The 144,179-nt window shown below is 45.9% G+C and overlaps 1 protein-coding gene across 7 annotated transcripts in view; it reads left to right on the top strand.

Annotated features, from left to right (window-relative positions):
• Positions 1-5,366, top strand: part of dnajb6b (DnaJ heat shock protein family (Hsp40) member B6b) — a 163,698-nt gene extending 158,332 nt beyond the window's left edge. For all 7 annotated transcript variants that reach the window (XM_078232459.1, XM_078232424.1, XM_078232441.1 and 4 more), the window contains one exon: positions 5,176-5,366. In XM_078232459.1, the coding sequence (XP_078088585.1) occupies positions 5,176-5,258 (83 nt within the window). In that variant the 3' untranslated portion in view covers positions 5,259-5,366. The remainder of the gene's footprint in view (positions 1-5,175) is intronic.
• The last annotated feature ends 138,813 nt before the right edge of the window (positions 5,367-144,179 follow it).

A 144,179-nucleotide genomic window follows, 5' to 3' on the forward strand; every position in this document is an offset into this window, starting at 1 on the left:
ACTCAGTTTGCAGTACCAACCCACCGGTCTGTAGTTTCTGGTAGGCATTGTCGACAGATAAAGTTCCCTACTGGGAGTACAGACTGGCTTAATCAGTCCCGTTGTGTTCATTAAAAGGAGAATTTCTGCATGTTTCACCCATTATCAAATAAAGTTTATTTATTAGTCACAAGTAAGGCTTACATTAACACTGCAATGAAGGTACTGTGAAATTCCCCAAGTCGCTACAGTCCGGCGCCTGTTCGGGTCAATGCACCCTAACCAGCACGTCTTTCAGACTGTGGGAGGAAACCGGAGCACCCGGAGGAAACCCACGCAAACACGGGGAGAATGTGCAAACTCCACACAGACAGTGACCCAAGCCAGGAATCGAACCTGGGTCTTTGGCGCTGTGAAGCAGCAGTGCTAACCACTGTGCCACCATGCCACCCTACATTGCCACATCTATAGCGTCATGTCTTTTTAACTAGAGCACCAGTTGAAGATATTTCTTTTTTTGGTGTTGATTTGGTCCCATTTGAAAATAGTTTTTCAAGTTGCTTTTCTGAGCTAGTTTTCAAGCTTAGTCCGAGTTGGCGAGAGGACAATTTGCATTAATTTTTCCCAGGATGTGGGCAACACTATCAGGACCACATTGCATAGAATCATAGAACCATACAGTTCAGAAAGAGGCCATTTGGCCCATCAAACCTGCACCGACCACAATCCCACCCAGGCCTTATCCCAGTAACCCCAAGGACTTACCCTGCTAGACCCCTGGACACTACGGGGAAACTTAGCATGGGCAATCCACCTAACCCGCACATCTTTTAGACTGTGGGAGGAAACAGGAGCACCCGGAGGAAACCCACGCAGACACGGGGAGAACATGCAAACTCCACACAGATAGTCACTCAATGCCGGAATTGAACCTGGGTCCCTGGCACTGTGAGGCAGCAGTGCTAACCACCGTGCCACCATGCCGCCCCACTCATCCATAGTTGTTAACAACATAAGTCATGGCCATTTTTCTTGAACCATGGCAACAACACACTTAAAATCAGGGGGAAAGTATTTTAGTGCAGATATCGTATTGCAGTTTTCAAAGAATTCATGCACAAATTAATTATCTGAGCTATTGATATATTTCTATGCTGGCAAAATAATGCAAGATGTGGTAGACTAATGGTTATGGTACTGGATGGGTGACTGCGATATTGTGTTCAAATTCCATCGAGGATATGGTTTTTGATCATTTGTGGGCTAGCAGTATATAAAAAAGAACACTTATTTTTCTATAGAAGTCTAACTGGATCACTTTGGGAAATGAAGCCAGTCCTTTTGGTCTAGTTGGACCAAGGAGCGGCACAGGCTTGGAGGGCCAAAGGGCCTGTTTCCTGTGCTGTACTGTTCTTTGTTCTTCCAGCTGGTCTGGTCTACTCGTGATCCCAGTCCAGACTATGTGCTTTACTGCTTATGGGAAGGGGTTCCATAGTTGGCTCAGCATTTGTACAAACCATTGCTTGTGAAGCACGATTAGAAGGCCTCGTAACATCTTCTCAGTGCAGCTAAGGATGGGCAATTAATGCAGTCTTCTCAACATCACCCCTATCCTGAGAATAGCTTTATCAAATGAAAGCCTAAACGTGACTGTCATTGGCATGAGTCTGAAATGTGAGATTATCAGCTGTGAGACTGTGTAGCTGAGGCTTTTCCTTGTGCCAAAACCACTTGTGGTGAAAAGAGACAAATGGAATCTGTCACAAAAACCCCCATAGGACTGCAAAACAGTACTCAAGTAGAAGGTTATCTCGGATTGCAACGGGATCTTGATCAATTGGGCCAGTGGGCTGAGAAATGGCAGATGGAGTTTAATTTAGATAAATGCGAGGTGATGCATTTTGGTAGATTGAACCAGGGCAGGACTTACTCAGTTAATGGTAGGGCGTTGGGGATAGTTACAGAACAAAGAGATCTAGGGGTACAGGTTCATAGCTCCTTGAAAGTTGTTGAACCTGTTAATTCTCAGATACTTTCAACCAGTTTGCTTACTCCAAGGTTTTACCCCGGTGCCCTTATTTGCAAGATGGACAAAGGACAAACACAAGTAAAGGTTCAACAAGTTTATTAATAACAACACTATTAACCCTTAAATTACCCACATAAAACAAGAGGATACCCCAGATTCAAGTATACTACCCGCAAAGGTGGTTTGGTCAAACTGCAGGCCCGATTTCTGAGTCCCTCTGGTCCGTCGTCACGAAGGTGAGCCTCGATGGCAGCTTCTTCCTTCCTTCCTTCTCTGGTCAGTCTTCCGAATGGTCAAGGTCGTCTCCCTCATCGAGTCTTCGCTCCTAGTGTGTCTGAAATGTGTTCCTTTATTCCCCTGGCTGCTTGCCTTTCCAGAAACTTCTCTGGCTTCCGGCCAATGAGGTCCCAGGAGGAGGTTCCAATCCCCAGTGTGTTTCTTGATGTCTGCCTGACAGGACACCAGGGTCTGTCCCAGGTGTCCCATCTCCATGCTGTTGCTTACATGTAACTGCAGGAACTTTCGGTGACAGAAAGTCTGGCCCGATCTGGGCTTCTAACAATAAGCCGGTGCATTTCAATGGGGTGCAATGATTTCCTGCGAAGTATCAGTAGAGTGCAATGACCTTTGATGGGTGGTTGATGGGTCAGGCCCAGGCATGTTTGTGTATTTGTACAATTGGCCTGCCTGAGGTTTGACTGTGTTTGATTTTAATATGTCCAATTCTTTAATTTAGGATATCCAATTTTATCAGCCTTAAAACTAGGCCCTGTTTATATCACCACAGAGTGGAGTCACAGGTGGACAGAGTGGTGAAGAAGGCATTCAGTATGTTTGGTTTCATTGATCAGAACATTGAATACAGGAGTTGGAATGTCTTGTTGAAGTTGTACAAGACATTGGTAAGGCCACACTTGGAATACTGTGTGCAATTCTGGTCACCCTATTGTGGTGAACCATAGTTGGTTACCACTAGGAGTGCTGAGCCATGGATGGTCAGCACTCTGGGGTTTGTAGATATGTTACTGTAATTACTGTTGGTGTTAGGGTTGGGCTGTTCTACCTGTTGATATTGTTCTGTGGTACACTCCAGTTGGCTCCCCCTACCTGGGGAAGTATAAAGGTCACCGCACTGCCTGGTGACCCTTTAGTCTGGGATTGTATTGTATATAGTGGCTCCATTCTTGTTAGTAATAAAAGCCTTTATTTCCCGGGTAATCTAGACTCCCGTGTGATTTAATCGCGCATCACCTATTATATTGAGGATATTATTAAACTAGAAAGAGTGCAGAAAAGATTTACAAGGATGCTACAAGGACTTGATGGTTTGAGCTATAAGGAGAGGCTGGATAGACTGGGACTTTTTTCTCTGGAGCGTGGAAGGCTGAGGGGTGACCTTATAGAGGTATATAAAATAATGAGGGGCATAGATCAGCTAGATAGTCAACATCTTTTCCCAAAGGTAGGGGAGTCTAAAACTAGAGGGCATAGGTTTAAGGTGAGAGCGGAGAGATACAAAAGGGACCAGAGGGGCAACTTTTTCACACACAGGGTGGTGAGTGTCTGGAACAAGCTGCCAGAGGTAGTAGTAGACAATTTTGTCTTTTAAAAAGCATTTAGACAGTTAGATGGGTAAGATGGGTATAGAGGGATATGGGCCAAATGCAGGCAATTGGGATTAGCTTAGGGGTTTAAAAAAGGGTGGCATAGACAAGTTGGACCGCTATGACTCTATGACTCTATTTAGCAGTACAGAGCTTGAGTATCGCTGATAAAAGACACATGTCTGAGCTTTTCATCTTGCACTCGTCAGGACATTGACAAAAATACCAAATGTAAAGGAATAACAATTATACTTCATGAGAAGAAAGTGGTTGGCAAGTGGACTCCAATCAGGCAATGTTGTTGACTCTTACCTGCCCTCTGAAATGATCTAACAAGTCATTCATTTCAAGGGCAATCAGGATGGGTAGCGAATGCAGGCCTTGCCAGTGATGTCCATATGCCATGAAAAGGATAAAGATAGAAAAAGAAAACTGAGGCGAAATACTTACCTTAAATGAATGTTCAAAACATTTAATTCTAAAACACCCATGAATGGCTCAAGTTTTATGTTAGAGCAGGAAGCTGCAAGATCTTTAGATCATGCTGTATTGTTTCTTGTTTCCATTTGGCTGCGCTTTCTTCCAACGCAAAAGCAACTTGACCAGGAATTTACATTAGATAAGAGGAGTTATTTTAAAGTTGACTGTTGGATTTCATGGGAAACATATACAGTTGGGAGATGGTAAATATGTGAGGCAAAATAGTAAGTTTACTTTATACACTTCATTAGCCATAAAATAATAACAAATAATAATTGATAAATTCTTGGGAAGAGGAACTTCTAAAGGAGTTTAGAAACATTAGCTTGGAGGATCAAAGGGGAAAAACATATTTAAAGTGAGATTAAAGGTTGTTGATTATGGCCATGAAATCTTAAAACAAATGTGTGTTGAAGCTAGATCTGTGATCAGCAGTTTTTCCACCACCCTCAGAGAGAAGAGGCTGTGTAAGATTTCCCCTTTGATCAGCAGGCCATTGTGTGGTAATATTACTGGAAGTTTATCAATTAGAGAATCTATAAGGACTCTTGCCATCAAGAGAGGGCTTTGATCCTTGAGTTTATTTAATCTAAAACATTTTAGGAAATGTTTGTAAAGTACTGTTAACTGTGTAAAGGTATTCTATTTATTTTATAATTAATATTAAAAATCATCACAGGGTGGCCTGGAATTCACTTAACTTGACTTCAGATAGCTCTTCATAATATACAAATTGCAAGACCATTGTGGCAGCTTGTTCCAAGTATTTCTTTGGGATTTGGGCAGCCTGGTACTTACCCTCTGCCGTCCCATAACAATGAGAATAATAAAGGCATAGATCATGTTTGATCTAACCACAAACTCTGAGTGACAATCTAAACATGTGCCTCTGTTTTCCATGATCAGCAAGATTCAGTTTGAGGTCTTCTGCACATTCACGGGCGAGTGCACACGCGGAGCGGGGTACCGGAGGCAACCTGTTGAGCCATGTGGTCTCGCAGTAATGGATTAATGGCAAAATGTAGACTACACTAAATGTTATAATTTTACCATTTGGTTAACTGCTGCCCTACGTTTTCTCAGGTCAAAAGGAAGGAGGGAAACGGAGGAAGCAACGTCACAGGGAAGAACTGAAGAAGAAAAAGACAGCAAAAATGAAGCATTAATAATTGTAAGGTGCAGTGGATGATCTTTGACCTCCAGCAGAATACACATATTTTTCATGTTAATTGATATAGCTTTACAGGATGTGAATTAAACATGACGCAGCATGTGAGTGTTTTCTATTTTTGTCACTTCTTTTATAGCTTTGTGAAGTAGCAAAATGGTGAAGTTATTGATTCAATGATTTGGTCCTTGCCCCCTGGTGATGCCACATCATGGAATCGCCCCCCTGATCTCCCAAAGTCTGCTATGTCTTAGCCAGGGTTCAGGAAAAACCGTCTTGTGGCAACTTAAGTTAGTAACATTTTCACGTTTATTCGGTACAACAATAATAACTTGCATTTATATAGCACCCGCAACATTGAAAAGCCTCCTCCCTGAGGCACGTACAGAGGCGTGAGGAAACACCGACACTGAACCAAACGAGAGGAGAATTAGTTGGATCTCAAGGAGGAATCAAAGGATCGGTGGAGGGGCTTAGGGAGGGAATTCCAGAGAATAAGACCCTGGCAGCTGGAGGCACAATCACCACGTGCCGTTAACGAGAAAGGAGGGGACTTTGGAAGGGATCAAATTGGAAGATCAGAGATTTTGGGGGTGGAGGAATTCTTAATTTGGATGTGGTTCCAGGGATAGCGAGGGACACAGTCATGGGAGAAGAATATTAATATTTGAAGAACCAGGAGTCATTTGAGGTCCGTAAAATATGCGTGTGATGGACAAGCATGTTTTGATGTGAGATAGCAGGAATTTAGATGAACTGAACATTTATCAAAGTCGGGAAGTAGCCCCAGAGACAATTGGAGCAATTGAGTAGTTTTTCCCCCAATTTTCCTTTCCATTAGATGGTCCGTTGTCACAAAATCTTCTTCCAGTCAGCATTTTGGAATAAAATCAATTTCTAAATTTGTGGATGCCACCAAATTGTGGGATGGAGTGAGGATGACAAGTAAAACCAAGGAGAGCTGCAACAAATTGCAGGAGGTCATGAATAAACTTGTAGAGTGAGTAGATAATTGGCAAAACAGGGGAGGCAATGACTGTTAATCCAGAAACTTAGCTAATGCTTTGGGGACCAGGGTTCGAATCTCACCACGGCAGATGGTGGAATTTGAATTCAATTTTTAAAAGGAATCTGGGATTAAGAATCTACTAGTGATCATGAAACCATTGTCGATTGTCGGAAAAACCCATCTGATTCACAAATGTCCTTTAGGGAAGGAAATCTGCCATCCTCACCTGGTCTGGCCTACATGTGACTCCAGAGCAGTAATGTGGTTGACTCTCAACTGCGCCCTGAATAAGGACAACTAGGGATGGGCAATAAATGCTGGCCAGCCAGTGACGTCCATTGGTAGGAAGAATAGGGGAGTTAACTTATTACTTGGAAGGTGCGATTCTAGGTGGGGTGGAAGAACAAAGGGATCTCCGAGTGTACATCGACCAGTCACTAAATATCATACATACTACCAAGACCATTAAAAAAAACCAAGCAATTGGCCTTCATTTCTAGAGGGATAGAATTGAAAAGTGGCCAAGTTTGACAAAGTCCCACATGGCAGGTTGGTTAAGAAGGTTAAGGCTCATGGGATACAAGGAGAAGTGGCTAGATGGGTGGAGAACTGGCTTGGCCATGGGAGACAGAGGGTAGTGGTTGAAGGGTCTTTTTCCGGCTGGAGGTCTGTGACCAGTGGTGTTCCGCAGGGCTCTGTACTGGGGCCTCTGCTATTTGTGATATATATAAATGATTTGGAAGAAGGTGTAACTGGTGTAATCAGCAAGTTTGCGGATGACACGAAGATGGCTGGACTTGCGGATAGTGAAGAGCATTGTCGGGCAATACAGCAGGATATAGATAGGCTGGAAAATTGGGCGGAGAGGTGGCAGATGGAGTTTAATCCGGATAAATGCGAAGTGATGCATTTTGGAAGAAATAATGTAGGGAGGAGTTATACAATAAATGGCAGAGTCATCAGGAGTATAGAAACACATAGGGTCCTAGGTGTGCAAGTCCACAAATCCTTGAAGGTGGCAACACAGGTGGAGAAGGTGGTGAAGAAGGCATATGGTATGCTTGCCTTTATAGGACGGGGTATAGAGTATAAAAGCTGGAGTCTGATGATGCAGCTGTATAGAACGCTGGTTAGGCCACATTTGGAGTACTGCGTCCAGTTCTGGTCGCCGCATTACCAGAAGGACGTGGAGGCGTTAGAGAGAGTGCAGAGAAGGCTTACCAGGATGTTGCCTGGTATGGAGGGTCTTAGCTATGAGGAGAGATTGGGTAAACTGGGGTTGTTCTCCCTGGAAAGATGGAGAATGAGGGGAGATCTAATAGAGGTGTACAAGATTATGAAGGGAATAGATAGGGCGGACAGTGGGAAGCTTTTTCCTAGGTCGGAGGTGACGATCACGAGGGGTCACGGGCTCAAGGCGAGAGGGGTGAAGTATAACTCAGATATCAGAGGGATGTTTTTTACACAGAGGGTGGTGGGGGCCTGGAATGCGCTGCCAAGTAGGGTGGTGGAGGCAGGCACACTGACATCGTTTAAGCTTACCTGGATAGTCACATGAGCAGCCTGGGAATGGAGGGATACAAACGATTGGTCTAGTTGGACCAAGGAGCGGCACAGGCTTGGAGGGCCGAAGGGCCTGTTTCCTGTGCTGTACTGTTCTTTGTTCTTTGTTCTTTATGCTAAATGTATTGAATCTTGGTTAGAACACAGTGGGAGTACTGTGTGCAGTTCTGGTTGCCATATTATAGAAAGGTTGAAGAGAACATTTGCACAGATGATAACAGAAGTGCATGGTTATACAGATCAGGAAAGGGTGCACAGATTGGGTCTGTGGCTGAGGGATGAATTAGGGAAGGGTTTGATGGGGTGGTTACAGACAGAATGTTACCACTTCTGGGGAAACCCCGCTGGAGGTCTTCAATGTAAGATTGGCACCAAGTAACCCAATTGGGAATTCAGAAGAAACTTCCTTACTCATGACCGGAAATTTACTGGCACGCCCACCCCGATTCCAGGGGCAGGCTCGGCTCGGAGAACAGCATTCTCTGTTGGCCTCAGGCGGGATCATATGAACCTCAGGCGGATGTGCCGGTAAAATTCCACCCTTTGAGCGTGGAAAATGTGTAACTCGCTGCCACAAGGAGCAGTTGAAGCAAATAGTGTAGCTGCATTTAAGGGGAGGGCGAGATATGCACATGAGGAAGAAAAAAAGTACAGGGTTACTTTATGCTGATCCTGTGTGAATCTTCTGTGGTTCTGTTACTGGCCAGAGTGATGGTATTGTTGAGAGCAGTTTGTTGTGTTATCAAGAGTAACACACAGCATTTATAGTATAAAGGAACAGCAAATTCATTGGCACAGGTTTAGCTTTCCCTGCAGCACGTTGATACCACGAACACCAACAAAGAGCTGACATGCTTTGATCTTCCGCAAAGCTGATTGACAACCTCGGACCACATCTGCACAAACTTTGGCAACACGGGCACTTGATGCACAAATGGACTCCAGTGTCCAGCTATACTCGCCCAGAACAGGCTGTGAAACATAATGGATGGAGTTTTCTAAGTGTCGAACGGGTGAGAAAACAGGAGGTTTTTGTGCCCATTTATCCAGTGAGATAAGTAGTGGTAATTTACGGCACTCTGCACAATACAGAGGCCGCAATGTGATTCCTGCGAGCAGGGGTAGTGGGTGGAGATTATTCATATCGGGAAGCCGGCTGTAGACTGAAAGGGGAGCCATTGCGTTGGCGCCCCGATCTCCCAGCATACTGTGAGATCGGTCAACCGTGCCTGCTCCGCCCCCCCCCCCCCCCCCCCCCCCCCACACAGATATCACCCACCAAACCCCACGGACCTCCCCCATAATACAATAATAAAAATTCCATCCATAATGACTCACTGCCCTATTCACAAATACAAATGAGAGATCAAAATGTTACACTTGACTGTTGCTGATGTAATCACCCATTTGAACATCTGAATGTTCAAAAATAATTGTAATAATTATAATTATTGCCCTACATCTACATCAGCCATAAGAAAGGATACGGTACCAATACATTAAATAAAACCTTGTGATGTACAAGATGTATCATCTTCTTCTCCCTGTCAGGGGAGCTAAGACCTCTGTACGGAAGTCAAAGGTTATGGGAATAAGGCAGGAAAGTGGAGTTGAGGATTATCACATCAGATCAGTCATAATCTCATTGAATGGCGGAGCAGACCCAGTGGGCCAAATGGCCTATTTCGGCTCCTATGCTTTATCATAGAATCATAGAATCCTACAGTGCAGAAGGAGGCCATTCGGCCCATTGAGTCTGCACCGACCACAATCCCACCCAGGCCCTATCCCCATAACCCTATCCATTTACCCTAGCTAGTCCCCCGATACTAAGGGGCGATTTAGCATGGCCAATCCACCTAACCTGCACATCTTACGACTATGGGAGGAAGCCAGAGCACCTGGAGGAAACCCACGCAGACACAGGGAGAACGTGCAGATTCCACACAGACAGTGACCCAAGCCGGGAATTGAACCCGGCTCCCTGGTGTTGTGAAGCAGCAGTGCTAACCACTGCGTGCCACCATGCCACCCCGGTCTCACACTCTATGTTTTTATATAAAATATTTTTAAAATCCTCATGGCTAATTTCTAAAATTTTTAAAACTGGACAAAGAATTAAAAAATGGCTGAAGACATGTCCACCTGTGATCGTCGAACAATATGGGTGTTTTGCAGAAATCGACACCTCATTATCTCAGAAGAGATCCCATTGACCCCTGATGGGCTGCAGAGAGCAAATTCGAATCGAATTATACCAAGGCCATCTACATTTCAGAAGCCAAACCTGGAGTCAATTCATCTGCTAGGAGAAAGGACCTTGCAATCTCCCTTTAAAGCTTAATGGTTGGAACATTAATAATTTCAGGGAACCCAGATGAAGGGATACATACCGCTGTCAAAGCCAAAATGGGGAGGTGGGGAAATGGGTAATATAGCCTTGTGGAGCTGCAAACCTCAGTCTGCCATTTTTCCATCTATCTAGCAGCAGCACAGAAAAGGGGCTTTGCCAGGCTGAATACCCGGCCCCATCTACACTGCTTCCACTAGATCTTTTGTACCATTGCCTACAAGACTGATTCACCTTTGCATAAATATCTCGCCATGCAAGTCAACTCTACTGGGAGTTAGTCCTGCCTGCCAACTTCTGCTCCATCGGACTTTGATCCTAGACTCTGGACTCATGCGAAACAATCATTCTTTTCTCTGTGGTCTTTGTCCTGTAAATCTTCCTTTCTCTACCCCTCTTTTACTGTGTACTGAAAAGGAGGCAACATTTCTGCCCTCCTCTCCCGTTTGAGTGTGTACAAATAAACTAACCCTCTGAGTTCATCCTAGCATGAGTTTGCTTGGGATTATTAATTGAGAATTGGACCACACTAAAACTGAGGGTTTGGGAAACACATTACCCCTTATAGAGGGGGAAGCAAATCCAAACCTCTTTCCGTTTGCAAACGGGTGGCAAAAGGAGAAATCGGGGCTGTTCAAATTAACCTCCTTCCTGTCCATAATGAAGAGGGGAACGGGTTAATGAACTTTGTAATACTTAGAGATTTGTAAAAAGCATTGTAGAACTTGTTTTCGGGTCTGTAGAACTTGTTTTCATGTATCCAAAAACAGATAAGAGAAGAAGCTGTCCCTGCTGTTGTACACAAGCTTATGATTTTCCCAGCTAATTGTGTTCAGGAATGTGGCTAACCCAGCTAGTATAAGCTAGTATCCATTTTGTGTTCTTTTATATTATGTACTTCTGTTTAACATGGTGGAGCTTACATGCATGCCTTCTGTGATTGTACAATAGATTCATATATATTTATGATATACTATTCATCCTTACCGATATAAATTGTTATATAGGCCCCTGTACTTCAGTTAACTTGTTTGTGCAAACTTATAATCTTGTATTCCGAATAAACAAACCATAGATGTCCGCCACATAGAGGCGACAGAAGAGACAGCCTTGAGATGGCTACGATTACATGGACTACGCGAAGGATGGAACCGCCGAGGCAGCAATAATCGTGAGAAAATGGGGCGAAAATATATGTATAAATATTTGCTCTTAACCTGTATTCGGTGAGAGGTCTGGAGAACCGCTTTAGGGATCGGACTTCTCCCACAAGCTTGTGAAAATAAACCACTGTACTTTGACTCACGACTAGTCTCAGAGGTATTATTTACCTACAACATTAACATCTTAGAAATGGCTAGTATTAAGATGAGCTTGGAATAATCTGTTCTTTCTGCCAAGAAAGTCAACCAGTTCTTGAGCCACGGTTAAGCGAGCCCTTAAGCATTCACCATAATGGGCGGCATGATGGCACAGTGGTTAGCACTGTGCCTCACAGTGTCAGGGACGCACGTTCAATTCCTGCTTGGGTCACTGTCAGTGTTTTCACATTCTCCCTGTGTCTGCATGGGTTTCCTCCGGATGCTCCAGTTTCCTCCCACAATCCAAAGATGTGTAGGTTAGGTGGATTGGCCATGCTAAATTGTCCTTTGGTGTCAGGGGGAACTAGCTGGGTAAATGCATGGGGTTATGGGGATAGGGCCTGGATGGGATTGTTGTTGGTACAGGCTCGATGGGCCGAATAGCCTCCTTCTGCACTGTAGGGATTCTATGATTTTATGATTCTATACATAACCATAACCTGGCACAGATTGAGCAGTGAAATTGGTCAGAGTTTGATTAGCTGGAAAGAGGTTGTGTGCGGGCAGGTACGAATAGCTCAACTAAACAGCTGGGACCTGTACAAGAGAGACGGGTTACACCTGAACTACAAGGGGACCAATATACTTGCAGGGAGATTTGCTAGTGTTATTGGGGAGGGTTTAAACTAGATTTGCAGGGGGATGGGAACCAGAGTGCCAGAGCAGATAGTGGAGCGGGGGTGAAAATAAATGATGTTAATAGTTCATGCAAAATCACAAATAGAAGGGTTATGTGTGGTGGTAATAATCTTCTGAGGTGTGTCTATTTCAATGCCAGGAGTATTGTGGGGAAGGCAGACGAGCTGAGGGCATGGATTGACACATGGAATTATGATATTATGGCCATTAGTGAAACTTGGCTACAGGAGGGGCAGGACTGGCAGCTCAATGTTCCAGGGTTCCGATGTTTCAGATGTGATAGAGGCAGAGGGATGAAGGGTGGGGGGGTGGCATTGCTAGTCAGGGAAAATGTTACAGCAGTGCTCAGGCAGGACAGATTAGAGGGCTTGTCTACCGAGGCCATATGGGTGGAGCTGAGAAACAGTAAAGGTATGACCACATTAATGGGGGTGTATTATAGACCACCCAATAGTCAGCAAGAATTGGAGGAGCAAATCTGCAGAGAGATAGCAGACAACTGCAGGAAACATAAAGTTGTAATAGTAGGGGATTTTAATTTTCCACATATAGATTGGGACTCCCATACTGTTAAAGGTCTAGACGGGTTAAAGTTTGTAAAATGTGTTCAGGAACATTTTCTAAATCAATATATAGAGGTACCAACTAGAGAGGATGCAATATTAGATCTCCTATTAGGAAACAAGTTAGGACAAGTGACAGAAGTGTGTGTAGGGGAACACTTTGGTTCCAGTGATCATAACGCCATTAGTTTCAACTTGATCATGGATAAAGATAGATCTGGTCCTCGGGTTGAGGTTCTAAACTGGAAAAAGGCCAAATTTGAAGAAATGAGAAAGAATCTAAAAAGCGTGGATTGGGACAGGCTTTTCTCTGGCAAGGATGTGATTGGTAAGTGGGAGGCCTTCAAAGGAGAAATTTTGAGAGTGCAGAGTTTGTATGTTCCTGTCAGGATTAAAGGTAAAGTGAATAAGAATAAGAAACCTTGGTTCTCGAGGGATATTGGAACTCTGATAAAGAAGAAGAGAGAGATGTATGACATGTATCGGCAACAGGGAGCAAATAAGATGCTTGAGGAGTATAAAAAGTGCAAGAAACTACTTAATAAATCAGGAGGGCTAAAAGAAGACATGAGATTGCTTTGGCAGACAAGGTGAAGAATAATCCTAAGAGCTTCGAGAGGTATATTAAGAGCAAAAGGATAGTAAGGGATAAAATTGGTCCTCTTGAAGATCAGAGTGGTCGGCTATGTATGAACCAAAAGAAATGTGGGAGATATTTAATGGGTATTTTGCATCCGTATTTACTAAGGAAACTGGCATGGAGTCTATGGAAATAAGGCAAACAAGTAGGGAGGTCATGGAACCTATACAGATTAAAGGGGAGGAGGCGCTTTCTGTCTTGAGACAAATCAGAGTAAATAAATTCCCAGGACCGGACAGGGTATTCCCTCGGACCTTGAAGGAGACTAGTGTTGAAATTGCAGGGGCCCTGGCAGATATATTTAAAATGTCGGTATCCACGGGTGAGGTGCCGGATGATTGGAGGATAGCTCATGTTGTTCCGTTGTTTAACAAAGGCTCAAAAAGTAATGCGGGAAATTATAGGCCGGTAAGTTTGACGTCAGTAGTAGGTAAATTATTGGAAGGAATACTGAGAGATAGGATCTACAAATATTTGGATAGACAGGGACTTATTAGGGATAATCAACATGGCTTTGTGCATAGTAGGTCATGTTTAACCAATCTATTAGAGTTTTTCGAGGAGGTTACCAGGAAAGTGGATGAAGAGAAGGCAGTGGATGTTGTCTACATGGACTTCAGTAAGGCCTTTGACAAGGTCCCGCATGGGAGGTTAGTTAGGAAGGTTCAGTCGCTAGGTATACATGGAGAGGTAGTAAATTGGATTAGACATTGGCTCAATGGAAGAAGCCAGAGAGTGGTAGTGGAGGATTGCTTCTCTGAGTGGAGGCCTGTGACTAGTGGTGTGCCACAGGGATCAGTGCTGGGTCCATTGTTGTTTGTCATCTATATCAATGATCTGGATGATAATGTGGTAAATTGGATCAGCAAATTTGCTGATGATACAAAGATTGGAGGTGTAGTGGACGGTGAGGAAAGTTTTCAAAGCTTGCAGAGGGATTTGGACCAGCTAGAAAAATGGGCTGAAAAATGGCAGATGGAGTTTAATGCAGACAAGTGTGAGGTATTGCACTTTGGAAGGACAAACCAAGGTAGAACATACAAGGTAAATGGTAGGACACTGAAGAGTGCAGTAGAACAGAGGGATCTGGGAATACAGATACATAATTCCCTAAAAGTGGCGTCACAGGTAGAAAGGGTCGTAAAGAGTGCTTTTGGTACATTGGCCTTTATCAACCAAAGTATTGAGTATAAGAATTGGAATGTTATGGTGAGGTTGTATAAGACATTGGTGAGGCCGAATTTAGAGTATAGTGTGCAGTTTCGGTCACCTAATTACAGGAAGGATATTACTAAGGTTGAAAGAGTGCAGAGAAGGTTTACAAAGATGTTGCTGGGATTTGAGAAACTGAGTTACAGAGAAAGGTTGAATAGGTTAGGACTTTATTCCCTGGAGAGTAGAAGAATGAGGGGAGATTTGATAGAGGTGTATAAAATTATGATGGGTATAGATAGAGTGAATGCAAGCAGGCTTTTTCCACTGAGGCTGTGGGAGAAAAAAACTAGAGGACATGGGTTAAGGGTGAAGGGGGAAAAGTTCAAAGGGAATATTAGGGGGGGCTTCTTCACACAGAGTGGTGAAGTGTGGAATGAGCTGCCAGATGAAGTGGTGAATGCGGGCTCACTTTTAACATTTAAGAAAAACTTGGACAGGTACATGGATGAGAGGGGTGTGGAGGGATATGGTCCAGGAGCAGGTCAGTCTAGGCAGAAAAATGGTTTGGCACAGCCAAGAAGGGCCAAAAGACCTGTTTCTGTGCTGTAATGTTCTATGGTTCTATGGTTCTAAACCCCAGTACTTGAATGTTAGACTCAGTCAGTAGCACTCTTGGCCAGAATTTCATGGACTCCTGTCAGCAGCTTTGCAAGTGGTGTGTGTAGGGGGAGAGGGTGTGTGTGGGTGTGGGGGTGAGTGGGGAAGGGGCGAGCGAGGGCCATAGAATTCTCCAGCTGTGCCCACTTGTCCCTGTTCAGACATAAATTTTACAGGGGCGGGCAAAGCCTGGGACAGCCTGTCCGCCCTTGCTCCAACTGAGGCCCTTAAGTGATCAATTATTGGCCATGTTTCTACCCCCAGTGGTGTCCTGATCAACATTTCTCCCTCCACCATCACTGAAAACAAAGCGTATCTGGCTCAAAGAACCATAGAATCCCTACAGTGCAGAAGGAGACCATTCGGCCCATCAAGTCTGCACCAACTCTCTGACAGAGCATCTTACCCAAGCCCATCCCTACCCTATCCCCACAACCCCACGTTTTTACCCTGCTCACCACTATCCCACTAACCTACACACTAAGGGGCAATGTAGCTTGCTCATCCACCTAACCTGCACATCTTTGGACTGTGGGAGGAAACCGGAGCACCCGGAGGAAGCGCACATAGACACAGGGAGAACGTGCAAATTCCACACAGACAACCACCCAAGGCTGGAGTTGAACTTGGTTCCCTGACACTGTGAGGCAGCAGTGCTAACCACTGTGCCATCATGCCACCATGGTTATTATCACATTGATGTTTATGGTACCACGTTGCGTGCAAATTGTCTTCCCCATCTCCTACAGTACCACTATCAACTGAACCTGGAAGGTATTTATTGACTGCAACAGTCTGGAACACCCTGAATTCATGAGAGGTGGCAACAGGATCTTACACAACAAAGGATACCTGTGTCACAGAGGTATTAAGGGACATTGTGAAGGAACAATGCACATTTCAGCATGTCTCACTGCTTTCGTGATAGAGAAGGCAATTGGAAATAAATTAAAAAGGAACCTTTGTCCCTACGTTAGTTTATACTCGCTAGAGTATATTGGATTAATTGATGTTTTTACAACATATCCCAAAATTAAATGTCTGTGTGGATGGGCTGTAATTTTGTGCTGCTTTGTAAGGCCTCATGTTGAAGGAAAGTTCAGGAAATTGTTAGCAAGTAGCTGCGCAATTTAGTGCGATCACTGATATTTCGAAGAGCCCAGCTAGGGATGAATTCTGAAATTATAAAGGGCAAAGTAAATGATTGCCTCAGCTCAGTATCACAAGTATGTTGTGTTAAATTCCTATTTACAAGTGCAAAGTTGAAGGGAGTTGCTCTCCGCTCAGTTGCACACATGTTCAAATATTGAGCCATGTTCGCAGCACCGGGTCTTATAATAAGGAAACGTGCTGCACATTTTCACACCCCAATGTTTATAATCCTTTGATCGCATGCTGGTTAGCACGTCGGTTTAAGACTCTTTGTGTGTTATTTTAATTACCTTTATCACCATCTTATTAAGGGCCAATTTTTAAAATAATGTGGAGGAATGGCCTAACCAGTGCACTACCAAAGAAATTTATTCTTCCCACTATATATCCCAGTCTTTTTTTTTAATTCGTGGGACATGGGCGTCACTGGCTGGCCAGAATTATTTGTCCATCCCCAGTTGCCCTTGGAGGGCAGTTGAGAGTCAACCACATTGCTGTGACTCTAGAGTCACATGGAGGCCAGACCAGGTAAGGGCAGCAGTTTTCCTTCCCTAAAGGACATTAGTGAACCAGATGTGTTTTTCTGACAATCGACAATGGTTTCATGGTCATCAGTAGATTCCTAATTCCAGATATTTTTTATTGAATTCAAATTCCACCAGCTGCCGTGGCGGGATTCGAACCCGGGTCCCCAGAACATTAGCCGAGTTTCTAGATTAATAGTCTAGTGATAATACCACTAGGTCTGTCATGTCATTAGCCATCAGTTCCCTGCTGCCATCAGACCCTTGAATGATCCTATCATATATTAGCTGATCTTTCTCTTCCCCCCCCACCTGTAATTGCAACACTATATGACTGTAAAACTACATTCTGCACTCTCTTGTTTCCTTCTCTATGAACAGTATGCTTTGTATAGCGCACAAGAAACAATACTTTTCACTATGTTAATACATGTGACAATAACAAATCAAATCAAATCAAATTAAATATTCTGCACCCTATCCTTTTCCTTCTCCCCTATGTACTTTAAGAATGGTATGCTTTGCCTGTATAGCGCACAAGAAACAACTGTACATGTAACAATAAATCAAATCAAAAAATTAAATCAAATCAAAAATTCTCCATTGATGTACCAGAATGTGGACAATACAAAACTTTGGGTTCTCTGTCCTGTTCTGCCTATGTCTTTATTGTAACATCAGAAATCCTTTTTATATTATGGGACTGTTTCAAGTTAAAAAGTGGAGTCAGTTCCTTTTGTTCCTAATTCATTCCATTTCAAACTGTTGGCTTTGGTCACAACTGCACACAAGGAGAGTTTGCACAAGTTGCTCAGAAATTGTACTCAACATTCTGATTTTCTCATCCCGTTGGCGGATATTTCCAGATCCGAGGACAAGTAACTAATGGCAACATTTCTACAGGGAGAATGAGACATTCTTCTGTTTCCTGCTGCGTCATTGCAGCATATGCCAGTAACCTGCATCCAGATATCTACCAGCGCACTCAGTAACCCAGCACTAGGGAATGTACAATCTTTATCAAACAAAACTTTTGAAAGTAGACAATTGTGCTTGTCCCATTGACAGGCGTGACAAGTGACTCATCCCGACCATCCTCTGGGTTGCTTTGTCAAGAATTGTCGATGATGAACAGGTTGTAATTATTCTCCACATAAAGACTAATATAGCTCTTCAAGCAATGAAGTTTGTTTTTGTAAAATTGTTGGGGAAGTCTTTTTTTCCATCGTATTCCAGGCAGGAATACTCGACTGGAGTTACATTGGAAAACTCATGTTTCCCAATTTCCTGACAGAAATGGGACATATTACAACAACATTAAACACATTTCAAGTCAAAAACCCACAATGCTGTTTTGAAGTTTGATAGAAAAACCGGAAAATCAGTACATCCTGGGAGTAATTTTCCAAGAACCCTTAGATTCTGGAAAAGTCCCAAAGGATTGGAAAATTGCCAATGTAACACTGTTATTCAAAAAAGGAGGGGGACGAAAAACAAGTAACTGCAGGCCAGTTAGCTTAACTTCTGTCATTGGGAAAATGTTACAGTCTAGTATAAAGGATATATTAACAGAGCATTTAGAAATGCATAATATAATCAGGTAGAATCAGCTTGGCTTCATGAAAGGGAAATCATGCTTGATTCTTTGAGGTGGTAATGAGCAGGATAGATAAAGGGGAACCAGTAGATGTTATATACTTGGATTTCCAAAAAGCGTTTTAATAAGGTACTGCACAAAAGATAAGATCCCATGGTGTTGGGGGTAGTATATTAGCATGGATAGAGGATTGGCTAACTAATAGAAAACAGAGGGTTGGAATAAGAGGTACATTTTCAGGGTGGCAACCTGTAACTAGTGGAATGCCACAGGGATCAGTGTTGGGACCACAATTATTTACAATTATGGTGCCAGACTAATGACTTGGATGAGGGAAATGAATGTGCCATTGCCAAGTTTGCGAATGACACAAAAATAGGTGGGAAGGCAAGTGGTGAGGATGACACAATGAGTCTACAGAAGGATATAGACAGATTAGGTGAGTGGGCAAAAAACTTGGTAGATGGAATGTAATGTAGGAAAATGTGAAGTTATGCACTTTGTTCAGAAGAATAATGGAGCTGAATATTATTTAAATGGAGAAAGACTGCAGAAAGCTGCAGCACAGAGGGATTTGGGGGTCCCCATGCATAAATCACATCACAAAAAGCCAGTAGGCTAGTTCTGCAGTTAATTGGGAAGGCAACTGGAATGTTGGTCTTTATTTCAAAGGAATGGAACATAAACGTGGGAATTCTTGCTAAAACTATACAGGCCACTTGTTAGACACACCTGAATACTGTGAACAGTTTTGTCCCCTTAGCTAAGGAAAAATATATTGACATTAGAGGCAGTCCAGAGAAGGTTCACGCGGTGAACCGAGATATGGAGGGATTTTGTTATGAGGAGAGATTGAGTAGGTTGGGTCTGAACTCATTGGAGTTTACTAGAATGAGAGGTGACCTTATTGAGACATATAGGATTCGCAGGGGGCTTGACAAGGTAGATGCTGAGAGGTTGTTTCCCCTTGTGGGAGAGTCTTGAACCAGAGGGCATAATCTCAGAGTAGGGAGTCTCCCATTTAGAGATGAGGAGGAATTTCTTCTCTCAGAGGGTAGTGAATCTGTGAATTCTTTACCGCAGAGGCTGCAGAGGCTGGGTTGTTAAAATATGTTCAAGGCTGAGATAGACGTATTTTTAATCAGGAAGGGAATCAAAGGTCTGGGGTAAGACAGGAAAGTAGAGTTGAGGGTTGTATCAGATTATCTCATTGAATAGCAGAGCAAACTCAATGGGCCAAATGGCCTACCTCTGTTCCAAAGTCTAATGGTCTTATTTAACTATATTTCAGGCAGAAAATAGGTTGATCCTGGGTATGTAGGGGTTTTGTTTTGAGGAGAGGTTGAGTAGGATGGGCCTGTACTCACTGGAGTTCAGAAGAATGAGAGGCAACCTTATTGAGACATATTGGATTCTCAGGGGGCTTGGAAGGGTCGATTTCATCCCGATTTTATTTGCCCCTTTATTGGCAGTCACATCCTTTAGCTGTGCTGTCCCTAAGCTCTGGAATTCCCTCCCTAAATCTTCCTGCCTCCCTACCTGTCTCTCCTCCCTTGAGACATTATTTAACACCTATCTCTTGCATCTGAGCTTTTGGTCACCTGTCCTGATACCTCATTACATGGCTTGGTGTCAAGTTTTGTCCTGTGAAGGACCTTGGGATGGTTCACGCGGTTAAAGGTGCTGTATAATTGCAAGTTGTTGTTGTACCATGTACATGTCCACTGTAACACGTAAGCAGTTTCACTTTGCACCAATGCTTGCAAACTGCATCTGAATCCTGACTCCGCTCGGCTACAAATTCGGGACCTCAGAGTTTACAGTACACACAAAACAAACGTCTTCACACTGACCCACCAAAGTTGTAGTTTAAATGCACCCTAGGTCTTGTACCTTCGATACACCAAAAACAAACTTGCCTGTGGAGGCTCAGAGGAAACCTAGGCATGACAAGTCATCTAAAGCAGCAGAATTTTAGGAGCAGAATTTTGCGAGCGCCATTATCATATTTGCTATTGAAAAAGAATGTTTTTGTTTAGGTCGTGGCAGTCTTAAGATATGAACTGTGATGTGCTTGAAGCTCCCACTAACAAACTAACGAGGAGCCTCTCTTTAAAACATTCAAAGAAAAGTGAACGAACCATAAATCAATTGTGAAGAGTGCATATGATAAAGTTGATCATCTTTATATAATAATGAGTGCTGACTTTCTGTACAGTTCTCCTGTAACCTTTTTTTTCTTATGAAAGTTATTATCATTCTGTAAATGTTACAGTTGTGTCTGAAATGATTGTATCTGAAGTGTAAAAAAAGCTAACATAAATTCCAGTCGTAGTAGATCACATATATATATATATATACGCAGAACACACTCATTATACTATTGTGTGTGTGTGCTATTTTTATGCAAGTGTTTATCTGTTTAATAGGAAGAATGTGCATTTTTAAAAATTCAAACTTGGGATATGGACATCACTGGCCGAGGCTGCTAATTATTCCCCAGGCCCACTGGCGCTCGGGAAGATCTTAGTGCGTTGTCCTCTTCAGCCACTGGGGTCCATGTGGTGAAGATCCCACGCTAACAGCATTGCAAGAGTATCAAGATTCTGACCCAGTGACACTGAGCACCTCAGAATGTCAGCAAGCCATGTACAATCGATAGATTACCTTTTGAAGTATATCTTATAGACCAACGCAACAACTCATTTATGCACCAAGTCCTACAAACAGCAATCAAATGAATAACCGGAAATCTGTTCGCTGAGAGCGTCAGTAGAGAATGGCACATTACCCAGGATATGGGGAGACCCTCACTGATTTTCTTCAGATAGTGCTTTTAAAAGTCTGCTTAAATAGTTAAATGGGACTTCAGTTTAACATGCTCAGCCAAAAGACTATGGGGGCTACTTTGACAAAAAAATTCTAAATGCTGAACGAATGTGAAAATGGGAGAGATTCACACCAATCTTTTGATCCCAGTCACAATCACTTGGCACTTAGAAAAGAAAAGCCCAGATGTGACTCTCGCCAGTAGGTGGAGGGGGCGGAGCTTATTCTCACCAGGAAGCCAGCTGCTGAGCTCTAGGTGCGCCATTGCGCAAGTGCCCGATCTCCAAGTGCCGGTAACATGGCGAGAGTGAGAAATCGGGTGTGAACCTGATTCTTTGCCTCTTTCCCGATCTTACTAGCTCTTACTGATCAACCAGTGGGATGAGCAAGTAAGATTGCCCCCTACACCTCATGTAGTGCAACAGTAGCTCAGTATTACACTGCAGTGACTAGAATAGAGCTTAATTCCTGATGTTGTGACAGAAACCTAGAATGCTGCCAACTCTGGACTGAATGTCTCCTTCTGTGTCATAGTAACTCTATAACCTAAATGCTACTAATGAAATAAAAATATTGCACACATAAATCCATGTGAGCGTGCTGAGTGTTATGGATATAAACTTTGAATATTGAAATTGTTGTTCTTATGGTATAACATTGCGTTCTATTTGTATCAATTGATAGGGTATTGTTAATTGGCTCTAATGTTAGTCAAGAGTCAAGAAATACTAACGTGAGTTTTTGCTCTCACAGTTAGTTTTCCCAAACATCCTCCAACAGTTTTATCAAAAGGCAATTGGATAATTCAATGCTGATCATATCTGTTTAAAATTGAGATTTCATTGTCTCTGTGACTTCTTTGGAAAAAGATCCAGGGACGGGATTTTCCTACCATTTCTGCCAGTGGAATTTTCCCGTTCCATCAACAGCGACCCCTGCCGTGGGTTCCCCAGCAGCGGAGGGTGTGAACAATGGAAAATCCTGTTGACAGTGGCGGGAACGGATGGTCTTGCTGTCAGCCAATGGTGGGCTGCCTCCGTCACCACAGAACATGCCACAGGGGAGGGAGAGGGGCAGAAAAACCCGCCCCTGTACTTTGGCAGCACCTAATTCTGCATGTGGTTAAATGTAATGTTTTGTGGATAGAAACACAGAAGCATAGAAAGTAGGTGCAGGAGTAGGCCATTTGGCCCTTCGAGCCTGCACCACCATTCAATATGATCATGGATGATCATGCACTTTCAGTATCCCACTCCCGCTTTCTCTCCATACCCTTAACTCATTTAGCCACAAGGGGCACGTCCAGCTCCCTCTTGAACATATCTAACGAACTGGCCCCAACAGCTTTCTGTGGTAGAGAATTCCACAGGTTCACAAACAAAGAACAAAGAACAAGGAACAGTACAGCACAGGAAACAGGCCCTTCAGCCCTCCAAGCCTGTGCCGCTCATTGGTCCAACTAGACCATTTGTTTAGAACATAGAACATAGAACAGTACAGCACAGAACAGGCCCTTCGGCCCACGATGTTGTGCCGAGCTTTATCTGAAACCAAGATCAAGCTATCCCACTCCCTATCATCCTGGTGTGCTCCATGTGCCTATCCAATAACCGCTTAAATGTTCCTAAAGTGTCTGACTCCACTATCACTGCAGGAAGTCCATTCCACACCCCAACCACTCTCTGCGTAAAGAACCTACCTCTGATATCCTTCCTATATCTCCCACCACGAACCCTATAGTTATGCCCCCTTGTAATAGCTCCATCCACCCGAGGAAATAGTCTTTGAGCGTTCACCCTTCATCATTTTATAAACCGCTATTAAGTCTCCCCTCAGCCTCCTCCGCTCCAGAGAGAACAGCCCTAGCTCCCTCAACCTTTCCTCATAAGACCTACCCTCCTGGAAAGGGATAGGCATGAACCTCGGGCCAGTGGTTTTAGCTGGGGGAAGGGTAATTATGAGGCTATTAGGAGAGAATTAGGAAACATAGGTTGGACTAGGAGATTACAGGGACTGGGAACGTCCGACATGTGGAGTTTTTTCAAGGAGCAGCTACTGCGAGTCTGTGATAGGTATGTCCCTGTCAGGCAAGGAGGAATTGGTAGGGCTAGGGAACCGTGGTGCACCAAAAAAGTTTCTTTGTTGGTTAAAAAGAAAAAGGAGGCTTATGTTCGGATGAGACGTGAGCACTCGGGTAGTGCACTAGAAAGCTTTAGATTGGCTAAGAGGGAGTTGAAGAGCGAGCTTAGAAGGGCTAAAAGGGGACATGAGAAGACTTTGGCGGATAGGGTTAAAGAGAATCCTAAGGCGTTCTATAGGTATGTCAAGAACAGAAGGTTGGTTAGGGCAAGTTTAGGGCCAGTTATAGATGGCAGAGGGAAGTTATGTGTGGAACCGGAGGAGATTGGTGAAGCATTGAACCAATATTTCTCTTCGGTGTTCACGCAAGGGGACATGAATATAGCTGAGGAGGACACTGGGTTGCAAGGGAGTAGAATAGACAGTATTACAGTTGATAAGGAGGATGTGCAGGATATTCTGGAGGGTCTGAAAATAGATAAATCCCCTGGTCCGGATGGGATTTATCCAAGGATTCTCTGGGAGGCAAGAGAAGTGATTGCAGAGCCTCTGGCTCTGATCTTCAGGTCGTCGTTGGCCTCTGGTATAGTACCAGAAGATTGGAGGTTAGCGAATGTTGTCCCATTGTTTAAGAAGGGGAACAGAGACTTCCCCGGGAATTATAGACCGGTGAGTCTCACTTCTGTTGTCGGCAAGATGTTGGAAAAAATTATAAGGGATAGGATTTATAGTTATTTGGAGAGTAATGAATTGATAGGTGATAGTCAGCATGGTTTTGTGGCAGGTAGGTCGTGCCTTACTAACCTTATTGAGTTTTTTGAGAAAGTGACCAAGGAGGTGGATGGGGGCAAGGCAGTGGACGTGGTATATATGGATTTTAGTAAGGCGTTTGATAAGGTTCACCATGGTAGGCTTCTGCAGAAAATGCAGATGTATGGGATTGGGGGTGATCTAGGAAATTGGATCAGGAATTGGCTAGCGGATAGGAAACAGAGGGTGGTGGTTGATAGTAAATATTCATCATGGAGTGCGGTTACAAGTGGTGTACCTCAGGGATCTGTTTTGGGGCCACTGCTGTTTGTAATATTTATTAATGATCTGGATGAGGGTATAGTTGGGTGGATTAGCAAATTTGCTGATGACACCAAAGTCGGTGGTGTGGTAGACAGTGAGGAAGGGTGTCGTAGTTTGCAGGAAGACTTAGACAGGTTGCAAAGTTGGGCCGAGAGGTGGCGGATGGAGTTTAATGCGGAGAAGTGTGAGGTAATTCACTTTGGTAGGAATAACAGATGTGTTGAGTATAGGGCTAACGGGAGGACTTTGAATAGTGTGGAGGAGCAGAGGGATCTAGGTGTATGTGTGCATAGATCCCTGAAAGTTGGGAATCAAGTAGATAAGGTTGTTAAGAAGGCATATGGTGTCTTGGCGTTTATTGGTAGGGGGATTGAATTTAGGAGTCGTAGCGTTATGTTGCAACTGTACACAACTCTGGTGCGGCCGCACTTGGAGTACTGTGTGCAGTTCTGGTCCCCACATTACAGGAAGGATGTGGAGGCTTTGGAGAGGGTGCAGAGGAGGTTTACCAGGATGTTGCCTGGTATGGAGGGGAGATCCTATGAGGAGAGGCTGAGGGATTTGGGATTGTTTTCGCTGGAAAGGCGGCGGCTAAGAGGGGATCTTATTGAAACATATAAGATGATTAGAGGTTTAGATAGGGTGGATAGTGATAGCCTTTTTCCTCTGATGGAGAAATCCAGCGCGAGGGGGCATGGCTTTAAATTGAGGGGGGGTAGTTATAGAACCGATGTCAGGGGTAGGTTCTTTACCCAGAGGGTGGTGAGGGATTGGAATGCCCTGCCAGCATCAGTAGTAAATGCGCCTAGTTTGGGGGCATTTAAGAGATCCGTAGATAGGTTCATGGACGAAAAGAAATTGGTTTAGGTTGGAGGGTCACAGTTTTTTTTTAACTGGTCGGTGCAACATCGTGGGCCGAAGGGCCTGTTCTGCGCTGTAATGTTCTATGTTCTATGTTCTATGTTCTAAACCAGGCAGCATCCTGGTAAATCTCCTCTGCACTCTTTCCAGCGCTTCCACATCCTTCTTATAGTGAGGTGACCAGAACTGCACACAATATTCCAAATGTGGTCTCACCAAGGTCCTGTACAGTTGCAGCATAACCCCACGGCTCATAAACTCCAACCCCCTGTTAATAAAAGCTAACACACTATAGGCCTTCTTCACAGCTCTATCCACTTGAGTGGCAACCTTTAGAGATCTGTGGATATGGACCCCAAGATCTCTCTGTTCCTCCACAGTCTTCAGAATCCTACCTTTGACCCTGTAATCCACATTTAAATTAGTCCTACCAAAATGAATCACCTCACATTTATCAGGGTTAAACTCCATTTGCCATTTTTCAGCCCAGCTTTGCATCCTATCTATGTCTCTTTGCAGCCTACAACAGCCCTCCACCTCATCCACTACTCCACCAATCTTGGTGTCATCAGCAAATTTACTGATCCACCCTTCAGCCCCCTCCTCTAAGTCATTAGTAAAAATCACAAAGAGCAGAGGACCAAGCACTGATCCCTGTGGCACTCCGCTAGCAACCTGCCTCCAATCTGAAAATTTTCCATCCACCACCACCCTCTGTCTTCGATCAGACAGCCAGTTACCTATCCAATCGGCCAACTTCCCCTCTATCCCACACCTCCTCACTTTCATCATAAGCCGACCATGGGGGACCTTATCAAACGCCTTACTAAAATCCATGTATATTACATCAACTGCCCTACCTTCATCAACACACTTAGTTACCTCCTCAAAAAATTCTATCAAATTTGTGAGGCACGACTTGCCCTTCACGAATCCGTGCTGACTATCCCGGATTAATCCGCATCTTTCTAAATGGTCGTAAATCCACATCCTTCTGGTAGTGCGGCGACCAGAACTGGACGCAGTACTCCAAATGTGGCCTAACCAGCGTTCTATACAGCTGCAACATCAGACTCCAGCTTTTATACTCTATACCCCATCCTATAAAGGCAAGCATACCATATGCCTTCTTCACCACCTTCTCCTCCTGTGCTGCCACCTTCAAGGATTTGTGGACTTGCACACCTAGATCCCTCTGTGCTCCTATACTCTTGATGGCTCTGCCATTTATTGTATAACTCCCCCCTACATTAGTTCTTCCAAAATGCATCACTTCACATTTATCTGGATTAAATTCCACCTGCCATTTCTCCGCCCAATTTTTCAGCCTATCTATATCCTGCTGTATTGTCCGACAATGTTCATCGCTATCCACAAGTCCAGCCATCTTCGTGTCATCCGCAAACTTGCTTGGCCACAGGAGACAGAGGGTAGCAGTCGAAGGGTTCAAATCATTTATATATATCACAAATAGCAGAGGTCCCAGTACAGAGCCCTGCGGAGCACCACTGGTCACAGACCTCCAGCCGGAAAAAGACTCTTCGACTGTTACCCTCTGTCTCCTGTGGCCAAGCCAGTTCTCTACCCATCTAGCCACCTCTGACTGAAGAAGTTCTTCCTCATCTCAGTCCTGAATGGCTTACCCCTTATTCTTAGACTGTGACCCCTAGTTCTGGACTTCCCAAACATCGGGAACATTCTTCCCACATCTAGCCTGTCCAGTCCCATCAGGATTTTGTATGTTTCTATGAGATCCCCTTTCATTCTTATAAATTCCGGTGAGTACAAAGTCTCACTTCATCTGTCAGTCCTGCCATTCCAGGAATCAGTCAATAGCAAGAATGTTCTTCCTCAGACTAGGAGACCAAAACTGCACACAATACTCAAGGTGTGACCTCACCAAGGCCCTGTATAACTGCAGCAAGACATCTTTACTCCTATACTCAAATCCTCTTGCTATGAAGATTGGCATGCCATTAGCTTTCTTGCCACAGAGTATGGCACTGTTACAAATGCCATACCAAGTGCCTGAAGTACTGACAGGCTCCGGGTAGAGCCTGTATTATTTCAATGTTCCTATTTGTGTCTGGTATTGTGTATCACTTTCTGCTTATCAATAGAAATCGCTGGACAAGGCTTTCAACTAACAGAGGTGGGGGTTGGGTGCAGGGAAGATCGGGTAAAAGGAGATTTAAAAATCCAAAGGGAACGGTCAAGGTGTGGAACCGGAAGGGTCAGAGAGTTCAACACTGATTGGACATTGACAAATAGGTCATTGCAGGGAATATAAATAAAGAAATGAAACTAAAGGCTCTTCATCTGAATACACAATGAATCTGTGGTCAGAGAAGCACAAGTCGATTTTAATGATTCAGATCGGATAGTCATTACGGAAACATGGGTACAAGGTCAAACAAGCCGGGAAATAAACATTTCAGAGTACACGATATTTCGGAAAGTCAGACAAAGGAGATGGGGTAGCCCTGATAATAAAGGTTGACATCAGGAGATTAGTGGGAAAGGATCTGGCCTCAGGAGATTGTGAATAGAATTAGTCTGGGTGGAAATTTGGAATAGCGGGAGTCAGGAAAACATTGGTTGGGAGTAGCTTATAATGTCCCTAACCATAATTGTATCTTTAGATAGGTACAAGCTATTATTGGATCTTGTAACAAAGGAAATGTAATAATTGTGGGGGACTTTAATCTTTGTTTGGAATGGGATAATCAAATTGGTAAGAGAGGTCTAGAATATGGTTTCACATACCTTTCCAGCCATGGAAGCCTTTTGATCTTCTAAGAATACTACAAAACCCTTAAGAAACATCCTTAGAATGCTGCAGAGTTAAACCAAAAACAAATTGATTGCTTTTGCACAATAGGAACAGACACACAGAAGCAATCAGTTAAAAGGCTTACTTATTTCTTTTCTGTATACATTATAATTAAAAAGTTGTGCTTCAAGTTTTTAGCTGTCCAGATCACCAACAACCTGTCCTGGTCCCCCCTAACACTATAGTTAAGAAAGCCCACCAACGCCTCAACTTTCTCAGAAGACTAAGGAAATTTGGCATGTCCGCTATGACTTTCACCAACTTTTACAGATGCACCATAGAAAGCATTCTTTCTGGTTGTATCACAGCTTGGTATGTCTCCTGCTCTGCCCAAGACCACAAGAAACTACAAAAAGTCGTGAATGTAGCCCAATCCATCACGCAAACCAACCTCCCATCCATTAACTCTATCTACACTTCCTGCTGCCTCGGCAAAGCAGCCAGCATAATTAAGGACCCCATGCACCCCAGACATTCTCTCTTCCACCTCCTTGCATGGGAGAAAGATACAAAAGTCTGAGGTCACGTACCAAACGACTCAAGAACAGCTTCTTCCCTGCTGCCATCAGACTTTTGAATGGACCTACCTCGCATTAAGTTGATCTTTCTCTACACCCTGGCCATGACTGTAACACTACATTCTGCACTCTCTCCTTTCCTTCTCTATGAACGGTATGCTTTGTCTGTCTAGTGCAAAAGAAACAATACTTTTCACTGTATGTTAATATATGTGACAATAATAAATCAAATCAAATCAAATCAAGTTCATTCAACAAATACTTAAGTCTTACCTTTCTGTCATTTTTAATGGGGGAAGTGCTGCAACTCCTTTTGCTTACAAATTTGTTTAATATCAGGAATGTTGCTGGAGAGCTGAATTCACACCTGCACACACATACACACCCGCGCGCACACACATACACAGACTCACGCCTAAACAAATCACCCACACACTTAATCTCTCGCAAGCACCCACCTCTCTCTCTCACACAAACGCACACACACTCTGGTTTCCTCCCACAGTCCAAAGATGTGCAGGTTAGATGGACTGGCCATGCTAAATTGCCCCTTAGTGTCCAAAGATGTTTACGTTAGGTGGATTAGCGGGGTAAATATATGGAGTTACAGGGATAGGGCCTTAGTAAGAGGTGAGTCAGTGCGGCCTCGATGGATCAAATGGCCTCCTTCTGCACTGTAGGGATTCTGTGATCCAATGATTTAAAAAAAGAAGAGAGTAGCTAAAGTAAACATTGGATCCTTGGAAGCAGAGATTTTATGCTTCTTTGTTCATGCGTTTGAAGGTGGCATGGGGGGGATGGGGAATTGTAAACTGCAGCGCAATGCCTGCCCACCACCTTTCCCCCCACCCCCACCTCCAGCTGGGGTAGGGAGGGGGGGAGCAGGAGGGGACATAAGGTGGCCCTTGGACCTATTGAACTCCTGGTTTTAGAAAAAACGAATAAAGCCATTGCGCTGTTCAAATGGTTCATCTCCATTGCACCAATGTTGTTAATCTTCATGTCAATTAAACGTATGAATTGCAAAGACAAGAATATTACCTGTGGCGGGGGAGGCCCGTGCCAAGTGGGAAACCTGGCAGCTTAAGCTGGGTGGTCTGATGTTGGGCAAGGTTGGGAGTCCTTCTTTGGGATCCTCTGTGTCCACACCTGCCCCATGCTCATGTCTCCCTTAAGGTGTGGGAATGGCTTGGACATTCAATGGGACTAAACAGCATGAGCCTGCTTCACAAACATCAGCAGGTGCTTCCTGATCCTCTGGAGGATTTAATGATCTTGCTATTTGTAATGTGTGTGGCTGCATCAGCACACCCACACTTTCTGATTCAGCACTAATCCACCATCCCTTCGATGATAGCTGAACACTCACCTTCAGTAATCCAAATCGCTAGACAAGGACAATCGCACACCAAGGAATGTTACAGTTACTCTAAATTATATCCAGTTGCTAAGGCAGTGCAGTTGTCCCACTTTTGTATTTTCTTTGTTAATTTACTCACCTCGTTCCCTATCTCCCGTAAAGTTTTAATTCCCTGCAGGGATGTGATAGCGTGGGCACTGGACACCGTCTCACCCCGAATGTCCTTCATTTTTTGAGTGAGTATAAACAGCAAACATTGATATTTGAACAGCAGTTGGTACTTGATCAGATCAAAGCAGGAATAGACTGAATCAGCCCTGCTCGCTGCTATATTTTAACTGGCTCCTCCCAACCCTCCTTGTTTCCACCATAATTGGAGGATGAGCATGGTTAAATTCAACCTTTAGGTGTGTATGCGTGCACATGCACATGCACACACACACACACACATGTACCCACACATATACATGCACACACACACACGCATGCACACACACACATGCACACACATATACACATCGACACACACACACGTGCGCACACACACAGACACATGCACACACACACATATACACACACATGCGCACACACATGCACATACAAACACACACATATATGCACACACACACATGTGCATACACACACACGTATACTTGTGGTGGACCTCAGTTGTGCCTTTGTCCTATATGGACCACCGTTGTGTGTGTTTGTCATACCTGGACACATCCCCTTCCAGTTTGGTTCCTCCCCTCGGCACCTAGTATAAAGGTGGCTGTCTCCTCCCCCTTGTTCAGTCCAGGTCGGTTAATTGTTGGGATCTGCTCCTGATTCTGTTGTGAATAAAAGCCTACACTTATATTGGCATATCGGTAGTCTTTCGCCTTATTGATAGCGCATCAATACTCAAAAAGGGAGCATGTGGTATCTGCCGGCACTATTAAGTCTTCCGTACCCCGTGGCACCGCAGGGATTGGGGAACATTATTGACCCATTTAATCACATTTTGTTTTGATGTTTTAAGTTTCCTTTGTGATTCTGTTTACTTTTGATGCAGTATCTCTTTCAGGAACTGCAGTTTAAATTTATCCCATGGATTATTGATTGAGATTATTTGGTTAATGAAACGAAGTGACACATAGTGACAACAAAGAACAAAGAACAATACAGCACAGGAACAGGCCCTTTGGCCCTCCAAGCCCGCGCCACTCCCTGGTCCAAACTAGACCATTCTTTTGTATCCCTCCATTCCCACTCCGTTCATATGGCTATCTAGATAAGTCTTAAACGTTCCCAGTGTGTCCGCCTCCACCACCTTGCCTGGCAGCGCATTCCAGGCCCCCACCACCCTCTGTGTAAAATATGTCCTTCTGATATCTGTGTTAAACCTCCCCCCCTTCACCTTGAACCTATGACCCCTCGTGAACGTCACCACCGACCTGGGGAAAAGCTTCCCACCGTTCACCCTATCTATGCCTTTCATAATTTTATACACCTATTAAGTCTCCCATCATCCTCCGTCTTTCCAGGGAGAACAACCCCAGTTTACCCACTCTCTCCTCATAACTAAGCCCCTCCATACCAGGCAACATCCTGGTAAACCTCCTCTGTACTCTCTCCAAAGCCTCCACGTCCTTCTGGTAGTGTGGCGACCAGAACTGGGCGCAGTATTCCAAATGCGGCCGAACCAACGTTCTATACATCTGCAACATCAGACCCCAACTTTTATACTCTATGCCCCGTCGTATAAAGGCAAGCATGCCATATGTCTTCTTCACCACCTTCTCCACCTGTGACGTCACCTTCAAGGATGTGTGGACTTGCACACCCAGGTCCCTCTGCGTATCTACACCCTTTATGGTTCTGCCATTTATCGTATAGCTCCTCCCTACATTATTTCTACCAAAATGCATCACTTCGCATTTATCAGGATTGAACTCCATCTGTCATTTCTTTGCCCAAATTTCCAGCCTATCTATATCCTTCTGTAACCTCTGACAATGCTCCTCACTATCTGCAAGTCCTGCCAATTTTGTGTCATCTGCAAACTTACTGATCACCCCAGTTACACCTTCTTCCAGATCATTTATATAAATCACAAACAGCAGAGGTCCCAATACAGAGCCCTGCGGAACACCACTATTCACAGGCCTCCAGCCGGAAAAAGACCCTTCCACTACCACCCTCTGTCTTCTGTGGCCAAGCCAGTTCTCCACCCATCTAGCCACCTCCCCCTTTATCCCATGAGATCCAACCTTTTTCACCAGCCTACCATGAGGGACTTTGTCAAACGTTTTACTAAAGTCCATATAGACCACATCCACGGCTCTTCCCTCGTCAACCATTCTGGTCACTTCTTCAAAAAACTTCACCATGTTAGAACATAGAACATAGAACATAGAACAGTACAGCACAGAACAGGCCCTTCGGCCCACGATGTTGTGCCGAGCTTTGTCTGAAACCCAGATCAAGCTATTTCCTCCCTATCATCCCGAAGTACTCCATGTGCCTATCCAATAGCTTCTTAAATGTTCCTAAAGTTTCTGACTCCACTATCCCTGCAGGCAGTCCATTCTACACCCCAACCACTCTCTGAGTAAAAAACCTACCTCGGACATCCTTCCTATATCTCCCACCATGAACCCTATAGTTATGCCCCCTAGTTACCGCTCCATTCACCCGAGGAAATAGTCTTTGAACATTCACTCTATCTATCCCCCTCATCATCTTATAAACCTCTATCAAGTCTCCTCTCAACCTCCTCCGCTCCAAAGAGAAAAGCCCAAGTTCCCTCAACCTTTCCTCATAAGACCTACCCTCCAAACCAGGCAGCATCCTGGTAAATCTCCTTTGCACTCTTTCCAGTGTCTCCACATCCTTCTTGTAGTGAGGTGACCAGAACTGCACACAATATTCCAAATGTGGTCTCACCAAGGTCCTGTACAGTTGCAGCATAACCCCACGGCTCTTAAACTCAAACCCCCTGTTAATGAACGCCAACACACTATAGGCCTTCTTCACGGCTCTATCCACTTGCGTGGCAACCTTCAGAGATCTATGGATATGAACCCCAAGATCTCTCTGTTCCTCCACATTCTTCAGAACCCTACCTTTGACCCTGTAATCCACATTTAAATTTGTCCTACCAAAATGAATCACCTCGCATTTGTCAGGGTTAAACTCCATTTGCCATTTTTCAGCCCAGTTCTGTGGGTGAGGCAGTTAGTTAGTTAGCCCAGTTAGTGAGGCATGTCCTCCCTCTCATGAAACCATGCTGACTATCGTTAATGAGTTTATTCCTTTCTAAATGCGCATACATCCTATCTCTAAGAATCTTCTCCAACAACTTCCCCACCACAGACGTCAAGCTCACCGGCCTATAATTACCCGGGTTATCCTTCCTACCCTTCTTAAATAATGGGACCACATTAGCTATCCTCCAATCCTCTGGGACCTCACCTGCGTCCAGTGACGAGACAAAGATTTGCGTCAGAGGCCCAGCGATTTCATCTCTTGTCTCCCTGTGCAGCCTTGGATAGATTCCATCAGGCCCTGGGGATTTGTCAGTCTTTATATTCTCTAACAAACCTAACACTTCCTCCCTTGTAATGGAGATTTTCTCCAACAGTTCAACACTCCCCTCCGAGACACTCCCAGTCAACACATCCCTCTCCTTTGTGAATACTGACGCAAAGTATTCATTTAGGATCTCCCCTACTTCTTTGGGCTCCAAGCATAATTCCCCACTTTTGTCCCTGAGAGGTCCGATTTTTTCCCTGACAACCCTTTTGTTCCTAACGTATGAATAAAATGCCTTGGGATTCTCCTTAATCCTGTCTGCCAAGGACATTTCGTGACCACTTTTTGCCCTTCTAATTCCCCGTTTGAGTTCTTTCCTACTTTCTTTGTACTCCTCCAGAGCTCCCTCCGTTTTTAGCTGCCTGGACCTAACATACGCCTCTCTTTTTTGACCAGTCCCTCAATTTCCCTGGTTATCCACGGTTCTCTAATCCTACCCTTCCTATCCTTCTTTTTTACAGGCACATGCCTATCCTGCAGCCCTAACAACTGCTCCTTAAAAGACTCCCACATGCCAGATGTGGATTTACCCTCAAACAGCCTCTCCCAATCAAGAGCTGCCAATTTCTGCCTAATCCCACTAAAGTTAGCCTTCCCCCAATCCAACACCTTACCCTTGGGACACCACTCATCCTTTTCCATCACTATCCTAAAGCTAACAGAATTGTGGTCACTATTTGCCACATGTTCCCCGACCGAAACTTTGAAGACCTGACCGGGCTCATTCCCCAGTACTAGGTCCAATATAGCCCCCTCTCTAGTCGGGCTATCTACATATTGTTCCAAAGAACCCTCCTGTATGCATTTTACAAATTCCTCCCCATTCAGAGTCCCAGCTCTCAGCGATTTCCAGTCTATACCAGGGAAATTGAAGTCTCCCACGACAACAACCCTATTTTTCCTGCACCTATCCAGTATCTCCTGACATATCCGTTCTTCCACTTCCCTTGGGCTGTTGGGGGGCCTGTAGTATACCCCCAACATAGTGACTGCGCCCTTCCTGTTTCTACGCTCCACCCAGAGTGACTCGTTACACGACCCCTCTGAATTGTCCTCCCTCTGCACCGCTGTAATATGCTCTCCAACTAATACTGCTACTCCCCCACCTCTTTTGGCCCCTCCTCTGTCTCGCCTAAAACACTTGTACCCCGGAATATTCAGCTGCCAGTCCTGTCCCTCTTTCAACCAAGTCTCTGTCACCGCAACCACATCCAAATTCCTCGTGAGCATTAAGGCCCTAAGTTCGTCTGTCTTACCTGCTACGCTCCTTGCATTGAAGTATAAGCACTCCAGACCTCCAGGCCCAGTGAGGTCATCCTCCCCCAGAGTGCTCTTCTTCTTTGCCAGCCTTGTCCCAGCCCCAAGCTCGTCCCCAGCCTCTACACTTGTAGACCTAATATTTTGATCCCCACCCCCCTGCCATACTAGTTTAAACCCCCCCGAACTGCACTAGCAAAACTCCCAGCCAGGATATTCGTGCCCTTCCAACTTAGCTGTGACCCGTCCTTCTTGTACAGGTGCCATCCTCTCCTGAAAACTTCCCATTGATCTAGGAAAATGAAGCCCTCCCTCCTGGACCAGTCTTTTAGCCAAGCATTCAATTGTACTAACTCCCTATTCTTAGCCTCACTGGCACGAGGCATTGGGAGCAGCCCAGAGATGGCCACCCTGGAGGCCCTACTTTTTAGTCTATTTCCCAACTCCCTGAATTGCTCTCGTAGGATCCCCCTGCTCTTCCTATCTACATCATTTGTACCAATGTGTACAATGACATCCGTTTCTTTATCTTCCCCTTTTAAGATGCCTCCTATCCGCTCGGTGACATCCATTACCCCAGCACCAGGTAGGCAGACTACCATCCTGGAGTCCCGTTTGCACCCACAGAATCGCCTGTCCGTGCCTCTAACCGACGCATCCCCCACCACTATCGCTCTCCTAACCCCTCTCTTTCCTTTCCGGGCCACAGAGCCTGACTCTGTGCCATTGACCTGGTCACTGTGGCTTAACCCTGGAGAGTCATCCTCCTCCACATTATCCAAAACAATATACTTGTTTTGGAGTGGGACAACCACAGGTGACCCCTCCACTAATTGCTCACTCCCCTCTACTGATATGGTGCCTTTAACGTAAGTCACAGCCGCACACTCACTGTCATTTGATTGTTCATGAAGCAATATGTGCACAGGTCAGTTTTGAAATAGGAAAAGATAACTCCTCCAAGTTACTGGAAAAGGGACTGGGGCAGAGCGTAAAATGGGCCATAATTGGCCCTCGTCCATTTTCTGCCACTATCAAAGCAGAAATCTACCCTCCTTGGCCCAAAGGTGGCAGCTGACTGCACATCAACAATGTACAGCACGCAGTGTACAATGAGGCATTGTCATAGAGCCATAGAGATATACAGCACAGAAACAGGCCCTTCAGCCCAACTCATCCATGCTGACCAGGTTTCCCAAACTAAACTAGTCCCATTTGCCTGCATTTGGCCCACATCCCTCCAAATCTTTCCTGTCCATGTTCCTGTCCAAATGTCTTTTACATGTTGTAATTGTACCCGCCTCTACCACCTCCTCTGGCAGCTCATTCCATATACGCACCACTCTCTGTGTGAAAAAGTTGGGTCCCTTTCAAATCTTTCCCCTCTCATCTTAAACCTATGCCCTCTAGTTTTGGACTCCCCTTTTCTGGGGCAAAGACCTTGGCTATTCACCTTATCTTTGCCTCTCATGATTTTATAAACCTCTATAAGGTCACCTTTCATCCTCCAACGTTCCAGGGAAAAAAGTAGCAGCATTTCCAGCCTCTCCTGATAATTCAAATCTGTCAGTCCCGGTAATATCCTTGTAAACTGTGACTAAAAGAATTTCAATTCCAATCCAATGTTATCATTGCATGTTTCAGAACTGTGCCTCATTAGCAATGAATGAGAGCGCATGTGTGGGCCTGGACTATAACCAGAACCCGCATCCCTTGTCTGGTGGAGACCAGGCGGAGGAAAGGGGCAGTTAAAATGGGGCAGGAGCTAGAACCGTTCCATTCCTACCTCAACCTGGCCAACTGAATCATAAACTTCAGGCAGCCCGTCCACCCTCCCCAAGGAGGCAACTGGGTCCTCTTCAACCGTACAGATGTCATCGGTACCCAATCTGCCATTTTACCTTGAGGCCTGAGCAAGAAAGTAGTGATGGCTTTCTCAATAGGGAAAACTAGTGAGGGGGAACCTTGGATGGCACAGTGGCACAGTGGTTAGCGCTACTGCCTCTCAGAGCCAGGGACCTGAGTTCAATTCCCAACTTGGGTCACTGTCTGTGCGGAGTTTCCATGTTCTCCCCGTGTCTGTGTGGGTTTCCTCCGGGTGCTCTGGTTTCCTCTCACAGTCCAAAGATATGTGGGTTTGGTGGATTGGCCATGATAAATTAACCCTAATGTCAGGGGATTAACAGGGTGAATATGTGGGGTTATGGGACTAGGGCCTGGGTGGGATTGTGGTCGGTACAGACTCGATGGGCCGAATGGCCTCCTTCTGCACTGTAGGATTCTATGACCTCTGTGAAGTTTTCTCGCAGCACATTTGCTTCTTTTTCAAATCACTTTAAGTACAAACAAAGAACAAAGAACAATACAGCACAGGAACAGGCCCTTCGGCCCTCCAAGTCCGCGCCGCTCCCTGGTCCCAACTAGACCATTCTTTGGTATCCCTCCATTCCCACTCCGTTCATGTGGCTATCTAGATAAGTCTTAAACGTTCCCAGTGTGTCCGCCTCCACCACCTTGCCCGGCAGCGCATTCCAGGCCCCCACCACCCTCTGTGTAAAATACGTCCTTCTGATATCCGTGTTAAACCTCCCCCCCCTCACCTTGAACCTATGACCCCTCGTGAACGTCACCACCGATCTGGGAAAAAGCTTCCCACTGTTCACCCTATCTATGCCTTTCATAATTTTATACACCTCTATTAAGTCACCCCTCATCCTCCGTCTTTCCAGTGAGAACAACCCTAGTTTACCCAATCTCTCCTCATAACTAAGCCCTTCCATACCAGGCAACATCCTGGTAAACCTCCTCTGCACTCTCTCTGAAGCCTCCATGTCCTTCTGATAGTGTGGTGACCAGAACTGGGCGCAGTATTCCAAATGCGGCCGAACCAACGTTCTATACAACTGCATCATCAGATCCCAACTTTTATACTCTATGCCCTGTCCTATAAAGGCAAACATGCCATATGCCTTATTCACTACCTTCTCCACCTGTGACGTCACCTTCAAGGATCTGTGGACTTGCACACCCAGGTCCCTCTGCGCATCTACACCCTTTATGGTTCTGCCATTTATCGTATAGCTCCCCCCTACGTTAGTTCTACCAAAATGCATTTCTTGCTCTTGCTCTTGATTCTTTTACGAGCGGGAACAGTTTCTCCCCATCTACTATATCCAACTCCCTCCTGATTTTGAACATCTCTATCAAATCTCCTCTTAGCCTTATGTCTTCAAAGAGAAGCAGTGAGTGGCCCTCTGACCCTAACCCCGGGCCTGCCCTACTCAGGTTCCCCCCCACCAACCCCTTCCACCAAACAGATTCCCGTGTGTTGGGAACTGTACCCCTGAATCCCTGGCGGCGGCCTCCTGCTGTCTGTGTGAGGTGAGTGCCCGTTATGTACCCAGCAGTTTTGGGCAGGAGCCCACCAGCTAATGAGGCCTGTCTGTCCCTCCTGCGGCTGCTGCTCCCAAAAGGGCCCGCTGCTTGCTTTGCCCTGTTTCCTGACTGGGAGTTTAACATCAGGCCTGTGCGCACAGGACCCTTCCACCTACTCTTTCAATGTGAGACACAGTCATTGGAAGCCATGAAAACATTCAGATGCCACTGAGGTCAAAGATCCAGTCAAAGTTGGTAGCCCACGTTAGTGACACTCCCACCACACTGAAGATGCCTCAAAGTAGACCACCAAACCTAAAGCATTGCCACCAAATGCCCAACCTTTTGAGGGCCTGTGAATATTCAGCATACTACGATCGCGTCATTGACAGAATCCTTAATGTTTATTGGATAAGTTTATTTTAATCGTGTCACAAGTAGGCTTATATTAACACTGCAACGAAGTTACTGTGAAAATCCCTTTGTTGCCACACTCTGGCACCTGTTCGAGTAACACCGAGGGAGAATTTAGCATGGCCAATGCACCTAACCAGCACGTCTTTCAGACTGTGGGAGGAAACCGGTGCACCCGGAGGAAACCCACGCAGACACGGGGAGAACATGCAGACTCCACGCAGACAGTGACCCAAGCCGGGAATTGAACCCGGGTCCCTGGCGCTGTGAGGCAGCAGTGCTAACCACTGTGCTACCATCCAGCTGCCATGGATGCTGTGTGTCATGAGCCAGATTTTAATGCAATGGGCAGCAGTGGAGGCTGTCAGTGAAACCTGGACACAAACTGTGCATTTTGGAAAAGCTAAAGGAAGCATATCCAGCCATTTCTTTCCATCTCTGTAGCAGCTTTAAGGACAATCAGCATCCCTGACCCCCATGCGCTGTGTGGAGGGAGCTCTTTGATAATACATTAATGGGCTGACCCTAGTTTGCTGTGTATAAGGAGCTGTTTGATAGGACGTTAATGAGATGAACATGCATTGTGGCACGGGGCCAGCTCAGTGCACTGTAGGGAAAAAAAACACAATGTCAGAGCTGCAGTTTCAAAGGAACCAAGGCAAAAAGGATTGCAGAAGAACGTCAGTCAACATTTCAGTTTAAAAACCTTCAAACAGAGTACACTGGACAGCAAATTGAAACAAAGCAAGTGTGACCCCAAAATGGATTAATAAACAACTTTAAAGTGAAATAAAAGCTATAAAGAAAACCTCTGCTAATCCTGCAGAGAAAGACCTCAATACAGGATCAAGTAGAAAGGGGTTAAATGGGTGATCAGGGGGGCTAAGAGCGATGGGGAAAAATATAAAGCTGCAGAGGCTTTGGGCTGGATTTTCAGGGTGGAAAGGAAAACATACAAACATAGAAAATAGGAGCAGGAGAGGCCATTCGGCCCTTTGAGCCTGCTCTGCCATTCATTATGATCATGGCTGATCATCCAACTCAAAAGCCTGATCCTGTCTTCCCTCCAAATGCTTTGGTCCCCTTCTGGTATCATCCTTGTAAATCTTATCTGCATTTCCTCCGAAGCCTCTTCATCACTTTTGGAATATGGAAACTAACTGTTCATGGTCTAACCATGATTCGATACAAGTTTAATACAACTTCTCTGCTTTCCAATTCCATCTTTTAGAAATGGACCCCACTGCTTTCTTGTTTTTTTTAATGGTTCTGTTGTCTGTGTAGGTTATTTGTGAATCTGCAAACCCTGATGTCAACCGCAAATTTTGAAAACGAACTTCCAATTCCCAACTCCAAATCGAGAATAACAGGGATCCCAGCATCGGTTCCTATCGAACACCACTTCCCAGTCAGGGAACTTTCCAAACTGACAGACGCACCCCCCCCTTTCTTTGTTCTGGAAAGACGGGGACAGGATGGAGTCGGACCTGCCGTCTCCAGAGGCAGGTCAAGGAGGCAATGGAGACAGCTGGATGGCCAGGCCAGCAGACTCGCCTGCATGCTTACATTTACTGGGGCATTGACACAATTTCATTCATGATGTCAGATCCTCAAACCCTCACCACTCACTCATCTCACCCTCACCCACCCACATGCAATCCCCCCCTCCCCCCACTTCCCATGGCCCCCTCCTGCCTCCCATGTATCCTCCATAACCACTCACCCAGTATCCACTATGGCAGAGCTATGTCTTTGAAATGGGCATTAAAAATAAAAAAAAGATGTCTTGTCATTCAAATCTACTCCCTACTTTAAACTGCTCTCCTTCAAACAAGCATTCAAAAATGTGGCCAATCAGTTGTAAAAACAGGCAAACATATTTCACTACCCAAATCAAAGACAGGTAATCTCAAAACTGTTGTTCAAACTGTCTACACAACACCTTGATGGCATGTGGTTTTTACAAAGGAGGCCATTCAGCCCAACTCTCCGAATAGAGGCAGTTCAGAGGAGGTTCACTAGATTGATTCCAGAGATGAGGGGTTTGTCGTATGAAGAGAGATTGAACAGTTTAGGCCTATACTCTCTGGAATTTAGAAGAATGAGGGGAGATCAAATTGAGGTATTCAAGATGATAAAAGGTACGGATAAAGTAGACATGGAGCTGATGCTTCCGCTTGTGGGGCATTCTAGGACGAGAGGTCATAGTCTTAGGATAAGGGGTAACAAATTTTAAAACCGAGTTGAGGAGAAACTACTTCTCCCAAAGGGTTGTGAATCTGTGGAATTCGCTACCCCAAAGTGCGGTGGATGCTGGGACAATGAGTAAATTTAAGGAGGAGTTAGACAGATTTTTAATTGGAATGGGGTGAAGGGCTATGGGGAGAAGGCAGGAAAATGGGGATGAGGAGCATATCAGCCATGATCGAATGGCGGAGTGGACTCAATGGGCTGAATGGCCTAATTCTGCTCCTATATCTTTTGTTACGATCCCAGCCGATGTCCCTACTGAACAGCCAGGTTCTAGAATGGAACCCTGGCTCGATAGATCATAACTTTTTTTTTGCTTAGAGACATGGATGAACAGAGTCACAGGACTGCTGATTAACTTTTAGCAGAAGAATAAAACTTCCATTAAACACGAAGAGGTTGACTATGATACAATACTCCTTTATCCCAGCTATAACTTCACAGATAAACACAGATTTTAAAGGCTAACATGTGACAAAATATATCTTATATTATTATGTTATCGGTAAGTACATAGTCCATGTAAAGTCTCTCTTTAAACAAAGTTTGTTTTCACATCGTAAATCCTTTAATTACTATTCAGGCACAGTTTAAAACAATCAAACCATGCAGGCACCTTTATTTAACATGAAGCTAACTAATATCTGAACCCTTTCTTAAACTGAAATACAAAGTTAAGCTTACCTAAAGCTATACCATATTTCAAATACCCACATATACAAATATAGATTATTTAAACTATGTATGTTTCCTGACACACTTCACCTAATGCTAGTCTCATGTCTTCTCCGCATAACTCTGCACATTCTTCCTTTTCAGATTAGGGTCTAATACCTTTTTGAATGGTTTGTTTGAACCTGCCCCCATCACATTCTCAAGCAATGCATTCCAGATCTTAACCATGAAAAAGTTTTTTCTCATCTCGGTTTTGCTACTTTCGCCAATTTATTTTAAACCTGTGCCCTCCTACATTCTTAATTATGATTTGATTTGATTTATTATTGCCACATGTATTAGTATACAGTGAAAAGTATTGTTTCTTACATTCTCTACAGACAACACATACCGTTCATAAAGAAGGAAAGGAGAGAGTGCATAATGTGGTGTTACAGTCATAGCTAGAGTGTGGTGAAAGATTAACATAGTGCGAGTTCGGTCCATTCAAAGATCTGATGGCAGCAGGGAAGAAGCTGTTCTTGAGTCGGTTGGTACGTGTCCTCAGACTTTTGTATCTTTTTCCTGACGGAAGAAGATGGAAGAGAGAATGTCTGGGATGAGTGGGGTCCTTAACTATGCTTTTCTGAGGAAGTAGGAAGTGTAGACAGAATCAATGGATGGGAGGCTTGTTTGCGTGATGGACTGGACTTCATTTGTGACCCTTTGTAGGGCCTGATTTTACCATTTTGAGTCTAAGTGCCGAATCTGGGAGTCAAATAGATCCGCGCCTGGAATCCTCTTTCCAGCGCGCCCATACGCGTTTTGCCGGTTCCAGTCCGATTCGCGCTGTGGGTGGGGCTTAGCGCTGGCGGACCAATCGGAGCTCTGAACTGTGCATGTGGAGTTCGAAAAAAATCTGACAGAGCGTGCACGGGCGCGAAAAAAAAGCAGAAAGCGGAGAGAGCGGCTCTCTGACGGTCATCCTCCGGTCGGGGGAAGGGGGGGGGGGGTGGTTGGGGGGGGGGACCCAGATCATCCTCTGGTCGGGGGGGGGGGTCCGCTGCCAGTCTGCGGGCAATCCCTCCTCCCCACCGTAGGAACGAATCCCTCCTGCCGCAGTGGATGTGCGGCCATGCCATCCCACAAACCTTCAGAATGAAGCGATTCCTCGCTAAGAAGATGAAGCACAACCGGCCGATTCCACAGTGGATCTGCACGAAAACCGGCGACAAGATCAGTACAAGTCCAAGAGGAGACACTGGAGAAGGACCAAGCTGGGCCTGTAAAGGGATACACCATCACTGGTACACTACCAGCCACAGCCATCTCTCCCGCTCTCTTGTCCCTGCAGGGAAGAGTAATCTGTGGCAGCGACGACTTCAGACTTTTATTTACCAGGTTGTTAAAAGCGCGGATCCAGATCGGGCCAGAAGACGGTAAAGTGGGATTTGGTGGTAGAGTTGGGAGCGCGGTTCATTAAGTCGATTTAAATGCATGCTAATGCATTTAAATCGTCGGGCCGCCCGATTCGGATGCGGGTCGGGTGTCGGTAAAGCCGCTATCTGCTCGGAATCGGGTGCAGATCGCGGTATAGGCCCGACGTCCAACTTTACCGTGATTTCGCGCCCGAAAACAGGTGCAAAGTTTTGGTAAAATCAGGCCCATAGTTTCTTGCAGTCTTGCAAGAGCTGGAGCCATACCAAGCTGTGATACATCCAGAAAGAATGCTTTTTTGTCCATTTCAACACTGTCCAGACCCATCGTGATTTTGCTCTGACAATGGGTCATCTGGACTCGAAACATTGGCTCTATTCTCTGCCCATAGTTGCTGTCAGTCCTGCTGAGATTGTCCTGCCACCTTCAATGACTTATGCACCATGGTTCCTCTTCTCCTCCACCCACTTTAGAGTTAGGCCCTCTATTTTATATTGCTTCTTCCTACCAAAATTAATGACTTCACATTTCTCTGCAACAACCTTTAATCGCTACCTGTCTGCCCATTCCATTAACTTGGCTGCCATTTTGAAGTTCTACATCCTCCTCCTCCTCCTCACAGCTCACAATGCTTCCAAGTTTCGTATAATCTGCAAGTTTTGAAGTCGTGTCCTGTATACCAAGGTGCAAATCATTAAAACGTATCAGGAAAAGCAAAGATCCCAACGCTGACCCCTGGAAAACTCCACTTATATCTTTCCTCTTGCCCCAAGAAACATCCATGAACCACTGTTTCTGTTCATGAACCATTCTGTTCCCTGTCACTTAGTCAAATTTGTATCCATGTTGATGGTGTCCCTTTTATTCCAAGAGCTATGCAACTTTACTCACAGGTCTGCTTTGCGACATTGTATCAAATGCCTTTGGGAAGTCAATGTTGATCATATCCGAAGAGGAAAGAGTCGAATTGGACTCCTCCGGAAGGCCGCTGCCCTCGACTTGACATGTATGCCCAAGCCGTCAGGAGGTGCGTCAACACCAAATTCATCAGCCGCACTCACAAGACAGCCCCGAACATCACCCAAGCACAACGTAACGCCATCCACGCTCTCAAGACCAACCGCAACATTGTCATCAAACCAGCAGACAAAGGAGGGGCCATCGTCATACTGAACAGAACGGATTACTGCAAAGAAGTGTACCGACAACTCAACAACGAGGAACACTACAGACAGTTACCTGCAGATCCGACCAAAGAACACACCCGTCAACTCAACACTCTGATCAAGACCTTTGATCCGGACCTTCAGAACACCCTCCGTGCTCTCATCCCACGTACTCCCCGCGTTGGAGATCTCTACTGCCTCCCGAAGATACACAAGGCAAACACACCCGGCCGTCCCATCGTATCGGGCAATGGGACCCTGTGCGAGAACCTCTCCGGCTATGTCGAGGGCATCCTGAAACCCATTGTACAAAGAACCCCCAGCTTTTGTCGCGACACGACGGACTTCCTACAGAAACTCGGCACACATGGAGCAGTTGAACCAGGAGCGCTCCTCGTCACAATGGATGTCTCAGCACTCTACACCAGCATCCCCCATGACGATGGCATTGCTGCAACGGCCTCAGTGCTCAGCGCCAACAACTGCCAGTTTCCAGATGCAATTTTACATCTCATCCGCTTCATCCTGGACCACAATATCTTCACCTTCAACAACCAGTTCTTCATCCAGACACACGGAACAGCCATGGGGACCAAATTTGCACCTCAATATGCCAACATCTTCATGCACAGGTTCGAACAAGACTTCTTCACCGCACGGGACCTTCAACCGGTGCTATACACTAGATACATCGATGACATTTTCTTCCTTTGGACTCATGGTGAACAATCACTGAAACAACTCTATGATGACATCAACAAGTTCCATCCCACCATCAGGCTCACCATAGACTACTCTCTGGAATCGGTTGCATTCTTGGACACGCGCATCTCCATTAAGGACGGTCACCTCAGCACCTCACTGTACCGCAAGCCCACGGATAACCTCACGATGCTCCACTTCTCCAGCTTCCACCCTAAACACGTTAAAGAAGCCATCCCCTACGGACAAGCCCTCCGTATACACAGGATCTGCTCGGATGAGGAGGATCGCAACAGACACCTCCAGACGCTGAAAGATGCCCTCATAAGAACAGGATATGGCGCTAGACTCATTGATCAACAGTTCCAACGCGCCACAGCGAAAAACCGCACCGACCTCCTCAGAAGACAAACACGGGACACAGTGGACAGAGTACCCTTCGTTGTCCAGTACTTCCCCGGAGCGGAGAAGCTACGGCATCTCCTCCGGAGCCTTCAACATGTCATTGATGAAGACGAACATCTCGCCAAGGCCATCCCCACACCCCCACTTCTTGCCTTCAAACAACCGCACAACCTCAAACAGACCATTGTCCGCAGCAAACTACCCAGCCTTCAGGAGAACAGTGACCAAGACACCACACAACCCTGCCACAGCAACCTCTGCAAGACGTGCCGGATCATCGACACAGATGCCATCATCTCACGTGAGAACACCATCCACCAGGTACACGGTACATACTCTTGCAACTCGGCCAACGTTGTCTACCTGATACGCTGCAAGAAAGGATGTCCCGAGGCATGGTACATTGGGGAAACTATGCAGACGCTGCGACAACGGATGAATGAACACCGCTCGACAATCACCAGGCAAGACTGTTCTCTTCCTGTTGGGGAGCACTTCAGCGGTCACGGGCATTCGGCCTCTGATATTCGGGTAAGCGTTCTCCAAGGCGGCCTTCGCGACACACGACAGCGCAGAGTCGCGGAGCAGAAACTGATAGCCAGGTTCCGCACACACAAGGACGGCCTCAACCGGGATATTGGGTTTATGTCACACTATTTCACATAAATATTTCTGCTTTTTTCCTCCTGAGTCTTTATCATGCGATCCTAGAATCAGAATTTATGTCACACTATTTGTAACTCCCACAGTTGCGTGGACCTGCAGAGTTTCACTGGCTGTCTTGTCTGGAGACAATACACATCTTTTTAGCCTGTCTTGATGCTCTCTCCACTCCCATTGTTTTGTTTCTTAAAGACTGGATTAGTTGTAAGTATTCGCATTCCAACCATTATTCATGTAAATTGAGTCTGTGTCTTATAAGTTCTGTTTGTGAACAGAATTCCCACTCACCTGAAGAAGGGGCTCAGAGCCTCGAAAGCTTGTGTGGCTTTTGCTACCAAATAAACCTGTTGGACTTTAACCTGGTGTTGTTAAACTTCTTACTGATCATATCAAATCCATTGTCCTAATCAATCCTCTTTCTGATCTCTTCAAAAAACTTCAACAAGTAAATTAAATACAATTTTCCCCGAGGATATCCATGCTGGCCTTCCTTAATTAACCCACATTTGTCCATGTAGCTACTAAATTAGACCCAAACTATTGTTTCTAGAAGTTTCTCCACCACTGAAGTTAAATTGACTGGCCTGTAGTTACTGGGCTTGTCTTCACAACAGTTCTTTTGAATAAGAATAGGATGTTTCCAATTATCCAGTCCTCTGGCATCATTCCTGAAACTAAGGAAGACAAAACCATTATGGTAAGTGCCTCGGCAACTTTGACACTCATTTTCCTCCGTATCTTTGAATTCATCTCAGTGTTGGTGGCGCCTTAACAACTTGAAATGCAGGCAGCTTATCCAGTGCCTCCCCCTCATCAATTTTATGATCTTTGGAGTGTCTGAATGACCTCCTTTTTCGCCGTGGCCTGGATAGCATCTTCTTCTGTGACAAAAACAAATCCAAACTATTCATTTAATATCTCAGCCATGCCCTCTGCCTTCACTTAGAAATCCCCCTTTTGGTCCCTAATTGACCCAGTTTCTCCTTTTACCAATTTTTTGCTATTTATATGCCTAAGGAAGACATTGAGATTCCTTTTAGCGTTAGCTGCCAGTCTCACACTCTTTGCTTCTCTGATTTGCATTTTCACTTCCCTCTAAACCTTCTATATTCAGCCTGGTTCTCACTTGTATTTTCTACCTGATACCTGTCATAAGCACTCTTGTTCTTCTTCACCTTATTTTCTTTCTCTGTTGTTATCCGAGGAGCTCTACATTTGTTTGCTCCACCATTCTCTTGCGAGGAAATGTACCTTGTTGCGCCTGAACTATCTCTTCTTTGAAGGTAGCCCATTGTTCAGCTATTATTTATCCTGCCGACCTTTGTCTACAATTTATTTGGCTCAGATGCTTACCCCATTGAAGTTGCCTTTTTTCCATTTAATTATTCTTATTCTGGTTTATTTATGTCTATTTCCATAATCAGCCTAAACCTTATTATACAATGATCACTGTTGCCTGAATGTTCTCCTACTGACACAGGATCCACTTGGCTCACCTCATTGCCAATAAACAGGTCTCCTTTCTTATTGGACTGGAAACATACTGCTGTAAAACAATTGCCTGAATATTTTTTAAATCATTCTTGAGGTGCCGTTTAAAAGAGTGCCGACTAGGCCATTTCAGAATAATACAGTGCCTTTAAGAGATGTATTTTAATCATGTTTCTCTGCAGTTTTTTGCAAGCAGGCCTGGCCTTTTTGATTTGTTGCCGTAATGTCTGATCTGGTGTCCTCTAATTATTGCTGAAGCAACCTTGTCTATTTTTAATTTGACTTAGTGCAATGTCCTGGGGTTTTATGACCCTTTTGGAATTGCGGGTGGCAAATGATTGACAGGTCAGGTGATGCCAGTAAAGTTCAGGGTTTTAGTTTCATTTTGTCAGAAGCTGTTTGGACTGCAGACTGAAAGCAGTGTTTTCTTGTTTCTGTTCCCGGTGTTGGAACTCCTGCTGTTTGTGAGCTGCTAGCTAGAAGCTAGAGGCAAGTAGTGTCCCTATCTCTCTCTCTCGAGAGGGGTGATGAAAATCTCAGGGCTGGAAAGCCTCAGCATTTTAATTCAACATCCAAAGAACTCATTCACAGCAGGTGTTAAAAAGAGCAAAATCTTCCCAAAGAGTGCAGGTTAGATGGATTAGCCATGGTTAATGCACGGGGTTACGGGGAAAGGGCGGAGGAAAGGGCCTGGGTAGGATGTTCTTTAGTAGAGTTGGTGCAGACTTGATGGGCCAAATGGCCTCTTTCTGCACTGCAGGGATTCTATGATTCTAAAGTTTAAAAGTTTATTTATTAGTCACAAGTAGGCTTACATTAACACTGCAAAGAAGGTACTGTGAAAATCCCTAGTCGCCACACTCTGGTGCCTGTTCGAGTACACTGAGGGAGAATTTAGCATGGCCAATGCACCTAACCAGCCTCGGAATGTGGGAGGAAACCGGAGCACCCGGAGGAAACCCACACAGACACGGGGAGAACGTACCGACTCCACACAGACAGTGACCCAAGCTGGGAATCAAACCCGGGTCCCTGGCGCTGTGAGGCAGCAGTGCTAATCGCTGTGCCACCGTGCCACCCCTTTCATTGAATAGAATAGATTCTATTCTGTGAAGGTAAGACCAAAACTCCCTGGAATCATTAGGAAACAATTAGATGCAGCATTAAGGGTCAGCTTGTTCTGGGGTAAGATGCATTATGTCTCTATTTGTTCTGGTGTCTGCTGTCGCACAGGATCTCTGCACTTCCTTCTCCAGTCCACCAGAGGGCTACATGCACTGCCCGAAACATGGACCTCAACGAGTGTCTGGGTACCTTTGACGAAGATTCAGATTTAAACTGATTGATTCGCAAGATGTCAGCAGGTATAAAGCCTAAACTAGTTAGGTTTAGTGAGAATAAATGCATTGAAATGTTGGAACCGACAAAGGTCCTCTTATAAGAGCATGGGTCCACAGTTGTTGCTGCTTTGTGATATCCTGATAACGTTTGCCTCCCGACGCAGGGATTGATATCCCCACCAGAGCTGAGTAATACGTGAGCCATGCTTGTAAATCTAGACTCCTGGATAAGACAGGCATGCCGTTGCCAAATATATCCCTGGCATTACATAACCTTTGATGGTAAAGCTAATTTTAGAGCACAGACTGTGCGCACACACGCAACTAAATTGTGCTGAGGGATATGGATTATAGATACTGATTCTAAAGTTCAGATATGTAAACAAATAAGAGGCCTCCGAACTGATACAAACTCCAAGCTGCCCCAATATTATTCAATTGAATCACTATCATAGAATCCTACAGTGCAGAAGGAGGCCATTCAGCCCATTGAGTCTGCCCGGCCACAATCTCACCCAGGTCCTATCCCAATAACCCCATGCATTTATCCTAGCTAGTCCCTCTGACACTGAGGGGCAATTTTTTATTATGGCCATTCCACCTAATCCGCTCACCTTTGGACAGTGGGAGGAAACTGGAGTACCCGGAGGAAACCCACGCAGACACAGGGAGAACGTGCAGACTCCGCACAGACAGTGACCCAAGCCGGGAATCGAACCTGGGTCCCTGGCGCTGTGAGGCAGCAGTGCTAACCACTATGCCACCGTGCCGCCCCTATTAGAGCTACCAACAGCAAAAACAGAAAATGCTGGGAAATCTCAGCAGGTCTGACAGCATCTGTGGGGAGAGAAGAGAGCCAATGTTTTGAGTCAGGATGGCCCTTCATCAGAGCTACCAATCGTGAAAGTGCTGATTTCTGAGCTAGTTAGGATTCACAGTAAAAAGTCAAGCCAGAACTGTGTTTCATAGCGCGGAGAAACAGATACGTGGAAGCATTTTGATTGAAGGGTGCGAGTGAGGTAATAAACTGGAGAGGATGAAGACTGAGCTATCTGTAATTGTCATGTGGACCCTGAGATTTAATTACAGGTTTTAAACTGCTCCCTGGTATTTTATGATTTATGATAAATAATCTTTACATCCCATCTAAGTTTATGGTTCGGGAAGGGTGTGTCCCTCTGACATTCCCCACTTTGCTATTTAAGTGGAGATGTGAATTACTTTAAAATAAATAGTCATACACCGGAATTCTACCGCCCCGCCTGCCACGGAATCGGAGCGGGCAAGGGGCAGGCAATGGAAATGTCTGTGGACTTTGGAAGGGATTTTCCGGTCTCGCTCGAGCAAGGCCATTAAAAACCACCCAGAGAGTCATACAGCGCATAATATGGCCCATTGAGTCTGTACCGACAATAACTACCACTAAAGGCACACTAATCCCATTTTCCCGCACTTGTCCCATATCCTTGAATGTTGTGATATCCAAGTGCTCATCCAAATATTTTTTAAAGGTTGTAAGGTTTCCGGCTTCCACTACCTTCCCAGGCAGTGCATTCCAAGCTCTCACCACCCTCTGGTGAAAAAGTTTTTTCTCAAATCCCCTCTGAATCTCCTGCCCCTTACCCTAAAACAATGCCGCCTCAAGAGTGACCCTTCAACCAAGGGGAACAGTTGCTCCTTACTCACCCTGTCCATATCCCTCATAATCCTATACACCCCAATCATGTCCCCCCACTCAGTCTTCTCTGCTCTAGAGAAAACAATCCAAGCCTATCCACTCTCTCCTTATAGCTCAAATGCTCAGTCCCAGGCAACATCCTAGTGTATCTCCTCAGTACTCCTTCTAGTGTTATCACATCCCTCCTATCGTGAGGTGGGTGAGTGTCTCTGCTAAAATAACACGTGGAGGAATTAAGGATAATGTACTAAGGGATGTGGTGTCCATGCTTTACTGGTGCCTGGCAAAATCTCTGCTATCTTTAACTTTTCAGGGCTTGGCTGGAGATATTTGCACACAGACGGATACGAAAGGTGACTGCTTCCTTGCCCAGGGCAGACAAGCATGTCAACTTTGTCACAATGTCGCCACTCGGGTTTGAGCCTCCAGCTGTCTCCCCACAGGTTCAGGGTGCTGATGTAAGACTTGGAGCGATGAAGGTACTCACCGCACAGCCAGGAGTTCACCACACAGCTGGTGTACAATTCCAAAATGATGCTTATGCAGATGTGCGCGCGATTCCCAAACAGCTGCCAAGATGCTTGTGTCACGCAGCTGTTTGCCCTTCCTGATTTATTGGCCGGGTGCTCAGCTGACCGTGTGGAGTTTGCACATTCTCCCCGTGTCTGCGTGGGTTTCCTCCGGGTGCTCCGGTTTCCTCCCACAGTCCAAAGAAGTGCTGGTTAGGTGGATTGGCCGTGCTAAATTGCCCCTTCGTGTCAGGGGGACTAGCAGGGATTAGGTGGGGTGATGGGGATAGGGCCTGGGTGGGATTGATGTCGGTGCAGACTCGATGGGCTGAATGGCCTCCTTCTGCACTGTAGGGATTTTATGATTCTATGAAAGGGAGGAACCCTCAAATGCTTAAGAAACATTTAGATGAGCACTTGAAACGAAATAGCATTCAAAGCTGCAGTGCTGGAAAATGGGAATAGAATAAATAGATGCCTGATGGCTGGCACAGAGATGATGGGCTGAAGGGCCTCTTTCTGTGCTGTGAAATTCTATGACTACGTTGGAGGAAGGATGCCTGGGAGTGACACAGTGACAGCCACGGGGCCAGTGTCAACAAACCAGCCATAGGCAGGCTGAAGATATGCTTCAGATGGCTGGACAGCTCTCTTACCAAGTACCGACCTGGGTCTCCAGGATATTCCCCGCACCATTGCACAGCAGCAAGGTTAGGAGCTGCAGAAAGAGCAAGGCACAGAGCCCAGAGGCTTTCTGTACATCTCTGAAGACAGAGTGGAAGGTGGTGCAGTCAAAGCACCCCCAATGACTGCCCCAGAATGTCCTCACTATTGCAAGCTTTACTTAGCTTTCCCCAGTGTACCCATCAAGCAACCACATGCAAACTCCACTTTTTGCCCCTTTCCACGCCTCAAAACCTCCCTTTCACAGGTCCCTCCTTTCTCAGATTCAGTTTATATCTTTCATCTCACAGCGCCAGGGTCCCAGGTTCGATTCCCGGCTTGGGTCACTGTCTGTGTGGAGTCCGCACGTTCTCCCCGTGTCTGCGTGGGTTTCCTTCGGGTGCTCCGGTTTCCTCCCACAGTCCGAAAGATATGCAAGTTAGGTGGGTTGGCCATGCTAAATTGCCCTTTAGTGTCAGGGAGACTAGCTAGGGTAAATATGGGGGGTTTATTGGAATAGGGCCTGGGTGGGATTGTTATTGGTGCAGACTCGATGGGCCGAATGGCCTCCTTCTGCACTGTAGGGATTCTATGATTCTGTCACACAACTGGAAAAAATCACTTGACGGCCAGAAAACAAGAATGGGCAAGATGGGAAAGTGATGCAAAAGAATAATATTTATGTGGCTCACATATAAAAAAGTAACTTAATATTCTAACATGATGTAACTCACCCTTACGCATTCATACCCTTGTGAAACTAGGGTTTTCCGAAAGGGTTCTTTCCTAAAGGGTCTTGTTTTTCCTAGGATCTCGACAAGCCTTATGGTTTCAGCAGGGAAAGAGACAGACTGCTCAGGTCCCTGCTCTGACTGCTGAGATGCTCTTGGCCAATATCCCTTGGGTTTTGGAACCCATAAGGGCCCTGCCAAAGACCACTCCGCTGTGCAGGAACAGATGTGACTATTGAGACAGTGGGGAATCATCTGGGGTCCTGACTGGGAGGATGGGGGCGGAAGCAGAAATCCTTTGAATTGAGACCCTCACCCTCATTTTCCAATTTTCTTTCACCCTCTCACTGCTCGGCCATACTTCAGTGCTCGCAATGAGATGAAGAAAACTTTGTTTTAGATGTCTGGGGTGAGGAACGGCCAAGGCTAGTGCTTCATGAATTGTATTTTGAGAAGCATTCATAGGGCCCAATTGGGTGTGCAAGTTGGGAAAACTGTCTACTCCACAAGCTTGACTCAAGAAAAACTTTCCTGAATAGTCTGATTTTCATTTCGGGGGAGCAGGTGCCCAGCCATGCGGAGGCAAGCTAAGTTAAAGTTTATTTATTAGTGTCACAAGTAGGCTTACATTAACATTGCAATGAAGTTACTCTGAAAATCCCTTAGTCACCACACTCCGGCACCTGTTCGGGTACACTGAGGGAGAATTTAGCATGGTCAATGCACCTAACCAGCACATCTTTCAGACTGTGGGAAGAAACCGGAGCACCCAGAGGAAACCCACGCAGACACGGGGAGAATGTGCAAACTCCGCACAGACCCAAGCCAGGAATCGAACCCGGGTCCCTAACGCTGTGAGCCAGCAGTGCTAACCACTGGGCCACCGTGCAAGCACCAAGGTGGACTGGTTAAAAGGCCCATCTCAGTGCTCTAGGACTTTATCCCAGTTACAGTAAAAATACTCAGGCCTTCTATCCCACAGCCCCCACATTCCCTCACCACCCCATCCCCTGCTCCCAGGCAACGCATTCTGCATTGTGTCCAGGGGGGGGGGGGTGTTACACCCTTTCTGCTTCCATCTTGTGCCACCTCCAACCACGCCTTCTTGATGACCCCAGCCAGCTTCCTCCTCCTGCCACTAGGGGACAGTGTATCCCTCCAGGTCCATTCAACCACCCAGCAGCACATCCAGGAAGGTGGGCTGAAGCGGGGTTGCAGCCGTTCACCTTCTTTCTACCTTCCGCGGCAAAACGTGTCCGTCTCGCCTTCCCAGCAGCTCCAACGTGCCTGTCAGGAGTGTTCCTTTAAATGGCAGGGTTTAGTTTGCTTCACGCAGATCGTCAACACGCCTCCTGACACTAATGGGTCGGGAAATCTGGAATTCGTATGGCAATGCTGTGACGGTTCGACAAGGCACTGGCAGGCGCTCTTTGCGCTTCCTTCCGGGTTTCCAGCATGCAATCCGACCCTCCAGCTCCCAGTGCGTTGCCAACTTAAAATCCAGCCCATACTGTTAGCAGCTGTCAGTGAATTTGCTGCTGCCTTGTGTGTCTGATGCCAGTTACACAAGAGGATTAATGGTTGTGATGTCAGGACAATGTGCTTATCCAGAAATAATCAGAATCCTGACTCCCGCAAACAATATGTGGCAGTAATTACATTCAGAAATAAAGTCTTGGATGAAAAAGACAAGTCAGAGCCTCTAGCAGTGTCTAATATCAAGTAAGATGTTATGCAGCATCGAGCACTTGGGATTTGGAGCCGATGTTTATGTCCCTAAAGCCTCGGAACTTCGAAAGCTGAGGGCGGCACGGTGGCACAGTGGTTAGCACTGCTGCCTCACAGCGCCAGGGACCCGGGTTCAATGCTCGGGTCACTGTCTGCGTGGAGTTTGCACAATCTCCCCGTGTCTGCGTGGGTTTCCTCCGGGTGATCTGGTTTCCTCCCACACTCCAAAGATGTGCAGGTTAGGTGGATTGGCCATGCTAAAATTGCCCCTTAGTGTCAGTGGGTAGAGTAAATGCGTTATGGGGATAGGGCCTGGGTGGGATTGTGGTCAGTGCGGACTTGATGGGCCGAATGGCCTCCTTCTGCACTGTAGGGATTCTATGATTCTAGCCAATGGCTCCTGCCCTTTTCCCACATGCCAGGGAATGCAACGGATGTGCATCCACTTGTACATTCCTCAGAGAGGTTCCATGGGCTGGATGTAATGTCTCCTCTTGTAGCGGAGTACCAAACCAAGGGCCATAAATGTAATACAATCACTAATAAATCCAATACCACCACTAATAATCCCAATTTGAGAGAAACATATTTACCCAGAGAATGGGTAAAACCTGTCACCATGTGGAGTCGTTGAGGCAAACAACATTAAGTGCAAGTTAGGCAAGTACCTGAGAGAGGAAAGATATGCTGATGCAGCGAGATGAAATGGAATATTCAGAGGTTTGTGCAGAGCATAAAGATCCCACAAAGCAATTGGGCCGAATGGTCTACCTCTGTGCTGTAAATTCTAGGTAGCACACAAGATGAAACTGTGTCAGTAAATCATCAAGTTGACTCAAGGGCAGCATGGTGGCACAGTGATTAGCACTGCTGCCTCACAGCGCCAGGGACCTGGGTTCAATTCCGGCCTCAGGTCACTGTCTGTGTAAAGTTTGCACATTCTCCCTGTGTCTGCGTGGGTTTCCTCCGGGCGCTCCGGTTTCCTCCCACAGTCCAAAGATGTGCGGGTTAGGTGCATTGGCCATGCTAAATTGACCCTAGTGTCAGGGGGATTAGCAGGCTAAATATGTAGGGTTATGGGGACAGAGTGGGATTGTTGTTGGTGCAGACTCGATGGGCTGAATAGCCTCCTCCTGCACTGTAGAGATTCTATGATTCTATAACTCGGAATGCCTCCCTACTTGTGAAGAGCTCTATAAAGCATTGCAAGTTGATATATTCCTGAGTCCTGTTTCTACTCATGGTAAGGGATTAAGAGCTACAGAATTCAATATTTTCGCTTCACTCAATATCCGCAATGCACAACCCTGTCAGGTACATTGTGTCTTTTTCCCTCCCTGTGCTTGTTGTCTCTTGTTATGAACACACTGATTCAGCCTGGCACACCGTTCCACAGGTGCTGAATGTGCCTCAGGACTTCCATTAGGTGACAATTCATCAATTGGAAGATTGCATCATGGGGTGTGAAGAATATTGAAGATGAATCCGATGATGTCTCTGCGGCTGCATCATCCAGCAGCGGTTACGAGAAAAAGGAAGGACTTGAGACTCTTACAGACAATGAAGTTCTTTTGCAGTGCTTCGGACCCTCAGCCATGTCCCACTTGTTTCCCATACCTCAGCCCTCACCCCTTCCCCTGCCTCCCAGAAACATAGTAAGAAGTCTCACAACACCAGGTTAAAGTCCACAATGTACCCAGAAACATGACAGGACTTCCCCTTGTCTTCACTTTCCACCCCACCATCATTCGAAGGATCCTAGCCTGCCGCTCCCACCAACCCCAGCGTGATGCTTCCACGAAATGCATCTTCCCTCACCTCCGTCGGGACTGTTCCCTCCGTGACAGTGGTCCACTCCTCCGTCACCCCAACACCGCCTCACCTTCCCATGTAATCACAGTAAATATAACACCGGCCCCTCTAATTCCTCCCTCCTCGCCGTCCAAGGCCCCACACATTATTTCAGGTGAAACAGTTTTTTGCTTGCACCTCTTCTATTTGGGCCAATCTATTCCCGACATTGGGGAGACCAAACGCGGACTGGGTGACAGCTTTGCCGGACACCTTTGTTCAGCCCGCAAACATGATCCCTGACTTCCCTGTCACTTGGCATTTCAACTCACTGTCTTCCTCCCAATGCCAAAATGTCCATCCGTGGCCTGCTGCGATGCTCCAGTGAAGCCAAACGCAAACTGGACGAACAGCATCTCATCTTCCCATTCGTCATTTTGCAGCCTTCTGGTCGCAAGATTGAGTTCAACAACTTCAGACTATGAGCTCTCTCCTTCATTTTTTCCCCCCAAATCCCTCCCCCAATGGTCCATCATTACCACAGAATGTAGTTGAGGCCAAAACACTGTGTGATTTCAAGAAGAAATTAGATTTAGCTCTTGGGGCTAAAGGTTTCAAGGGATATAGGGTGAAGTTGGGATCAGGATATTGAATTTGATGATCAGCCATGATCATAGTGAATGGTGGAGCAGGCTCGAAGGGCCGAATGGCCTACTCTTGCTTCTAGTTTATATGTCTCTAATTCCAACATACGTCTCTGCTTTTGTAATCTATGCCTCAGTAGATAAAGGCAAGTGTCCCATATGCCTTTTTCACCACCCTATTAACATGCCCTTTTGTCTTCAGAGGTCTATGGGCAAACATGCCAAGGTCCTTTTGTTCCACAGAATTTCCTAGTGTCATGCCGTTCATTGAATACTTCCTTGTTAAATTATTCTTTCGAAAGTGTATCACCTCACACTCAAAGGGTTAAATTCCATCTGCCACCTATCTGCCCATTTGACCATCCTGTCTATATCTTCCTGTAGCCCAAGACACTCAAGCTCACTGTTAACCACCCGGCCATTCATTGTTTCATCTGCAAATTTACTAATCCTGCCCCACACAAAGTCATCTGTGTCATTTATATAAATTATGGATAATAGGGGAACCAGCACAGATCCCTGAGGTACATCACTGGACATTGGCTTCGAGTCACTAAAGCAGCCTTCTGTCATCACTCTCTGTCTCCTACAACTGAACCAATTTTGAATCCACCTCATCAAATTACCCTGTTTTCCATGTGCATTTGCCTTCTTTATAAGTTTCCTATGTGGGGCCTTGTCAAAGGCTTTGCTGAAATCCATATAAACTACACCTGGTCACTACTTTCATCTACACACTTGGTCATCTCCTCAAAAAATTCAATCAAATCTGTTAGGCATGATCTCCCTCTGACTACCTCTGATCAAGCTTTGCCTCTCCAAGCGGAGATAGATTCTCTCCTTCAGAATTTTCTCCAATATTTTCCCTACCTCTGACATAAGACACATTGGTCTGTAGTTCCCTTGCTTGTCTCTACAACCCTTATATAGCGGAACCACACTAGCTGTTCTCCAGTTATCTGGCATCTCCCCCGTAAGAGTTTTAACAACACCAGGTTAAAGCCCAACAGGTTTATTTGGTAGCAAATGCCATTAGCTTTCAGAGCGCTGCTCCTTCGTCAGATGGAGTGGGTATCTGCTCTCAAACAGGGCATATGCCCTGTTTGAGAACAGATATCCACTCCATCTGACGAAGGAGCAGCACTCCGAAAGCTAACCTGGTGTTGTTAAAACTCTTACTGTGTTTACCCCAGTCCAACGCCGGCATCTCCACATCATCTCCCCCGTGGCCAGAGAGGACTTGAAAATTTGGGTCAGAGCCCCTGCAATCTCCACTCTTGCCTCCCACAGCAGCTTCGGGCACCATTCATCCGGACCCGGAGATTTATCCACTTTTAAGCCTGCTACACCTCCAATACCTTGTCACTCCCTATGTCAATTTGCTCAAGAACCTCACATTCTCTCTCCCTGAATTCAACACCATCGCCCTCATCTCTTGGGTGAAGGTGGATGTGAAGTATTCATTCAACATTCTACCAATGTCCTCTGGCTCCACCCACAGATTGCCCCCTTCATCCCTAATGGGCCCTACTCTTTCCTTGGTTATCCTCTTCCCATTGATATATTTACAGAGTATCTTGGTATTTTCCCTCCTTTTGCCAGCCAGAGCTTTCTTATATCCCCTCTTTGCTCTGCTAGTTGCTTTCTTAATCTCCATCCTGCCTTCCACTAATGCCTCCGCTGATTTGCTCCCTTTGTATCTAGTAATAACCCCACTTTTCCTTCTTATCTTATAGAAAACCATAGAACCATAGAAAACCATAGAAAATTACAGCTCAGAAACAGGCCTTTTGGCCCTTCTTGTCTGTGCCGAACCATTTTATGCCTAGTCCCACTGACCTGCACTTGGACCATATCCCATAGAAAACCATAGAAAATATCTTGAATACCTCTGGTCATCCATGGTTCTCTGGGTTTATTACTCCTTCCTATTACTGTAAGGGAACATGTTGGACCTGTACCCTCCCCATTTTCTTTTTGAACACTCCCACTGCTCTTCTGTAGATTTTCCCGTTAGTTGCCATTCCCAGACTGCTTTGGCTGGATCCTGTCTTATTTTACTAAAATCCACTCTCCTCCAATCCAAAACCTTTTTTGCAACCTGTCTATTTCTTTGTCTATAACAAATCGCAAGTATTATCGCTCCTGGTGAAATGGCTGGGGCACAACCTCTCCGTGCCTACGTGAGCTTCCTCCGGGTGCTCTGGTTTCCTCCTACAGTCCAAAGATGTGCAGGTTAAGTTCGTTGGCCATGCTAAATTGTCCCTTCGTGTCAGGGGGACTAGCTAGGGTAAATGCATGGGGTTACGGGGATAGGGGCTGGGAGGGAGTGTGGTTGGTGCAGACTCGATGGGCCAAATGGCCTTCTTCTATGTGGAGTGGGCCATTGAGCCCCTTGCTTCTGTTCTGCTATTCAATTAGATCATTAGTACTCCAATGCCATTTCATTTTATTCAACCATAGGATGTGGGGGTAGCTGGCAATGACAGCATTTATTATCCACATCTAATGGCTCTGGAGAAGATAATGCTGAACAACCTTCTTGAATCGCTACAGTCTATGCAGTGTAGGTACACCCACAGTGCTGTTAGGGAGGAAATCCCAGGATTTTGACCCAGCGACATTGAAGGAACAGTGAAAAGTTCCATTTCGGGACGCTGTGTGATGAGGAGGGGAATTTGAAGATGGTGGTTTCCCCCCCGCCTGCACCTGCTGCTCTTGTGATGGACTGGGTTGGGCACAGTAAGTAGTCTCACAACACCAGGTTAAAGTCCAACAGGTTTATTTGGCAGCACAAGCTTTCGGAGCACTGCCCCTTCATCAGGTGAGTGCAGGATTTGTTTCACAAACAGGGCAGATATAGACACAACGTCAATTACAAGATGTGATGGCTGAGGCCGTGTATTGATAGGCACTGCAGCAGCAAGAGGAGTGAAGGGACTGAAGGCAAATTGAACAGCTGCCAATGAGCCATGAAAATCAGGACAGACATGAGGGAAGATCGTGGGTACGTAGAGAAATTGGAACATGGGAGGATGGTGAAACGGCTGGCATGGGAATGTAAGTGGCAGATGTCACAAGGCTATCAACAAGTTGGCACCAGGCACCAGAGAGCAATGCCAGGGAGACAGAGTTAATCATGGGTGAAACACAAAAGTGTAATAGAGAGGGACTGAGAGAACACAAGGCCCAAGTAATAGGGCAACTGCTGTGAATGAGCCTTTGTTTAACCATCCAGTACCAGAAAGAGGAGTCAAATAAATCAAGATTACTGAAGGCATCCTAATGAGTTAAATACTCTCCTAATGGAAGTTCCCATAAAGTTCTATTGCGAACCACTTTAATGCGGTTATTAACCAGTTTGAAGTAAGCAGGCTAACGATGGAGTTAAGAGGGCAAAGAAATTTTATGTGAAGGTACTAAGCACTCTGTTATCCAAGGAAATGAAATCCCTCAGTGCTCTTAACAGCATCCGTCAGCGAGCGGACTGCTTTGTTGACAATCCTCATTCCGTAGCCAAGCGCAGTTTTCCTCAGATGCATTTGGAATGCAAATTGAAGCAGACTGCACTAATTACCTGACCCTCCTTCACTCCTTTCTGAATCTCAGAACAGAACTGAAACAAATTATACTTGTCAGGCAGCTTGCCGGGAGCTCTCTCGCAGCTTTTCCGAGATGCCATAGTCAAATTCGGAAATAAGATCAGCACATTTGTCATCTCTGGGGCGGCACGGTGGCACAGCGGTTAGCACAGCTGCCTCACAGCGCCAGGGACCCGGGTTCGATTCCCGGCTTGGGTCACTGTCTGTGTGGAATCTGCACGTTCTCCCCGCGTCCGCGTGGGTTTCCTCCGATTTCCTCCCACAGTGCGAAAGATGTGCTGGTTCGGTGCATTGGCCATACGATGTCTTGCTACAATTTTTACAGGGCCATGGTGAGGCCACACCTGGAATATTGTGTGCAGGCTTGGTCTCCTTATCTGAGGAAGGATGTTCTTACTCTAGAGGGAGTGCAGCAAAAGGTCTGATTCCTGGGATGGTGGGACTGACATATGAAGAGAGATTGAGTGGGTTAGGATTGTATTCACTGGAGTTTAGAAGGATGAGGAGGGAATCTCAGAGAAACTTATAAAATTCTAACAGGACTGGACAGGGTAGATGCAAGAAGGATGTTCCTGATGGTGGGGGTGTCCAGAACCAGGGTTCGCAGTCTGAGGATTCAGGGGAGACTGTTCAGGACAGAGATGAGGAGAAATTTCTTCACCCAGAGAGTTTAAACTTTTCTAAAAGTTTATCTATTAGTGTCACAAGTAGGTTTACATTAACACTGTGATGAATCCTCTAGTCGCCACACTCCAGCACCTGTTCGGGTACACTGAGGGAGGATTTAGCATGGCCAATGCACCAAACCAGCATGTCTTTTTGGGAGGAAACTGGAGCACCCGGAGGAAATCCACACAGACAGGGGGAGAATGTGCAGACTCAGCACAGACAGTGACCCAAGCTGGGAATTGAACCCGGGTCTCTGGCGCTGTAAGGCAACAGGGCTAACCACTGTGCCACCGTGCTGGAGAGAGTGGTTAGCCTGTGGAAATCATTACCATAGAAAGTAGCTGAGGTCAAAACATTGTATGTTTTGAAGAATTAGTTAGATATGGCACTTGAGGCGAAGGAGATCAAAGAATGTGTGGGGGTAGGGGAGGCAGAATCAGGCTATTGAGGAGGATGATTAGCCATGATCAGAATGACCTGAAAGGCCTCTACCTGCTCCTGTTTTCTATGTTTCCACATTCAGTTATCTCATCATAGTTTTGTGCAAGGCATGGCCATAATGGTTTGAATGCCAGAGGAGAGGTTAGGAAATAGCTGCCCTTAGCATCTAGGCAGCATTCAGGATGGCACCAAGTATGCAGGACTGAAGTGGGTAGGAGGGTTGAAGGGAACATCCTCCAGTGGTTACAGTTCTACCTGACAAAGAAGACAGTGATTATGGTTGTTCGAGTCCAATCAGTGTCAACCGAGGGCATTACTGCAGGAATTCCTCAGGAAATTTAGGGCGGCACAGTGGCACAGTGGTTCGCAGTGCTGCCTCACAGCGCCAGGGACCCCGGGTTGGATTCCTGGCTTGGATCACTGTCTGTGTGGAGTTTGCACGTTCTCCCCGTGTCCGTGTGGGTTTCCTCCGGGTGCTCCGGTTTCCTCCCACCGTCCAAAGATGTGCGGGTTAAGTGGATTGGCCATCTTCAGTTGCCCCTTGGTGTCAGGGGGACCAGCTAGGGTAGGTGCATGAGGTTATGGGGATGGAGGCTGGGTGGGATTGTGGTTGGTGCAGACTCAATGGGCCGAATGTGCATCACCTCACACTTTTCCACATTGTATTCCATCTGCCACTTCTTTGCCCTCTCTCCTAACCTGTCCAAGTCCTTCTGCAGTCCCCCTTGCTTCCTCAACACTATCTGTCCCTCTACATATCTTTGCATCATCTGCAAACTTAGCAACAGTGCCTTCAGTTCCTTCCTCCAAATCATTCATGTATATTGTGAAATATTGTGGTCCCTGCACTGACTCCTGAGGCACATCACTAGTCACCGGCTGCCATCCTAAAAAAGACCCCTTTATCCCCACTCTCTGCCGTTTGCCAATCAGCCAATCCTCTATGCCAGGATCTTACCCTTAACACCATGGGCACTTAATTTATTTAACAGTCTCCTATGTGGCATCTTGTCAAAGGCCTTCTGTAAATCTAAATGGTGGAAGAAGGCGGAAGAGAGAAGCTTAAATAAAATGATGGTTTAAGAACTGGATACAACAATGATTAAAGAAGCTTGGATAAAATAAAGTTCAAAGAACTAGGTGAAAAGGAAATGATAAGAGTGCAGCTTCCTTGAGGGATTTTGATATGTGAATTAGCTTAGCCGCAGGGTAAACAGATACTTAATTGAAGGGGAGAACAATAGAATATAGGGGCATCGGTGTTAAAACTGCAGAAAATAGGAGCTCGAAATGGAGACATAAGAATGCTTGTCAATGCCAGAAGCATGACTTCTAAGGTGAGTTGTTGAGATAGGATGAGATCAAAAGGGATAAATAATATATCAGTAGCAGGGTTAGTTCAGCACTGCAGGAGAAGAACCTAATGAACACCTAATATCTTGGCCATGTCCAGTTGGAAACAGAAGCTCTCCCGAAAACAGCATTCTATGCTAGAAACTGCTGTTCAGAAACCTCAGAGAATCTACACTGAATCAGCAAAAAAGGTTTCCTACAACTAAAGACACAACTCATTTGTGGTAATTATTTGCTGGACTTGGCTTATAGAACTAAACCATATGCAGCGTTGTTTTAGGGCAAAGGACATTCTCAGAGTTTAGGAACATAAACATAGGGTGGCACAATGGTTAGCGCTGCTGCCTCACAGCGCCAGGGACCCCAATTCAATTCGCGGCTTGGGTCACTGTCTGTGTGGAGTCTGCACGTTCTCCCCGTGTCTGTGTGGGTTTCCTCCGGGTGCTCCGGTTTCCTCCCACAGTCCAAAGATGTGCGGGTTAGGTGGATTGGCCATGGTAAATTGCCCCTTAGTGTCAGGGGGACTAGCTAGGGTAAATGCATGGGGTTACAGGGAATGGGGCCTGGGTGGGATTGTGGTTGATGCAGACTTGATGAGCCAAATGATCGCTCTCTGGTGCGGGGGGGGGGGGGGGGGGGGGGGAAGAGGGAGGGTCAGATGGCTCTCTAGTAGGGGGGAGGAGAGGGAGGCAGGTCAGCTGGCTCTCTGGTGGGGGAGGCAGAGGGGTCTGCTGCCACTCTGTGTGCGATCGTTGGGGGGGAAGGGGGTGTCCGCTGCCACTCTGCGTGCGATCGGTGGGGGAGGGGAGGGGGCAGGGGGCCGTGATTGGTCTGGCTAGCCGAGGGGTGGGGGTATAAGGGGTCAGTTATGTTGTGGGAGTGGGGCAGTGTCCATGGGGGCCAGGCGGAGGCATTATCCGACTCGGGCACGATGTGGCACGGGAGCGTTTTTCAATTTTCTTTTGCTGCGCATGCGCAATTGGAGGCGTCGATTGGAGCAGCAGCGTTTTGGGTGCAATAAGCCCCACCCACAGGCTCCTGCAGCGCGATTCAGAATTGCTGATATTTTTTCAGGCAGCGTGCGTATGGGGGCGCCTGAGAACGGGTCTAAAAGTCGGATCTGAAACACTCCCAGTTTCACGTTAGCCCAGCACTTAGAATCAAGATGGTTCCTACAGTACAGAAGGAGGCCATTCAGCCCATCGATCTGGCACTGATTCTCCAGATAGTGTACTCTATAATAGTGTAGATTAGAGGGGCTTTAGTTTGGTACCACTGGTCGGCGCAACATCGAGGGCCGAAGGTACTGCGCTGTAATGTTCTATGTTCTATGTTCTAGATGAGCATCTTACCCAAGTCCACCCCCCCGTAACCCCATGCATTTATCCCCTCTCCTACACATCTTGGGACATCAAGGGGCAATTTAGCATGGTCAATCCACCTAACCTGCACATCTTTCGGACTGTGGGAGGAACCCGGAGCACCTGGAGGGGGTAGAACGTGCAAACTCCACGCAGACTGAGGCTGGAATCGAACCCGGGTCCTTGGTGCTGTGAGGCAGCAGTGCTAACCACTGCGCCATCGTGTCGCCCTCATAGTGAAGTGAGCGAGATTATGGCTTCAGTTACGGGTCTTCCTAGGGACTAGAAAGAGTTGGCAGAGTTATCATTCAAGGCACATGTCCAGTTGTATTCTCCAGGTGATTGATGCACTGATCTGGAAGGCTGGCAGGATCTTTCATTTCTCTAGGAGTGCAATAAAACAGTTGGTTTCACAGGAAAGGTTTTATTCTATTGCTGGTCTCCCCAGAGCTGGGCATAGTTCACCGTACCTTATTGAGGTAAAAATGAGCACCATCCGTCAATCCAATGGCGTTGATCAACCACCAAGCTTCCTGTCACTCCACATGCAAAGATGCAGGAAATTATTCTCCTGGCGGCTGCCAGTCACTGGGGGGACATCATCTGAAATCCTCCTCCTTAGCTCTTGCAGGGCCTTATTAAATCGAGCGAGAATGGCTTTTGGGGAGGTTGTTTAATCTGTTTAAAATGGCCTTAAAGTGTGATTAGATCAAACAAAAATATAATCAAATTAGACTTTAACTTAAAAAAAAAGACTTGCAAGGATGTTACTGGGAATTATGAGGAGAGTCTGGATAGGTTGGGATTCTTTTCCCTGGAGCGTAGGGGGATGAGGGGTGACCTTATAGAGGCTTATAAAATCATGAGGGGCATTGATAAGGTGAATAGCCAAGGTCTTCTCCCCAGGATAGGGGAGTCCAAAACCAGGGAGCAGAGGTTTAAGGTGAGAGGGGAACGATTTAAAAGGGACCCGAGGGGCAACCTTTTCTCACAGAGGATGGTGCAGATATGGAGCGTGCTGCCAGAGGGGGTGGTAGAGGTGGGTACAATTACAACATTTAAAAGGCATTTGGACAGGTACATGGGTAGGAAAGGTTTAGAGGGATGTGGGCCAAATGTAGGCAAAGGGGACTAGTTCAGTTTAGAAAGCCTGATCGGAATGGATGAGTTGGGCCGAAGGGTCTGTTTCCGTGATGTACATCCCTATGACTCTATGGCCGGAACTTTACCGTCCTGCCCGCCATGGGAATCAGAGCGGGCAAGAAGCAGACCATGGAAAGGTCTGTTGACCTCGGGCGGGATCTTCTGGTTTCGGGGCGAGCGAGGCTGGAAAATCTCGCCGTATGACTGTACGAGTTTTGGATATGTAGAACTCACAGAGCAGCGTACACAGAATGGTCAAGGACATAGAATTGTGGGACCGTTCAGTACAAACAGATGCGAGTTAGCTCATACCAGCTCTGTGAAAAATCTGTTGATTAGTTCCCCTCCCCAGTTCGCTCCCCCTGGATCCACCGGCCTTTGCAAAGTTACTGTTGAATCTGCTTCCACCACCATCCCAGGCCCAAGCAACACTCCCGAGCAACAGAGATTCTCCCCATCTTCCTTTTGGCTTTTATTTTCCAGCAAATACCTGAAAATAATAAAAGCACTGAGCAGTGCATTGATATTACAATTGTCCGATATAAAAATAAAACTTTCAACTGGCAGGGAAAGAAAAAACACAAAACCCAACAAATCGTGAAACTCAAAACCTCAAGTGTTGGACAACCCTCGCTGCTCTCAGGGCAATATGGGTCAGAGAGAATGGCACACAACAGCAAGTGCCAAGATCAGTCATGATCTTATCGAATTGCGAAGCAGGCTCGAGGGGCCGAATAGCCTACTCGTCTTTTTATTAATTTGTGGGACCTGGGTGTCGCTGGCTACACCAGCATTTATTGCCTGTCCCTAGTTGCCATTGGGAAGGTGGGGGTGATCCAATGATGGATCACCACCACCTTCCTGAAGAAGGAGCAGCACTCCAAAAGCTCGTGCTACTAAATAAACCTGTTGGACTTTAACCTGGTGTTGTGAGACTTCTTACTGTGCCCACCCCGGTCCAACACCGGCATCTCCACATCATGGCTACCACCGACACTGCAAACTGCCGGCTCAAAGTGGAGAGGATCTCCAAGAAGGTCGCACATATCAACACAGACATCAAGTTTCTACAAAGATGCATGAAAGCAGACAAGATACCGAAAGGACTACAGATCACGAACCCACTCAGGTCAACCTATAACACAGACTACACTGAGAGACTTTTCTGTCACATCTCTCTCACACTCCTCAACCACCTCAAATACCAGCTCTACAGCAAACGCCGCAGCCTGGAAACCAAGATAGAGTCCATATTCTCAACTTGCACTCAGGACACAACAGACCAGCTGCAAGACACTGCCAAGCAGACGAGACAACGGAACCACGCCAACTACATGCACACCATGAAGAAGAAACTTGAGAAACTCGGCATCACCACCAGCAGCAACCAAGCCTCCCCCGGTACCACAGTAGAAAACAGTACCACTGCAGAGAAGTCCATTGTCAACTTGTCGGACGACACCCTTCAACCAGACGAAATCCAAGTTCTCAGCTGAGGGCTCAATTTCTGCCCCACCTCCAAAATGGACCCCATCAGTCTCGCAGCAGACACAGAGGAATTCATCAGGCGAATGAGGCTGCGGGAGTTCTTCCACACCACCCAAGAGGCCAGCAGCGAACACAATGAGACAGCCAATGAACTGGAACAGCCGACAGAGAGATCTGCGGTGCAGCAACTGAAGAGGAAAGAGTCGAATTGGATTCCTCCGGAAGGCCACTGCCCTCGACTCGACATGTATGCCCAAGCCGTCAGGAGATACGTCAATGCCAGATTCATCAGCCGCACTCACAAGACAGCCCCGAACATCACCCAAGCACAACGCAACACCATCCGCGCTCTCAAGACCAACCGCAACATTGTCATCAAACCAGCAGACAAAGGAGGGGCCATCGTCATACTGAACAGAACAGATTACTGCGAAGAAGTGTACCGACAACTGAACAACCAGGAACACTACAGACAGTTACCCGCAGATCTGACCAAAGAACACACCCGCCAACTCAACAGACTGATCAAGACCTTTGATCCGGACCTTCAGAGCACCCTCTATGCTCTCATCCCACGTACTCCCCGTGTTGGAGATCTCTGCTGCCTCCCGAAGATACACAAGGCCAACACACCCGGCCATCCCATCGTATCAGGCAATGGGCCTTGTGTGAGAACCTCTCCGGCTACGTCGAGGGCATCTTGAAACCCATCGTACAAGGAACACCCAGCTTCTGTCGTGTCACTATGGACTTCTTACAGAAACTCAGCACTCATGGAGCATTGAACCAGGAGCACTCCTCATCACAATGGATGTCTCGGCAGTCTACGCCAGCATCCGCCATGACGATCGCATTGCTGCAGCTGCCTCAGTACTCAATGCCAACAACTGCCAATCTCCAGATGCAATTCTACAACTCATCCCTTCATCCTAAACCACTATGTCTTTACCTTCAACAACCAGTTGACACCAAGATTGGTGGCATGGTGGACAGTGAGGAAGGTTATCTCCAATTGCAGCGGGATCCTGATCAATTGGGCCAGTGGGCTGACAAATGGCAGATGGAGTTTAATTTAGACAAATGCAAGGTAATGCATTTTGGTAGATTGAACCAGGGCAGGACTTACTCAGTTAATGGTAGGGCATTGGGGAGAGTTACAGAACAAAGAGATCTAGGGGTACATGTTCATAGCTCCTTGAAAGTGGACTCACAGGTGGACAGAGTGGTGAAGAAGGCATTCAGCATGCTTGGTTTCATCGGTCAGAACATTGAATACAGGAGTTGGGACATCTTGTTGAAGTTGTACAAGACATTGGTAAGGCCACACTTGGAATACTGTGTGCAATTCTGGTCACCCTATTATAGAAAGGATATTATTAAACTAGAAAGAGTGCAGAAAAGATTTACTAGGATGCCACCGGGACTTGAAGGATTGAGTTATAAGGAGAGGCTGAATAGACTGGGACTTTTTTCTCTGGAGCGTAGGATGATGAGGGGTGACCTTATAGAGGTCTATAAAATAATGAGGGGCAAAGACAAGGTAGATAGTCAATATCTTTTCCCAAAGGTAGCGGAATCTAAAACTAGAGGGCATAGGTTTAAGGTGAGAGGGGAGAGATACAAAAGTGTCCAGAGGGGCAATTTTTTCACACAGAGGGTAGTGAGTGTCTGGAACAAGCTGCCAGAGGTAGTAGTAGAGGCGGGTACAATTTTATCTTTTAAAAAGCATTTAGATAGTTACATGGGTAAGATGGGTATAGAGGGATACGGGCCAAATGCGGGCAATTGGGATTAGCTTCGGGGTTTTAAAAAAAAAATAAGGGCGGCATGGACAAGTTGGGCCAAAGAGCCTGTTTCCATGCTGTAAACCTCTATGACTCTATGACTCAGTTCTTCATCCAGGCACATGGAACAGGTATGGGGACCAAATTCACACCTCAATATGCCAATATCTTCATTCACTGGTTTGAACAAGACCTCTTCATTGCACAGGACCTTCAACCACTCACCTGAGGAAGGAGCAGCACTCCGAAAGCTTGTGCTACCAAATAAACCTGTTGGACTTTAACCTGGTGTCATGAGACTTCATACTGTGGTGATACAATTGAGTGGCTTGCTAGGCCATTTCAAAGGGCAGTTGAGAGTCAACCACATTGCTGTAGTTCTGGAATCAAATGTAGGCCAGACCAGGTAATGATTTCCTTCCCTAAAGGACATTAGTGAATCAGACGGGTTTTTCCAACAATTGACAATGATTTGATTTGATTTATTATTGTCATGTGCATTAGTATACAGTGAAAAGTATTGTTTCTTATGCGCTATACAGACAAAGCACACCGTACATAGGGAAGGAAAGGAGAGAGTGCAGAATATAGTGTTACGGTCATCGCTAGGGTGTAGAGAAAGATCAACTTAATCATAGAATCCTGCAGTGCAGAAGGAGGCCATTCGGCCCATCGAGTTAGTGTAAGGGAAATTGTATTAGATATTGTATGAGCTAGGTATGAAATTCAGATTCACAGGTTTTAGTAAAATGATATAGCAGATTTAGGTGAGTAGTGAGATGGGTATATAACCTAAAGTAACCTCGTGTGACCCGACCTAATATAATCAAGTGTAGTCGATATGATCAAAGCGGAGGAACTAGAGGAACTAGAGAAGTAATATAGCAATCACTAATTAAGGAAAGCAAACAATAGCCACCTGGGGAACCACGACAAAATTGGCGCTGCTTAGCAGGGTTGGTGAGAGATCGCCCAGAAAAGCATCTGGAAGGAGTGGCGGAGACGGTGGTCCAACCGGAACCGAGAAGTCCCCAGCCGGCCTTCTGTCAACAAGGTAAGCAGACTTGCATGCATGTAAATCCTTGTTGTCAGAAAGGGGTTTTCTCGAGGCCCGGTGCGCCCGGCTCTCTGCTGGTCCTGGATCTCCCCAACCCAAAAAGATATCCTGCACAGGTAAAACCAAATTGTGTAAAAATTTTGAGAGACTGAGTCTGATCCGAAGAGCAGAATTTTTGCATGCAAAAGCGCGCTGCGAATACTGTATTGTCTGTGAATGGGTAAAAAGTGAGACGGGAAAAAGGCCGAACGCTAAAGTAATGCAATTAGGTTAAGTCAAGCGGTTTGGAGCGGGTTTTTCAGGTCACGACTTGCCCAGAAGAGAGTAAGTGTGGGAAAATCTGCCAGTCCAAACCTACCCAGGACCTCGGGTAAGGGACGTCAACCGAGAGGGAGAGAGATCAGTGAGAGATCGCTCCAGGACCTAATACAGTAGCCAAAAGCACAGGAGTGGATTTTAACCACAGGAAAGGGGAGTAGCAGCTAGAATAGAGGAAGTAAAAGACCAATTTGAACAAACTGGTCTGAGAAAACAGCGTGAAGGACAGAAATAAGAGAGAGAGTCGGAATATAGGTAGGGTAATAACTAACAACTTGAAAAATTACCCTGACAAAACTGCCTGGTGACAAGATTGAAAATAACTAATCTTTGAATAATAACAAAAACGGAAGCAACACTGGATTGGAAAAAGATTACACACATAATTAACTTAGAGGAGATAAAGAATGAGTGGCCGTATGTAAATTGGGAAAGAGTAGTCGATAGGAATTGGATAGACGAAATAAAATTGGAAACCCTAGAGAAATTAATAAAGGGATCTGACCGATACAGGATTCTTATACACATAGACGAGCAAGTGAAAACCTACTACCCTCTGGCCCGGGAGAGGAAGATAGTGCCGGGACAGGGGACTACGGGGAAGTGGATATCAGGACCCCGGTTAGAATTACAGATATTGGCAAAAGAAATCCAAAGGAAGGAGAAACAGAAGAAAGTAGTGAAGACGAAGAGAGCCAATCAATGTTAGGGGTGCAAAGAAAATCAAGGCGGGAAAGGCACCCACCTGTAAAGTTTCCAGATGTGGATAGGAGAGGGAAAAGGGTATTCCCGGTGATTCTGAAGGGTGGCAGACCGCAGTATATCCCTTGGTCAGGTCAGGATTTGCCTAATTTAATTAATGAATTACCCAATATTTTGGATGGAGCTGGAAGGTGGATTGGACAGTTGGAGGCAGGAATGGTGGGAAAAAGGATGGCACTGGGCGACATCAAAGCTCTCCTGACAAAGGTGCTAGGAATGGACCAAATGGCGGAAGTAATGAGACGTGCTGGCATCCCGACCGCAGCTTATGACCCAGCGGTGGATGGGACACTAATGGACCAGTACCGCCAAGACATCTGGCAGGCACTGCGGGATATGTACCCCAATCGAATGGATGTAAAAACCCTAAAGGGAGAGCCACTGGGTGAGGAGGAGAATGCAGTGGTGTATGTGGAGAATCAATTAAAAAGGTGGAGAAGGGACACGGAGAGGGACATTCTAATAGACCCACTGACCAACTCCATGTTCCGGGCTGCAATCCTAGAGGGCTTGCCAGCCCCAGCTAAGACAAGGCTGGAGGAAGTGGTGGGCTTGGACTCAAAAAATTACCGAGAGTTTGTGGATTATGTTGCCCATGCAGTAGAGAGACATCGCAAAGATGAAAAGAATGCAGACAAACAGCTGAAGGAGGTACAACGTAAACTCCTTCAGGCACAGTTGGAGGAGATCAAAAGCAAGGATAAGCTAAAGGCAAAAGAGGATCTCGCACCCAGAAAAATAGCACCGATGATGGTGGAGCAAAAGCCAGAGGAAATACCTGCACTAATCAAAGGGGGGAGCGGAGATGGAGGCCAGCCCGTCATAACCTATAACATTTCTGCCTTCCCACTGTCCGTGAACCCAGGAGCCTATGGCCTAAATTATCAAAACCCATACGCCCTGCAAAGTCAGACTGACTGGAATAGAAATGGGAAAGGACAGGGAGGTGGTAGGCCACCCTATCAGAATCAGAGAGGACAGGGACAGGTTAATCATCAGACTCCGAGACAGGGACCACTGCCTGGCCCTTCAGGTGTGTGTTGGGGGTGCGGGGAGGCAGGGCACATAAAAAGGAATTGCCCGCGGAATTTCCCCAGACAGGGAGAAAACCAGCAGCAGACAGGCCAACAACTGATCCAAGGATCGCCAAACAGCATCCCGATGTTTCAAGGGCCGGTAAACCATCAGAATTCCCCATAGGGAGGCCCAGAGAACCCCGAAATGGTAGGACAGTACGTACAGATAACAGAAACTGCAGAGCAGGAACCTATAGTTAACGTTAGAGTAGGAGGGATCGAGGTCCCCATGATGATAGACACCGGCGCCACATGTACGTGCATGCAAACGAAATATGCGGATCACTTACCATTGTCAAACCAGTTTGTAAAAACTGTGGGGTTCTCGGGGAAAGTAACATTAGCTCGAATGACGACGCCGGTGCCTGTTACCATTGGAAATAAGACAACCCATGTACCTATTTTAGTATGTGATAAAACTCCTTTAAATCTATTGGGAAGGGATGCAATCCTAGGTTTAGGACTGAAATTAGAATGCACTGAACAAGGAATTGATTTGATGGGAATGTATCCACTTGAAATACCAGGAAAGGAAGGGGTTAATGTATATTGGTTGGGAGATATAGAGGAACAAGTTAAAAAACAGATATGGGAAGTTTGGGGAAAACTTATAAACACCTGGGTTCCACAAGCCAAATGGCCAAGAACAGAATTACACAGTACAATGATATTTGATGAAGGACAGGAACCTGAGATACAGGAGAAATGGGAAAGGGAGGCGGGACGAGAACAGGAAATAAAGTCAGGAAGTATTTTAATCGGACTAGAGGGAGTGGCCCTCACCATTGTTAGGAATGAATGGGTTAACAAATGGTTCTCTGTATCTGGGGCGGAGCCACATGTCACATTGAAAGTGAATCCGGGATACAGATCAAAAGACCTAGGACCAATGGTGTTGAGAGCACAAGATTTAGAATTTGTCCAGACAGACAATGTAGATATTTGGACGTCCAGCAATGGACAAATGACGAAAATAATGTTGGATGTTAAAATGCTTGGGAAACCGAAGCAGATAACAATAGGAGTGCAAATCGAGAAACAGGAACTGGAGTGGAGAGAGAGGTTAGAGCAGGATTTGAACTCCCTCCCGCAGGAGTTGTGGTCCAGACAGGACACGGATGTAGGGAGGGTCAAAAACGCTAATCCAGTTGAAGTCAGATTAAAGATAGGACGTCAGGGGCCGTATAGGCCGCAATACCCAATCAAGACAGAAGCAATTGAAGGAATTAGAGGGACAATTAAGGGATTGATAGAAGCAGGGGTATTAAAAGAAACCCGGAGCAGGTGTAATACACCGCTACTACCAGTGAAAAAGGCGGACGGAGAAAAATGGAGATTGGTGCATGACCTAAGGGCAATTAATGAGGTAGTGGAAGATATGCCAGCAGAGGTTCCAAACCCTTATACCTTGATGACAAATATACCACCTGAAAGTAGATGGTTTACTGTAATAGACCTATGTTCGGCATTTTTTAGTGTGCCACTAGCTCAAGAAAGTCAGTATCTCTTTGCATTTACGTACGAGGGGAAACAATACACATACAATAGGATGCCCCAAGGATTTAAACATTCCCCACATGTATTCAATCAGCTGTTGAGAGCAGATTTAGAAGGAATACAGTTGGAAGGAACACTGATACAATATGTGGATGATTTATTATTATGCACAGAAACACAAGAACAGTGCAGGAAGGATAGTTTAAAACTATTGGAAAGACAAGCAGAAGGGGGCCATAAAGTTTCCAGGAAAAAGCTGCAGCTGTGCCAGAAAAAGGTAGAATACTTGGGAAGAGAAATATCAGCAGGACAGAAGGAGATAGCTTCACAGCAAATAGAAGCAGTACTAAAAGTTCCGAAACCACGGACGGTGGGACAAATGATGACATTTTTGAGAATGACAGGATTCAGTTCAGAATGGGTGGAAAGCTATGCCGAAAAAACGCAGGCACTACGAAAGATAATGAAGGAGGCAGGGTGTGACGAATTAAAAGCCAAACTAAAATGGGATAAAGATGCTTCAGACGCATTTGAAAACGTGAAAAGAGAAATGGCACAGGCACCAGCCTTGGCTTTACCGACCTATGACAAGCCCTTTGACTTATTTGTGAGTAACAGAGAAGCCGGATTTGCTACAGCAATGTTAACGCAGGAAAATTGCAAGGGTAAACGAAGGCAGGCTGTAGCATATTACAGTACCAAGCTAGACGACGTAGCAATGGGATACCCTCCGTGCTATCAAGGCCTGGCAGCAGCTTGGTGGGCGTACGAAAAGGCAGCCACGGTCACAATGGGATATCCGATAAACATACATGTATACCATAAGGTAGCTGAATTGATTGAGCAAGGAAAATTTGTGCTGACACCTGCTAGGATCCATCATTATCGAATGCTAACCACATTTCCAGATATCACGATAATAAAGTGCAACAGAGTAAATCCAGCTGATTACATGCCATTACCTCATGAAGGAGAAGAACATGAATGCTTAAGAGAAGCAAAAACATTTATGAAACTGAGAAAAGATTTAAGAGCAGAGGGACTAGTGACAGAAGGGAAAAGGATACTGTATGTAGATGGCTCATGTTACAGGGATCACTTAGGAAACCACGCAGGCTATGCCATAGTTGAGCAGAAAGGGGAAACACTTGAAGTCATAGAAGCAGAGAAATGTGAACAGCCCTGTTCAGCCCAACTGGCAGAACTTAAAGCATTGACCAGAGCATGTGAGCTAGCAAACGGGGAAGCAGTGGAAATTTATACTGATTCGGCCTATGCCCACGGGGTCTGCCATCTGTTCGGGGCAATATGGAAGCAAAGGGGATTTATGAAAAGCGGAGGAGGACCAATACAACACGAAGGTCAAATCAGGGCTTTAATAAGGGCCATGATGGGTCCAAGGGAATTAGCCATAATTAAGTGTCAGGCGCATAAAAAGGGAGCAGACAGCGTCACACAGGGAAACACCAAAGCCGACAAGGCAGCTAAAGAAGCGTCAGGATGCATTGAGGCTACGATAGCCCCAGTAGAAATAGCAAGGCCACACCCAGGGCCAGGTACGGGGGATATCGAACCTCATATCACATTAGAGGATGTAGCACAATTACAGGAGGAAACCTCTGTAGCTGAAAAGGCAATGTGGAAAGATAGAGGAGCACTACAGGGACAACAGGACAGGATATGGAGAAATGGGGAGGGATTAGTCATAGCACCCACATCATTACTAACCGTACTAATTAGCGAAGCGCATGGAGTGGACCACTGTGCAAGAGGAGAAGTGGCTAGAAAGATCAAGAAGGAAGGATTCTGGTCACCATACCTGCAAAACTCGATTGACTACATACTAAGTCAGTGTGAGGTGTGTGCTCAGAATAATATCAGGAAGGGCATTACTGCCCCAATAGGGCATATACCCATTCCTGAAGGACCATTTAAACATCTATGCATGGACTATGTGGATATGGGAAAGGTGGTGAGGGGGAAAAGATACATGCTAGTGATTATTGATAGATTCAGCAGATGGATAGAAGCAACGCCATCCAAAGATCAAGGATCTGGAACGGTGATTAACTTCCTGTCAAAAGAAATTATCCCAAGATTTGGCATACCCACGCAATTAAGTTCAGACAATGGATCTGCTTTTATAGGAAGGGCACTGAGAGAGACACTCTCGGCACTCCGAATAAAGCAGAAGTTTGGATGCGTATATCACCCTCAATCCCAAGGAATGGTGGAGAGAGCAAACGGGACCCTTAAGGCTAAAATAAGCAAAATTTGCAATGAAACAGGGAAAAACTGGATAGATGCTCTGCCATTGGCTCTAATGCAATACAGGAGTCAGGAAAACAGAATCACACATTTGAGCCCACATGAAATGATGACAGGAAGAGTAATGCCGGTACCTAAGATCAGGGGATCAGGAGGTCCTACGCTAGAATGTTTAGATCAAAGCACAAAAGAATATATACAACAATTAACTGTTATACATAGAACTATATTTGAACAGGAAAAAGCCAAGGAGGAGGAGAATCCGGTAACAGAACATCAGATCAAGCCTGGAGATCGAGTATACATCAGGAAGTTCCGGAGACGTTGGAACGAACCGAGACGAGAAGGACCGTTTGAAGTCACCAAAGTGTCTCCCACGGCGTTGCAAGTAGAAGGCAGTACACTGTGGTATCACTTGAACCATTGTACCAGAACGGTACCAGGGGTGGGGGAGAGAAGGGAAATTGAAGAAGTACACAGAGTGGATAGAGGTGATAGCGAGGAAGAAATAGAAATACACGGGGAGAATCGTGGGGAGGAGGAACAGAGCCAAGGAAGAACAAAAAGAATAGAGGATGATGAAAGTAGTTCTGTACATGAGCTGGCTGATGATACAAATGCTCAGCCTGAGCCTATTAGTCAAGGTGCCGAGGGAGGTGAGGACAGGGAAGGGGCCCCATTCCCCACCTGGGACTTGGAAACTATTTCCCTTAGGGACTTCCGTGACCCATAGAAAAGGAGAATGGGATACAGAAGACATAAGGGTGCAGAATCAGGAAGATAGAGTATTAAGACGAACAAAACGTGAACGATTAGTGAGCACAAATACTATTTGGGAAAAAGCGCAGAAAAACAAATGGTGGAAATGGGCTGAGTATACAGGTCAGAGAAACAGTGATGGGAAAGAGTGTGTAGTATGTGCATCAGAGAAACCTAACACCCAAGTAACTGATATACCATGGGGATCAGGAGACTGTGGAACCAGGAAACAAAGTTGGAGAAAGGAAAATTGCCGTCCATATACCACATATATACGGTATCATATGATAGGGAATCGGAACTACTCGTATGAGAAGATAAACTGTTCCGGATCCGCATGTGATAACCTTTGTAAAGGTGAGCCGCCGTTGTGTCAATACCACTGCATCCTGTTTGCTGGGGTAAAAAAGGGCATCTACAACTTGACCCACAGATGTCCAAAGTGGCCAAAAACGGCAGTGGACGCGGTCCCAAAGGAATGGAGTGTAGAGCCCAACTTACAAATCCAAGATTGCTATTGGAGGGAAAGTAGCACAGGAAGTAGTGTGGGAAATTACACAGGAGAGTGTGAAAGGATTTGGAATATAACCGATGTTCTTAATCTGATCATCTCAGGAGGGGGATAGGCACCCCCTCCTTATGTGTTAGACTATCAAGAAAATCAACTGGCCGATCTCTGGTGGCTTTGTGGCCCGGAGAAAGGGCTATTGGCAAAATTACCACAGAATTGGAAGGGACTATGTGCCCGAGTTATGCTTGCCCAGAGCACTGTGATACTACCGGTGGAAAAAGAAATTAAATCACAAAAAGTTAAGAGGGCATATACCCCTGACCCTACGGTAAAATTGGACGCAATCGGACAGCCCCGCGGCATCCCGAATGAGTTCAAAGCTAGGAACGAAATAGCTGCAGGGTTTGAATCCCTCTTTGTTTGGATCACACCCAGCAAGAATACTGAGTGGATCAATTACATCTATTATAATCAGCAGAGGTTTATTAATTATACGAATGATGCCCTGGAGGCCTTAGGAGAGCAGTTGGATGCGACCAGCAAAATGGCGTGGCAAAATCGACAGGCGTTAGATTGGCTCCTGGCAGAGAAAGGAGGGGTGTGTGTTATGTTTGGGGATCAGTGCTGCACATTTATCCCTAATAACACTAATCCAGAGGGGTCATTTACACAAGCCATGAATAAGTTAAAAAATCTTAAGAAAGAAGTGAAAGAAAATGCTGGGTTTGGGCATGAGGTATGGAGTTGGCTGGACAGAATATTAGGAAGATGGGGGGCGTGGTTTGCCAAAGCTGGAGCTGTAGCAATCGCAACAATAATCATTCTGGGATTGATATTTTGTTGTTTTTTACCCGCCCTGAGATCCTTCCTTACCAGAATGGCAGCGCGGCAGATGGTGACGCGGGTGCTAAGCAGCTCACGCTCGAGAGAAAAAACAGAGGAATGGGAAAATCTTGAGCCGCCCCCGCTGAGTGGATTTACAATGACCTTGGTCGAAGTTGAAACTCGTCACTCTGTAAAATAACTACAATAGTGGAAGATCACCTTGTGGAAACAACAGCACCTTGCTGAAGTCTGCACGAAACCAGGAGAACTTAGTCTGTACACAGGAATCAGTCTTTTTCCCTTCCCTAGACAAGAGTGGGAAGGTTTTTGGCTGATGACTGTCAGGGGCAGGCAATCTGGAGGAGCAACCCAAAAATCAGAACCGGGATAGACAAATTATGATAAAGTTAGAATAGGGACACTGATCCCTGACCAAAATATTCAGCTCCTCCACATCGCCTGGGAAAAGTGATTAAAATAAAATACAAATGGGATTGAGCAAGGGGATTATTTGAGCTTGATAATTGGGATGAGGCTAGGGAAGCCTCAAAGGGGGGATTGTAAGGGAAATTGTATTAGATATTGTATGAGCTAGGTATGAAATTCAGATTCACAGGTTTTAGTAAAATGATATAGCAGATTTAGGTGAGTAGTGAGATGGGTATATAACCTAAAGTAACCTCGTGTGACCCGACCTAATATAATCAAGTGTAGTCGATATGATCAAAGCGGAGGAACTAGAGGAACTAGAGAAGTAATATAGCAATCACTAATTAAGGAAAGCAAACAATAGCCACCTGGGGAACCACGACATTAGCACCAACCACAATCCCACCCAGGCCCTATCCCCATAACCCCATGCTTTTACCCCACCTAGTCCCCCTGACACTAAGGGGCAAATTAACATGGCTAATCCACTTAACCTGCACAATTTTGGACTGTGGGAGGAAACTGGAGCATCCGGAGGAAACCCACGCAGACGCGGGGAGAATGTGCAAACTCCACACAGACAGCGACCCAAGCCGGGGATTGAACCCAGTTCCCTGACATTGTGAGGCAGCAACGCTAGCCTCTGTGCCACCGTGCTGCCCATGGTGCGAGGTAGGTCCATTCAAAGTCTGATGGCAGCAAGGAAGAAGCTGTCATCAGTAGATTCTTAATTCCAGATATTTTTTATTGAATTTAAATTCCACCAACTGCAGTTGCGGAATTCGAACCCGGGTCCTCAGAACATTAGCTGAGTTTCTGGATTAATAGTCTAGCGATAATACCACTGGGCCATTGTCTCCCCACGCTTTGCTCTGTAGGTTCCAGCTGCAAACCTGGAACCAATGGACTTAACCAATATGTCACAAACCCACATACATTGCCATTGAATAAATGAGTGACATCAATATTGTGTTTTTGTGAGCATGGCTTTTGAGTGAGCTGATTTATCCCATGGACTATCAGGTATACAAAAATGTAACCATGTTTCAGGACTGACTCCATGAAATTCCTTGATTAATTGATGGTTTATCGATTTACCAGAACATTGTTGATCAAATTTGCTCTGTCCTAGGGTTGTACTCCTGAAATCCTTGAAGCAAATTTAATAGCAATTCTCAAAAGCAGAGTGGATATGTACTTAAAGAGGAAAATACATTGCAGAATTCAGGGACAGAGCATGGGTGAGGAACTAACTGATAGCTCGCTCAAAGATGCTCACCCCCTGGCTCACTCCATTCCTAGGGTTTCCATTCTCTAAACCAGGCCTATCTTGCCTCCAATCTTAAGCCTGCCTCTAGCTCTAGATTGCAGTACAGTTAGAGTCATTGGGCGGGATTGTCAGGGGTGTTCCTCAGGCAGGTTTTCTCACCAGATCTTATGACACTTTGTCAAAAAAAACAGGTGGACATGTTTCACGCTGGCATGTTGAGGAGTGGAGCCGAAACGCGCTGGCAAAGGCGGCTGCACTGAGCTTGGGGCACCCCGCGACCAGAGCTTGCATTGCTCTTCCCCTGTGATCAAATCTGGCATCCTTCTCCCCCCGCGATCAAATCTGTCATCAAAGCGGCACGGCAACACCCGAGTAAATCAAAGCCGACATCCCAACTCCACCCCACTCCCTCCCCCAACATCAAAGCTGGCATTGCACCTCACCCCTGCTCTCCCCACAATCAAAGGTGGCATCTCTCTCCCCGCAGCCCCTGTGCCTCCCACACCAACAGTTATTGCTGGCACCTCACCACCAAACCACCGCCCCCCCCCCCATCTTCTTTAAACATCGCCGGCATTGGACCCCTTCTTCTCCGCCTTCCCCCCCACAAAGTCATCACTGACTTCACTCTCTCTCTCCCACTCCACTGGCATCCCCACCGTTTCCAAATTCGCTCCCACCCCCCCTCCCCCCCACCACCACAAGTAAATGAAGCTCCCACTGGAGTCTGCCCCAGCATTGCCCCCACCAAAGGTTGCTTGCAAACCTGTGCCAGGGCAGTGCCAGAGGGCAGAGCCAGGCCACTACCTGGCCATGTCCCACTGCCCTGGGGCTATACTGACCTTTACGTCACGTTGGCCAGGTTTGAAAATACGGCTATATATATGTGAATATATGGAGGGGGGGGCCTTTTAATTATATTAAAATATATTGAATGAGATTCTTGCCCCTTGTGGGCATCAATCTTGCTACGTCACTGGTGAGGAGCGGGGAAAATTGCAGGACACGGTTTCCACAGAGAAAGTCATGTTTCCTCCGATGGCAAATGTGGGCTGAAAATTGACCCGAGAGAGTTTTACAGCACAAAGAGAGGCCCTTCAGCCCATTGTGTCTGCGCCGGCCATCAAGCATCTACTAAATCATATTGACAGTTAACACCGTTTATCCAGCCTGTTGGATTGCTAAATAAAATCCCCAGTGTCGGCAAATATCCAGAAAGGAAATCTACATTTGGGGGGGTAAAGTAAAGTTTATTTATTAGTCACAAGTAGGCGGCACAGTGGCACAGTAGTTAGCACTGCTGCCTCACAGCGCCAGGGACCCGGGTTCGATTCCCGGCTTGGGTCACTGTCTGTGAGGAGGCTGCACATTCTCCCCGTATCTGTGTGGGTTTCCTCCAGGTGCTCCGGTTTCCACCCACAGTCTGAAAGACGTGCTGGTTAGGTGCATTGACCTGAACAGGCACCGAAGTGTGACGACTAGGGGAATTTCACAGTAACTTCATTGCAGTGTTAATGTAAGACTTACTTGTGACTAATAAATAAACTTTAACTTTACTTCGAAAATCCCCTGGTCACCACACTCCGGCACCTGTTCGGGTACACTGAGGGAGAATTTAGCTTGGCCAATACCCCCAACCTGCACATCTTTGGGCTGTGGGAGGAAACTGGAGCACCCGGAGGAAACCCACGTAGACACGGGGAGAATGTACAAACTCCACACAGACAGTGATCGAACCCGCGTTCCAGGCGCTGTGAGGCAGCAATGCTAACAACTGTGCCGCCATGCCGCCCGTGCCAGGTGGGTATATGTGAATGATATATGAAACCTTTTAAAGATTTTACACACACAACCATTGCTATAGCAACTGCAACATTATTGTTTTCCTTACAGAAGCATGGAGAGAGTAAGAATAGGGGGAAAAATGTCAGGAACAGACGGAACACAGTGGATACAAGAATGGGAAGAAATTCAGGAGCCACAGGAGAGAAAGAGGGAGAGAGAGAGAGACAAAAGTGGTGGCCAAGAGAGAAATAGGGAAAAAGTTACAGCAAAAGAGAGACACCGTCTTTTAACTTTTGTCTCTGAATGATATGACGGGAGACCAATTACTCAGACAAAAGAGCAGTTGAGTGGATACAATGCCCCATGAACGATTCAAAGTTATTCGGTCAAAGGTTTTCCTTCAGATCTGCAAATCAATAGAGTTAAATGCTGATGGAATTTAATCCAGTAGATATGGATGCTGGAAAATAAGAGCCAGTACAATGCATAACATAGAAACATAAAAACATAGAAAACAAAAGCAGGTGTCGGCCATTCAGCCCTTTGAGCCTGTTCCACCATTCATTTGGATCAAGGTGATCATCAAATTCAATACCCTGATCCCCCCCATCCCCCATATTCCTTGATCCCTTTAGCTCCAAGAGCTACATCTAATTTCTTCTTGAAATCACACAATGTTTTGGCCTCAACTACATTCTGTGATAATGAATTCCACACATTCACCACCTTCTGGGTGAAGAAATTCTGTAGTTGTGAATTCCACAGATTCACCACTCTCTGGGTGAAGAGATTTACCCCTTATCCTCAAACTGTGATCCCTAGGTCAGGACTCTCCCACCATTGGGAACCTTACAAAGAAAATTACAGCACAGGAACAGGTCCTTCGGCCCTCCAAGCCTGCACCGACCATGCTGCCCGACTGAACTAAAATCCCCCAGCCTTCTAGGGACTATATCCCTCTATTCCCATCCTTTTCATGTATTTGTCAAGATGCCCTTTAAATGTCTCTATCGTATCTGCTTCCACTATCTCCCCCGGCAGCAAGTTCCAGGCAACCGCCACCTTCTGTGTAAAAAACTTGCCTCATACATCTCCTTTAAACCTTGCCCCTTGCACCTGTTGTAGGGAAAAATCCCTTACCAGCACAGAATAGAAGCCGAGTCGCAAATCAAGGTTCAAAGCGTGTCTTTATTGTACAATTTACTAGGATCCTAGGGAGACCCCCGTAGCCAGCTCAGAAACAGTGGCTTGGCCACGTTGATCTCCATTGGATTACATCAGCCCTGGATCTTTATAGGGCTCCAAATTTGAGCGGGAACATTTGATTATGCATCTTTTTACAATATGTATAAAGTGGTCTGTCAGGTCAGGAAGTTCTCTGGGAGGCTTGTCAATTTGCATTTGTATGGTGTGTGTTCGTGTTAATGGGATTACTTGGTCCTGCCCCGGTGTCTAAATGCGTTTCCCATTATCATCTCTATGTGTCCCCTTATTTGAATTTGATCCTATTGTCCCGTGTCTGTGTTTCCTGCTTGTGAGATTGAGTGTTAATGTTATCCTGTCTTGTTGGATGTCTGGAGTACTTCATTCTAACCTTTTATTCTTATATCTTGGTTTATCAGATTTTTATGTCTGCCTTGGCCGAATTAGTAATGTTTCAGTGATAGCTTGGTTTTGATAACCCACTCTATGGCTCGTTTCATAGGGGTCTTGATCGTCCTTGACCAGTTTAAAATGCAGCTACAGGCTGTTGCTAGGCAGATTAGGGATCTCCCGCAGTTTCTGAAATTCGTGAGTCTCTCAGCTGTGCAGGGGGAGACCCGATCGAATATCCATCCGGGGGTGCCCCTCTGCATTGTTGGCCCATTATGAGTGGTGCCAATTAGTCCAATAAAAATATGTTTAATGATACAAATATGGTTTTCTGGAAAATTTCCTCCTTCAGTCCCTCCTCTCGTCCAGGGGGTGCCATTCATGGCTGACCCCCCATGGACGACCTTCAGAGGAACAGTGATTTGTACAGCTGTTGTCCTTGCCGTTGTTCCTCCTCTTCTGGGTCGTTGTTAAGTTCTTGCATCTGGATACTGGCAGTGGGTAGCATTCTTGATGTAATATTTGCACATATCACTTTAATACAGGTTAGGCCAAGGCAGAGTGTGAACAGGATGGCTACTACTAGGATTAATCCCTTCATAATATATGCTCCCCAAACTGTGTTAAACAGCCATCCTAACCACCCATCAGTCCCTGTTAACCCCTGTTTAAAGTTATCCAATTGCTTTTGTATCCCGGACATGGCTGCTGTTATGTTTAGTGTCTCGTCGTGTACGTATGTGATGCATTTTTCCTTGATGATGGTGCATACCCCCCCTTGTCTGGCTAGCTGATAGTCCACCGCATATCTCGTTTGTTGTGTGTATAGTCTGAGTTCTGCGAGTTCTTGGTCAATTGCGCCTAATGCTTGTAGGGGGTTGTTTCCTAAAATGGTCAGTCCACATATGAAGAAGTTCCTATTACTGGCACTGATCACCCCTGCGGCGCCTCCCAGGGATAGTGTCCCCAGAAATCCATATCCTAAAGAAGACCCTAGTGTGACAGGGGCCTGCCAGTCGGAGCAAAATTCTGCGCTGATGGCCCTGGTCACTATGCGTTTCTGGACATGCCCTTCACTTGGGCATGGAACCGTGAGAGGTCTGATTGTCCCTACGGAAAAGAACCTTGGAGGCCTGTCTGTGGCCGTCATATATACATTTTTAAATAAAAACACGTACCCGTCTTTAACCCGATAACATGCATTACCCCGGGGTCGTTTGACCGCATGGCCCCATCTTGTGGAACCTTCCCTCCCCCTGGGCTGTCCACTTGATTGTACCTCTTGGTGAGAATCAAATGGATATGTCCCTGAGGCTGAGCTTACGTGGGTGCTGTTGCACTTGCCACACATAAGCTGCCTACCCGCGGTGACTGCAATGCATTTTTGTTGCTTGCAGTCACAAGTGAAGTGTCCTTCCCGGACCCGGCACTCCTGGAGAGCACAATGTGCCTCAGCGCATGAATCATTTTTAGGGACAAAGGCATGCACGCACCCCCATCCCTCTCCCTTAAAACATTGTGGGTAGTTCCCATGTGTCTCCTCCGGTTGGGGTCCCGTCCCCCTTAGAATTCCCGGCTCAGTGAGCTCTACACACCTTCCTTGTATCCCTTGCTTAAAGTACCCAATATGTTCTTTGCAGGGTGCCCCCGATGTGTCAATAGTGAATAACTCTTGTGGGAGCCACCCTGGTGTTGCGATGAATAGGGAGTTTACTGATCGCGCTGAGGGGTAACAAGCGGTCCTATTCCCATAGATCTGGATGTGTGTTTTCAGGAATAGGTTTCCTTCCATGATTGGTGGTTCTGCTCCCCTAACCCCCATATGTTGGAGTGTATTTACAATGGTCAGGGTTATTATCAGATATGTCCCTGTTCCCATATCGCTCTTTTTTTTTTCAACAATATTTTACAATTACAGTATATACAGAAAATAAACAGGCAATTAAATTAAAAGTAGTTGGTTCCGACGTCTTGATAGTAGATCTGGTCCTGGTTCCTGTGGAAGTTGAATGAGCAAAACGGTATTTTTTAGTTCATTTGTCCTCATATAGTTTTAATTGGGTCCAGTGTTTCCAGACCCCTTGTCCCCTTATATCTATACAGGCACAGGTATCTCCGCTAATAATGACCTCGTAAGGTCCGTGCCATCTTGGGGCAAATCCTGGTTTTGCAGGAAGCACTTTTGTTAATACCCGGCTCCCGGCTTTTGGGACTTCTGGTAATATTTCTGAGTCCCCCTCTGCGTCGACCTGTGCCTGATTAGAAATTACGGACCGGCGCATCCCCTTCAATTGGGTGCTAAGGTCTCGGATGTATTGTCGGATCCTATCTTTTATCGGACCCACATCTGTCCAGCCTGTAATAATGTTTTCGGGTAAGTGCATTGCTCGCCCGGTCATCAGCTCGTATGGAGTCAAGCCAGTAGTTCGATTTGTGGTCGCCCTAAGCCTCATCAGAACTGCAGGTAGGACTTCTGTCCAATTTCTACCTGAGGATTGCATTGCTTTTGCCATTGTTATTTTTAGAGTCCGATTCATCCTCTCCACCATCCCGGAACTTTGTGGGTGATAGGGGATGTGAAATTTTTGTTTTATTCCTAATAGTTGGCAAATGTTTTTCAGAACCTTTCCTGTGAAATGTGTTCCCTGGTCCGAATCAACTTGAATTGGCATCCCCCATCCATAGCAAGCTTAGTGTGAATTAAATAACACTTTGTACTGGCCTTTTTTGGCTGCAATTGGACATCCATTCATTTGTATGTAATCTTATCAAAAGACATCGCTTTCCCCATTAAAATCACATGCCATACAGTTCCGATCTTTATATGAGTACTCTTACACTATCTCTAATTTGATCATTTGTTTGCGTGCAAGCGCTACACCACAGTACTTCACAAAATAATTATGTCTTTATCAATGCCCAATATAGTATATGAATATATCATACAAAGTTGGTTAAGGCTTTTCAGGATTTGATGTTATTCTTGTGTCTATATGGCAGTGCTATACTGTATAATAAAAATAATCAAGCGGCAGTTGTATCATACCACTTTACACATCGTACCCGTGATATCCAAACCCTTTTAATTTAAGCCGTTTCTTTTTTTTTTAAACTGAGCTCCAGATCGAAACCCCCGCACTCTAGGAAAAGTAACAGGCGCCGAATCAAAATCAAAGCAGGTACAATACATACCAGTTATTTGATTAGGAACATTTTGGTTTCTTAACTGGCTAGGTTTTAAGCTTTGCAGTGCTTTTATATTTGGCAAACCTTGAACCTTGATGGCTCATGAAATTCCGACGGCAGTACATAATTTTAACTAGTTCCGAATACTAAACTATCTGACGTTCGCAAATCGCGATATTCTGCGATTAATACTGTATTTCACTGACTTGATATACTTTAAACTAATTCATAGACCTCAGTCTTTTGTTCCTGCTTTTCTACCTTTCCACAAAATAACTTATTTTCTTCTCTTAACTCCTCAACTAACTCTTATAATTTCTACTTCAAGACAAAGGAAAGAGCACATGCTTCCTTCCAAGGTTTAAATCCTTTCTTAACATTAAAACAAACAACAACAAAGCATCCACGCAACCACTTTGTTTAAACACACACACACACACACATGGAAGCTTCCAAAAGTCATTCCACAGTACATCCTTTTTCATTCAAACTTATCATTTCAGACTGGGATGAGTGTAAAACATTCAAAGAGAATACTGAACATTGATTAAGACAATCGCTTTTATTCTTCTTTTTTCCAAACTGTAATTGACTCAAAGCAGAAGTAAATTCAAGAAATCCTATCACTTGAATCTTTACAGTTTTAACACTCTCCCAGCCCCCCTGAGGCTAAACCAAGGTGCAATGTACTGCACCCACTGCCTGTAGCAAACATTCCACAGGAACAAAGAGCTCCCTGCTCTCAATCTAATTACAACAACAACCACCTACATTCGACAAGCTACCAGATCTCACAAACACACTGAAATACAAAAACTAAGATCTCTCCTATCCATCTGCTGCCTTTCCCCTGGCGTAAAAGGCTTATAGGTTGCCTTTGGTTGTGCTAACGTCCCTCCTCTCGTGACTGGCGCTAGATTATAATTGTCTATGTTTTCTTTTGATGCTGGAGTGGCTGTATGTTTCTGCACTGACTCGTATGGGCGCCGAGGGTCCGTTTCCTCTGATCTCTGCGTTATCTCCGCAGTGTGGTTTCTGTATTCTAATTCCCTCACTCTCTCCTGTAATACTTTAATTTGCTCTGTCTCTTTGTGTCTCTCCTCCATAGAGGCATTTACTTCCTCAATTAGTCCAGCTAACTGGGTCACTAATATTACTCCCATTACTTTTGTTTTGTCCCGTTTAACTCCGTCTACCCACTTTCTTTGATCTTCTAAAGTTTGTGATGCGTTCCACCCATTCCGTTTCATCTTTGCAACAATCGCTTCTCTGGCTAACAGATACTTCAAAATGAGAGCTACTGCAGTTTCTCCCTTAACAACGTGGTCTGCCATTTTTCTGTCTAGCAGTCCTGCAACCCCCGTATGCTGGCTGCTACAGTAAAAGTGCCTCAACTCTCTCCCTTATCTCCTGTCACTGATACTGCCCCAGCACCGTCTGTATTGCTGTAGGTTCTCGTAGTGAGGTTCCAGTGGGTCTCTTTCCCCTGGGCTCCCCCAACTATTCCTGACACCTCACGCTTGGACTATTTTGTGTTGTCTTATTGGGATGTGTGCTGGTTGTTTAGTGGGTTTGTCCGCCCCTGTTCCCAGCCCCTCTAAGTACAACGCCTCCCGCTCGGCCACCACCCCCACTAGCAGGGTTGATCCGTTACCCCCCAAAACCGGGTATCCTGCTATGGGCTGTGGTGTTCCCTACAGACGAACAAGGTTATCAAACTCCGCCCGGGTCCCTAATGGATCCTCCGTCGTCGTGTCTCTTGGTCAGGATGGATCGGGTCCACTTTTCCTCAACACTTACACACCTGTACTCTGTTATCAAAGCCCCTGTTATAGTTAGTAACTGTATCGACTCTGAGGTTGTTCGTCCCTTCAGAGTCAGTGTTGTTACCCGATTTACACTGTCCGTGCCTTGCACCCTGAGTGCCTGTGCCTCTTAGCGCCCGCTTCAAAACCCAACCTTAGCGTGGGAGATTTCTCCTCTTAACGTCCAGTTTAGGGTAGGGCACCTTGAGTCAAGCACTCCCTTGTCCTATTGCCTTGGCACAGACAGCGGTTTCATTTACAATCCTGGGTTAGTTACACCAATTAGTTCTGCATGCGGTACTTATCTTTATATTAGTCTTAATTCCTGTTATCAAATAGCCCAAAACCTGTTATCTTTACCTCTGGTCCTTTACTCCTATTAAAGTTAAAAGTTACTTACCTTCTTCCACGCGGTCGTTCTGACCTGTACCTCTTTAGTGCGGACTTCTGTTTCAATTTAAAAACTTAGGCAAGATTATACAGTTCTACAAGACAACAATACTTAAAACAGACAAACCCTAACCCTTAAAGGTACCTCACTTTGAACGGAGACCTGCACTCGCCTTTGACTGCTCTGGATTTGTATCAGATTCGTTTAAATTTGATCCCGACTTTCAAACTGTGGCCATCAGTCAGAAGTCAGATATCAAATCCTGCCGTGACTACGCCATTTTGTTGTAGGGAAAAATCCCTTACCAGCACAGAATAGAAGCCGAGTCGCAAATCAAGGTTCAAAGCGTGTCTTTATTGTACAATTTACTAGGATCCTAGGGAGACCCCCGTAGCCAGCTCAGAAACAGTGGCTTGGCCACGTTGATCTCCATTGGATTACATCAGCCCTGGATCTTTATAGGGCTCCAAATTTGAGCGGGAACATTTGATTATGCATCTTTTTACAATATGTATAAAGTGGTCTGTCAGGTCAGGAAGTTCTCTGGGAGGCTTGTCAATTTGCATTTGTATGGTGTGTGTTCGTGTTAATGGGATTACTTGGTCCTGCCCCGGTGTCTAAATGCGTTTCCCATTATCATCTCTATGTGTCCCCTTATTTGAATTTGATCCTATTGTCCCGTGTCTGTGTTTCCTGCTTGTGAGATTGAGTGTTAATGTTATCCTGTCTTGTTGGATGTCTGGAGTACTTCATTCTAACCTTTTATTCTTATATCTTGGTTTATCAGATTTTTATGTCTGCCTTGGCCGAATTAGTAATGTTTCAGTGATAGCTTGGTTTTGATAACCCACTCTATGGCTCGTTTCATAGGGGTCTTGATCGTCCTTGACCAGTTTAAAATGCAGCTACAGGCTGTTGCTAGGCAGATTAGGGATCTCCCGCAGTTTCTGAAATTCGTGAGTCTCTCAGCTGTGCAGGGGGAGACCCGATCGAATATCCATCCGGGGGTGCCCCTCTGCATTGTTGGCCCATTATGAGTGGTGCCAATTAGTCCAATAAAAATATGTTTAATGATACAAATATGGTTTTCTGGAAAATTTCCTCCTTCACACCTTAAACCTGTGCTCCCTAGTAATTGACTCTTCCACCCTGGGAAAAAGCTTCTGACTATCCACTCTGTCCATGCTTCTCATAATCTTGTAGACTTCTATCAGGTCGCCCCTCAACCTTTGTCATTCCAGTGAGAACAAACCAAGTTTCTCCAACCTCTCCTCATAGCTAATGCCCTCCATGCCAGGCAACATCCTGGTAAATCTTTTCTGTACCCTCTCCAAAGCCTCCACATCCTTCTGGTAGCGTGGCGACCAGAATTGAACACTCTATTCCAAGTGCGGCCTAACTAAGGTTCTATAAAGCTTCTTTCTGAATTATTTCTGAATCTACCCTGACTAATCATAGAATCCCTACAGTGCAGAAAGAAGCCTCTTGGCCCATCAAGCCCACACCGACAACAATCCCATCCAGGCCCCATCCCCGCAACTCCACGCATCCACCCCACCAATCCCCCTGACACTTAAGTGGCAATTTACCATGGCCAATCAAAATAACCCGCACACCTTTGGATTGTGGGAGGAAACCGGAGCACCCGGAGAAAATCCACACAGACACGGGGAGAACGTGCAAACTCCACAAAGACAAACACCCGTGGCCGGAATTGAACCCGGGTCCCTGGCGCTGTAAGGCAGCAGTACTAACCACTGTGCCGCTGTGCTGCCCTGTTAGAATTTTATAAGTTCCTACGTGATCCCCTCTCACTTTTCTAACTTCCAGTGAATATAATCCTAACTGACTTAGTTTATCCTCATATGACAGACCTGCCATCCCAGGAATCAGTCTGATAAACTTTCGCTGCACTCCCTCTATAGCAAGGACATCCTTCCTCAGATAAGGACACCAAAACTGCACACTATACTCCAGGTGTGGCCTCACCAATGCCCTGTACAATTGCAGTAAAACATCCCTGTTCTTATTCTCAAATCTGCTCGCCAGAGGAATAGAAACAGATAAGTGGCAATTATCTGTCAATCAACTGAAGCCTGATGAGGGCCTCAATAGGTGTGAACACTTCGGAATTTTAACTGGTGTGTGAGTCATCTCAGCTCACCTCAGCTGTATTTAAGGCAGTGGTTTTAGCAAGCGCATGACCAGTGAGCTTGCGCATGCCTATGGGAGAGAGACTGCAGCTGGAGTGAGATTCAGCCAGTGTGAGGGTATCGGGAATTCAGAGCTGAGAGGGAATTCGGTGCTGAGGGGAAGGAGGTGCTCATCTTCGGGAGGAGCAGAGAGGCGGACCTGCGAGGGAGACTCGAGGGCAAGTGAGAGGTGGAAGGAAATCGAACCGTGACGTCACAGCCAGCAGGTAAGTGATTGGCTGATTTTTCTTTTTTTTTTCTGTTTTCTCTTGGCATTGTAGTTGTTGCTGTGAGTTAACTTAAGGGTTAAGTCATGGCATGAGATCCCAGACCCGTGTTATGCTCTCCTTGCGCGATGTGCGAATTCAGAGATTCTTCTGGTGTCCCCGGCACCTTCAAGTGCAAGAAGGGTGTCCAGCTGCAGCCCTGTTAGACTGCTTGATGGCACTGGAGCTGCGGATGGATTCATTCTGGAGCATCCGCGGTGCTGAGCAAGTCATGGATAGTACGTTCGGTGAGTTGGTCACACTGCAGATAAAAATTACTGAGGGAGATAGGAAATGGGTGACCACCAGACAGAGGAAGAGTAGGAAGGCAGTGCAGGGGTCCCCTGTGGTCATCTCCCTCCAAAACAGATATACTGTTTCGAATACTGTTAGGGGTGATGGCTCACCAGGGGAAGGTGGCAGAAGCCAGGTTCATGGCACCGTGGCTGGCTCTGCTGCGCTGGCGGGCAGGGAAATAGTGGTAGAGCTATAGTGATAGGGGATTCAATTGTAAGGGGAATAAACAGGTGTTTCTGCAGACGCAAATGAGACTCCAGGATGGTACGTTGCCTCCTTGGTGCAAAGGTCAAGGGTGTCTCGGAGCACCTGTAGGGCATTCTGGAGGGGGAGGGTGAACAGCCAGCTGTCGTGGTGCATATAGGCACCAACGATATAGGTAAAAAACAGGATGAGGTCCTACAAGTTGAATTTAGGGAGTTGGGATTTAGACTAAAAAGTAGGACATCAAAGGTAGTAATCCCATGATTGCTAACAGTGCCACGTGCTAGTCAGAGTAGGAATGTCAAGATAGCTAAGATGAACATGTGGCTTGAGGGATGGTGCAAGAGGGAGGGATTCAAATTTCTGGGATATTGGAAAGGGTTCTGAGGGAGGTGGGACCAGTACAAATCAGATGGTCTGCACCTGGGCAGGACTGGAACCAATGTCCAACAGGGAGTGTTTGAATCATAGAATCATAGAAACCCTACAGTGCAGAAGGAGGCCATTCGACCCATCGAGTCTGCACCGACCACAATCCCACCCAGGCCCTACCCGCTAATCCCTTTTTTTACCCGCTAATCCCTCTAACCTACGCATCCCAGGACTCTAAGGGGCAATTTTTAACCTGGCCAATCAACTTAACCCGCACATCTTTGGACTGTGGGAGGAAACCGGAGCACCCGGAGGAAACCCACGCAGACACGAGGAGAATGCGCAAACTCCACACAGACAGTGACCCGAGCCGGGAATCGAACCCGGGACCCTGGAGCTGTGAAGCAGCAGTGCTAACCACTGTGCTACCGCGTGTTGTTGGGGAGGGTTTAAACTAATGAGGTAGTGGGATGGGAACCGATGCAGGAAGTCAGAGGGAAGTAAAGTGGGGACAGAAACAAAAGGCAGTAAGGGGAAAAATGGAAGGCAGAGAAACCAAAGACAAAAATCAAAGAGGGCCACGTTCTAAGAGAGCAACAAAAGCCAAAAAAACTCTGAAGGTTCTGTGTCTCAATGCGAGGAGTGCTTGTAATAAGGTGGATGAAATAGCTGTGCAAACAGTCATTAACGGATATGATGTAATTGGGATCACGGAGACCTGGCTACAGGGTGACCAGGGATGGAAACTCAATCTCCAGGGGTATTCAATATTCAGGAAAGATAGACGGAAAGAAAAGGGGGTGGGGCAGCGTTTCTGGTTAAAGAGATTATTGCAATAGTGAGGAAGGCCATTAGCCTGGACGATGTGAAATCTGTATGGATGGAGCTGCAGAACACCAAAGGACAAAAAATGTTAGTGGGAGTTGTGTACAGACCACCAAACAGTAGTAGTGAGGTTGGGGATAGCATCAAGCAGGAAATTAAAGATTCATGCAATAAGGGTACAGCAATTATTATGGGTGGCTTCAATCTGCATATTGATTGGGCTCACCAAACTGGTGGCAATGCGATGGAGGAGGGCTTCCTGGAATGTATGAGGGATGATTTTCTCGACCAATATGTCGAGGAACCAACTAGAGAGCAGGCCATCCTAGACTGGCTATTGCGTAATGAGAGAGGATTAATTAGTAACCTTGTGGTGCAAGATTTTGGGGGGAAAAGTGACCATAATATGGTAGAATTCTTCATTAAGATGGAGAGTGACACAGTGAAGTCTGAGACTTAAGCTAGTGAAAAGCTAGCTTAGATGGTATGAGATGTGCGTTGGCTAGGATAAGCTGGCAAAGGATACTTAAGGGGTTGACAGTGGATAGGCAATGGCACACATTTAAAGAACACATGGATAACTTCAACCACTGTACATCCCTGTCTGGCGTAAGAGCAAAACAGGGAAGGTGGCTCATCCATGGCTAACAAGGGAAATCAGGGACAGAGGCATATAAATTGGCCTGAAAAAGCAGCAAACCTGAAGACTGGGACAAATTTAAAATTCAGCAGAGGAGGACAAAGGGTTTAATTCAGAAAGGGAAAATGGAATACGAGAGTAGGCTTGCAGAAAACATAAGAACTGACTGCAAAAGCTTCTACAGATATGAGAAAAAGAATGGTGAAGACAAATGTAGGTCCCTTACAGGTAGAATCAGGTGAATTCATAATGGGCAACAAAGAGATGGCAGACCAGCTGAAAAAATACTTTGGATCTGTCTTCACTAAGGAGGACACAAATAATCTTCCAGAAATACTAGGGGTCAAAGGGTCTAGCATGAAAGAGGAACTGAAGGAAATCCTTATTAGTCAGGAAATTGTATCGGGGAAATTGCTGGGATTAAAACCCATTCAGTTCCCAGGGCCTGGTGCTCTGCATCCCAGAATACTTAAGGAAGTGGGCCTATAAATAATGGATGTATTGCTGATCATTTTCCAGCATTCTATAGACTCTGGAAGAGTCCCAGTGGATTGGAGGGTTGCTAATGTAACCCCACTTTTTGAAAAAGAAGGGAGAGAGAAAACGGAGAATTATAGACTGGTTAGCCTGACAATTGTGGTGGGGAAAATGCTGGAGTCAATTATTAAGATGTAATAACTGAGCAATTGGAAAGCAGTGACAGGATCAGACCAAGTCAACACGGAGCTACTAAAGGGAAATCGTGCTTGACAAATCTGTAATTCTTTGAGGATGTGACCAGTAGAGTGGACAAAGGTGAACCAATGGATTTTGTGTATCTGGACTCTCAAAAGACTTTAGACAAGGCCCCACACAAGAGATTAGTCAGCAAAATTAAAGCTTTTGGTATTGGTGGTAATGTATTAGAAACATAGAAACTAGAAGCAGGAGTAGGCCATTCGGCCCTTTGTGTCTTCTCCACCATTCATTTTGACCATGGCTGATCATCAAATTCAATATCCTGATTCTCCCTGCCTCCCATATCCCTTGACCCCTTTAGCCTAAGAGCTATAGAAACATATAGAAACATATTGACATGGATAGAGAACTGGGTGGCAGACAGGAAGCAGAAAGTGGGAATAAACGGATCCTTTACAGAGTAGTAGACAGTGACTAGTGGGGTACCGCAGGGTTCAGTGCTGGGACCCCAGCTATTCCCTGCTGCCATCAGAATTTTGAATGGACCCCTCATATATTAAGTTGATCTTTCTCTACACCCTAGCTATGACTGTAACACTACATTCTGCACCCTCTCCATTCCTTCTCTATGAACGGTATGCTTTGTTTGTATAGTGCACAAAAACAATCCTTTTCACTGTATACTAATGCATGTTACAATAATAAATCAAATCAAATAATAGTTTTGTGAATAGGAAATCATGTTTAGCCAACTTATTGGATTTTGCTGAAGAAGTAACATTTACCATGGATAAAGGGGAACGAGTGGATGTACTCAGATTTTCAGAGGGTATTTGATAAAGGTCCACACCAAAGGTCATTGCGGAAATAAAAGTTCATGGTAGAGCGGGTAATAAATTGGCATTTTCTGATTGGCAAGCTGTAATAAGTGGTGTGCCACAGGGATCAGTGCTAGGGTCACAACTTTTTACAATTTATATGAATGACTTGGATGAAGGTACTGAAGCTATGGTCACTAACTTTGCTGATGACACCAAGATAGGCCAGAAAGTAAATTGCAAAGAGGATGTAAAGTAGGTCAAAAAGGGAAATAGATGGGTTACGTGGGTGGGCAAAGGCCTGGCAAATGGCGTATACCATGGGCAATGTGAAACGGTCCATTTTGGCAGGAAGAGTGAAAAATAAACTTGCTATCTAAATGTCGAGACATTGCAGAGATCTTGAGATTCAGAGTAATGAGGAAAGCTGATATAATGAAGACAGCTGATGGACGGCACGGTGGCACAGTGGTTAGCACTGCTGCCTCACAGTGCCAGGGACATGGATTCGATTCCCGGCTTGGGTCACTGTCTGTGTGGAGTTTGCACCTTCTCCCCATGTCTCCTCCGGCGGCTCCGGTTTCCTCCGACAGCCTGAAAGACGTGCTGGTTAGGTGCATTGACCCGAACAGGCGCCGGAGTGTGACGACTAAGGGAATTTCACAGTAACTTCATTGCAGTGTTAATGTAAGCCTAACTTGTGACTAATAAATAAACTTTAACTTTTAACTTTATGTCATCATTTGTTGTGAAGGAATTTGATCACAAAAGTAGGGAGGTTTACTCAACCAATAGCTGGAATGGGCAGGTTGCCTTAAGATAAAAGGCCGAGGGACTGCCAACAGTGATCAGTTTGGTGGGTGGGCTTGCCAGCAGTTTGGTGGGTGGGTTTAACATCAGTATGGCGGGTGGGCTTGCCATCAGTTTGGTGGGTGGGTTTAACATCAGTATGGTGGGTGGGTTTGCCACCAGTTTTTAAGCTGTGGGAGGGGGTGGGATGGGTGGGGGGGGGGGTGGTGTGGTGTTTTAGTTGTGTGGGACCCATGGTAAAACCTGACAATGTTGTGCTGGTTTACGTGTGGAAAACAGTGCCACCTAGTTTAGCTTTATCACTATTTTAAAAAATGCAGTTCAAAATGGCACAACTTGAGAGTCTTGTTGGGAACAGATACCAAAGTCCAGGGTACAGCCAGACTACTGAGGATTGATGGGATATCTTAGAATGCACTATGAGAGGGTATGAGAGGATAAATAGTGGAAGCAAGGTCAATGAATCAGTAATAAGGGGGCATAAACTCAGGATTAGCAATAAAACGTTTAATGTAAGGTTGGAAATAGGGAGCAGCTGATCCTCTTAGTTGAAAAGTCAGTCACGATGGGACATTGATCCAAGGTGAGGGGTAAGAGGTCTGGGGACAAAGTGAGGAAAATCCTTTTTACCCAGAGGGTGGTGATGGTCTGGATTGTGCTGCCTGGAAGGGTCGCAGAGGCGGGTTGCCTCACATCCTTTAAAAAGTACTTGGATGAGCACTTGGCATGACATAACATTCAAGGCGATGGACAAAGTGCTGGCAAGTGGGGTTAGGTGTGAATTCAGGTGTTTCTCGCCTGTTGGTGCAAACTCGATGGGCCAAAGGGCCTCTTCTGCACTCTATGATTCTATGATTCTATGAAATTGTTTCACTTGAGGTTTATTTGTAATAAAGAATGACTGCGACTGGCTACTGAAACTGAGTTAATCACTCTGTTAATCACTCACTGAGTTAATCACTTTGGGGGGGGGGGGGGCACGGTGGCACAGTGGTTAACACTGCTGCCCTCACAGCACCAGGGACCCAAGTTCAATTTCAGCTTTGGGTGACTGCCTGTGCGGAGTTTGCACCTTCTCCTCGTGTCTGCGTGGGTTTCCTCTGGTATAGTACCAGAAGATTGGAGGTTAGCGAATGTTGTCCCATTGTTTAAGAAGGGGAACAGAGACTTCCCCGGGAATTATAGACCGGTGAGTCTCACTTCTGTTGTCGGCAAGATGTTGGAAAAAATTATAAGGGATAGGATTTATAGTTATTTGGAGAGTAATGAATTGATAGGTGATAGTCAGCATGGTTTTATGGCAGGTAGGTCGTGCCTTACTAACCTTATTGAGTTTTTTGAGAAAGTGACCAAGGAGGTGGATGGGGGCAAGGCAGTGGACGTGGTATATATGGATTTTAGTAAGGCGTTTGATAAGGTTCACCATGGTAGGCTTCTGCAGAAAATGCAGATGTATGGGATTGGGGGTGATCTAGGAAATTGGATCAGGAATTGGCTAGCGGATAGGAAACAGAGGGTGGTGGTTGATAGTAAATATTCATCATGGAGTGCGGTTACAAGTGGTGTACCTCAGGGATCTGTTTTGGGGCCACTGCTGTTTGTAATATTTATTAATGATCTGGATGAGGGTATAGTTGGGTGGATTAGCAAATTTGCTGATGACACCAAAGTCGGTGGTGTGGTAGACAGTGAGGAAGGGTGTCGTAGTTTGCAGGAAGACTTAGACAGGTTGCAAAGTTGGGCCGAGAGGTGGCGGATGGAGTTTAATGCGGAGAAGTGTGAGGTAATTCACTTTGGTAGGAATAACAGATGTGTTGAGTATAGGGCTAACGGGAGGACTTTGAATAGTGTGGAGGAGCAGAGGGATCTAGGTGTATGTGTGCATAGATCCCTGAAAGTTGGGAATCAAGTAGATAAGGTTGTTAAGAAGGCATATGGTGTCTTGGCGTTTATTGGTAGGGGGATTGAATTTAGGAGTCGTAGCGTTATGTTGCAACTGTACACAACTCTGGTGCGGCCGCACTTGGAGTACTGTGTGCAGTTCTGGTCCCCACATTACAGGAAGGATGTGGAGGCTTTGGAGAGGGTGCAGAGGAGGTTTACCAGGATGTTGCCTGGTATGGAGGGGAGATCCTATGAGGAGAGGCTGAGGGATTTGGGATTGTTTTCGCTGGAAAGGCGGCGGCTAAGAGGGGATCTTATTGAAACTTATAAGATGATTAGAGGTTTAGATAGGGTGGATAGTGATAGCCTTTTTCCTCTGATGGAGAAATCCAGCACGAGGGGGCATGGCTTTAAATTGAGGGGGGGTAGTTATAGAACCGATGTCAGGGGTAGGTTCTTTACCCAGAGGGTGGTGAGGGATTGGAATGCCCTGCCAGCATCAGTAGTAAATGCGCCTAGTTTGGGGGCGTTTAAGAGATCCGTAGATAGGTTCATGGACGAAAAGAAATTGGTTTAGGTTGGAGGGTCACAGTTTTTTTTTTTTTTAACTGGTCGGTGCAACATCGTGGGCCGAAGGGCCTGTTCTGCGCTGTAATGTTCTATGTTCTATGTTCTATGTTCCTCTGCGTGCTCCAATTTCCTTCCACAGATGTGCGGGTTAGGTTGATTGGCCATGCTAAATTAACCTTAGTGTCAGGGGGATTAGCTAGGGTAAATGCATGGGGTTATGGGGATAGGGCCTGGGTGGGATTGTGATCAGTGCAGACTCGATGGGCCGAATGGCCTCCTTCTGCACTGTAGCATTCTATGATTCTACAACATTGAGAAGATCATTAAAGGAGCAATTCCGTGATTCCCCACCCTCAGTGCTGATGGTTTCTGCTATTGGGGCCCAGGTTGGAAGTGGGGCTATAACACTGTGGCTCAGATTCATTAGCAGGCACTTCCTGAGAATGGAACTGTCCGCTGGCCTTTCTGGTTCGCAGAATCAGCATTTTGATGAGCAAAAAATAAATATGAAGGGATTCCGAGGAAACACAGTCTAATGGGATCAGAGTAGTTCATTCTAGTACGGAGCTGGAGGAAGGTCACATTGGCAAAGCGGCGAATGACACCTTCTGTGTTGAAATCAGTCTGTACATATTACAGAGAAGGAGGTGCTCGAAGTCTTAAAGTGCATCAAGGTAGATAAATCCCCGGGACTTGATGAAGTGTATCCCAGGACATTGTGGGAGGTTAGGGAGGAAATTGCGGGTCCCCTAGCCGAGATATTTGAATCATTGATAGTCACTGGTGAGGTGCCTGAAGATTGGAGAGTGGCAAATGTTGTGCCTTTGTTTAAAAAGGGCTGCAGGGAAAAGCCTGGGAACTACAGGCCAGTGAGCCTCACATCTGCGGTGGCTAAATTGTTGAAGGATATTTTGAGAGACAGGATCTACAGGCATTTAGAGATGCAAGGACTGATTAGCGACAGTCAGCATGGCTTTGTGAATGGAAAATCATGTCTCACAAATTTGATTGAGTTTTTTGAAGGGGTAACCAAGAAGGTAGATGAGGGCAGTGCAGTTGATGTTGTCTACATAGACTTTAGCAAAGCCTTTGACAAGGTACCGCATGGTAGGTTGTTGCATAAAGTTAAATCTCTCGGGATCCAGGGTGAGGTATCTAAATGGATACAAAATTGCCTTCTTGACAGAAGCCAGAGGGTGGTTGTAGAGAGTTGTCTTTCAAACCGGAGGCCTGTGACCAGCAGTGTGCCTCAGGGATCAGTGCTGGGTCCACTGTTATTTGTCATTTATATTAATGATTTGGATGAGAATATAGGAGGCATGGTTAGTAAGTTTGCAGATGACACTAAGATTGGTGGCATAGTGGACAGTGAAGAAAGTTATCTCCCATTGCAACGGGATCTTGATCAATTGGGCCAGTGGGCTGGCGAATGGCAGATGGAGTTTAATTTAGACAACTGTGAGGTGATGCATTTTGGTAGGTTGAACCAGGGCAGGAGTTACTCAGTTAATGGTAGGGCGTTGGGGAGAGTTACAGAACAAAGAGATCTAGGGGTACATATTCATAGCTCCTTGAAAGTGGAGTCACAGGTGGACACAGTGGTGAAGAAGGCATTCGGCATACTTGGTTTCATCAGTCAGAACATTGAATATAGGAGTTGGAATGTCTTGTTGAAGTTGTACAAGACATTGGTAAGGCCACACTTGGAATACTGTGTGTAATTCTGGTCACCCTATTATAGAAAGGATATTATTAAACTAGAAAGAGTGCAGAAAAGATTTACTAGGATGCTACCGGGAATTGATGGATTGAGTTATAAGGAGAGGCTGGATAAATCGGGAATTTTTTCTCTGGAGCGTAGGAGGCTGAGGGGTGACCTTATAGAGGTCTATAAAATAATGAGGGGCACAGATCAGCTAGATAGCCAATATCTTTTCCCAAAGGTAGGGGAGTCTAAAACTAGAGAGCATAGGTTTAAGGTGAGAGGGGAGAGATACAAAAGTGTCCAGAGGGGCACTTTTTTCACACAGAGGGTGGTGAGTGTCTGGAACAAGCTGCCAGAGGTAGTAGTAGAGGCGGGTACAATTTTATCTTTTAAAAAGCATTTAGATAGTTACATGGGTACGATGGGTATAGAGGGATATGGCCAAATGCGGGCAATTAGGATTAGTTTAGGGGTTTTATAAAAAAAAAGGGCGGCATGGACTAGTTGGGCCGAAGGGCCTGTTTCCATGCTGTAAACCTCTATGGCTCTATGACTCTATGACATATATCACAGTGGTTAGCACTGCTGCCTCACAGCGCCAGGGACCCTGGTTCAATTCCTGGCTTGGGTCACTGTCTATGCGGAGTTTGCACGTTCTCCCCGTGTCTGCGTGGGTTTCCTCCGGGTGCTCCGGTTTCCTGCCACAGTCCAAAGATGTGCAGGTTAGGTGGATTGGCCATTCTAAATTGACCCTAGTTTTAGGGTGATTAGCAAGGTAAATATGTGGGATTACAGGAATAGGGCAGGTTTGTTGACGGTGCAACTTCTCCAGGCAACTTAGAGAATGCCAAAGGCAACTGAGAGAACGCCAAAGGATATCTTTTCTTAGACATCAGTGTGGGTTGAGCTGTAAGGCCGAGAAAGGCAAGTTGTGAAAGTATCAGGTCTCCATTCACTGCACATTGTCTCTGATTGTTTCCACATCTGTCATCATCCCCTTGACAATTTTTCTTGTCTTATTATCCTGACATCTTAGTTGTGTGTCATTTATCAATAGTGAGATACTTGAGGTACATCACTGAGCCATTTAACTCCTTTGCAGGGTGTAACAACCTCTGAGAAATAGGAATTCTCCCTGTTGACAGGAACTTGCTCTAGGAAGGATTGATAACCTTGCTCCCTCTTGTCTGTTAAACTTTTCGAATGAATTTCTCCTAAGCAACACTCTTGAGCCAGTTCTGAGCTGTGCTGAAAACATTAATGTCTGTACCGCTTCATGAGACCGTGAATGAAACAATTGTTTGAAATTGTTCAGAGTGGGTTTCAGCTCACACTGGGAGGATATGGTGCCAACAGGTTGCCTGCTACAAGTGTTGTGAATTCACCACTGCTGGGAATATTAGATCCTTCCTGCTTGCCAGTGGTGACCACTTGGGAACATCATTTTGAGTAAAGCTATTTTAAATTAACGGATATCTCATCAACTCATCAGGACAAATGCAAGAGTGCCGAATTTCAAATGTTTGCAACAATTTGTACGGCAGGAGAATAGCATGCTGATTGGCTAGCAAGTCGATTCTGATTGCCCGAGGCATTGCCATGGAGAAACCAATGGAAGACTACAGGCTTCTCAAGCTTCCGGGTAATTTAAAGAAAGTGCAAGGTTTGAACATATTCCTTCTGTTTTTAGAGAACACGTCCCTTCGTACAAATGTATGTTGCTTCCAGCAAGCGCGAGCGAGCCATGTTGTGAGCTTGATTGATTACCCTAAACATGGGTGGCACGGGTGGCACAGTGGTTAGCACTGCTGCCTCACAGCACCAGGGGCCCGGGTTCAATTCCCCGCTTTTGTCACTGTCTGTGCGGAGTTTGCACGTTCTTCCCGTGTCAGCGTTGGTTTCCTCCGGGTGCTCCGGATTCGTCCCACAGTCCAAAGATGAGCAGGTTAGGTGCATAGGCCATGCTAAATTGCCCCTTAGTGTCAGGGGCACTAGCTAGGATAAATGCATGGGATTATGGGGATAGGGCCTGGGTGGGATTGTGATCGGTGCAGACTCGATGAGCCAAATGGCCTCCTTCTGCTCTGTAGAACTCTATGATTCTATAGTGTTGTCGGTGTAACTGTTATCGCACTCAGGATTATTCAGCAAGTGCTGCCCAATCGCGGAATCACATCCAACAGTAGATGATTTGTTTTGAGTTTTGCAAGCACGGACTGAATGAGTATGGTCTGTACTCTGCCTGCTCTGAACAACTGAAAGGACGTACTGTGTGATAGGTTCTGGGCAGTTGCCGGGGTATACGGGTTACAGATCTGGCATTGCAGTTAAAATGGGTGTCCCACAGGCTTCTATTTCAGGCCCTGTTCTTCTTTCTACTTATATGTTCTATTTGGTTCAGCAACATGGGGCTTGTTTAACTATTTGTGTGCAGATGGCACAGGCCGGAATTGTCTGGCTGTTCACTCCATCGGGATCTTCTGGTCACGCTAACAGCACATCCCTACGGCGGGTTTCCCAACAGCATGGAGTGGACTCAATGGGAAATCTCAATGACAGCGATGGGACCAGAAGATCTGGCTGCGGGCGTACGGCACACCTCCTCCCACCATGAGAAACACGTGATAAGGAGGTCATGGATTCGCCCCTCCCCCAACCCCCACATTCTTTATATTCCGTAGGCCCATCCATTCCGTCTGTTGTTCACAACTTGCAGCTTAATTTTGCTCATGTACAGCGGGCGTTCTTTGGTCTTTGCATTCTGCTGAACTTGGCTAAAACCAAGTTTATGTTGTTGGACGGCACGGTGGCACAATGGTTAGCACTGCTGCCTCACAGCGCCAGGGACCCGGGGTTCGATTCCCAGCTTGGGTCACCGTCTGTGTGGAGTTTGCATGTTCTTACCGTAGCTGCGTGGGTTTCCTCCGGGTGCTCCAGTTTTCCCCCACGGTTTGAAAGACATGCTGGTTAGGTGCATTGGCCATGCTAAATTCTCCCTCAGTGTACCCGAACAGGCACTGAGTGTGGCGACTGGGGGATTTTCACAGCAACTTCATTGCAATGTTAATGTAAGCCTACTTGTGACACTAACAAAATAAACTTTAAACTTAAACATGGCTGTGTCTGTTCTATCTTCTGCTACAGATCAGTGAAGTTAAAACAGGGGTCGCATGATGTGCTTCCTTTCTAGTGAATAGCAACATTGCTATCCCCTTAAAGGCATATTACAACAGTTCTCACCAGATTAATTGATTTCATTGATTGGCAGCTTGATAGGGGGAGGGGGGAATGTCTGCGAGGGAGGGTCCACACCAAACCCTTTGATGGGGCAGCCATTTCACATTACTATACACTGACTGCACGAGTGGTATTTTCCACTAATGGGAAGTTGCTGTCAGTCCAAATACATATTCTGCCTATCACACAATTGAGCAAAGTCATGTATGAATTTCAGCGCTGATGTCATAGAGTCATAGAGGTTTACAGCATGGAAACAGGCCCTTCAGCCCAACTTGTCCATGCCGCCCTTTTTTATTTAAAACCCCTAAGTTAATCCCAATTGCCCGCATTTGGCCCATATCCCTCTATACCCATGTAACTATCTAAATGCTTTTTAAAAGACAAAATTGTACCCGCCTCTACTACTACCTCTGGCAGCTTGTTCCAGATACTCACCACCCTCTGTGTGAAAAAATTGCCCCTCTGGACACTTTTGTATCTCTCCCCTCTCACCTTAAACCTGTGCCCTCTAGTTTTAGACTTCCCTACCTTTGGGAAAAGATATTGACTATCTAGCTGATCTGTGCCCCTCATTATTTTATAGACATGTGCGATTCATTCATTTATTTAAACTTCATTTAGCCAGGTGAATCAATTGAGAACACTGTGTATGTGACAATTGATAAGTTCCATGGTCACTACTGCTAAAACTAGTTTAATATTCCAGATTTATTAACTGGATTCAAATTCTACCAGCTGCCGTGATATGATCTGAAGCCATATCCCACTCAACTCAGTGTCAGTCGTTCTATTGAGTGTAAGCAGCGATGGTTTTGGAATAGGAAGAAAAAGCAGTTCTCCATAAGTTGTTTAAAATGTTTGTGGTGGGGTGGACTTCATCACTGCACCTCGTCTGAATGGCTTAAATTCAGTCAGCAAACTACCTAAATAATTTCCCAGCGAAATAAGGGATAGTTTTATAACCCACGCACACTGTAATGGGAATTAATTAACATAGGATGGTGTTTAATGTATATAAACATCTTGCAACCTCTCTACAAATCTCAACCTGAATCAATAGGCAATGCTGCTTTGCCCTCAGAAATTAATGTACAAGATGGACTTGAATTTGTCTGGCCCTTTGGATCCATTGTGAGGACGATTCTGTCCAAGTTAGATAGTTAGCCAGAATGAATCAAACGTCTTGATAATAAATGATGGCCCCTCTATCGTTCTCATCAGGATACCTGGATCCCCAGTGCCAGCTGCAGTCCAGAAATAAATAAGCTTTATTTCCTTTTCAATGACCTCTTAGAGGGGTGGTGAAATGAATCGGGGAGGGAGTGGGGGGAAACACCCTCCCCAACCTCTTAGAGACAGCGAGACGATATGCCATATTTGCTATTTGGCAAAAAACGAGTTTAAAAGTTTATTTATTAGTGTCCCAAGTGGGCTTACATTAACACTGCAATGAAGTTACTGTGAAAATCCCCTAGTCGCCACACTCTGGTGCCTGTTTGGGTACACTGAGGGAGAATTTAGCATGGCCAATGCACCTAACCAGCACGTCTTTCGGACTGTGGGAGGAAACCCACGCAGACACGGGGAGAACATGCGGACTCTGCACAGACAGTGAACCAAGCTGGGAATCGAACCTGGGTACCTGGCGCTGTGAGGGAGCAGTGCTTGCCACTGTGCCACTGTGCCGCCACAAGTTCTAACAACAGTCACAAATTTCTCTGCAAGCGCCGGTCAGAAAGATGTTCTTGTTCTGTTTATGATGCCACTCACACAGGGCTGACCAGAGGAACTGACCCCCAATCCCCCCATACCAGGCCCTGAACGTCGATATGTCACTCATGATGGATTAGCTGACGCCTCGCTAGCTCCTGGGTGAGTACAAATGCATTTTTTGAAAAAGGTCAATCATTGACATTTACCAATACCATGACGACACAATTTGAAACAAAAGAAGATAAAGACACATAGGGAGTTACAGCAGGACAATGGGATTAGTTTTGATACAGCAATAAGTTGCCCCAGATACAATGATTTGAATGGCTTCTACCATATTTTGGGACTTACCATAATTTTTATACAATCTTGGGAATGGGTTATGTTTCAGGGTTGTTTTAAAACAGAAGATTGGAAAGGACTTGCATTTATATATATTGGGGTTTAGTAGTTTAGTTTACATTGCAAGATTAGTAATCCCAAAGTCCACGTAATAATCTTGGGAACGGGAGATCAAATTGTTACATGCAACTCTGAAATTTTCAGATTCAATTTTGTTTTAAAAATCTGGAAATAGGAATCTGTTATCTGTAAAAGTGACCATGAAACTTTTTGTGTTGTCGTAAATACCCAACTGGTTTAGGCCAAGAAATCTAGTATTCTTGTTCAGTCTCCAATCCCACACAAACATGGATGTCTTTCATCGGGTCCTGAGTTAAGAATAGCTTCTTTCCTGCTGTTATCAGACTTTTGATTGGATCTACCATATAATAAGGCCATTGAAAGACAAGTCACTCAATTTCAAACCGGTTCAGGACAAAAATCTGGATGGAGCAACTGTGGACAAGCAACAAGTCCTGGGCTTGCCAGCAACGCCCACAGCTGAGAGTGAATAAAATAGCTCTTTTTACAACCTCAGAATGTTCCAAAGTGCTTTTCAAATGGAACACGGTGCTAATGCGCGCAGTTCTGGTCACCTCATTACAGGAAAGATGTTGAAGCCATTGAAAGGGTGCAGAGGAGATTTACAAGGATGTTGCCTGGATTGGGGGGCATGCCTTATGAGGATAGGTTGAGGGAGCTTGGTCTCTTCTCCCTGGAGAGACGAAGGATGAGAGGTGACCTGATAGAGGTTTACAAGATGTTGAGGGGTCTGGATAGGGTGGACTCTCAGAGGCTATTTCCAAGGGCTGAAATGGTTGCTACGAGAGGACACAGGTTTAAGGTGCTGGGGGGTAGGTACAGGGGGGATGTCAGGGGTAAGTTTTTCACTCAGAGGGTGGTGGGTGAGTGGAATCGGCTGACGTCGGTGGTGGTGGAGGCAAACTCGTTGGGGTCTTTTAAGAGACTTCTGGATGAGTACATGGGATTTAATGGGATTGAGGGCTATAGATAGGCCTAGAGGTGGGGATGTGATCGGCGCAACTTGTGGGCCGAAGGGCCTGTTTGTGCTGTGGCTTTCTATGTTCTATGTTCTATGTTCTAATGGAGGGAAATACGGAAGCTAATTTCTGCACGCAAAGGCCCCACACTCAACTATCAGATAAACGACCAGACAATCTGTTCTAAAGATGTTTGAGGAATAAATATTGATCAGAACAGTGGGGAGATCTGCCCTACAGTGGGGAGATCTGGATGCACACTCAAAGAAAGAGGAAATGGAAAGCATTAGTATCATCTATAAACAAGCAACCAAAAAGGAAATGATGCTGGGATGGCCCGGTGGCACAATGGTTAGCACTACTGCCTCACAGCACCAGGGACCCGGGTTCAATTCCTGTCTTGGGTCACTGTCTGTGTGGAGTTTGCACATTCTCCCTGTGTTTGCGTGGGTTTCCTCCGGGTGCTTCAGTTTCCTCCCACAGTCCAAAGACGTGCTGGTTAGGTGCATTAGCCATGCTAAATTCTCCCTCAATGTACCTGAACAGGCGCTGGAGTGTGGCGACTGGGGGATTTTCACAGTAACTTCATTGCAGTGTTAATGTAAGCCTACTTGTGACTAATAAATAAAAACTTTTAAACAGCAGCAAGTATATCTTCAAAAACAGGGTTAGAACTAATCCAGACAATATAGACTGGTTAGCTCATCATTGTTAGAGGAAGAAAAGTGTGATATATTTATATATAGCATTGTATGTTGGGGTTTGGGGTGCGGACTGCCCCTTTAAGAGCATGGATCAGGTGACCCCAGGTGATTAGCTCCGCCCAGTGTGGGACCCAGTTGGGCAGTCTTAGACCTGGCTGTGAATGAGTGAACACCTTCAATAATTGGCTCTCAGTATGTGAGTATTCAAACCTACCTCGTAATTTTTTATGTCCCTTACTCCATCGGGGTAAAAGTAATAACTGGCGACAAGGTGGGTCATGGCCTACGCATTCCGCTGGCATTCCGTTCTGGAGAGGGGAGTGGGGATTGAGCATCACCCCGGGGCTTCAAAGAACGGCGCTGGAAGAAGAACCACTGTGGCTTGGCAACCCCGTGAAGAACAGGTAGGAGTATTCCAACCACACTCCTTCAGTCTCAACAGTCCATTCAGGGGGAGATAGAGATTGCCTGGGAGCTGGCTGAAAACATCACGGGAAGTGGGCACCGACGGGACTCGGGATGTGGGAGGCTGCTGTCGACACGACAGAAGGAGGTTTTTGGCCTAGATTCGTGTGGAGGCGGACGCCGAGGGGACTCGGGCTGTGGGAAGCTGCTGTCGATGCCAGGAACAGGCTTCGGGCCTACACACTTTTGGTGTGAATACTTCCTGCCGTAAAACAAAATGGCGGCCAGATTTGGGCCCAATGGCCCCTTTGATGAGGAGATAGAGAGCTGGATACCTTATCTAGAGTGCTTCAACACTTACCTTGGGGCAAATAACATGGCTGAGAAATTGGTAGTACCGGTCTATTGAGCACCATAGGGAGAAAGACCTTTGCTATCCTGAGGAGTCTGGTACAAACTGGCTGGGAAGACTCAGCAGGAATTGTGCGATGTATTAAAGGCTCATCTCATTCCAAAGCCATTAATGATTGCTGAGCATCTTCGGTCCTACAAACGAGACCAACTCGAAGGGGAGTCCATTGGGCAATTTGTGGTAACTCTGAAAAGACAGGCTGAGCACTGCGTCGGAAACGTACCCCAGGTACTTTACGGGACCGGTTGGTTTGAGGCCTCCGACATGAAGCCATTCAGTGGAGGCTATTGGTGACATGGAATTTACAGTTTAAGTCTGCTTTAGAGATCACAACTTCCATGAAAGTAGCTGCTAGAGATGTAGCACAGTTGGATGTCATCGCCTGGGTACACAAGGAAGCGGAAGCCCCGCAGGTTTCGGCGCTGCAAGTGGAATGCTGCCGACGTGGCAGGGCAGGCCACAGGGAGTCGAATGGCTGAACACGAGAGGCCCAATGTCGTAAGTGCAAGCGAGTCGGTCGCATTGCCCAGAATCGCCGGGTGGAACTAAGCCCAGAGAGAGGAAAAAGAAAGTCCACTTTGCCAGCCCTGGTGCGGATAGGGAGTCAGCCAGGTCTGCAGGAGAAGCAGATAGTCCAGAGCAACAAGAGCTCAGGTTAAATATTCTCTGGGTACGTGGTGAAGCCGCGCAGTTCTGGGTTCTCCCTAAACTGGAAGTGTACACGGGGTCAGCTGTGTCTTTGATTCCCGAAGCAGGATAGCGGCAGAAGTTAAACTGACAGTTCGACATGCTATGGCACTGTCTGCAGCCCCCAAACACAGGAACACACACCTCCCAGTTCAATATATTTATTTCCCATGCTCTCCAATGTTATTGGCATCTTTGTGTATTTTACTATAATTCTACTCAACGCCAGTTTTAAGGAAAATCCTTTTCTAACAGAATGAACTCAGCCCCAAAACCTTTTCGGGAAAAACGGGATGAAGGTGGAAAATTGACCGGCAAGGAAAGACCAGCAGGTCCACCGAGGATACCCGGACCATAATAGGTGGAGTTATCAAAATTAGACATGTTCTCATCTCCCCATCCACCCCCCGCCCCCCCACACACACCCAAACACACACATATATACACACACATACACATATACATACAAACACACACATACAAACGTACACACACACACATACAAACACACACGAATATACACACACACATACATACATACATACACACACACACACACACACACATACAGAAACCTACATGATATCCTGGGAGAGACCAATAAAAGGGAGAAAAGCATAGGGTCAGTAAGGGAACGAATGCTCTGTACAATTCCTCTCTCAGCCCCTCAGGCGATCAAACCCAGCCCAGGAGATCATGCAGAGTTATTGTTATCCATAAATACATTCTATATAACATCTCCAGTACAGTAATGTGCAAAATGTGTCACATTCAGACACCAGACTGTGTAACATGCTGACACTTGCCCTAGTCTGCATTGAGTGTAAAGGAAGACGAGAATTTATATGACACATCAAGATGTCCCAAAGCGCTTTCCAGCCAAAGAAATACTTTCGACGTGTAGTCACTGATGTGACGTTGGGAAATGCAGCGAACAGCAAGCTCTAGCAGCAATGTGGTAATAACCAGATCATCTGCTTTGTTTTAGTCATGTTGGCTGAGAAACAAATATTAGTTCGGGACAGTGGGAAGAACGCCACTGTCCTGCTGCAAAACAGTGTCGTGATATCTTTTACATCCACGTCAGAGGGCAGAATGTTTCATTCATAAGATGGCACCCCTGACAGTGTAGCACCCCCTCAGCGTCACATTGGAGAGTCACTCTGATTACCTGCTCAAATCTTTGGAGGGTCGACTTGAACCCATGACCTAGGTGAGAAGCAAGAGCCACGGCTTTCATCTGAAAACCAAATCAACCAAAACCAAATAACAGAGAAGGAGGTGCTGGAAGTCTTAAAGCGCATCAAGGTAGATAAATCCCCAGGATCTGATGAAAGTGTATCCCAGGACATTGTGGGAGGCTAGGGAGGAAATTGCGGGTCCCCTAGCAGAGATATTTGAATCATCGATAGTCACAGGTGAAGTGCCTGAAGATTGGAGGGTGGCAAGCATTGTGCCTTTGTTTAAGAAGGGCTGCAGGGAATAGCTTGGGAACTACAGAACGGTGAGCCTCACATCTGTAGTGGGTAAGTTGTTAGAAGGTATTCTGAGAAACAGGGTCTACAGGCATTTAGAGACATGAGGACTGATTAGGGACAGTTAGCATGGCTTTGTGAGTGGAAAATCATGTCTCACAAATTTGATTGAATTTTTGAAGGGGTAACCAAGAAGGTAGATGAGGGCAGCACAGTTGATGTTGTCTACATGGACTTTAGCAAGGTCTTCGACAAGTTACAACATGGTAGGTGGTTGCATAAGGTTAAATCTCATAGGATCCAGGGTGAGATAGCCAAATGGAAACAAAATTGGCTTGATGACAGAAGACAGAGGGTGGTTGTAAAGGGTTCTTTTTCAAACTGGAGGCCTGTGACCAGCGGTGTGCCTCAGGGATCAGTGCTGGGTCCACAGTTATTTGTCATTTATATTAATGATTTGGATGAGAATATAGGAGGCATGGTTAGTAAGTTTGCAGATGACACCAAGATTGGTGGCATAGTGGACAGTGAAGAAGATTATCTTGGATTGCAACGGGATTTTGATCAATTAGGCCAGTGGGCTGATGAATGGCTGATGGAGTTTAATTTAGATAAATGCGAGGTGATGCACTTTGGTAGATTGAACCAGGGCAGGACTTACTCAGTGAATGGTAGTGCGTTGGGGAGAGTTACAGAACAAAGAGATCTAGGGGTACATGTTCATAGCTCCTTGAAAGTGGAGTCACAGGTGGACAGAGTGGTGAAGGTGGCATTCGGCATGCTTGGTTTCATTGGTCAGAACATTGAATACAGGAGTTGGGACATCTTGTTGAAGTTGTACAAGACATTGGTAAGGCCACACTTGGAATACTGTGTACAGTTCTGGTCACCCTATTATAGAAAGGGTATTATTAAACTAGAAAGAGTGCAGAAGAGATTTACTAGGATGCTACCGAGACTTGATGGTTTGAGTTATAAGGAGAGGCTGGATAGACTGGGACTTTTTTCTCTGGACGTAGGAGGCTCAGGGGTGATCTTATGGAGGCCTATGAAATAATGAGGGGCATAGATCAGCTAGATAGACAATATCTTTTCCCAAAGGTAGGGGAGTCTAAAACTAGAGGGCATAGCTTTAAGGTGAGAGGGGAGAGATAGAAAAGTGTCCAGAGGGGCAATTTTTTCACACAGAGGGTGGTGAGTGTCTGGAACAAGCTGCCAGAGATAGTAGTAGAGGCAGGTACAATTTTGTCTTTTAAGAAGCGTTTGGATGGGTAAGATGGGTATGGAGGGATATGGGCCAAACATGGGCAATTGGGACTAGCTTAGGGGTTAAAACAAAGGGGCGGCATGGACAATTTGGGCCGAAGGGCCTGTTTCCATGCTGTAAACCTCTATGACTCTATGACACCATAACTCATTTTCAGATTATTTTAGTCTTTGGTTAATTGTGTTTGATAACTGTCAACCCCATCCCCCCTCCCACACCCCCTCCTCAACACCCCTCGGAAAAGGGGGCAAAGCTGATTTCAATATTAATGACATGACTTACATGTCACTAGTGAGTCCTGGATGCTATCGTCTGGGCTCACTTGAACTTACCCGCTTGCTGGTTGAGCACTGGCGAGAATCACAGCCGGTCTCCAACGCGGATACTAGATGTAATGGTCTCACCAGGGGCATTGGAGCAATTGAATCCCCCGGATGGTCGAGGGCAGGGCCGGTCATTACCCATGGGGCAGTGCCAACCTGGCAGTGCCTGCCTGGCACATCGGCACTGCCAACCCGGCACCCTGGCACTGCCCACTGGGCACCATGACTACCAGGGGCAGTGCCAAAGGGGTGGGGTCTGCACTGGCAACAATCCTACCCAGGTCCTATCCCCATAATCCCAAGTATTTATCCTGCTGGAACCCCTAACACTAAAGGGAAATTTAGCATAGCCAATCAACCTAACCTGCACATCTTTGAAGTGTGGGAGGAAACCGGAACACCCGGAGGAAACTCATTCAGACACGAGGCGAACATGCAAACCCCACACAGACAGTGATCGAAGCTGGAATTGAACCAGGCTCCCTGGCGCTGTGAGGTAGCAGTGCCTCTCTGCAGGAACTCTGCAGAAAGGGATGGTTGGAGTGGGAGGGGGGGGGGGGAGGAGGGAAACTTTGCAGGGGTTCTCTGCAGGATTGGTGGTTGGGCGGGGTGGTGATGTCTGTGGGGTGGGTGGGGGAAGGTAGCAGGATATCTCCCAGTGCACTGAGCGATCGGGGCACCTGCACATTGGTGCCACAAAAGCTCAGCAGCTGGCTTCCCCGGCGAGCTCAGGCCCCTATCTACTCAGGCCTGTACCCCCTACTGGCGAGAATCGCATCCTGGCTATTTTTTTGCATGAAGTGCCATAAGGTTTCAACTCACAGCTCACCAAAAAAAAAGTGATTTTCACCTGTTTTCTCGCTTATTGGGCACTGAGATTTATTTTCGTAAGATTGTCCCCAGAGTTTTTGAAGCCATCTTATCTTTCTGTTCAGATTGAAATGAATTCTCTCAAACTCCTCTCAAATCGCAGCAGGACTGGGCTGACTGCTGAATTGATGAATTGGTTGAAGCAATCACTGACTCATGTTTGAAACAGAGGGAAGCAAAGGAACCAATCAAAGGAAAATTCCAGCCAAGGTCTCTAATTAAGATTGACGTAGGGCCTCTGTAGTTTGTCCGATGTCTGTGCAAATTGGGGATGTCTACTGCTAAACTGGCATGCTTTCACAGAATCATAGAAACCTACAGTGCAGAAGGAGACCATCTGGCCCATCAAATCTGCACCGACCAACAATACCACCCAAGCACTATTCCCATAACCCCATGCATTTAGCCTTGCTAGTCCCCCCTGGCACTAAGGGACAATTTAGCATGGCCAATCCACCTAACCCCCACATCTTTGGACTTTGCGCCTGTCTTATGCATGGAAAATGGGTACAAAGCAAAATATTTTCGGTCCTGGTATCTCAGAAGCACTGCACATGTTAGAGAGAGAGAATGGATGACATTTATTGCTTGCAGTTCCAAGGCCAATATAAATGGCTCCGACTTTGGTCTCATGGTTTACATAATCATGAAAATAAAAGTAGATCACAGCCTTCTAAGCCATAGATTGTTTTAATTGATGTTCTAACCTGCTGACAACACCATATTATTCAGAAGATTCGGAGTGGATTTATTGTTTGAAATGGTTCAGTGGGAGGTTTGTATACCATGTATACCATGACCTGAGTGGAACTGTTCTTCTAGATCATTCCAAGCTACAATTACAATCATTGCTTGCAGCGAAATTTAGAATCAGTGCCAAGCTAGACAAGTGTGGCATTTTGAATATTATAAATCTACATTCATCTTTCAGTGAAGTATCTACGGTTTTTCACCTCAATGTTCAGAATTGCGAATACTTTGACTTAGATTCTCAGCTGATAATTTATTTTGGACACAGCAGACATGCCCTCAAACCTTAAGAGCCAAAATGTGATCCGTTGCACAAAATGTCCAATAATATAGAGTGCCTAGCATGAACAATAAACTTCATTTTCTTCTTGATTTGATTTATTATTGTCACATGTATTAGTATGCAGTGAAAAGTATTGCTTCTTGCACACTATACAAACAAAGCATACCGTTCATAGAGAATGAAAGGAAAGAGGGCAGAATGTAATGTTACAGTGATAGCTAGGGTGTAGAGAAACATCAACTTAATATATGGTGGATCCATTCAAAAGTCTGATGGCAGTAGGGAAGAAGATGTTCATGAGTTGGTTAGCACGTAACCTCAGACTTTTGTATCTTTTCCCCGACGGAAGAAGGTGGAAGAGAGAATGTCCGGGGTGCGTGGGGTCCTTGATTATGCTGGCTGCTTTTCCGAGGCAGCGGAAAGGATAGACAGTGTCAATGGATGGGAGGCTGGTTTGAGTGATGGACTGGGCTACGTTCACGACCCTTTGTGGTTTATTGCGGTCTGGGTTAGAGCAGGAGCCATCCCCAGTCCTAATACATCCAGAGTGCTTTCGATAGTGCATTTGTAAAAGTTGGTGAGTTGTAGCGGACATGCCAAATTTCCTTAACCTCCTGAGAAAGTAGAGGCGTTGATGGGTCTTCTTAACTATAACATCAACGTGGCCGGATCAGGACAGGCGTGTCTCTTCCCCGGTGGATGTGGTGAGCCAATTAAATCTCCATTCCGTTTGGCATGACCATTATATTTCTCTCGGTGGGAGGGGCTGTATAATGGAATAAGAACATAAGAACATAAGAAATAGGAGCAGGAGTAGGCCATCTAGCCCCTCGAGCCTGCCCCGCCATTCAATAAGATCATGGCTGATCTGACGTGGATCAGTACCACTTACCCGCCTGATCCCCATAACCCTTAATTCCCTTACCGATCAGGAATCCATCCATCTGCGCTTTAAACATATTCAGCGAGGTAGCCTCCACCACCTCAGTGGGCAGAGAATTCCAGAGATTCACCACCCTCTAGGAGAAGAAGTTCCTCCTCAACTCTGTCTTAAACCGACCCCCCTTTATTTTGAGGCTGTGTCCTCTAGTTTTAACTTCCTTACTAAGTGGAAAGAATCTCTCCGCCTCCACCCTATCCAGCCCCCGCATTATCTTATAAGTCTCCATAAGATCCCCCCTCATCCTTCTAAACTCCAATGAGTACAAACCCAATCTCCTCAGCCTCTCCTCATAATCCAAACCCCTCATCTCCGGTATCAACCTGGTGAACCTTCTCTGCACTCCCTCCAATGCCAATATATCCTTCCTCATATAAGGGGACCAATACTGCACACAGTATTCCAGCTGCGGCCTCACCAATGCCCTGTACAGGTGCATCAAGACATCCCTGCTTTTATATTCTATCCCCCTCGCGATATAGGCCAACATCCCATTTGCCTTCTTGATCACCTGTTGTACCTGCAGACTGGGCTTTTGCGTCTCATGCACAAGGACCCCCAGGTCCCTTTGCACGGTAGCATGTTTTAATTTGTTTCCATTGAGATAGTAATCCCATTTGTTATTATTTCCTCCAAAGTGTATAACCTCGCATTTATCAACGTTATACTCCATTTGCCATATCCTCGCCCACTCACTCAGCCTGTCCAAATCTCTCTGCAGATCTTCTCCGTCCTCCACACGATTCACTTTTCCACTTATCTTTGTGTCGTCTGCAAACTTCGTTACCCTACACTCCGTCCCCTCCTCCAGATCATCTATATAAATGGTAAATAGTTGCGGCCCGAGTACCGATCCCTGCGGCACGCCACTAGTTACCTTCCTCCAACCGGAAAAACACCCATTTATTCCGACTCTTTGCTTCCTGTCGGATAGCCAGTCCCCAATCCACTTTAACACACTACCCCCAACTCCGTGTGCCCTAATCTTCTTCAGCAGCCTTTTATGGGGCACCTTATCAAACGCCTTTTGGAAATCCAAAAACACCGCATCCACCGGTTCTCCTCCATCAACCGCCCTAGTCACATCTTCATAAAAATCCAACATGTTCGTCAAGCACGACTTTCCCCTCATGAATCCATGCTGCGTCTGATTGATCGAACCATTTCTATCCAGATGCCCTGCTATCTCCTCTTTGATAATGGATTCCAGCATTTTCCCTACTACAGACGTTAAGCTGACCGGCCTATAGTTACCCGCCTTTTGTCTCCTTCCTTTTTTAAACAGTGGCGTAACATTAGCCGTTTTCCAATCAACCGGCACTACCCCAGAATGCAACGAGTTTTGATAAATCATCACTTACGCATCCACTATTACCTCTGACATTTCTTTCAATACCTGGGATGCATTCCATCCGGACCCGGGGACTTGTCCACCTTCAGTCCCATCAGTCTACCCAGCACTGCCTCTCTGGTAACATTAATTGTATTAAGTATTTCTCCTGCTGCCAACCCTCTATCGTTAATATTTGGCAAACTATTTGTGTCCTCCACCGTGAAGACCGACACAAAAATCTTATTTAAAGACTCGGCCATATCCTCATTTCCCACTATTAACTCCCCCCTCTCATCCTCCAAGGGTCCAACATTCACTCTAGCCACTCTATTCCTTTTTATATGTTTATAAAAATGGTCAATATGCAAGTAGTTGACGATTGATCAGTGCCCTGGAACCCTACCCGGGCATCCAGTTAGCTGCTCAAAGTAAAGCAAATACCAGTTGAGTAATGCTACAGCAGCAGTGTTGGCACCAGACAGTTGCCAATGTATTTAACAATTGGGCCCTTTCTCTTTTCTAGGGGGCAAACTAATAAATGTAGCAGTCATTTTTGCAAGGATGTTATAACAGCTGTGTAAGGAAATTAGCATATTAATTTTTCATTGACATTTGCAAACCAATCCCATACTGTTGTCTAAGTGCGGAGAAGGTCAAAGTGAGCCACATTCAGGCTCTGCAGGGTCAACACATGGCATTTTTAAACAGTTGCTTTTCTAAATTTGACTTACGAATAATACTCAGGCAAAAAAAAGGGAAGGCAGCTCACTCCTTCACCCTCTTGACCTTCATCATAACAGCAATTCAATCTAAAAGTAGTTGAACCTTTGGGCGCCAGGTTCAGAATTCCCAACACACTGGGGGCATGAGCAGAGTGGGAGGGAAACAATAAAAATATTATCTGAAAGATAGCTTATCAGTTTAGCCGGGGGCCCTGCATCGCAACCCCGTGGCTGGATTCAAGAAGTCCCCTTTTTGAGAACTGAGCAAAACTAAGAGGGGAGGTGGGATCAATCATAGAATAGAATCATCGAATCCCTACAGTACAGAAGGAGGCCATTCGGCCCATCAAGTCTGTACTGATCCCAGCCAGGCCCTTTTCCTGTAACCCCAAATATTTACACTGCTAATCTCCCTGACAATAGGGTGAATTTAGCATGGCCTATCAACCAGACCCACACATCTTTGGAGTGTGGGAGGAAACTGGAGCACCCGGAGGAAACCCACGCAGACACGGGGAGAATGTGCAAACTCCACACAGACAGTGACCTGAGGCCGGGAATTGAACCCATCTCTCTGGCACTGTGGGGCAGCAGTGCTAACCACTGTGCCACCGTACCGCCCAGGTTATTTCACTGCTTTTACAATGAAACATTTACAAGCACCAAAGAAGGTTTTAAAAATTCTACACATTAAAAGATGCCGCAGCATGTAGGACTTTGATTTTTGCGCAAATAGAAAATCTCTGACTCTCTCCTTAAATCAAAGGAGCCCATGTGGAAACTTACAAGAAAATTAACAAAATCATGAGGAGGTTTGTTCGAGTAAATAAGAAGAAAGTCTTTCCACTGCCAAAATGATTGATAAACAGAGGACACGGATTTTGGGTAACTGGTAAGGAGCCAGAGACATGTTGTTACAATCTGAGATGGAACAGGCTCAAGGGGCTGAATGGCCTCCTTCAGCTCCTAATTCATATGTTTGTATGTCCAAAATGCATTACCTGAAAGTACAAGGGCAGTGAGTACAAGAGTTGGGAAATCGTTTTGCAGCTATATAAACCTTGGTTAGGCCGCATTTGGAGTATTGCGTGCAGTTCTGGTCACCACACTACCAGAAGGATGTGGAAGCTTTGGAGAGAGCGCAAAGAAGGTTCACCAGGATGTTGGCTGGTCTCGAGGGTTTTGATTATGAGGAGAGCTTGAATAAACTCGGATTGTTTTCACTGGAAAGACGGAGGCTGAGAGGAGACCTGATAGAGGTCTACAGAATTATGAGAGGCAGAGACAGGGTGGATAATCAAAGGCTTTTTCCCAGGGTGGAAGTGTCAGTTACAAGGGGGCCACAGGTTCAAGGTGAGAGAGGGAAAGTTTAAAGGAGATGTGCGGGGGGAGGTTTTTCATGCAGAGAGTGGTGGGTGCCTGGAATGCGCTGCCAGAGGAGGTGTTGGAAACAGGCACATTGGCAACATTTAAGAGGCATGGGTACATGAATAGGGAGGGAATCGAGGGATACGGACTGAGTAAGGGCAGAAGGTTATTTTAGTCTAGTCAAGGCATCGTGATCAGCACGGGCTTGCAGGGCCAAAGTTCCTGTGCTGTACCTTTCTTTGTTCTCTCTTTCTTTGAAAGGTTGGTCATTGTCTGTGTGGAGTTTGTACATTCTCCCCCTGTCTGCATGGGTTTCCTCTGGGTGCTCTGGTTTCCTCCCATAGTCCAAAAATGTGCAGATTAGGGGGATTAGCGGGTTATTGGGATAGGGTAGGAGGGTAGGCCTGGGTAAGACCCTGTCAGAGAGGTGCAAGCCTGATGGGCCGAATGGCTTCCTCCTACACTGTAGGAATTCTATAATTCTATTCTACGATCGTATGAACTCTCCACACAGCTGCTGCCAGATGTGCTTGTTATTTCCAGCGTTTTCTGTTTTTAATTCAGATTTCCAGAGCACTTTGCTTTTGCGTCAAAAGAAACTTCAGAAGTTACATGTTCATATTTGATGATTGTTTTACAAAATAGCTGGGACTTCTAATAATTCCGGTTCACCAGTTAGGTAAATAAGAACGGCAATGTTTATCATAGAAATCATAGAAACCCTACAGTACAGAAAGAGGCCATTCGGCCCATCGAGTCTGCACCGACCACAATCCCACCCAGGCCCTACCCCCATTTCCCTACATATTTTACCTGCTAATCCCTCTAATCTACGCATCCCAGGACACTAAGGGGCAATTTTAGCATGGCCAATCAACCTAACCTGCACATCTTTGGACTGTGGGAGGAAAACGGAGCACCCGGAGGAAACCCACGCAGACACGAGGAGAATGTGCAAACTCCACACAGACAGTGACCCGAGCCGGGATTCGAACCCAGGTCCCTGGAGCTGTGAAGCAACAGTGCTAACCACTGTGCTACCGTGCCGCTCCATTTATTTACATATAACTGTCATACAGAGGCTTGCAGCCTCATGGCAGCCAACCAGCTCCCGAGAAATTTCTGGAACAGAAACCCGAGCTCACTAAGGTGATTTCCCACATCCTGCTCTCTGATTGGTTCCCTGGGCCATGTGACCCTTACTCTGCAGCTGGATCCTTAAATGGACAATCACCACAGGTCCATAGCTCCCTGAGCGTGTTCATACAAGTAGATAGGGTGGTAAAGAAGGCATAAGGCATGCTTGCCTTTGTTGGTGGGAACATTGAGTACAAGAGTCAGGGTGTCATGTTGCAGCTTTATCGAACTTTGGTTAGGCCGCACTTAGAATATTTTGTTCAATTCTGGTTGTCACATTACAGGAAGGATGTGGAGGCTTTGGAGAGGGTGCAGAAGAGGTTTACCAGGATGCTGCCTGGATTAGAGGGTATGGACTATAAGGAGAGGCTGGACAAATTAGGGCTGCTTACTCTGGAGTGGCAGAGGATAATGGGAAACCTGATGGAAGGCGGCATGGTGGCAGCATGGTAAGCACTGCTGCCTCACAGCGCCAGGAACCTGGGTTCAATTCCTGGCTTGGGTCACTATCTGTGTGGAGTTTGCACATTCTCCCCGTGTCTGCGTGGGTTTCTTCCGGGTGCTCCAGTTTCCTCCAACAGTCCAAAGATGTGCAGGTTAGGTGGATTGGCCATGCTAAATTGCCCCTTAGTGTCAGAGGGACTAACTAGGGTAAGTACATAGGGTTATGGGGATAGGGCCTGGGTGGGATTGTGGTTGGCGCTGATAGGCCGAATGGACTCCTCCTGCACTGTAGGGATTCTAAGTCTATTAAAATTATGAGAGGCATAGACAGGGTTGACAGTCAGAATCTTTTTCCCAGAGTTGAAAGGGGGTACGCACTTAAATTGACAGGGGGAAAGTTCACAGGAGATGTGAGGGGTAAGCTTTTAGACAGAAAGTGATAGGTGTCTGGAACTGACTGCCAGGGGTGGTGGTGCAGGCAGATATGATAGAGGCATTTAAAGGGCTTTTGGATAAGCACATGAATATGCAAGGAATAGAAGGATATGGTCCAAGGGCAGGCTGAAGGGATTGGTTTAATTTGGCGTCATGTTTTGCACAACATTGTGGGCTGAAGGGCCTGTTCCTGTGCTGAACTATTCTATGTTCTATGACTGCAGTGATCTTGAAAGAACCTTCACTTTTGATTATATCAATTCTCGTGCCCAGTAGCTGGTTTGGCTGATATCTCAGATCTGATTCAGAAACTCAATGTTTTCCAAAATGTGTGTCTGTCTATCTAGCTAAATTCATATTAGATTTGACTGAAGTAACAATAGACTCAACAATAAAATGTCCTGGTGCTCTAAAACCTGGAGTTGCTTCTGAGAACATGGGGCGGCACGGTGGCACAGTGGTTAGCACTGCTGCCTCACAGCGCCAGGGAGCCGGGTTCAATTCCCGGCTTGGGGCACTGTCTGTGGGGAGTCTGCACGTTCTCCCCGTGTCTATGTGGGTCTCCTCCCACAGTTCCAAAGGTATGCTGATTGGGTGCCTTGGCCTTGCTAAATTCTCCCTCAGGTGCAGGTGCCAGAGTGTGGGAACTAGGGAATTTTCACAATAACTTCATTGCAGTGTTAATGTAAGCTTGCTTGTGACACTAATAAATAAATTTTAAACAGAGTGTAAGAATCTGGACTGGACTAGTAAGGCAGAGGTTTGAAAAATTCCCTGGGGACAGGGGTTCAAATCTCACCATGGCAGCTGATGGAATTTAAATGTAAATCATTTTTATTTTGTTGTAAAAATCCACCTTGTTCCAGAACTAGGGGTCATAATTTGAGGATAAGGATAACCTTTTCGAACTGAGAGGAGAAATTTCTTTGCCCAGAGGGTGGTGAATGGTGGAATTCACTATCACAGAAAGTAGTTGAAGCCAAAACATTGTCTGATTTCAAGATGAAATTAGATAAAGCTTTTGGGACTAAAGGGATATGGGGGCAAAAAGGGGGGGCGGGGGGGGGGGGGGGCAGGATATTTGATGATCAGCCATGATCATAATGAATGGTGGAGTAGTCTCGAAGGGCTGGATGGTCTACTCCTGCTTCGAGTTTCTATATTTCTATGTTCACTAATGTCATTCAGGGAAGGAATTTGCCGTCCTCACCTGGTCTGACCTACATGTGTCTCCACATCCACGACAGTGCCATTGACTCTTACCTGTCCTCTGAAATGGCCTTAAGATCAAGGGCAATTAGGGATGGGCAACAAATGCTGGCCTTACCGGTGACGCTCACATCCCCATGAAATAATAAATAAAATCTATTATTCTGAGAGTCAAAGGGACAGGATTTCTGTTGTCTGCTTTTAATGGTTCTTCTCTATCTGGAGGCGAGAAATTAATGTCAGTAATATTATCAGATGAATGCTTAGTGGGTTCATTTGATAATTCTCTATGTTCTGCCCAAGTCCGCAAGAAACTACAAAGGGTCGTGAACGAAGCCCAATCCATCACTCAAACCAGCCTCCCATCCATTGACTCTGTCTACACTTCCTGCTGCCTCGGCAAAGCAGCCAGCATAATTAAGGACCCCCACGCACCCCGGACATTCTCTCTTCCACCTTCTCCCATCGGGAAAAAGATACAAAAGTCTGAGGCCACGTACCAACCGACTCAAGAACAGCTTCTTCCCGGCTGCCATCAGACTTTAGAATGGTCCTACCTTGCATTAAGTTGATCTTTCTCTACACCTTAGCTATGACTGTAACATGACATTCTGCACACTCACTTTTCCTTCTCTATGTCTGGTATGCTTTGTCTGTATAGCGCAAGAAACAATACTTTTCACTGTATACTAATACATGTGACAATAATAAGTCAATCAAATCAAATACTGCTTTGTACGAAGTAGCAGTCGATATAATATAAACAGTTTTCTCTCTCTACAGTAAATGTATACAATTGAAGAGTTCCTTTGCCTGCTGTGGAATTTGCTTGATTTATTCAAGACAATTTCTACATTTCCTGTTACCTACAATTCCTTACTGGTCTGTGCTGTGAATGAACTGTATGGTGATCTGTACAAAACCCTCTGGGCTTCCTGTTGCAATGCTTGGCTCCTGAATTGTGAATGAATCCCTTGATGACAGCTGGGAGGTGTTAATCCGTCTGTTGATGGCTCATACTTATCATGATTCATCTTAACAGCCTTTGTCGCATGCGTGAGTTCCCATTTAACCTTGCATACTGCAAGCAAAGATTATTCAGACGGGACTGAAATACTCCAAAGTTATCAAACTTCACCAGTTAAAGATAGCAAAAGAAACAATAGAAATCATTTTTTTATTGTAACAATGCTCCCTTATTTGACATAAGTTTAAAGCTTTTATTTATTTGTCACAAGTGGGCTTACATTAACACTGCAATAAAGTTGCTGTGAAAATCCCCTAGTCGCCACACTCCAGCACCTGCTCACAGAGACTCAATTGGTTAGGATTGTATTCATTGGAGTTTAGAAGAGTGAAAGGTATAAAAACATAGAAATGTATAAAATTCTAACAGTGTTAAACAGGGTAGATTCAGAAAGAATGTTCCCGATGATGGGGGAGTCCAGAACTGGGGGACATAGTTTGAGGATAAGGGGTAAACATTTTCGGACTGAGGTGAGGAGAAATTTCTTCACTCAGAGGGTGGTGAATGTGTGGAATTCACTATCACAGAATGTAGTTGAGGCCAAAACATTGTGTGATTTCAAGGTGAAATTAGAAAGAGCTCTTGGGGCTAAAGGGATCAAGGGATATGGGGGAAGGGACGGAATCAGGATATTGAATTTGATGATCAGCCATGATCAAAATGAATGACGGAGCAGGCTTGAAGGGCCGAATGGCCTCCTCCTGCAGGGCTATTTATTTATTTGGGGCCAAGTGTGATCTTGGGGAAATGCTTACGATGGGCGGGGTGGGGGGGATGTCTGTAAAGGGGGTACCCTCACACCATACCCAACTCCAGCATGGGGTGGGCTTCCCCCTGCTGCAGATAAAATTGCCATTTTCTTTTATCAGCCCAGCTACTGCAGGGTAAATAAATTGATAATTAGTGTCAGTGGAGACAACTGGCGTCCAAGCCTTATTTTCCATCATTCTGGCAAGGAGGGAGAAGGGCTAAGGGGAATTCACTCCTGGGGCAATTACAGAGGAAGCTCTGAATTACATAGAGGCCGAATTCTCCCACTGTTCACGCCAGCGGGATTCTGCCTGATGTTACTTGTATCCTCTACACTGAAGACTGATGCAAAATACCTGTTCAATTCCTCTGCCGTCCCCTTATTTCCCATTATCAATTCCCCAGACTCACTTGTCAGAATTTTACCGCCTCGCCTGCCCGAGGCCGATGGAGAATGTCATTCTGCGAGCCTCGCCCGCCCCGATTCCAGGGTAAAATTCCAGCCACTTTCTATAGGACCAGTGTTCACTTTGTTTTTCTTTTTAAAATATCTATAAAACTCTGTCTTACCTAATTTTAAACATCTGTCTTTATAATTCCAACTAGTTTTCTCTTCTAATCCATTTTCTCCCTCCTTATCAATATCTTAGTCATTCTTTGCTGTTTTTTCTAATCTGTCCAATCTTCTGACTTGCCACAAATCTTTGGAGAATTAGATACTTTTTCATTAAGTTTGATACTATCTTTAACTTTTTTAGTTCACCAAGGGTCCGCCTCCTCTTGGAATTTTTCTTCTTGTTGAAACATATTTATTCTGTGTATTCTGAAATATCCCCTTAAATATCGGCCACTTCCTCTCTATTGACTTATCATAGTGAACCTCATTTACCAGTTCACTTTAGCACTTCATAATTGCCCATGTCCAAGTATAAGATACTGGTCTGGGACCCACTCTTCTCTCCCTCAAACTGAATGTAAAATTCAATCATGTTATGATCTCTGCTTACCATTAAGTCATCAATTAATCCTATCTTGTTGCTCAATACCAGGTCTATTATAGCTAGCTCTCTAGTTGGCTCCAGAACATGTTGTTCCAAGAAACTCTCCCCAAAATATTCTCTGAACTCCTCGGCTGGGCTTCCTTTGCCAGTCTGATTTTCCCAGTCTATAAATAGATCAAAATCCTTCACGATATTTGCTGTACCTTTCTGACTAGCTCCCATTATCTCTTCCTGTATACCCTTCCTACCTTGTGCTTACTGTCAGATGGCCTGAACACCACACCCACAAGTGGCTTTTTGTCTTTATCATTTCCCATCTCTATCCAAACTGATTCTACATCCTGAACTTGTATCATGCCTCTCTAATGTGTTGATAACATAATTAATTAACAGAGGCACCCTTCCGTCTTTTATAGCTTCCTGTCCTTCCTAGATGTCAAGTATTCCTCAGTATTTAGGTCCCAGTTTGTGCAACAAATGCTGGTCTAGCTAGCGACACCCATATCCCATAAATGAATTTTTAAAAACTTATTATAGATGTGTTTGCTCTGGATGACAATGGAATCCAGGAGTTCCCATATGCTGCAGCTGTGACGCAACACCTGTCCTGCCATTCTTAATGTGTCTTAATTATCCACTTAATTATATTACTGAATTATTTATTTTCCTCTTCTTTATTAACCTTACCACCAGTTCCTGAACCATTTTAACCCTAGGAATTGACCTTAATCACTTACCAGATACCTGACAGCTAGCTTCATCCCCAACTAAACAAATTGTCTCCTTGTTTTAAATCACTGTTTGTTTTCACTCTTCTTTCAAAGTCGGTGTGTTTCTGAGCAACTGATTGGTGTGACTCTCTGAGTCCCCGTAAGTGTAGGCCTGGAGCCTCACCCTCAATTTGTATCCTTCCGCTCTGGGTTGCTTCCTCGCAGGTCTGCTGCCTCTCTGCCTCCCAGGTAAGCACAGTAAGAAGTCTCACAACACCAGGTTAAAGTCCAACAGGCTTATTTGGTAGCACAAACCACAAGCTTTGGGGGCGCTGCCCCTTCATCAGGTGAGTGGGAGTTCTGTTCACAAACAGCATATAAAGACACAAACTCAATTTACAAAATAATAGTTGGAATTCCAACTCCCACTCACCTGATGAAGGAGCAGCACTCTGAAATCTTGTGGCTTGTGCTACCAAATAAATCTGTTGGACTTTAAACTGGTGTTGTGAGACTTCTTACTGTGCTTATCCCAGTCCAATGTGGATAGGGCCGTGAAGAAGGCCTATAGTGTGTTAGCGTTTATTAACAGGGGAATTGAGTTTAAGAGCCGTGGGGTTATGCTGCAACTGTACAGGATCTTGGTGAGACCACATTTGGAATATTGTATGCTGTTCTGGTCACCTCACTATAAGAAGGATGTGGAAGCACTGGAAAGAGTGCAAAGGAGATTTACCAGGATGCTGCCTGGTTTGGAGGGTAGGTCTTATGAGGAAAGGTTGAGGGAGCTAGGGCTTTTCTCTTTAGAGCAGAGGAGGTTGAGAGGTGACTTAATAGAGGTTTATAAGATGATGAGGGGGATAGATAGAGTGGACGTTCAGAGGCTATTTCCTCGGGTGGATGTAGCTGTTACTAGGGGGCATAACTGTAAGGTTCGTGGTGGAAGATATAGGAGGGATGTCCAAGGTAGGTTCTTTACTCAGAGAGTGGTTGGGGTGTGGAATGGACTGCCTGCTGTGATAGTGGAGTCGGACACTTTAGGAACTTTCAAGCGGTTATTGGATAGGCACATGGAGCACACTAGAATGATAGGGAGTGGGATAGCTTGATCTTGGTTTCAGAAAAGGTTCGGCACAACATCGTGGGCCGAAGGGCCTGTACTCTGCTGTACTGTTCTATGTTCTATGTTCTTAGTGCTGGCATCTCCATATCCCAGGTAAGGACAGGCCTCAAGCCTCAGTCCCGGTTTATATTGTGCCACTACTTTCATGTGGATATACAGCATGGAAACAGGCCCTTTGGCTCAACTTGTCCATACCGATCGAGTTTCCTAAACTGAATGAGTCCTATTTCATACAATCCATAGAATAGAATCCCGACAGTGCAGACCACCAGTGCAGACCACCGAGTCTTCGACAGGCCCTATCCCTGTAACCCCGCTAATCTCCCTCACCTACACATCTTGGGACACTAAGGGACAGTTTACCACGGCCAATCACTTGGCCCATCGGGTTTGCACCAACAACAATCCCACCTAGGTCCCATCTTCATAGCCCCACATATTTTCCCCGCTAATCCCTCTAACCTACACATCCCGGACACTAAGGGACAATTTAGCATGGCCAGTGCACCTAACCCGCACATCTTTGGACTGTGGGAGGAAACCGGAGCACCCGGAGAAAACCCATGCAGATACGGGGAGAACGTGCAGACTCCACACAGACAGTGACCCAAGCTGGGAATCGAACCCGGGTCCCTGGCGCTGTGAGGCAGCAGTGCTAACCACTGTGCCACCCGGCCGCCCTTGCCGATACGCTCTGCCTCGCCAAATCCCAGACAAGTTAATTAGCCAGAAAGGCTTCCATTTATTTAGTTCCTTTGCACACCCCTCAGCGATAACTCAAAAGCTTTATTTAGAATGACCATAGCTGTGAAAGCAAACAGGGCTGCCACACAACATCCCTTAGCCACCATTGAGATGAATGGCCTGTTGTTCAGTTTTTGATAATATCGGTTGAGGGGCAACTTTTATCCAGCACACCGGGGCTACTCCACAGTTTTGTAAATAGTGAAAAAATGGAAAGAAAGAATTTACGCTTATATCGAACCTCTGGGCATCTGAAAGCGCTTTACAACCATTGATGTGTGGTCATTGTTGCGAAGGAAAATATAGTGGCCTGGGAGGCAGTAGAGTCTAGATTCACCAGAGTGAAAAGGTTACGTTGTGAGGACAGATTGTATAAACTCGTCTTGGATTCAGAAAGTTGGGGGGTGTCCTACGAACATACGAAATAGGAGCAAGAGTAAGTCATTTGGCCCTCTGAGCCTGCACTGACGCTCAACAAGATCCTGACTGATCTGATTGTGGCCTTAACTCCCCTTTCATTGCTCCCACTCCCTTGCAAAACTTTCTATGATGAGGATCTTTAAAACGCTGAGGGGCTGAACAGGATAGATACCGAGAAACTATTTCCTCTTGTAGGGTTGTCCAGACCAACGAGGCAGAATCTAACAATTAGAGTTAGGCCATAAAGGAATGGAACCATTGAATCATAGAATCCCTACAATGCAGAAGGAGGCCATTCGGCCCATTGAGTCGGCACCGAGTCTTCGACAGGCCCTATCCCTGTAACCCCGCTAATCTCCCTCACCTCCACATCTTGGGACACTAAGGGACAGTTTACCACGGCCAATCTCCCTAACCTACACATCTTGGAGCAATTTAGCATGGCCAATCCACCTAACCTGCATATCTTTGGACTGTGGGAGGAAACCCATGCAGACATGGGGAGAATGTGCAAACTCCACACAGACAGTCACCCAAGCCTGGAATTGAACCCGTGTCCCTGGCGCTGTGAGGCAGCAGTGTTAGCCACTGTGCCGCTAGTAAAAACAATGGCACCCAATGTGGGCCCCCTTAAGACCTGATCTACCATCTAAGTAAATGATGGCTGATTCCTCCCTCAACACCATTTGCCTTCCTTCCTTAATCCCCTTATACTCCTACTGAGCAAAATTCTTTAGAATAAATTTATACTGGGGATAATCTTGCTGTGAATCTGTGTCACACTTGGCTCCTAAACTGGACCAAATTTCGATTGAATCCATAGCCCTCCCCATGAGGCACTAAAGCAAGTCTGCCTTTTCTGCTGGTTCTGGTTGAAGGGTCCTTAGCATTTTTTCCTACACCATGAACCATACATACGGAGATAGGCACCCCCTTAAGCCCAGACCACCATCCAAGTAAATGATGGCTGATTTCTCCCTCAGCCCCATTTGCCTTCCTTCCTTCCTTAATCCCCTGATACCCTGCCAAGCAATATCTATGGATCTCAGTCTGGAAAGTATTAATTGACCCAGCAACCCAGCAGCCACAGCCCTTTGAGCAAGGTAGCTTCCAAGTCCCACTACCTTCTGTGTGAAACAATGCAGAAAGAGGCCATTCAGCCCATTGAGTCTGCACCCAGTCTTTGACAGAGCATTCCACCCAGGCCCTATCCCTGTAACCTTGCTAATCCCCCTAACCTCCACATCTTGGGACACTAAGGGACAGTTTATCACGGCCAATCCACCTAACCTACACATCTTGGAGCAATTCCAGCCTTGGGTGACTGTCTGCATGGAGTTTGCATGCTTTCCCCGTGTCTGCGTGGGTTTCCTCCGGGTGCTCCGGTTTCCTCCCACAGTCCAAAGATGTGCGGGTTAGGTTGATTGGCCATGCTAAATTGTGCCTTAGTGTAAGGGGGACTAGCTCGGGTAAATGCATGGGGTTAGGGGATAGGACCTGAGTGGGGTTGTTGTTGGTGCAGGCTCGATGGGCCGAATGGCCTCTTTATGCACTGTCGGGACGCTATGATTCTATGATTCAGGGAGAGCTGATTGCTGCTGCCGCCGCTGCATCTTTTCCCTTCAGCCTGAGAACCATCCAGATATCAAATTGATTCAGCCTTCACCCATGATCAGTGGGAAGAGGTCAGGATTCAGTTCAGCCAGAAACCATGTCCTTCTGACTCACTCACCCCTCCTGATTGGCCAGCTGTGATCCAGCAGTCGGACACTTTGATTGGTCAAACGGAATCCTGTTGCCATGACTCTGTTGCTAGGATCACTGCGGTCTCCAGACCCGGCAGGAGACATATAATGAATTATGGATGGTTGATTTTCCCTGTGCTTTCTGATCTGAAATGCAGATGAGTTCAAACACAGCCTCCTGCACACCTAGGCTCATTATAACAATCCTCCGTATTAAATCAGAATGTGGCAATGGCATCGTCCCAGGTGCCATCACGGTGGTTGCAGACTGTTATTATTATGCAAAGGGTAAATTAAGAGTTACTATCTGCCTTAATAGTTTAATGAACTCCATGACCTTTCTGATATCTTTAGACTTCAGATAGAAAGAGGTGTGAAGTATTTAGCCGAGCATTCAATCAATTCATTCCCACATTGTTTAATACAAAGCGCTTTGTATATTAAACTCTTTCACTCCTATTCGTCCCGAGTTATGTCTTTTTCAGGCACTGATGCACACTGGATAGCTAACCTTTTTATTTTTCTTTCCAAATTTCCTTTCTCCCAGGGTTTTCTTTTCTTTAATCCAGGTAGCCAGCGCCGACGTTGTTTCTTGTCTTCCCTGTCCATCTCTTATTGAACAGTCTGCTCTGTGACCCCTGCCCCCTTTCATTTGCCCAGAGACCAAGACGGCAGGAATTCAGGTTGTGAAATATAGCCCTGAATGTGAAACTTCTGCGACAAAGGCTCACTGAATTGCAAAAGAATAAACACTTAGATGCATCCCAAGCATTTTATTCTTACCCGTAAAATCTGTTTGGAACTGGACAATTACATTTAAAAGAGCACACACACGGATCCTATTACAATGGAGTTTGTAGAATATTAACCCTTTTTCATTACTCAACGTGCAAAAAGCACTTATTAAAATTTAAATGCCACATGGCATAGAATTCAAAATAATTTTTTTTAAAGTTTATTTATTAGAAACATAGAAACTAGAAGCAGGAGTAGGCCATTCGGCCCTTCGAGCCTGCTCCGCCATTCATCTTGATCATGGCTGATCATTGAATTCAATATTCTGATCCCCCCTTCCTCCCATATCCCTTGATCCCTTTAGCCCCAAGAGCTTTATCTAATTTCTTCTTGAAATCAGGCAACATTCTGGCCTCAACTACATTCTGTGGTAGTGAATTCCACACATTCACCTCTCTCTGGGTGAAGAAATTTTTCCTCACCTCAGTTCTAAAAGGTTTACCCCTTGAGGATAACCCCTTATTTACCCCTTATCCTCAAGGGGTAAACCTTTTAGAACTGAGGTGAGGAGAAATTAGTGTCACAAGTCGGTTTACATTAACACTGCAATGAAGTTACTGTGAAAATCCCCTAGCTGCCACATTCCAGCGCCTGTTTGGGTACACTGAATGAGGATTTAGCATGGCCAATGCACCTAACCAGCATGTCTTTTGGACTGTGGGAGGAAACCGGAGCACCTGAAGAAAACCCACGCAGACAGCGTGCAAACTACGCACAGACAGTGACCCAAGCCGGGAATTGAACCTGATTCCCTGGCACTGTGAGGCAGCAGTGTTAACCACCGTGCCACCAAAGAGACAGCATGTGAGGCACTAACTGGAGACTAGTTTCAGAAACTGAACATAAATCTGAGCATTGACCTACATTTAATGGTTATATAACTCTGGCAACTCAGAGAAATTGTAATATTATCAATGATAAAATCCCAATAAGAGAGCTCAGCTGACAAACATGGCTATTAAGTATTATTTATGCTAACCTGGATGGCAGCTTTAGAACTGTCACCAAATAATGGCAGGAAATAGTGCAAGATGTGGATCCCTATAGGGGGCAGACAATGTCCATTCTTGAGAAGTAATTTCATTCCCAATAACTAGGTGATATAGTATGACATTGCAAAGTTTAACAGCAGGCGGCACAGTGGCGCAGTGGTTAGCACTGCCGCCTCACAGCGCCAGGGACCCGGGTTCAATTCCCAGCTTGGGTCACTGTCTGTGTGGAGTTTGCAAGTTTGCCATTTGTCTGCGTGGGTTTCCTCCGGGTGCTCTGGTTCCCTCCCACAGTCCAAAGCTCTGCAGGTTAGGTGGATTGGCCATGCTAAATTGCCCCTTAGTGTCCCAAGATGTGTAAATTAGGGGGATTAATAGGGTAAATGCGCGGGGGTTACAGGGATGGGGCGGGGGGTGGACGTGGAGAAGATGCTCTATCAGAGAGTGGGTGCAGACTCGATGGGCTGAATGACCTCCTTCTGCATTGTCGGGATTCAATGATTCTAAATGTGAGGTCTTTGTAAATGCACGCCAGAGCTGTCGATTCAGTCATGGCCCTAAAACATTTCACAGAATCATAGAATTCTTACAGCACAGATTGAGGTCGTTTGGCTCATCATGTCAGGCTGGCCAAATGAACAATTCACTGAGTGTCCTTGCCCCGCATTCTCTCCTGCATTTCTTTTTCAGGTAACTACCCAATTCTTTTCTTTCTCAGTTGCTTTCCTGAGATGAACTCAGCAAAATAGACTGAATTTCACACTTTCAGTATTTAATTACATGACCATCACATGCTTCTTATAAGCAACTATACCCCTCTGAACCCTCTAATTACTTCACTGATAGAAACCTCTCTATCAAATCGACCATGATATCACAAATTACGCTTTAGAATATGATAGCAGCAACAAGTTGCACTTACATAGGAAAACGTGCATCGACGCGGTGGCACAGTGGTTAGCACTGCTACCTCACAGCGCCAGGGACCCGGGTTCAATTCCCAGCTTGGGTCCCAGGTTCAATTCCCAGCTTGGGTCACTGTCTGGGCGAAGTCTGCATGTTTTCCCCGTGTCTGCGTGGGTTTCCTCCGGGTGCTGCGGTTTCCTCCGAAAGATGTGCCGGTTTGATGCATTGGCCATGCTAAATTCTCCCTCAGTGTACCTGAACAGGCGCCGGAGTGTGGCGACTAGGAGATTTTCACAGTGACACTAATAAAATAAGTTTAAACTGTACATGTATAGTATTGATCTAGATCTTGGTGTGCGGGGGAAAATTCGAAGTTTGTGGATGATACAAATCTTGGAAGTATTGTAAACTGTGCAGAGGACAGTGTAGAACATCAAAAGACATGAACAAGTTGATGGAGTGGGCAGATAAGTGACAGATGAAGTTCAATGTGGGGAAGTGTGAGATGATGCATCTTGGTAGGAAGGGCATGGAGAGAAAAATAATACATTTTAGGGAGTGCAGGAGCAGAGGGACGTTGATGTGTATGTGCATATATCATTGCAGGTTGAGACTGAGAGAGCATTTCATAATTTAGAGAGCCGGTACAGATATGATGGGCTGAATGGTCTTCCTCTGCACCGAAACAATTCTGTGATTCAGTGATATTTCATAACTTCAGGATGTCTCAAACTGCTTCACAGTCAATGATGTGAAGTACTCACTATTGTAATGTAGGAAACAGGGCAGCCGTCCATGTATCAAACAGCATCGTGATAGAAATCTAGGTTATTGATTTGATTTGATTTATTATTGTCACATGTATTGTGATACCGAGAAGTATTGTTTCTTCCGCGCTATACAGACAAAACAATATAGTGTTACGGTCGTAGCTAGGGTGTAGAGAAAGAGCAATTTAATATAAGGTAGGGTCCATTCAAACGTCTGATGGCAGTTGGGAAGGAGCTCGCAGTGAATGCAGACACAAAGTTACGGCCTTTGATCCGATGAGGTTTCACTTATTCTGAGTGACTTGAGATAATTGGTATGTAGTATTTTTTGAAACTATTTAACACAGCCTACAAGAGGTGAAGGTAAGTTCTAGGGACACACTCAATTGTGTGCTTGCCCTCTTGGTCTGATATCATGGTTAAATCAGCATTTACATAGTTGTCCACTTAAGATAACCATTAACCCTTTACTCTACATTTGCCCTCCCACCCCCACCACGCCCCCCTCCCCAAGTATAATCTCAAAACTGTGAAATTATTTACACAGTTATCACCCGAAGGTTATGCCCACACAGGGTAGAAGGGCAGTGCTCCTCACAGCTGCTGGCAGTGATCAGGCCTTTGCCCTCCCCTCTCACTCTTGCCCAGCCCTCGGCAATCTTCAGGCTGCTGCCAGCGAGGTGGGTAACTATAATTCAGGCAGCAGGACAAGCCCTCCTGCGGAGGGGCAACAGGCAAAGGCGACACGCCTCGATTATTTAGTTGAAGTTGGAGGCCCAATCCAGGGGTAAGCATCAACCCTCCCAGTTCAGTCGTGTCCTCCTCAAAACTGGGCTCCCTGGCACCCCATTCCCCACCTCTGTAACACACTCGGATGTGTTGGATGTGCTACCTCTGAGCTTTGAGTGACAAAGCTGGTTGAGTTCAGAGGTAGCATGAGGTTATCTTGGATTGCAACGGGATTTTGATCAATTGGGCCAGTGGGCTGACGAATGGCAGATGGAGTTTAATTTAGATAAATGCGAGGTGATGCATTTTGTAGATTGAACCAGGCAGGACTTACTCATTTAATGGTAGGGTGTTGGGGAGAGTTACAGAACAAAGATCTAGGGTTACAGGTTCATAGATCCTTGAAAGTGAAGTCACAGGTGGACAGAGTGGTGAAGAAGGCATTCAGCATGCTTGGTTTCATCGGTCAGAACATTGAATACAGGAGTTGGGACGTCTTGTTGAAGTTATACAAGACGTTGGTAAGGCCACACTTGGAATACTGTGTACAATTCTGGTCACCCTATTATGGAAAGGATATTATGAAGCTAGAAAGAGTGCAGAAGAGATTTACTAGGATGCTACTGGGATTTGATGGTTTGAGTTATAAAGAGAGGCTGGATAGACTGGGACTTTTTTCTCGGGAGCACAAAAGGCTGGGGGGTGACCTTATAGAGATCTATAAAATAATGAGGGGCATAGATCAGCTAGAAAGTCAATATCTTTTCCCAAAGGGAGGGGAGTCTAAAACTGGAGGGCATAGGTTTAAGGTGAGAGGGGAGAGATACAAAAGGGTCCAGAGGGGCAATTTGTTCTCACAGTGGGTGGTGAGTGTCTGGAACAAGCTGCCAGAGGTAGTAGTAGAGGTGGGTACAATTTTGTCTTTTAAAAAGCATTTAGACAGTTACATGGGTAAGTTGGGTATAGAGGGATATGGGCCAAATGCGGGCAATTGGGACTAGCTTCGGGGTTTAAAAAAAAGGGTGGCATGGACAAGTTGGGCTAAAGGGCCTGTTTCCATGCTGTAAACCTCTATGACTCTATGACACTGCGGGCATCGCAAGACATTGAATTATTAACATTGCTGACATGTAGGGAGCCAGGACTGTGAAGACTATTCAGGTCACTGGCGTACCTATTCCAACAGACCTGCTCTTTCATTGACTGTTCCAATTTAATTAATCCCTTGAGAGAGCTGAGTCACTTTGGTTTTCAGCAAGTTAAAATCCTTCTCTAACCTCGAAGGGTAGTTGAGTGAAAATTGAAAGATAGCAATGTGGTGACTCATGCAGAGGCTATTCACATTCTGTTTCAGAAAGATTTGGGATGGATGGTGCTGCATTTATATTTAGCAACACAACTGAGTGAGAGGTGTGAAAGCTAATGCAGTTTTATGGCATTTATTGAACTGAATTGAAGGCCTGACTGACTGCGATCATCACTTCTGATCTTTCACGTCCTCGTCTTCCTGTCTTGATAAGTGATGATGTGGAGATGCCGGCGTTGGACTGGGGTGAACACAGTAAGAAGTCTCACAACACCAGGTTAAATGGTTAAACACCCAGTTATATGGTATTTGCTACCAAATAAACCTGTTGGACTTTAACCTGGTGTTGTGAGACTTCTTACTTGATAAGTGAAGGCAGCTGCAGAGAGGCATTGAAAAGGTTCTGCCACCCTTTTGGTTACTAAATTTCGAAATGAATTCTCGGTATGTGAGGCACTGGAGGGGGTGCAAAGGAGATTCACCAGGATGCTGCCTGAGATGGAGCATTTAAGTTATGAAGAGACGTTGGATAGGCTTGGGTTGTTTTCTTTGGAGCAGAGAAGACTGAAGGGCGACCCGATCGAGGTGTACAAGATTATGAAGGGCAGAGACAGAGTGGATAAGGGGCAGCTGTTCCCCTTAGTTGAAGGGTCAGTCACAAGAGGACAAAGGTTCAAGGTGAGGGGCAGGAGGTTCAGGGGGGATGTGAGGAAAAGCCTTTTTACCCAGAGGGTGGTGATGATCTGGAAAGCGCTGTCTGGGAGAGTGGTAGAGGCCTCACATCCTTTAAAAAGTATCTGGATGAGCACTTGATAACATTCAAGGCTATGGGCCAAGTGCTGGCAAATGGGATTAGGTGGGAGTTCAGGTCTTTCTAAAGTGGTTGGTGCAGACTCGATGGGCCGAAGGGCCTCTTCCTCACTGTATGATTCTGAGGCAGATTTTCCATTGGCTGGCCAGAGAATCTGGCTTGCTACTTAGGAGTGTAACAAAGCAGATTCCAAACCAAATACTCCAAACCAAGAGACTTGTTGAAAATAATGGTCTTGATTCATGGAGCTGTGGCCATCGGTTAGTTTGCTGGAAAGGTACCGACGTTTTGAGACAGCTGCAATGTACGTTTTGTATGTGTCATAAAGAAAGCAGAAGCTTGTCGGTGCCGCCCGCTGAAATAAAACAGCAAACCAGAGTGAAACAGAAGCAATGACTACAGAGGTTGGACAAAAGCAAAACGCTGCAGATGCTGGAAGTCAGAAATGAAAACAGGAAATGCTGGAAAAGCTCAGCAAATCTGGCAGCAGCGATGAAGGGAAAAATAGAGGCCGGGATTTTCCAGTCCCGTGGCTGCCAAAGTAATCAGAACTATGGCTGGTCTGTCTAATTTTCTGTCCCGTTCATGATGATTCCCACCATGGGCAGGACTGGAAAGTCCTGGCAAGAGTTAACTCTTTGGGTCTGTGACCTTTCCTTAAAACGTGGGAGAAGTTAGAGGGGAGCAGGTGCATCGAGGGCATGATTTTCCGGCCCTTCCCAGTGATATTGGGTTCCTTTTCAATATGGTGCCCAGATAGGATGGCAGGTTAGGTGCCATCAGGCCTGCCCTACCACGGAAAATGGCACTAAACACCCAGTTACATAATTAATGAGGTTGGAGCAGGAAGATTTGGCATGTTTTCCTGCCAGCTTCCGCAGCGGGAAAGACTCCACGTCCCCACTCCTGCCCGGGACTTAGCTCTCGGGTGGGAGAATTCCCACCCTGCCTTTCATTTGAAAATGGACACTAACAATATTGTTAAGATGGCTGCCAAAGTCAGGTGACTTCTGCAATTTCTGCACAGGCTACCTCAAGTTTCTGGAAAATTCCTACATGAATGCTATGGAAAGCTCCCCTTTGAACGGACAAACCGAGATGAAAACTACACTTGCTGCTGTTTGTGCTTCTACCAAAAACACAAGGCCAAAAACAAAAATGGCACTGGAGCGAGGCGACTTCTTGCGAGCTGTTCCCAGCATACCCCCTAATGCCATCTTTAACTCTCGTTCTGTGCTCTTAAAGCTGTAATCTAACTCTTTTAAACTATCTAATAATGTTACTTTTGAATGGATCTATTATATATTAAGCTGATCTTTCTTTACACCCTATCTATAACTGCAGTACTCTACTCTGCACCCTCTCCTTCCCCCCCCCCCCCCCCCCCGTCCCATCTACTCTATGAATAGTATGTTTTATCTGTGTAGCGCAGGAAACAATACTTTTCAGTGTATCCCAGTATACGTGACAATAAATCAAATCAAATCAAAATCCATGGCCCAGACTTTCTTTCTGACAGAGAATCTCTCTGATGTGGTGCAGTTAACAAACTGCAAATCACACCCCCGAACACGGAAGTCCCCACTTTTGCAGGGGTTGGGAATGGGTGCAGGTACACGCATGTTTCAGGGAGGCAGCCGGAAAATCTGCCTTTGTTGAAGTGGGATTTTGGCAGCCTTGAAGCATTAATCCCAAAATGTTCAGATTACACCAGGTAAGAGCAGGTCTGAACATGGTGGATTCATTTGGTTGTCCAGGGCATGCATTTGGTGACATAATGTATCACTCTTTGGGTCTGGTCCTAGGACACCCTTGGAGGAGTTAGATTTCAGATGCCCTTTCTGGTAGGTCAGGTGCCCATTGGAATTGTTATAAGTAGGCATGAATGTGCATAAAAAGGGCATAAATACATTGTCAAACTCATTGGAACTGTCAATGAACCCTCAAAATCAACTGTCAAAAATGTCAAAGGAACATGTCAAAAGGAACTGTCCTGAGGACATGTGGGGCATGGGTGGTATGAATTGGCAGTAAGCTGACAGGGGGACGATAAAGGACCATGGGCTTGTGTGAAGGGGCATAAGAATTATAAAGGGCTATTAGGGTGGGTGGGGGACATAGATTGGCATGAAGTGCATGAGAGTCCATAGCGGGTGGCGCAGTGGTACAGTGGTTAGCACTGCTGCCTCACTGCGCCAGGGACCCGGGTTCAATTCCTGGCTTACGTCACTGTCTGTGCAGAGTCTGCACGTTCTTCCCGTGTCTGCATGGGTTTCCTCCGGGTGCTCTGGTTTCCTCCCACAGTCCAAAGATGTGCGGGTTAGGTGGATTGGCCATGCTAAATTGCCCTTAGTGTCAGGGCAACTAGCTAGGGTAAAAGCATGGGGTTACTGGGATAACGCCTGGGTGGGATTGTGGTCGGTGCAGACTCGATGGGCCAAATGGCCTCCTTCTGCACTGTAGGATTCTATGATTCTAAGCAGGTAGATGGAGTGTATCCCTTGGAATGGGTGTCAGAAAGGGCCAAGGGTGTGAGTGGGAACCATAAGATAACATGGGTTGGCATGGATGGGGCATGGTAAGTGTTTGGGGATGAGGGTGATGAGCGATAAGGACTGGAGGGATGTTTTATTCTTTTTTTAGATTTTGGATACAGTGCTGGAGAGACAGGCATCCCGCCCAGCCTGACTTTGCGCCTTGCTTCTTCCAGGCCACCCGCCCTGATTTTTAATCCAGCCCACCACTCCAGCCAATGCCTGATTGAAAATGCAGCGTCCAGGCGACCATTTTTAAAAATCAGATTTACGGAGCTGAGAATTCTCCCATCTCTCCACACCCGGGCTGGCAAGAAACCAATTCATCCTTAGTAAGTGTGGAGAACTCATCCATTATTGTGTCATCATGGTTTCGGACTTCCATATCATTCTGGGTGGCCCATTGAAGTTGATCATGTGACTGAAACTGTCTTCAGATAACGAAATAAGAACAGAGAACGTTGGAAAGACTCATTGGCCGGAACTTTACTGGCCGGCCCGCCACGGGAATCGGAGCGGGCGAAGGGTGAGCATGGGAAGTTCCGTTGACCTCGGGTGGGATTTTGCTACTTTTGGATGAGTGAGGCCGTAAAATCCTGCCCATCATGTCTGTCAGCATCTATTGGGAGAGAAACAGGGTTAACATTTTGAGTCATAGACTCTTCAGAGGGAAATTTCAGGTCTGGAGAAAAACATTGGCGATCGAGCATCTTCAGAAAATATTTTGAGTGAGTTTTGAGACAAGCGTTGTCTTTGCAGATGAAGATCACAAGGTTGGCAGATTGGGAAATTATTGGGTAATAAGTTCATATAGCTGATTCCCATTCTCAGTATGAAGAAAAGAGTTTGTAATAGAATAATTACTAGAAAAATATGACAAAAAGAGAAACACAATGAAGTGTGGTCTTGTACTCTGTGGGGCATGTGGATGTAACGACTGGGCGGCACGGTGGCACAGTGGTTAGCACTGCTGCCTCACAGTGCGAAGGACCCGGGTTCGATTCCCGGCTTGGGTCACTGTCTGTGCGGAGTCTGAACATTCTCCCCATGTATGCGTGGGTTTCCTCCGAGTGCTCCGGTTTCCTCCACACAGTCCAAAAGATGTGCTGATGAGGTGGACTGGCCATGATAAATTACCCCTTAGTATTAGGGGGACTAGCTAGGGTAAATGCATGGGGTTATGGGGATAGGGCCTGTTTGGGATTGTGGTCAGTGCAGACTCAATGGGCTGAATGGCCTCCTTCTGCACTGTAGGATTCTATGATTCAGATCTTTTCAGTCAGTTACCAGTAATTGGTGTGCATTGGATGCCATATTTCCCTGCATAAACCAGCACAGACAAGGTGGGCCGAATGGCCTGTTTCTGCGCCATACTTTCTATATAATTCTATCTGGTAATGGACTTCAGAAATTCATTTGAAGTGAGGTGCTTTGATATGTCTTAAAGATGTGACAGGGTGGAACTTAAATACAAGTGTTTTTTTCCCCCACCCACATTTTAATCATTTGATATTCTACATATTTCAGCTCAGTAAAAAACGTTGGTTTGCAGCTGTGAGCATATCGTGCAACCCAGTTATAAAACAACAATTAGTCTGCAGTGGGAAATGAATAAGCTACACTTTCTGACAAAGTATAGGAAGAAGACAAGAATGTTAAAGAGCTTCTCCCGGATTGGTGTTCTGGGTTCATAGTTAAGTGTGCCATGGCATTTCACAATTAGCACTGAGTGCCAAGTCTTGATGTGATGGCACTCTTTCTGTTAAACTGGAGTGCATTTAGCAATTATCAACCATTACGGATAAACAGAGCTGTCACTGTCGGAACAGGTAGCGAGTCTATTGCCTGACACATTGCCTGACATGTTGATGATCTCTTCAGGGCTAATGGAATTCTGTCCTTACCCCAGCTCCCAATTGCTCTGAGCTTCCTCTCTCATAGAACTCTTTGTTGAGCGATCAGGGGAGAAAGGCCAGGTAGCATCCTGTCAGGACATAGATGCAGTGGGATGTTTTGATCAGATTATTTACTGGACAGAGAGATTCTGTACATTCTGCTAGATCAGGTAGGAGAGTGATTTGTGGAGGGCTAGCAGGGTTGGGGATGGGAGGGGGGTGGATCTGTGAGTTCGTGTTCCAATGGACATGACGTACAAAGCTATTGCGTCAAGGATTACACAGCAGAAGATGTACTGAGCTTATTTCTTGGTAAATTACATTGTTTCTTGGTTTCCTTGGTGATTGTTCTGTGCTAATTACTTTGGGATTGTTCCATGCGTGGCTTAAAAATGGGGGCGGCACGGTGGCCCAGTGGTTAGCACAGCTGCCTCACAGCGCCAGGGATCCGGGTTCGATTCCCGGCTTGGGTCACTGTCTGTGCGGAGTCTGCACGTTCTCCCCGTGTCTGCATGGGTTTCCTCTGGGTGCCCCGGTTTCCTCCCACAGTCCGAAAGACGTGCTGGTTAGGTGCATTGGCCATGCTAAATTCTCCCTCAGTATACCCAAACAGTGCTGGAGTGTGGTGACTAGGGGATTTTCACAGTAACTTCATTGCAGTGTTAATGTAAGCCTACTTGTGGCTAATAAATAAACTTTAAAAAATCATTGTGGCTGAAATTATTGGGGCAGCAGAGGGTGCACTGAGGAGAGATCACCTTTGGGGATGGAGGAGGGGGGGAGGGGGAGGGGAAATGCAGGAATTTGGGGCAGAACCCAGACTTTGCTGCGGGTTTCTGTCTGATTTCCACTCTGTGCCGAATGACAGTTTTGGGAATGGGTGAATGTGGTGTTTCTGAATATACCCATGTTCCACCAGGCACAGACTTGGTGTTCTCAGATGTTCCTAAGCCCATCCTTGGAATTCCACCTAGTATGTCATCTGATAAGTCCCATGGAAACTCACCTGCCAAGAGTTCTGCTGTGGATCTTTCAAAGTGGTTCTGGGAAAAGGTAAATTGACTCAAGGCGAGGTCTGGTCTCCTGTCCAGGTGAGGATAGATAGGTTGGTAACTATGTGGTTCACCCACTAGTGCGACAGGGTGAAATTCAAAATTTTCCGACTGGCAGTTGGTCATGATTCACTCGAAAATCTGACTATTTCAATGACCCCTTCCCTTGGGATTTGGGATATTGTCCGTGTCAGATTGTCACAATCCCTCACATAACCTGATGAGTTTCCAGCCTGCAAAATGGAACATACTATTCAGAGTTAACATCAACACCACTGCGTTAGCCAAGATGTTGGAAGTAGGGAGTGTGGTGGGGAGAGCAGCCGAAGGGTCAACATTGATAGTCTGTCTCCAAACTCATGACCAAAACTACAGCAATGTTGCCCGGCAAAAGCATGGGCTGGAATTTTCTGGCCATTCACGCCGCGCCGCCTCTGCCAGCGAGAACGGATAATGTGGCACACAGCCAAATCCCCGTTCACTGCAGCGGGACTGGAGAATCCCAGCCATGAGCGAGGTCAGGTAATTCGGCCAGTGCTTTCTCTTTCCAGTAAAATGCAGTGAATGGAGGATAGTCACTTATTATTAATTATGTGCATGAGGTTAATGATGTGGAGATGCCGGCGTTGGACTGGGGTAAACACAGTAAGAAGTTTAACAACACCAGGTTAAAGTCCAACAGGTTTATTTGGTAGCAAAAGCCACACAAGCTTTCGGAGCACCTGAAGAAGGGGCTTAGAGCTCCGAAAGCTTGTGTGGCTTTTGCTACCAAATAAACCTGTTGGACTTTAACCTGGTGTTGTTAAACTTCTTACCATGAGGTTAATGTCAGTTACTCACTGGTGTGCAATGTACAGGCATTTTTGATGGGGCAATGACCTGATTGTTGTTATCTTTCTGGGGGTAGTGCCGTCACGACATTGCAAGCAGCCTCATGCAGGATCTAGCCTTATTTTCCACCTCATTCCCCCACCAGACACAAAAACGTTCACACTGACCACAAGACAATCATTTCATCAGTCAATTAAAATTTTTTGTTGCCCACTACTTTGGCAGGTATGGAATTCGATGGCCAGGATTCTCCCAGTGAACATTTCCATATGATTAGTGGAGCAGGACGGGAACAGGCATCCTGACCCCATTGGTGGGGACAGAAGCCATTGAGGCCTCGCCCGAGAGGTCGGGGGCAAGGAAGGGGGTGCCTCTTGCACTGTGCCAGCTTGGCACCCTGACACTGCCTACCAGGCACCTTGGCACTGTCCAGGCACTGGGCAGAGCCAAAGGGCAGGGCCAGAGGGGGTCAGGGCATACTGGGGAAGGGCCTATTAAGGGGGTGATCAGTGGTGGGGGACCCGCTGCCACTCTGCAAGTGGGATTGGTCGGGGAGGGAGTGAAGGAGTGGCTATCGGGGTCGGGGCTGGTCATGGGTGTGGCCGGGGCTGGCTATCAGGGCTTTAGATTGGGGCTGACCTGGGGGGCTAGATCAGGGCTGGCCCAGGGAGTGAGGGAAGATCGGGGCTGGCCCGGGGCGGGGACGGGGATCCGGTGGGCCAGTGGTCGGGGTGGATGGTCAGGAGTCTGGCAATCAGGAAGCCGGACTCCCGACCATCTTTTAGTCTGCAAAAGAGTATTCTGCAAGCAAGACCTGTTTTGCTAGTGCTCCTGTTTTCATAGTTATAATTGCTGCGTCATTGCTGTTTGTAAACTTTGTGAAGAAGATTTCTCTTTTCACAACGCGTTCAGATATCTTTACTGTTGGCTCAAGTTACCATATGCAATTAAGCCCTAGATTGTCTTAAATGTTCCCGATATTTGCTAGCTCTTCTTAAAACTTACATTAACACTGCAATGAAGTTACTGTGAAATTCCCCTAGTTGCCACACTCCAGCGCCTGTTCAGGTCAATACACCTAACCAGCACGTCTTTCGGACTGTGGGAGGAAACCGGAGCACCCGGAGGAAACCCACGCAGACACGAGGAGAATGTGCAAACTCCACACAGACAGTGACCCAAGCCAGAAATTGAATCCGGGTCCCTGGCGCTGTGAAGCAGCAGTGCTAACCACTGTGCCACCCAGGAGTTGTTGTAAGAGTTCAAAGGTATTCACATTTTCCTTTCTGAATACCCCCAATTCACTCCTATTTCAAATTAGTTTGTTTTCATCGTTAGATTATTTCCAATAACTTAAGCAGTTTCTTTCACTGAATTTTTAAAATTCATTTTCTCCCTCCCAACATCCTTCCTCCTTTTCTACTTGTTACTCACTCTGGGAACATAGGAACAGGAATAGACCATTTAGCCCTCTCGCCTGTCCCATCACTAGATTAGACCATTGTTGATCTGTATCCTAACTCCATCCAGTTCTTGGTTCCATCGCCCTTCATCCCCTTACCCACCATTTAGTTCAGGCTGTCTCCAGTACCTCAGCACATGACAACCAGACGCATGTGAGGCTAAGCAATGGCTACTCCAGTTTGAACATAACAGCTTTGACAGCAAAGTGTGCCAGGGTACGTAACAAGGACAGGGGGAAGGTGTGGTGCAGAGGTTTGGGGAGTGAGCACTCAGTGAGTGTTAGAAGAGAAGTTAGGTGGACGATTGGAGACGTGGTTAAAGAAAGAAAAACAGGGACCTGCATTTTCAGGATGGCAGGTGCTCAGCGCACACCAGCACATGTGCATACACATGGAGACATAAGCACCCACACAAACACACACAGAGACACCCACATATGCACCCAGACACGCACACAGACACCCACATATGCATGCAGACACACATGCACACAGACACTCACATATACACACCAACACACACATATACACACAGATACACAGTAAGACACACACATACACATACAGACACTCACACATACACACAAACACAGACACACACAGACACCCATTTATACACACAGACACACGCATATGCCCACACACACAACACATACGCACACACAAAGCCAAACAAACACATATGCATATATACACACACAAACACATATGCAGACAGACACACAAACACACACACAACCATTTGTTTTTTGAAATTCCTGGAGCAATTTGATTGAAAGGATTAACAATCTATGGCCTAATGTGATTAGAAAGATGCAGATAAACTGACTGATGATGACTGACAGAATCTGATATTGAGGCCAGCTGCAGTCATTCTTAGAATGACACTGATGAAAATGATAAACTAAATGCCACAAGAGTCTCGACTGCATTATCATCTGAGACTGTAAAATGTCAGTGTCGAGCTGCTTTCTATTAATAACGAAATCAGACTGTATGTAATGAAGGGAGATCTTCCTCCAGATTGAAGTGGACTGTCATTGATCTCCCCAGATGTTGCTTCTGTAACATTTGTCTTTGTCTCATCTTTCTGAAATCAAGATGACCTTGTATTGTTGCCTTTACCGGGAGCGGTTTGATTAAGTGAAAGTCTTTATAAATAGCGACTGGGAGAGAAGCCCCCGGAACCTGACAACATTCTTCGGGGTGCATGTGTGTGTGGGCGGGGGAGGGGAGGGTTCTATTTATTAACCTTGTTGGTAAGTAATCAAAGATAGATGGCTCAAAGGCAGCAACTAAAGCGTTAGCTAATATAATGAAGATCAAAGGTAAAAAAACAGGGAATTCTGAAAATATGGGCAGCACAGTGGCACAGCGGTTAGCACTGCTGTCTCACAGCGCCAGGGTTCGATTCCTGGCTTGGGTCAATAAGTGTGCGGAGTCTGCACGTTCTCCCCGTGTCTGTGTGGGTTTCCTCCAGATACTCCGGTTTCCACCCACAGTCTGAAAGGTGTGCTGGTTAGGTGCATTGGCCATGCTAAATTCTCCCTCAGTGTAGGCGCCGGAGTGTGGCCACTTGGGGATTTTCACAGTAACTTCATTGCAGTGTTAATGTAAGCCTACTTGAGACACTAATAAATAAACTTTAAATAGGAATTACAAATGGAAACTGGTGGAAATACAGGGCAAAATGAATCTGTGAGTATAAAGAGAGATAGACAGCTTACTGCGTCAGGTGTAGATCGCATTTGTGCTCCATTTCATTGGTTTCTGTTTTGTTCTGTATTGACGACACATCTGAAGTTGCAACCTTGTGCTTGTAAATTATTTTTTCTGATAAATTGTACGACATATCCTTCGACACTGTGTTGCCTGAATATAAATCTGCGTGTTGGGTACATTGGCTCATGAGGTTAAGTTGGTTCTATTTGTGTATTTGTTCACCTCATATTTAAGGAGTAAGTTCTGGTCCCAGCCTGATTTCCCACCTGAACAGAAAGGCCTGAGGACCACCAGGGTGGACTGTGCCCGCAACTTGACGCTTGCGACTTCTTTCAGATTTGAAGTCTGTCTGTTCTTTCAGGCGATGTAACAGGTTTCTTTCTCTTTATTTGTTCCTGAGTTTAGGGCGGCACGGTGGCACAGTGGTTAGCACTGCTGCCTCACAGCGCCAGGGACCTCGGTTCAATTCCGGCCTTGGGTCACTGTCTGTGTTCACATTCTCCCCGTGTCTGCATGGGTTCCCTCCGGGTGCACCGGTTTCCTCCCACACTCCAAAATGTGTGGGTTAGGGTAATTAGCCTTGCTAAATTGCCCCTTAGTGTCAGGGGATTACAGGGTAAATACA

This window comes from Mustelus asterias, chromosome 2 (assembly GCF_964213995.1).
Source record: "Mustelus asterias chromosome 2, sMusAst1.hap1.1, whole genome shotgun sequence".
NCBI classification, from domain to species: domain Eukaryota; kingdom Metazoa; phylum Chordata; class Chondrichthyes; order Carcharhiniformes; family Triakidae; genus Mustelus; species Mustelus asterias.